Here is a 114,925-nt window from a genome sequence, read left to right on the forward strand (position 1 = left end):
AAAGCAAGAAAGACAGAGCTCAAGCCCTAGTGCAAGACAGAGAGCTGGAGCATGAGATCTCTGGGCAATGTGAGCTGAGGGACCAACTTGCCAGGGCAGAGGAGATGGAGCTGGGCTGGACATAGGGCTTCTGAGTTTGCAGCTTTGATGGGGAATAACCCAAGACCTCAGACCCCTCTCTCTGCAGGAAACCACGGAACAGCAGTGCCCAGATGGGCAGAAGGACAGCCTAACCTTGACCTCTTAATTGGCCCTTTATCATCACTTAGGCGCCAGTCTCACCCCAGGTGGCAGCTTTTCACAAAAAGGGACTGTCAGAGGTCTCAGCTCCACCTGGATCAATTCTTGCAGAGACTGGGGAGAGGGTGAGGGAGACACAACTGATGGCTTCTCAGCTCTAGGTCTGTGATAGCCTAGGGGATGACACTCAGCAGAAGGTTTGGCTAGAAGCAGGTTGCCTTCTTTCCCCACCTCCACACCTGTGGAACCTCCCACACCAACCAGGTCTGGAGGGGAATGAGTCCTAGCCTGCATTTGGGGTCAGAGAGTGAGGGACAGAGTTTGAGGTAGGAGTGAGGACAGGGGCTATGCAGTCTAACCATTTTCAGTTTGGAACTCAGACTCTGACTTGGAGGTCAAGTATGAAGATACAGCAGGGAGCTGTTGGAGGTCACTGAAAGGATGTGACCGCCAGCTGGACTCACAAGCTAGACCCAGGCAATTAGATGCCCCTCACCCCCTGCCCTGTCCTTGGAATGTATGTTCTGCCTGCCATTCCCACAGTGGGAGACATTTTCAGGGATTCAGCCTTGAGAGAGTAATGTGTTCTCCAGAACATCTTGATGGTATATGTGGCTGAACCTCATTAAGGCCTCTATATAAACTTTCAAGAGTCTGGCAAGCAAGTACGGAGATGTACTTGTCTGTGGCTGCCCAAGACAAGTCTTGTAAATAAGTTCCCTTGCTTACTAAACCTGCCACCTACTAATCTGGTGTAGTCTGCCTCTTTCTTCGGTCTTTTCTTGCCCTCCATGTACAGGGGCCAGTTTATGAACCAACAGGAGCCAGGATCAAGAGCTTGGGGTGGGTGTGCTCTTCTCAGCCATGGGATTGGGAGATCACGCCCGGAGCAACTAGACCTGGTGAGTGAATTCCTGGCAAAAGTGCTACTGTGCGCAACAACCCCATCCCTGCCCCAGGCTTCCATTATACACAGCCCTAGGGAGAGGCACCATTTCCATAGACTGAACATGAGTGATGCTCCCTGAGTTGGCAACATGGCAGATCTGTACCCCCAACTTTCCTACCTATGTCAGACGTTGCTAATCAATCACAGTCTCTGCTCAGTCTGGACAGTGGCTCAAAATCCTCCTCCTCAGACAACCCCTGCCAATTCCTCAGAGCTAGCATATGAGATGCTAACTATTTGCCATCATTTACCCTGACCTCCTGGAGCTTATCAAGCAGAGAGAAGCTGGGGAAAGACCACTTCACTGCTTTATTGGAAGGGGAATACACTCCGTCACAATGCAAGGCCCTGAGCCCAACAAGATCTCGAGTTCGAGATGCAGCTGGTTGGCCGTGACTCTGTAGTGGCCCTTGATGAAACCCTGGAAAGCGCAGGAGTGGCATCTGCAGTAGGCCTGGATGATGCGGGCAACGTTGAGCAAACGGCAGTAGAGCCAATGGATGCGCCACATGCGGACCCAGGACTGCAGCCTGACTGCCACCCACTCCCGTGTAAAGTTCTCCAGAGCTGTCTGCCGCCTGTTCTCATGCAGCTTCACCAGCTTATGCCTCCACCAGCCCTGAATGATCCACACTCTGAGAGCCACGTGCAGCAGTGTGCTGCACACCAGGGTGCCCCGCCACCACACCTGGATCTTTACTACTTCTGGATTACTGACGGGAGGCCTATTTTGGGTTCTTGGGATCTAACAAGAAAAATGCCGAGACATTTGGAGGATATTCCCCACCCACTTCAGCCCCAGGGTGTGCCAGGAAGGGACCCTGATGCCCTATCAACAATCACCCCTTCTTCTGAACCTCAGGAGCACTGGGCAAGGCACTGGCTGGAACCAGAAGACCAGGTAGGTGTCATTTCTCTGCCCCCCTCTGGTTAATGGACATGGATGCATCACATTGACCTCTGAATCTCAGAGCTCCCATCTGTAAAATGGTAGTATATCTGTCCTGGCTACCCAGTTTTACATGGGTCAAGTTGGCCAGCCTAGAGCAAGAATACCATGATCAAAGGGTTATCATAGTCCACCTGAGCCTGTCCACCTGACCAGGATCCATGATCCATGATCCTTCCCTTCAGACCCCACTCACCTACTGGAGAAGTGGCTTCCTCTTCTAATCCTGCTCTTTCATCCTTGACTGCAGCTCCAATCCACAACCTGCTCTCTTCCTCTGTGATATCATAGTATTAAAAGTTCCCACATCCCATAAAATTCTACCTCTCTTATCTCTTCCCCATCTTCACTTCACTTGACTTTCAAACTTTAAATCTTAATTAGCAAGCAAACATACATGCACACGCTCAAACACACAGACACACCATTGATTAAGCCCAGCTTCCCATATGTTGGCCATTCCATTCCACAAACACAACTCCCACATTCCCACCCCCAGCTCCATGTCATCTGGGTGGGGGGATCATACTGCTCTGGGTCTCTTATTAGCATCATCTACTCCCTTTGCTGCAGCTATATTCTCTTGTTTAGCCTAGAAAAAAATGGGGAAAGAGGACAGACAAGAATTAGTTTATTCCTGTTCTTAGCTCTGGAACATACAAAAGACACTAGCCACAAGCATTAGGACACAAAGAGCAGAGACAACCAAGTCCAGGCTCCTCCTGCCCCTGCCTTCTCTAAGTTCGGTGATGGTGCTGGCGGTAAAGATTTCAAAATCAGCTCCTCATTCTGCTGAGGCTCATTTTTAGTGTGTTCATTAATTGTTTTGGGCTGGTCCTTCTCCTGCAATCAGCAGTTAGGGGAAAGGCAAGAGGGAGGCTACTCTCCCTCCCTCTCCATTAAGTAACCCACACATCACCAGCGTACAGGGCTTCCCAGAGTATTCAGATGTCAGGGAGATCCCCTCATCCCGAGAGATGTATGGAGACATCCCTAAAAAAGCCTAGTGTGTCAGTCTCTCTCTTACTCACCATTGGTCCAACATGGATCAGGTGTAGATGGTTCAGATCCCCTCAGGTCTGTGTTCCTCTAGTCATGGCATGGAGAGAAAGAGTGGGGGAGGGAGACCTATGATGTCATAAGGGCAGTTATGACTCAAGCACCAGGATGGCTCCCAACAGTTAAGCCCCCTCCAAAGAAAAGACAGAAGTACTGTCCATTCTTTTCTGCTGGAAATGGCCATAGCCCTAGCTACAAAAGCAAGACACCAGAAATAGTGGCCCATTGATGTAAAGGTGTATAAAGATAGTCATTGGTGATATCCCCAATTGGTAAAATTGGGCATTGATTTAATGGTTTATAGTCCATTCAAACTATAGAATACAACATAACTGTTGAAAAATAATGAATTTGATCTATGTGTACTGATGAGAAAGTATACCCAAGATGTATTTGTAAGTGAAAAAGCTGAACATCATTATGATCCCATTGGATGGGATATAAAACCATCATTGGATGGGATGGTAAAAAACCGTCAAGATATATAATTATACACATATGCTATAAACGCAGATAAAGAGAGAGAAAGGTATATAGACCAAACTGCTACCAACGATTACCTTAGAAGAGTTGAATTGCTGACCCATTCATACAATACCAGGGAACTCTGTGAGGCCCCCAGGACGATCAGTACTGCTTTCCTTCCCCAGCAGGCTCTGGGGCTGGGAGCATATTCAGAGGGCTGATCCCATTGACACCCTCACTGACCCCTCCTTTCTTCTCTCCTTCCCACTCTTCCCTGAAGGGGTCTACTGAGAGCCCCTGGGATGAAACTCTGGTAGAGGGGGAGAAGAATGGTGGAGAAGAACGGGGTTGGAGAAGGAGGCTCACCCCCATCGTGCTCACCCCAAGCCACTTGCCCAGCACACCCTCAAAACCTTCGCTTTGGATGGTGTCACCCCTCTGCTCCTCAGCCCCTGGGGCAGCTCCTCCCTGCCCACTGGATTGAGTCTGAGCAGGTCCTGGTGGCATTCAAAGCCCCAGCACCCTCCCTGTCCCTAGGGTCACCACATTCACCAACACCCCAGTCTCTGGCCTCTTTCCTGTCTGAGTCTGCCTCCATCCTGGGACCCAGCCCCCTCGTTTACCCAGGCTCCATATGTGGGATCTTTCCTGTGTCCTTAGAGTGCAGGGACTTTAATTTCTCCCTTCACTCCTCAAATGCTCATGGATCCAATTATGAGGAGCATGTGTTTAGTGGCCATTCGTATATCTTCTTTTATGAAGTATTGGTTTAAGCCTTTTGTCCACTTTTATTGGATTGTTTGTCTTTATTACTGAGTTCTAGAAGTTCTTATACTCGATATGAGCCCTTTGTCAGATTCATGTATTGTAAATATTCTTTTCCCCGGCCTGTGACTTTTAAAAATGCTGTCTTTTGATGAACAGATGGTTTTAATTTGGATGAAGTCCAGTCTATCAATATTTTATACTTAGCACTTTCTCTGTCCTAGGAAATCTTTGTCAACTCCAGGGTCACAAAATAATTCTCATGGGTTTTTTTCTAGAAACTTTACATAGGTTTAGCCTTAGTTTTTGTTTAGGTCTGTGATCCATCTTGAATTAATTTTTTTCTTTTTTGTGGCTATGATGTTAGATAGGGGTCAAGATTTTTTTTTTCCATTGAAAAATGTATTTCCTTTCTGCATTGAATTATCTTGGTACATTAAAAAAATCAATAGACTGTGTAAATGTGAGTCTATTTCTGGCTTCTCTATTCTGTATCATTGATCTGTTTGTCTCTTCTTACTCTAACACCACCTGTCCTGATTACTGTAACTTTAGTTTTTCAAGACAGTAAGTCTTGAAATCAGATAATGTAAAATCCTTCAACTTTGCACTTCTATATCAAGAATTCCCCAACTGCTCATACAGTTGATTTTTGTATATTGCCCTTGAATCTTTCAGTTTCGGGGGTGCTTTTGATTTTTATTTATAAGCAGCTTTGTTGGAATATAATTCACAAGCCATACTATTCACCCCCTTAAAGTGCACAATTCAATGGTTTTTAGTATATTCACAGATATTTGCACACAATACCATAGGTATCTTGCCTGCTTGCTAAATTTTCTTATTCCAGTAGTTTTCTGGATAGATTGGGGGTGCCTGTATGCCAGTTGCGGGATCTGGAGGTGAGGTATCCTCAGTGGCTTGTGGGGGGCTTCCTGATGGGGTCCGCAAAGTGGTTAGTAGGATCCGCATCCCTTTGATGTTTTGAACCCTACCTGCTGTTCTCTCAGTTCCTCCCCACCCCTCAGTCATGCTGCTCACCTCAGTGTTTTGAAAGGAGTGAGAAATGCTCACCTCAGTGACCCCTGGGGCTGTGACTCTGAGAGGGTACCAAGGCCTCATGATGACCAGGGGGTCTTCAAAGGACAGGAATAGGTAGAGATGGGGAGGGCCCCACCTAGTGTCTTTTGCATGGTTCAGAGGTACGAACAGAGCTAAAAGCTTCTACAGTGGCTGCCCCTCACCCATCTCATTGTGGCCTTGAGTCCATCAGGGGAGAAGACAGGAGAGCACTTGAGCCCACTGGAGTGGGAGGTGGGAGGTGTAATTCTGGACCCCAGAATCACATGGCTTCATGTTATAAAACATATAGCAGAGAGCTCATTGCCTACTCAACTTCCCTACATCTACTAGACACTGCAAACTAAACTGTTGATCCTTCTCATCCTGCTTTCCCCACCTGGTCTTTCTCATCTTGGTAAATGTCACACTGTCTATGGTGCCACATTCATCTCATCCCACAATCAACAGACCAGCAAGATCTGTTGGCGTCACCTCCAAACACAACCCAACCATAGCTCTGCCTCCCCACTTCTGCTGGCCCTCTCACGCCACCATCACCTCTTACTTGCTGTTACTATAGCTTCCTAAGTGGATGCCCTTCTTCCCCCAAACCTTTACTAATTAATTCTCCACAGAGCAGTGACTTGGTTTTTCTTTTTATTGTGAACCAGATCCTATTACTTTTCTGCTTTCAACCCTCTCATGGCTTCCCATTGCTTGGAAGGAAGGGAGGAAGAGCCCAACTACAGCAGAAGTCTCAGTTGACCAGGGCTGAGACTAGAAGCCATAAGAGGGATTATTTTCCGTTTCAATTCCAAAGGCATTTATTTTCAAACTTTCCTTTCTCCCTGGGAATGTGCTAGTGGAAAAGGGGTTTGTGTATTAAGGGGCACTTCCGTGTTACTTGAAATATTATTCAGGAGGTATGTGTATGCTGTCGCTGAGCTCAATTTAAGGCGGGACATAGGGAGTGAATTCTAGTAACATTATCTGATCCACAACAGGGTTTTCAGGGGTTCAATCTGAACCTGACCCTTCTGGCCCCAGGAGAATGAAGGTAGGAGGAGGTCTGTCCAAGGGGGAGGCCTCACGAGCAGGGGAGCAGGAGGGAAACCCTGTAGCTTCCTCCCCCGAGGGGACCACGCTGCCGCTTGAGAACCATAGGCTCAGCTGTTGGGCCCAAGCCATTAAGGGAACGTTCAGAGCAGGATCCTTAACACGCCTTTTGCTCATTTTCCACTGAGAAGAGGACACTTCCCTGCACTGCTGCCCCTCCAGTCAGCCTCTCCACCTCCTCTTTACTGCACTCCATGGCAGAAGCTGAATGATCCAGTTGGTGGAATCAGGAGAACACATTAACCTGTCAGGGTCACTGCCGTGAGGAATCGTGCAGCCTGGCTGTCATTCAGACCAAGTGCAGAGCTATTCCCACCTCTGACACTGTCCCCAAGCAGTGAGCAATGCAGCAATGCAGGGTCCCACCTCCACCCCAACCCCCACCCCAAGGGCAGTCTGACTTCTAAAGCTTCCTAACCTGGCCTGGGTGGTGCAGATCAGCCTGACTTGTAGGTCTAACTGTCTTCCTTTCAGTCCTCAGACCCCACAGCCAGCCCTTACACACATTGGACAGCCACAGCTTCTTAGCTGAGGGATCAGCAGGTTCTGACCCCGACCAGCCCAGAGCACTGGGGGGAAAGCTGGCCTAACAAAGTCGTAGAGGATACTCAGGGTCTACGAGCCAGAAGCCAGCTGAGGGCTCCATTCCCAAATTCGCTGGAAAGGATAAAGCCCCCAGGCCTTTACTAAGCCGTCCCCTGCCATCCCCCTGCCCTCCCCAGTCAAGAAGCTAGAGGAGACAAGGCCCAGAAGAGGAGGCTTTTAATACAAAGAAGGCAGGGGATGGCCTGGGAAGAACTTAAATAAAGGGGATAAGAGTGTCAGGAGCCAGCAGCAGGGGGCCTGGGGGCCCTGTGGAGAGGGATGATGCAGACGGAGTTCCGGGCCTCTTTGATCCGCCACCACCGGCCAAGCCTGCAGGGGCGAGAGGAGCAGCTGAGGGCGGGCCCAACCCCACCCGGTATCCACCCCATTCCCACCCAGCCATCCACCCTATGCCATTTGCCCCACCCGCACCCCTCGAGAAGTGCCTCATACCTGTGCTCCTGCCCTACCCCGGCCACCAGGAAGTCCCCAGCACTGGAGAACTTCAGGCTATTGATAAAGCCCACCTGAGAAGAGGGAGGGAAAAGGCAGTAAGATGTGAGAACAGATCCCTCACCACAGCCCCAGCATCACAGTCAAAGGCCCAGCCTGGGTTAAATCCCTTCTCTGCGTCCTGCCACCTGGGCCGGCCCTCTACCCCTCAGGGCCTCAGCATCCACCTCTGTGAGCTGGGGAAAGTACAGCGCAGGCCTCGCAGAGAGTTTGTGGGGATGAAGGAGACAGTGTACGCCAAGTAGGACCTGGCTTCTGGTCCTGGCTCTGGAGACTCCATGACCATCACCATTGACCCAAGCCCTGAACTGTCACTAGAAGTCACTGACAGATCCTGCCACTCTGCCCTAGGTTGCACCAAGTCCACACACCCTAGCCTGGCATTCAGTCTGGCACCAGTCATGCAGAACCCATCACAGGGCCAGGCCCTCCATGCCTTTGCCCACACTTCCCTGCCTTATACCCCAGTAACCAGGACAGGGCCTAGGACAAGGAGGGGAGTGGAGACGGGGAAGGGAGAGGAAGAAGGGAGGGTTCCTGCAGGCCGTGTGCTAAGAGTTGGGGCTAGAAAGAGAAGTCATAGCTGGCCCTGCTCCAAGGAACCGCCCTTCTGGCAGGAAAACACTGTAACGGGCCTTGGGAGTGTGGTAAAGACAGGCTGGGTATTCAAGCCTCACTCACCAGGGGGATGTCGCAAAGAAGGTCAAGCTGCCGGAAGCCCTCCCCGCATTGCCAGAGCCGCACAGAGTTGCTGTGAGAGCCTGGGGGACAGGGAGACAGTGAGCACCCCCCTCACCAGCCCACCCTGAGATCCCCTCCTTTCTGCCACACAGGGCACCCACCTGTGGCCACGAGGTCTGTGTTGAGCAGGGCTGCCACCGATGACACCCAGAAGGGCTGCTCCAAGCCCAGCTCCCCCCGCAGCCCGTGGGCCTCACGCTGCAGGGCAAGTGGCCGCTTCTTAGAGAGGCCCCACAAGGCTACAGAACTGTGGACAGGGAGCAGGGTCAGTGAGGGGGCCAGGGGCAGGGCAGAAGGGCCACATGGCAGGAAGGGACCAAGTGCACACCAGCCACAGGAAGCAGACAAGGTCCCCTGTGCTCTCTGCCTCAATGTCCTCATCTATGGAAAGGGGTTACTACAGCTCCTGAGCAGGATTCTACGCGGCAAGTCCAGGGGCAGTGGCAGTGGTGGAAGGCAGCTCTTACCCATCGTCTGCACCCGACACCATATGCTCCTCGTTGATGAGCTGGATGCTGTCGATGGAGCCCCTGGAGAAACGCACCATGAGGGGCGTGGCCCAACCTCACCCCCAGCCCATGCGGGTGGCCCCCTCAATGCCCAGTGCAGCAGGCCACCTTACTGGTGGCCGTAGAAGACAAGCTGGGACTCCTCGGGGACCTTCCACACACGCACGGTCCCGTCCCGGCCCCCGGCGGTCACGCAGCACTCCCTGCTCAGAGCATCCAGTGCAGCCACAGCATCCTGGTGCCCGAAGCTGGAGAGGGGGACAGAGGGAGGATGGGGTCACCCGTGAACCTGCACGTGCACATCCGTGTGCCCTCTGCCCGCGCATACTCACAGCGTCTCCACGTAGGAGTTCTCCGCCACATTCCACACCTTCACAGAGCGGTCGTGGGACGTGCTGTAGAGCTGGTGGGTGCCTCTGCGGAATGCCAGCCCCTAAGGGTGCATGGAAAGAGGGCAAGAGGAACCTGGACTACAGCAGGAGAGACAGAGGTCAGGCCCAGGGAGGACATCCTGAAAAGCAGGTCACGTGGCACAGGAAGCCAGCCCCCGTCAAGAGCACTCTGGGGGGCTCTACGTGGAGCCAGGGGCACACTTGCCTGCCCTCAAGCAAGTACAGACTTCTCAGAGGCCTCCCTCTCCCTAGGCAAGCTCGACTCAGTCTCCCCCAGCTCTTCCCTATTGCTTCACCCTGTTTCTGTCCTGTTCACCAAAATGCAGGTTCCCTGAGGATGGGGACCCGCTGCCTCTTTCACACCATTCCCCGGATCCCAGTACCATGCCTGGCCCACTTGGGTGCTCAAGAAACGTCCACTAAAGGAGGCCCAGCTTCTCACCGACACGGCGTCCCGGTGTCCCGTGAAGGTGTACAGGTGCTGGCAGCTCTGGGCCTCCCAAATGAGAATGAGCTTGCTGCGGTCACCCGAGGCCTATGGAAACAAGGGCAATGGCCACGGGCACCCACCATGTGCCCACACCTCTCACCTACTCCCGGGGCCAATCCTGCCTTACCAGGTACTTCCCATCGGAGGAGATGGCCATGCAGAGGACGTGGCTACTATGGCTGGAGGGCTGCCCCTCGGCACCCTTCTTGGCTCGAGGGATCACATGAAGCTTCCGTCCACTTTCCACACTCCCTGACACCAAGGGGGAAGAGAGATGCTACTGGGACAGAAGGCAGGACTGTCTGGCAACCCCCATCAAGGGCAGCGTGGCACCATGGAAAAAATCCTGGCCTCAGGTCAGAAGATCTGGCCCAGCCACTGTGAGCCCCTGGACAAGTCACCTCAGTTTCCTCATCTGTTAAGTGGTGACAATAATCCCAAAGGGCAGCCATGAAGCCCGTAAGAAAAGGGACAGGAAAGTGCTTGGGACTGATGGTACGAGCTCTTCCTGTTACTACTATGGGTGGATGAGGACAGCCCTCAGTGGTCAAAGGCCAGGAACCCAGGAGGACCAGGAACTCAATCCTAGGACTGTGCACAGCCTCGACTGTCCTCTAGTCCAACTGCCCACCTGAAGCATCAATTCCCATTAAATCATCATCCTGCCTCCACTCCATCATCTCCAATGACACTGACAGGGAGCTCACAAGCCCCACTCCTGGGCAGAAGCTTCCACTGTCATCCAGAGAAAACCTCTTCGGAAGCAAACCTGTCTCCAGAAGCTTCCCCCGTCGGGTCTCAGTTTTCCCTAATTATTCCTTCCTCCCCAGACCAGCTGGCCCAGATGATCCCTCATGGCTGCACCCCAACCCAGGCACTCACTCACACTTAATAATGGTGCAGTCTTTGGAGGCAGAAAAGATGGCCAGGTCGTCAGGGGTGATAACCAAACATGTGATGGACAGCTGGTGGCCCCGTAAGATTCGAATGTCAGCAGGGTCTGGGGCCTGGATCTAGGCAGGCAGGGGCCGGGTCACTGCAACTGGGGGCAGGAAGGCCCCCTCCACACACACACACACACACACACACACACACACACACACACACACACACCATCCTTTCCCACCACACTGCCCAGAAGGAAAACCGGAGCCAGGGCTGCCAAGACCAGACCATTACCTAACCCTGTCTGCCCAAGTGCCCACTATGTTCCAGAGCAAACACCCCACAGCCTGAGTCCCCAGTTGGGCCATCTGCCCACCAACCCAGGTGATTCCCTCCAATCTGACACCAAAGTGCCCTGTCTGCTCACCTCCTTTGCCACCGACTTCTGCAGCCTGCCTCTCTGCTCGAGCTGCATGGAGAGGAGAGGGGTGAGATCCCAGGAGCAGGACCAGCCCCATCCCTTCCCTCCTACGACCCTCCCTCCACACTCACCACGTCCTCCTTCAGCCTCCCCGCCACCTGGTCCTCCTCAAATTCACGGGCCTCAGCCTTCTCCTCCTCTGTGTAGGACAGACCAAGCCAAGTAAACCAGGCCAACAACACCCCACTTTTCCCTTCCCATCCCCACCCACCACCTCAGTGCTGGGCCCTGAACATTTGGGCTGTGTCCCATGGAAGTTCAGGGCACCTCAGCCAAAGGGGAGGGAGGGCTGGATGGTCTCCTCCTGCCCACCCCCTGCCTTTACTTATCAGATCAGTCTGAAGCCCCCTGAAGGCCTGGCCCACCCCAGGAGATCCAGTAGAGCTCCTAGCCACCCTCCCACAGGGCCACCAGCAGCAGCAGCCCCAGCAGCCCACCCGGCTACCTGCATCAGTCACCCACCAGGTGGCTGGGGCCACAGCAGGCAGCCTCAGGCACAGACCCCACCCCTCACCTGCCCAGTCCACAGGCTCACCTTGCTGCTTGAGCTGCTCAAGGTAGAGCTTAGCCAAGCGCAGCTTCTTCTCCTGTGCGGTCTCCTCCAGCTCCTCTGCCTCCTCCTCCTCATTCCTCCTGGGAACTAGGCTGTGAGCAGGAGGAACTAGGCTGTGAGCAGGAGGGCTCGGCCTGCTCCTCTGGCCACTAGGACTGTGCTCCTCACTGCTTCCCCAGCCACTTGACACCCCCATCCCTGCCAGCTCTCATGGCCAATGGTCTCACACACAGAAAACCGAAAGATGTGACTTACCAAAATGAAAGGGCCCACTCAGGGCCCAACGTAAGGGTGAAAGCAGACCCCAAACCCAAAGAGATCACTGTGAAATCTCTCAACTCTGGAGGGAAAGAGAAGGTTCTACAGGCTTCCAAGAAAAATCAGACCATATACAAAGGGTCAGGAATCAAAATGACTCCAGAAGTCTCAACAGCAACACTGAGCAGGAAACAAAGGAGCTGCACGTACAAAATTCGGAATAAAACGCTAACCACTGGAATGGCATGCCAGTTAAACCATTAACGATAAATGAAGACATTATCAGATGTACAAGGTGCCACAAAAGTGGTCCTTTCTCCTTCTTTTAAGGATGGAGGATGTGCTCCCTGAGCAAGAGAGTGAGCTAAGAATGGGGAAGGCACGGGAGAAGATCCAACATGGAAAGCAGAAACGGCAGATCTCAGAACAACAACAACCCCCCAGACACAGGGGAGCAGCCAGCCCAGATCTGATGCAAGGAACCAAGAGGCAGACATGTTGGGACTATCAACGCCCCATCCTCACTGCCATGGCACCATCCTCTACCTTGAGGATGGGATTCCAGGTGAAGCTTAACTGGGCCTGGCTTGACCTTGTGCTAGCGAAGTCCTTGCTTTCCCCTCCATGCCCCTCACTCCCTCTTGAGTCCTACTTTGACTTGCTCCTGGGAGCTGGAGGTAAGTCACAGGAGCTCAGAAAACCCAGGGCAGCCCGTTCCCTCTGATCAAGTGCCTGCAGATACCTAGTCCCTGTCAGGTAGCCCAATTGTTTCCTAGACTCATCCATGACCTTGCCCACAACTTCCCCAGAAACGACCTTGGAAACTCTCAAGGAAGCCAAGGCCTGACCATGCTCCTGAGACCGGTTAGTACCCAGTGCCCAGCAAGTCTTCAGCCAACAGGGTTGGTGCTGCCCCTCCCTCATACACCAAGGTCTTAACTTCTACTCAGTTTACCCAAGGAATCAATCTATTGTTTCGGGTTCACATATAGAAGACAGAACTCTAAAGAAAACCAAAGCAAGTATACAACCACTGTAATTCCACTCAAATAACATTCTGGAAAAGGCAAAATTCTAGGGACAGCAGTTACTGGTTGGAAGGGGGTGGGAATTGACTGCAAAGGAGCCATGGGGGATTTTGGTGGGTGGTAAAACCCTTCTATATCTTTACAGTGGTGGTAGTTACACGACTATATGCGACTGTCACAATTCAAAGAACAGTACACTAAGAAAGGTAAATATTACTGTATGTAAGTTATACCTGAATCAGAAAAGGGAAAAGAAAAAAAAAGAAGAAGAAAAAGGAAGGAAGGAAACCAAAGAAATGATTAACTTAAGTCAGGAATGGCAGTTGGGGCTTCTAAGTTTCTACAAATGGTCTATCTAGTTCTGGTGGGTGCACAGAGGTTCATCATTTCATCATTACTCTCTATGGTACAATTACAGTTCATTAACTCTTCTGTAGCTAATACATTTCACAACACATTTTAAAAATATTTAAAAGTGCTTAACACAGGGCCTGGCACATACCCACAGTAACCTTAAGACTACAAAAAGTTTATACTAAGTCTTTCTGTGAGCAGGTTAAGGCCAACATGTACTCAACTTTTAGAAGGAGAATTTCTAAAGCCAACTGTTAAGGAAGGCACCGGGATTCTGATATGACAGCTTCCATGCCACAGGGTCAGGCCTGATACCCTGCTAGACCCCTCTGAACTCTGCAACATACTCCACCCCCATCACCTGCAGAATGGAGGAGGTACGCAAAGCCCTCCACAGTCCAGATGCACCCAGTGCCTACCTTCCCATCCTCTCCATCTCCCATCTAGCCTGCTTAGCCCCCGACTTTTCTCTGATCCCTGAATGCCTTCCCTACCTCTCCACGAGGAACCCCTCCTCATCTCTCCAGGCCCCATTTAAACTCCCCTTCTCTGTTCCAACAACACGCAGCTCTAAGATACACATCCCACCACAACACATTCCGTGTTCACCTGCCTGCTCATCTCTGTTCTCTCAACAGTGAAACTAGTGCCTGGCACTCTCAATAACTGTGAAATTGTGGGAGAACAGAATGAAGAACTAGCAAGCATTTCTTGCATCCCTCTCCCCTCGCCTGAGTTCAGCTCCCTGTCATGAAGGAAGGTCTCACTGGTCTCCCATTAGGACTGGGGGTCCTCCCCACACAGAGACCCTGCCCCTGCAGCGAAGGAAATGACAGTTCTCAGGGTCAAAAAGTGGAGGAAAGAATCAAGATCTGAGAATCAAGGGCCAGAGTCCTGGGTTCTAGGCCCAGCTCTAGCCCCCGTCATTGAATACTCCTTCCATACACAACGGGCCCCAGTGTTCTTTTCTACTAGGTGTGAAAAAAGAGCTCACCTCTCACTCTCCGAGTCGCTGGAGATCTCCTCATTCATCTTGCCGCCACCCTTGGACTTGCCCTTGTCCCCAGAAGAGTCGTCCTAGGAATTATATAATACTTTTGTTTTTTTCGGTACGCGGGCCTCTCACTGTTGTGAGATCTCTCCCGTTGCGGAGCACAGGCTCCGGACGCGCAGGCTCAGCGGGCATGGCTCACGGGCCCAGCCGCTCCGCGGCATGTGGGATCTTCCCGGACCGGGGCACGAACCCGCGTCCCGTGCATCGGCAGGCGGACTCTCAACCACTGCGCCACCAAGGAAGGCCCTATAATACTTTATTTGGTCAGGGGTCCCGACCACCCCGGCTCTGACCAAGGGCCCCTTAGGGTCCCTCGAGAGTCACTGGGAAAGGCGGTAGCCCCCGGCTCAAGTGAAAGGCTTTTTCAGTATTTGGCGCGCGGAGAACGGGACGAAGCTGACTCCAGCTGGGGTCCCGGGGGCGAGGGGACCGGTGCCGGGGCCCCCGGATGGGGATAATGGTGGTCCCAGTAACATAGGATGGACCCCGCCCCGCCAAAGCTCCATGCTCACCTTTCGCCGCAGCTTGCCGGCCCCCGCACCAGCCCCGGCCCCCGAGGCAGGCTTTCCCCTCTTTCGAGCCGCCCCTGTCGCCGACATGCTGCCCACCGTGTGTGTTGGCGGCGGCTCCTAGAGAACTCACGTGGCGGCTAAACCCGGGCCGTCCCACAAGACTCCAAGCCAAGATAGGCTCCCACCGCCCGGTGGGCCCCGCCTCCCACAGCTCCATTGGGCCCTTGGGTAGGTTCTGTCACGCCCCCAAGCGCCCATAGGATAACTGCCTGTGGCCACGCCTCCTAGAACTCCTATAGGCTCCCGCGGCCGGCTCCAGTAGGAAGCAAGCCTCTCCCTGGCGCTTCCGGCCAGCGGCTGCGGCGCGTGCGCCCTGGCGCTGACTGACGTATGAAGAGGTGTCGGACCCCGACACCGTCTCTGTGTTTGCTCTCCTTGGACGCTGGGGGTCGCCAGAGACGCGGGATTCCTTTTCCTGGAACGTGACTCCTCCCCGTCAGGGGCGGGAGCCAGGGTGAGAGAGTCTGACTCTAAATAACCGGGGGGTGGGGGGAGAGGGATCCGGCAGCCCCCGGGAGAAGAAGGCAATGCCCGCACCTGGGGCCAAGGTCACTGGACAACCGGTGGATACGTATTGCATGCCTCAGGCCAGATGAGCAGCTCTAAGGGCGCGTCAGTCCCCTGGGCCTTGGCTGTGTCAGGATCAAGTGTCCACCCATCCATGGGACAGGCTGCCTGCCCGCCTCGGCCTGCCCAGCCTCTGACTCACCAGACTGGTGGCCAAATAGCTGGAATCCTACCCACAACCACTTCTTCCCCGCTCCCCTAAGGCTTACGGGAGGTTGTTAGAACTAGGACTGCCTGGGAGTTACTGACCTGGTGGCCACCACCTCTCCCAGGTCCCTGCTTCTCTTAGGTGAGTGCCCTATGGCCTTGCCCACAGCCCTCCACAGGGCAGGTCAGGGCGGGTGTGACTGACCCTTGCCCTCTGGCAGTTCAATGCCACTGGTCTGGGACGGAGACTGGCACCCCAGAATTCTTGAACCTGCTGGGAAGGGTTTCTGTGCTATTGGGTCCCAAGCTTTGGAGAGACAGATCTGGCCTTAGGAGTGCTGCCCCCCGGGAGCCACTGCCCACTCTCCTCCATAGCTGGGGTGACTCAGCCCAGCAACCACGCCAGGTCCAAGTTAGCTGAGATGGGGGAGGAGCAGAGAGTGCTCTGGGGAGAGGAGCCCAGAAATGGGAGGGGGGAGATTCTCCTTTCACTTTCCCTTCAACCTCAGAACACACAAAAGATCCATAGAGGGTGGAGAGCCCCTCTTCCTTGACCAGACTGGGCAGACTGGACAGGGGCCTGGCCTGGCCCTGGTGACTGGAGAAAGGGGTGTATCTGGGGTGCAGAGAGCCGGTTTTGGTCAGGGACAGGGAGTGGGGAAATGGAGGCAGAGGGAGGTCACCAAAGGGCAATCTCAGGGTGGGGCAAGTTGGTGATGTGCCAGCCAGGTGGGACGCAAAGGCCATGGATGCCTGAGGGCCCCCTCTGTGCCCTAGAACAGCCGTGGCTCCAAAGTGCAAGCCCCAGGTGCAGCGTGAGAGTCCTGAGAAGAAGAAGGGGCGTCAGGAGGCACAAGAGGAGGACAGTTTCCACTCCACTGCCGAGGCCCTCCACCCACAGAGAAGCGCATAGCCTAAGTAGACCCCCTGTGCCCATTCAGCTGCAACCCTGGGACCCAGGTAAGCTGTAGTCCCCGCCCAGTCTCAGTGCCTGCTCCCTCTTGGGTACAAATACACTCAGACCTCCTCCCCTCCCACTTGGCTCTGGCCAAATAGTTCAAGGCTCCCACGTAAACTGTGTTCTTCCAAGACCCCAAAGGTCAGGCAGGGCTATATCCCATCAGATCCAGGTGGGTCATGTCTGCTCTTCAGACCCCAGGACAGGCCCCTGAGCTTCTCAATCTTCCCCCAACAACACTTAAGGCAGGGTTCCCAGACAGGGCCTCCTCTGACACCCCAGTGCAGTGTGATTCCTGTCAGCATGCAGCCAAGTACCCCATCCCACCCAGAGGCAGCCGGAGCCAGCCTGCCCTCCGCACACCCCCTCTGGCCACAGGTGCATGAAGACTACGACTGTATCCTGAACCAGACCAACACTGGGAGCAACAACAAGTTCTACATCATCCAGCTGCTGGAAGAAAGTGACTGCTTTATCTGCTGGAACCGCTGGGGGCGCGTGGTGAGTACCACCCACCCACCCTGTGCCCGCATCCTCCCCACCTCTCCCTGCTCAACGCCTCCCCCCTGCTCCCCGGGGTCCCCACAGCTTACTCAGGCCAAAAGGCCACAGCCTCTGACTGTGCCCTGCCCCACCTCTGACATCCAGGGGTGCTCGGCACAGGGCCTGCACAGTAGAGGCCAGCAAACATTTACGGCGGGCACTGTGGTAGGCACACCTCTGAAAATTGTTGCTTGCCGGGAGAGATGGGCCAGTCAAAACTCAGCCGCTTCATGTCACTGGAGGATGCACAGAAGGACTTTGAAAAGAAATTTCAGGACAAGACCAAGAACAGCTGGGCAGAGCAGGACCACTTTGTGGCCCACCCTAGCAAGTATACACTTAGCAAAGTACAGAGAGAGGATGGGGCCCAGGAAGCCATGGTGAATGTGAAGTGGCCAGGAAGGGAGGGTGGGCCTGGGCCGAGGGAAGGGACGGCCACTGCCCAGCTGTACACCCTCAGGCACAGGCCTTCCTCTCTGGCCTCGGTCTGGCCAGGCCCTGCTCCAGGTGCAGGTGCCCTGCCCAGCTGCTCCTGCCCACGTGGGCCCTCTACCCCGAGGTAGATGGAGGCCCAGTGAGGACCGTGGTTCAGCAAGTACAGTCCTGCTCCCTGGACGCAGCCACACAGAAGCTTACAACCAACATCTTCAGCAAGGACATGTTCAAGAATGCCATGGCTGGGCTTCCCTGGTGGCGCAGTGGTTGAGAGTCCACCTGCCTATGTAGGGGACACGAGTTCATGCCCCGGTCCAGGAAGATCCCACATGCCGCAGAGCGGCTGGGCCCGTGAGCCATGGCCGCTGGGCCTGCGTGTCCGGAGCCTGTGCTTCGCAACGGGAGAGGCCACAACAGTGAGAGGCCTGCGCACCACAAAAAAAAAAAAAAAAAAAAAAAAAGAATGCCATGGCTATCATGAACCTGGGTGAGGGGGGAGGAGCAAGGAAGGGTAGCAGGGGTCTGGGGGTGGCAGGGCTGTGGGCCTGACTCCCCACTCTCCCCATCCCCCCAGATGTGAAGAAGATGCCACTGGGGAAGTTGAGCAAGCAGCAGATTTCCCGGGGTTTGGAGGCCTTGGAGGCAGTGGAGGTGGCCCTGAAAGCCCTCGCAGATCGTGGCCTCAGCCTGGAGGAGCTGTCCTCCCACTTCTACACCATCATTCCCCACAGCTTCGGCTGTAGCCAGCCCCCACCCATCAACTCCCCAGAGCTTCTGCAGGCCAAGAAGGACATGCTGCTGGTGAGGGTTGGCAGGTTGCAGGCAGTGGGGTTACCAAACAGATAGATGGGGCAAGGGAGATGGGGGACAGATAGATGGACTGTGATGGGCAGGCCAAAGGACAGGGGAGGGGAAGGCCAGACAGATAGATGGGGTGGGGCTGAATAAGGTGGGATGGCCATGGTCCTATTTATGTGGGAGGGGGAGGGGAGGCCCAGGGTCAAGGGGACACACAAGCTGCCAGTGCCCATCCCCTTAGGTGCTGGCAGACATCAAGCTGGCCCAGGCCCTGCAGGCAGCCCCCGAGGAGACAAAGTAAGTGGAGGAGGAGCCACACCCACTGGACCGAGATTACCAGCTCCTCAAGTGCCAGCTCCAGCTGCTGGACCCAAAGGCACCTGAGTACAAGGCGGGCCGGTCCCCACAGAGGAGCCGAGCTAGCAGTGGGCACTGGCCCTTTGCCTGTCTGCCCTCCAGGTGCCCAGAAGAATCCCTCTCCTAGGGCCTTCTCTCGCTGTGTCTCCAGCGCCTGAGGAGAGCTCTGGGACTGCAGGGGACAAGTGGAGGTTAGTCCATACATTTCTTGCTCTTGGCACCCAGCTTCTCTCCCCGCAGGTGATACATACCTACTTGGAAAAGACTGGCAGCAAGTACAGTTGCCCTGCTCTTCAGCATAGTTGGACAGTGAACCGAGAAGGGGAAGTGAGGAAGATTCCCTCCCCACCATCACTACTTTGTCCCTTAGGAGGTGACGTTGGCTTATCTTCCCTTTAGCGAGTTGGCTGAGAAACTCTGACCAGTTTCCACCAGGCCTAGGTCTTGTGCATGTGTGCATGAGTATGTGAGTGACTAGGGAACCCTTGGCCTTGGTCATACCCTCTGATGGCAGACAGAAACACCTGAGCTTGGGTGGCATGACTCTCCCGGTTCCCATCTCCCCACCTAGGGAGATCAGTTCCAGGCCCACGACAAGCTGGGTAATCGGAAGCTACTGTGGCACAGCACCAACATGGCTGTGGTGGCCGCCATCCTCACCAGTGGGCTCCGCATCATGCCACATTCTGGTGGCTGTGTTGGCAAAGGCATCTACTTTGCCTCGGAGGACAGCAAGTCAGCTGGCTATGGTGAGGTGTCCCTTAGGGCCAAGCCCTGAGTAGTTATGCGGACACTAAGGAGCATGGGGCCCATTACTTGTCCCACCTGCGGTGGATCCAGGAGAGGACCCCTTGGATAGTTACGGACTAGAGAGCTCTGTGGGGCATCCTGGGGGTTGGGGGACTCAAAGGAGGCATCCGCTGGTCAGCGACAGCTTCCTGGAGAAGGTGATGCAGATGGGATGAGTGTGCCAACCTGACCTGGGAGGGGGTGAAAGAGGAGCCTTCAAGGTAAAGCAGCCAGGGAGTGGCACGAAGCCTGGGAGGCTGTGGCAGGTCAGCACCTCCAGGCACGGCCTGATGACAAAGCTTAGAGCAAACGCCTAGTGTGGGTGTGGGGCTTGGGGGCCCAGGAGGATCAAGGGAGCCTTATTCAGAGAGCGATGGGGAGTACAGTTGAACGTGGCTGCAGCTACTGGGAGGGTGGCAAAGGCCAGAGGCTGCAGGGAGGCTGTGTTCCCATCCAGGCCAAATGTGATGGGCCCCCAGCCCAGGGCAATGGAGGCAGAGGAGGAGAGAATCCATGAGAGGAGTATGTGGGAGGTGGGATGGGCAGCATTGTGGGAAAGGGTCGAGGGTGTCTCCAATGACCCCCAAGTTTCTGTCCAGAGGTGTCCTCACTGAGGTGACCTGCCCCTACTGGCTCCTCAGCCCAGGTTGACCTCATTATTGGAGACCACTACCCACCCCCACTCAAGAGAGCAAGGTCGGAGGATTCATCCAAGTGCAGATGGAGCTGAAGGTTCCTCAAGGCCAAGGCGTCCACTAGGAGGGCAGAGGAGCCTAAGAAGGAGTGGAGGGTGGCCTCAGGAGAGCATTGCAAGGGAGTCTCAGGGTAGAGGGTGAAAGATGCCATGGCAAAGTCAGCAGAGCAGGCCTGAAAAGCCCCCACCCCAGATACGGTCACTGGAAGGCCATTACTGACCTTGGTGAGGGTGGCAGACGCCTGGCCTCTGGGAGTTGAGGAGTGGAGGAGAGGGGGAGGGAGCACAGCCAGGACAAGGGGCCTGGAGAAATGGTTGGAGGAAGGATGGAAGAAGGATGGGTACTTTTCTGGGCCGGGGCAGCAAAGCCAAAGGAGATAACAGTGCAGCAGAGAGGAGCCCAGGGAGTCAGACAGAGAGCTGGTCTGCCTACCCTGAGCCTCCCTGTGTCTCCCAGTTACTGGCATGTCCTGCGGGGCCCATGACATTGGCTACATGTTCCTGGGTGAGGTGGCAGTGGGCAGAGAGTACCGCATCACCGTCTATGAGCCCAGCTTGAAGCAGCCACCCCCTGGCTTTGACAGTGTCATTGCCCGTGGCCACACAGAGCCTGGTGAGTCCCATGAAGCTGGACAGGCCTAAGGATAGAGGTGAGGCTGAGATGGAGCAGGATGCTTTCAGAGAGGAGGTGAGCAAGGAAGGGGCTTGTGAGGAAGGACAAAAAGAAGCAGGATTCTTCACTGCAGTCATTCACTTTATCATTCAACAAACATTCACTGATTCAACAAATCTTTCCTGGGCATCCAGGAGAGCTTCAAAGAAGAGTTGTCATTGACTGAGCATTGAAAGATGAGCAGGCATTTCCCAGGCAGAGAAATGGGGGAGGAGATTCCAGGCAGAAGGCCCAGCCTATGCAGTGGTTTGGAGTTTGGCAAGGTGGGAATGAGCGGGCACTCCCTGTGGTAGAAGTGGAGAGCACAGGGGGTAGGACTTACCGGTAAAGCCAAGGACCAGTGACCCTTGGGTCATTCATGGCCCTTGCTGTGCCCTGCAGTTCCAACCCAGGACACCAAGCTAGAGCTGGATGGCCAGCAAGTGGTGGTGCCCCAGGACCAGCCCATGCCCTGCCCAGAGTTCAGCAGCTCCAGCTTCTTCCAGAGCGAGTATCTCATCTACCAGGAGAGTCAGTGCCGCCTACGCTACCTACTGGAGGTTGGCCTCTGAGCTGTCTGCCCGACCCGCCTCCCATCCACCGCCAGGAGCTAGACCATCATCCTCAATCTTCCTCCCATCCCTGGTGCCCCCATATCACCCCTTCTTGCTCTCAAATCTCCCTCCTGTGTCCAGACAGTGATCCCCTCTCCCTCTAATCCTTGTTGGTCCTGGCATGGCTGTGGCCTCAGTCTTGCCTCCTAAGGTGATGGGTGTGATGGATTGGCGTTATTACTGGGACATGGATACAGCAGCCTATTCAAGCCTGTGTAGTTAGAGGGGCACAGGCTGAGAGTGGGCGGGTCCCACATCCACCCGGGCCATCCACCCTGGCCCAAACTGTCCATCCGAGAGAGGCGTGATCACCGAGGTGGGCTGCACTTCAGACATGCACAGGCAAGTGCACATTGTATTGGCTCACCCCCTGACCTCTGCTTGTCTGTGCCAAAGCTGCACCAGGCCTGGGCCTCCTTGCTCTCCACAATGACCCACCACACCACATAGCAGTCCCAGCCCCACTCCAGGGAGTGACCACTCACATGGGAGGACGTGGGTTATACACATACTCCCACCCACCCTGGTCAGTCTACATTGGTCACTGCAACAACCGGCCTCCTCTGATCATTGAGCCTCCAAAAGGGACCCTCCCCATCAACTCAGAACTGTTGGTCACGTGGGGACCCACCTGGTGATTCTGTCCTTTAGCCCAGACATGGCCAGGCAAATCAAGCGTTCCTTGTGTCTGGGCACCAAACACCCATGTGTGTCTTCTATGTGAATATCATAAATGAATTGATAATATCTGAAAGGGGTGCAGCTCTGCTGTCATGAAAGGAATGCTAGTTATTACCCCAGGTTACCCTGTCCACAAACAAGGGGTGCAGATGCTAGACAGCAGCAGGTCAGGGTCCAGTGCAGTGTCACACACCACATTTAGTTGTCATGTCTCTTTGGTCTCCTTTCATCTGAAACCATTCTTCAGCCTTTTTTTTTTTTCCTTCATAACTTTGACACTCTTGACACTACTGAAGAGTACAGGCCAGTTGTTTTATAGACTGTCTCTCGGTTCGGGTTTGTCTGATGTTTTGCAGTGATTAGATTCGGGCATTGCAGTTTGGGCAGGAACATTACATGAATGCTGTGTCCTCAGTGCACTGTATCAGGAGGGATATGTCCCATTCTTGGTGATGTAAATTTGGTTGCTCAGGGTCGTGTCCACCAGGTTTCTCCACTGGGAAGTTACCATTTCCCCCATTTTTAATTAATCAGTAATCTGTGGAGAAATATTTTGAGGTGTAAGTGTCCCATTCCTCATCAACTTTCACCCACTAGCTTTAAAATCCAATGATGATTTTTACCTGAAATGGATGACTTGAATCGATTTTTGCTAAGATGGTTGCAAATGATAGTTATCTAATTTAATCCCATCATTCCTTCTATATTTATTAATAATAGCCCCCTTTATCAGTATGGATTTGTGGGTTCCTATTTTATGCAATGGATTATAATCCATTACTATTATTATTTTGATCCTCAAATTGTCCCAGCTTTGGCCAGCAGAAGGTCCTTCAAGCTGACTCCTGTATCTACATCATTTTATGAGCACTTCCCTATGTTCTGGTATCACACGATGTTCCAGGCTCATCTTGCACAAAGCTAGAATCAGCCATTTCTCCAAGGAGCCCTGGTTCCCTAGAGCAGGAAATGGTATTTAGAATCCAAGATCTGGGCAGTAGGTATGTTCTTTGGTACTGGGTGTCATTGCTTTTCAGTCCCAGCAGCAAAGAGGGCTAGGAAATATGTATATGTAAATAAACACATCTATCTGTGTCTGTTTCTGCAATTCCAATCCAACACCATATGGTCTTTCCATTCTTCCCCATATCCATAGTTTTACTCCCTTCTCCAACTGTCAGAACTTTGGTTCTCATCAACGTCAATATATTTACTTATTTGCTCAATCCCTCACAAAAAGCAGTTTCAAAATTGCTACACCCAATACCATTGTGAAAAACAAACTTTCTAATTAGAGCTCAAGATTTACTGAATCATTCAAGATTATCTTTTTGTCTTTAGACTGAGGGTCAATGATCAAAGCAACAATTTGAACACAGGTTCAAATGTTACTTGGATTAGTTATTTATTTCCCTTCAGTGTGGCTATATTATTCATTTGAAATGCAGGTAGGTTCATTTGCTTCTATTTATATTCACTTTTAGGGTTTTTCTCATTTTCATTGATTTATTTTTTTCAACATGTAGAGCATTAACATAGTTCTCAAAAGTCCAATCTATCCAAATCTATGCTCAGAAGAGTGTCCTCCTAGCCCTCTCACTCCATGCCCAACCACCTGCTGTAGTTTCTGGTTTATCCTTCCTGCATTTCTTTGAAAAAAAAACAAAAAACAAAAACAGACGAACTACAAAGTGTTTTGTGTGTGTGTGTGTGTTTTTTTTTTTTTTTTGGCCGCGCGGCATGCAGGATCTTCCCCAGCCAGAGATCAAACCCACACCCCCTGCAGTGGAAGCATGTAGTCTTAACCACTGGACCGCCAGGGAAGTCCCAAAGTGTTTTTGTTTGTTTGTTTGTTTTGTTTTTAATAAATTTATTTATATTATTTATTTATTTTTGGCTGCATTGGGTCTTCATTGCTGCACGCGGGCTTTCTCTAGTTGCGGCGAGCGGGGGCTACTTTTCGTTGTGGTGAGCGGGCATCTCATTGCAGTGGCTTCTCTTGTTGTGGAGCACGGGCTCTAGGAGCGCGGGCTTCGGTAGTCGTGGCACACAGGCTCAGTAGTTGTGGTATGCGGACTCAGTAGTTGTGGCACACAGGCTTAGTTGCTCCGTGGCATGTGGGATCTTCCTGGACCAGGGCTCAAACCCATATCTCCTGCATTGGCAGGCGGATTCTCAACCACTGCACCACCAGAGAAGCCCTTTTTTGTTTTTAATTAATTAATTTTATTTATTTATTTTTGGCTGCATTGGGTCTTCGTTGCTGTGCGCGGGCTTTCTCTAGTTGCAGCGAGTGGGGGCTACTCTTCATTGCAGCGTGCGTGCCCCTCACTGTGGTGGCTTCTCTTGTTGTGGAGCATGGGCTCTAGGCGCGTGGGCTTCAGTAGTTGTGGCACGCAGGGTCAGTAGTTAGTTGTGGCTCACGGGCTCTAGAGCGCAGGCTCAGTAGTAGTGGGCACATGGGCTTAGTTGCCTCACGGCACGTGGGATCTTCCCAGACCAGGGCTCGAACCCGTGTCCCCTGCATTGGCAGGCAGATTCCTAACCACTGCACCACCAGGGAAGTCCCTCCCAAAGTGTTTGTGTTTTTGTTTTTGTTTTTTTGCGGTACGCGGGCCTCTCACTGTTGTGGCCTCTTCCCCTGCGGAGCACGGGCTCCGACGCACAGGCTCAGTGGCCATGGGTCACAGGCCCAGCCGCTCCACGGCATGTGGGATCTTCCCGGACCGGGGCACGAACCCATGTCCCCTGCATCGGCAGGCAGACTCTCAACCACTGCGCCACCAGGGAAGCCCCCAAAGTGTTTTGAGTGTTTTAAAAAAAGTGTTTTAATTGCTAATTTAGTTGAATGATTTTGCAGGGAGCATGCACTCTCCAACCCACCATAGTCCCCATCCCTCCCTATTGCCTTCCCTAGTCCTCTGTTCTCATTTGCTTTCCCACCTGGCCCTGCTGAGCCCTCCCCAGACCCTGGTGGCTTGGGGGCTGCCCCAGGCCTGCAGGCCTAACTGGGCAGTGAGAAAGCCAATGCTCTCTCTTTCTGAACCAAGACCTCAAGAATCCAGCTTCACCTCCTGGAGGCAAATGCCCACATTCAAGTTGTGGTCAAGTACAGAAAGTGGTGCCTGTGTGGACAGAGCTTAGGAAGCAGGCGACCTGGTTTCCAGGTATAACTTGGCTGTGTAATCCAGAACACATTCCTTCCCTCTCTGAGCACCAGTTTTCTCATCTAAATAATAGAGAATTGGACCGGGGCCCTTCGAATTCCAGCAACAGGTGAGTCAAATCCAGAGGTTCATGCCCTGTTGTCTGCCACCCAGATCTGTGCTGATGCAGACTGCGTGCCTATGAGGGGTTCTAGGGGCACAGGCACAAGCAAGACATAGACAAGGTCCCTGCTCTCAAGGGGCTTGCATTCTAATAAAACAGGATCTAAACAAGTATGTGCATAGATATGAAATACAGTATCGGTAGGAAAAGTACCAGGAAGGAAAATAAAGCAGAGTTAAAGGAGTAGTGATGGGAAAGTGGGACAATTTTAGAAAAGATGGTCACTGAAGGCAGAGACCTGAATTAGGTGAGGAAGCAAGCCATGGAGAGATGTGGGGCAAGGGTGTTCTGACAGAGGAAATAGCACATGCAAAGATCCTGAGGTGGAAACCAGTTTGACATGTGGGAGGACAAGCATGAGACTGTACAGCTGGAAGTATGGGAGGCAAGGAGGAGGCGGGTGAGGTCAGAGAGGTGGAGAGAAGTCCATCTCAGCAAAGAGGAGGTGAGATTCTATTTTGATGATGGGAAGTTTCTTGGAAGGATGAGTGCAGGATCATGACCTGATCTCATTTGTCTTTAGAGGGATCCACTTCAGCCAGCTGTGTAGAGAGTGGATCTATGGTGTCAGTCAAGATCCAATCAACAAAAAAGAAATCACTCTATTCCAGACAAGAGGAATTTGATACAGGGAAGGAATTGAACTACCAAAGGGGCTGGTAAGTCAACCCTGGGATTAGCAACAGCAGGAAGTTGCTACCACTCTTAGGCTGGAAGGATGATGGTATTCCAGTGCCCAGAGGCCAGGGTCACCCAGCAGGCACCAGAACCCCAGAGGGGACTGCCTGAAGGGAGCCAGGGCTATGGAGAGAGGATGTCCTCCACAGAGGCAGATCCAGAGGTAGATCCAGGCTGAGCATGAAAGGGAAAATACCCTGGCTTCTTCCCTCCTGCCACCCTCCAGCCTTCTGCTGGTAACTTCCATTGGCTGAATTTACCCAAAAACCAAATGACAAAGGAGCCTGGGAAATCAGTTTCTTAGAAGGCAGAGCAGTGCTGTGGAAGATGGGAATGGATCTAAGGGAAAACAGACAAATGACCAGCACAAGGTGCAGAAGCGGAGGCCAGGACGGGTCTGAAATGGTCCAGGTGAGGGGTGATAGTGGCTGGGAGCATGGTAGTGGTGGTGAGAAATGGCTGGATTCAGACACGTTGATGGATTGGATGTGGTGCGTGGAGGAAAGGGAGGTGTCAATGGAAGCTTCTGAGATGGCATTTACTAAGGGGAAGACTCTGTGGAGCAGATTGGGGTGGGGGGTCATGAGTCAAGTCCTGTTTTGGGGCATAGGACTTTTGAGATGCCCAGTAGACCCTGTACTGGGGGTGATGTTGAAGAGACAGCTGGAAACCCAAGACTGGGGTTCAGGGGAGAGGAAGGAGCTTCAGACACAAAGGCAAGCCATCAGGGTATACAGGGGGTTTTGCCATGGGACTGGGTGACACCACCTGGGGGGCATATGCCCCATTGGAGTCACATGGCTTTCCCTGAGCCAATACCTTGGTGGTGGGGTGCGCAGCACACTGACTGGCCAGGACTGGGTTTCATGCCTAGTCAGGAATGTGATATGAAAGGTGAGGGTCTTGCTCACCCAAACCACATGTCCTGAGTTGGGGAGAGGTGGCTTCCTAAAGAAAACTCAGAGTGTGCTTAGCAGAAGGGGACTTGTTTGCTAACAGCAAAAATAAAACAAACGGCAGTTGCTCCCTAAGGGTTCCTCTCATTAATTCCACAGTGTCTTGAAGCACCTATTCTGTGCCGAGCTAATACCAGCTGAGCAACCTACTATGTGCCAAGTCCTGTGCTTTTCCCCTCACTTTACCTAGAGAACTAGCCCTCCTGAGGACCACAGGATACCTAGGGGTCTCCCAGCTCCAGCTCTTGTCTCACTGGTACCTCAGTTTCCCCTCAGTACAAAGGCTGAATGATCCGATTAACCCCACTGATGGGGATGGCGGAAGACAGCAGATATGGGGGGCGGCACTTCCCACCCCTGGAAAAGGCAGAATAGGATGTGGCTGACTCCAAAGACCACACTCTAATGTGCTGAGTCTCACTCCAGCCTGTGCCTGCTCTGTGCCCCCCTCCCGAAGCACCCACAGCACTTCCACAGCACAGCCTTCAGCCTCCAGCTGGCAGCTGCTAGGACCCAGGGGGCCGGTGCCAGGCCCTGCCCCTCCCTTGCCAGCTCTGTGTGTCTCCGAAGGGCAGCATCAAAGTGACAGCCAGTACCATCTCCAGCAGGGGCTGAGTTGCTGGGGTGGAGGAGAGAGCCACAGTCCCAGCCTTGCACACTTCCATGGGGCCGGCCAAGCCCCCAAGAGAATGGCAGCCTGGGTGTCTGAGCCAGAGCCTGGGCAGCCTGTGAGGTGAGAGGCTAGAGGAGCAACGGACAAGGTGATGGGAATGGGGCCGGGGGTGGCGAGGGGCGGGCAGGGGAAGCTCCATTTCGCTCTCTGCATCCCAGCACAGGGTGAAGCCTGAGCGCTCGAATGGCCAACGCCACAGGGCTGAACACACCAGAAGTCGCAGCCTCGATGGGGTTGATCCTGGCGGCTGTCGTGGAGGCGGCAGCACTGCTGGGCAACGGCGCACTGCTGGTTGTGGTGCTGCGCACGCCGGGACTACGCGACGCACTCTACCTCGTGCACCTGTGCGTAGTGGACCTGCTGGCTGCCGGCTCCATCATGCCGCTGGGCCTGCTGGCCGCTCCGCCGCCGGGGCTGGGCCGCGTGCGCCTGGGCCCCGCGCCCTGCCGCGCGGCACGCTTCCTCTCGGCGGCGCTGCTGCCCGCCTGTACGCTCGGCGTGGCGGCGCTCGGCCTGGCGCGCTACCGCCTCATAGTGCACCCGCTGCGGCCCGGCGCGCGGCCTCCGCCCACCCTCGTGCTCACTGCCGTGTGGGCGGCGGCGGGGTTGCTGGGCGGGCTCTCCTTGCTCGGGCCGCCGCCCGCACCGCCCCCTGCCCCGGCTCGCTGCTCTGTCCTGGCCGGGGGCCTCGAGCCCTTCCGGCCGCTCTGGGCGCTGCTGGCCTTCGCGCTGCCCGCCCTCCTGCTGCTCGGGGCGTACGGCGGCATCTTCCTCGTGGCGCGCCGCGCTGCCTTGCGGCTCCCGCGGCCCGCGCGCGGGTCCCGGCCGCGCTCCGACTCTCTGGACAGCCGCCTCTCCATTTTGCCGCCCCTTCGGCCTCGCCCGCCCTGGGGCAAAGCAGCCCTGGCCCCGGCGCTGGCCGTGGGCCAGTTCGCAGCCTGCTGGCTGCCTTACGGCTGTGCGTGCTTAGCGCCCGCTGCCCAGGCCGCCGCGGCGGAGGCGGCCGTCACCTGGGTAGCCTACACGGCCTTCGCGGCCCACCCCTTCTTGTACGGCCTGCTGCAGCGCCCTGTACGCCGGACGCTGGGCCGTCTCGCCCGACGAGCGCTACCCCGGCCCCCGCGGGCCTGCTCTTCGCGGGCCTGGCACCCGCGGGCCCTCCTGCAGCACCTCCATAGACCTCCAGAGGGCCCTGTCCTAGGCCCTTCTGAGGCACCAGAACAAGCCGGGGATTTGGCAGGAAGGGAGAGCCTGAGCATGCCAGAGGCCACGTGAGAGATGTCTCCCAAGGTGAGCCGGGACTGGAGAAAGCAGGGTGGTATCACAAAGGGCCCATCCAGCCTCCAGCACAGCTTATGGCAGGTAACCTGCCTGCACTTCTGGCTCTGGAATGGGAGAAAGGGGGCCTGCAGCCTAGTGAGGCCCAGAGGCTTCTGGGAGCTAGGAATCCTGAGTTCTGGGCCCAACTCTGCATGGCCTTGTACACAGACCTACCCTTCCCTAGGCATCAGTTTTCCCATCTGTACCCTGGACCATCTCTAAGGGCTCCTCCAGCTTGGGTGATCTGGACACTCACGGATGATCCCCAGGCCAAGGAAGAAGCAGAGGTGGGCAGGATCACAGAGAAGAGGGCCCTAATGGCTCACAGCCAAAGGGAATGGGCCAAGTAGGGCAGGGTCTGGGTTACAGCCACAGCAGGAGGAACCAGTGAAGGGACATTCAGAAAGACCTCCCGCACATCTGCACCAAGGAGAGGCTGGACAGAACTACTGCAACTCCTCCGTCAGCTTCTAAAAATGCCCAGAAAACAACTGGATCGCTTTGGTGCCAGAGGCAGGAGGCTGGACAACATGACCCCCCAAAGAGCCCTGAAGCCCCAGAACTGGCATGTGGAAGGGGCCGAGGCCCAGCTAGGGCTGATGGAGTCACAGATGGGGTCCTCTGGGGTCTCAGCTACACCCGTTTTCTGGAGGTTTTGCCAATACCCACAGTGTTTCACAGCTTCCTGGTCTCTCAGAATATTTATTCAAAAACAGGAATTGAAAAAACTGTACAGAGTGTCTGCTGCTGAGAACTCAGCCCCTGCCCCCATGCCACTCCCCCAGCTGCCTGGCAGTGCCCCCTCTTCGGGTTGCCCTCTGCCAAGCCCAGCCAGTCCATTCCAGTCAAAAGGGTATCAGTGGAAGCAGCAGGAATCTGCAGGGAGGTGGGGAGAGAAGCATGGCCCCCAGCCACCCCCAGGCCTCCTCCCTGATCCCCACAGGGGGACAGGAGGCAGGGAAGCCCTGAGGGATGGGGAGTGCATGAGTGACCCCCGCAAAGTGGGGGCACTTAGGATGCTCCCTGCATCCAAGCACAGAGCTAGAGGGGATCAAGACCCCTACCTTGGGGCTGCTGCAGCTCCCAGAACCCTGGGCCAAAAACCACCCCCACTCCGAGAGCAGGAACTCCCACAGACCGGGGCAGGGTGGGGGGTGCATCCATGTGTCTGGGCATTAGCGGCGTTTGGGACCCCCCCCTCCCCGGGGTGGAGTCTCCTTGGGCAGATAGTGGAGGCAGCCCCCTGCCGGCAGTCCTGCCTGCCCCCCCCCCCCCCGTGCCTGTGCCTCGGCCGGCCTCAGTAGGGAGAGAATTTCTGCCGCTCAGCTTTCTTGCTCCCATTGGCCGCTGCCATCTTGGCAGTGTAGGCCGCCAAGCCCGGCGGCGGCCCTGGGGAGGCAGGTGGTAGAGCCAAGAAGGGTACAGGCTTGAGGCCGATGAAGTTGGAGAGGGAGATGGCATAGGGCGTGCCCAGCAGGCCTGGGGGAGCGGTGGGCAGGGCCGTCAGGGGTGGCGAGAAGGGGGCAGGCAGGTCTGTGGGGGCCGAGCCGGGTGTCCCCCCAGAGGTAGACTTGGCCGTTTCTAGACTGGAAAGAGGGATAGAGGGGAAAGATGAAGGGGAAGGTCGGGGGTGAGAAAGGAGGCAATGAGGGCAAATATAAGGGGTGAGATTAGATGAAAAATAGAGAGGACTTGAGAACAATGACCTGGGGTGGGTGTGTTTGAGGAGAAGATGGGAAAGGTTGGAAGAGCGCAGACGGGAAGAAAGGACAAGCAAATATAGCATTGGGTAAGGGGAGAAATGGGGAGACCGAAGACCTAGGGAAAAGAGACAGGGTTGGAGAAACAGGACATGGGGGACAGATGTAGGGGGAAGATGGGGCAACACTGAACAAGTGTGGCAGGGTTAGGGGAGGCAGAGGACAGGCCCAGGAGAAGGGAGGTCAGCTCTCCCCACCCGGCCTGTGCCTTTCTCAGGCACAAAAGTCCCATGACCTGTGATACCCCACCCCACACTCACCAGGCAGTGATGAGGTACTGGGCCAGGGCGATGGACACTGGTGAACCAGTGATGGTCACGTGCCGCTCACCAGCGCCCTCTGCTTGGTTCCCGATCTTGATATGTGCCCCTGACATCTGCCGGATCTCACTGATCTTGCTGCCCTGGCGCCCAATCACGCAGCCAATCAGCTGGAGAGAGGGTGGAATTCAACCCTAGGTGAGGCCCAGACCCCCCGGGCCCCCCTACCCACCCTCAAACTACCCCATCCCGTGCTCACGTCGTTGGGAACCAAGAACTCCTGTGAGCTGGTCTGTGTGCCAGGATCCAGTCCTGCTTGGGGGGAGAAGAGGGATTGGGCGTGAGTCTGGACCTTTGCTGCCTCCCCATGTCCTTCCCAGAGGGGCCGCCTGGCCCCTTGGGATCTGCCCCTGCTTCCTTCTGCAGGGACTGCTCACCTGGCACCATGCTGGGTGAGGCGAAAGGGACTGCGTGGCCCGAGAGCTGCTGGAGCTTGGTGACCTGTGCCAAGAAGAGGGGTCAGGAGTCAGAGGAGGTTCAGTTCGGGAAGGGGTGCCTTGGGCTGCGGTCACTCACCTCAGCTGAGGTCACAGCCCCATACTGACCCTGGACGGAGAAGCCCTGTGGGGACAAAGTGGGTAAAAGGGGGTTACTGTGATAGATCAGGGCAGTGTGGCCAGAGTCACCCCTCCCCACCTCTCCCTGGACCCCCCATTCCTTCTTCCATCCCCTTCCCCTTCTCCAATAACACATCCCACCCCTCCTGTTGTTCCCCCTCACCTGGTTGGTGGAGAGAAGGACAGTACCTAAGGAGAGGCTCGGATGATATGGGATAGTGGCTCCTTTTGGTGGGGACTGGAAGGCACAAATGGGGAGGCTCTATCAGGACCTTCTCAGGCCACCCCCTGACCTCCCCAAGGGCCCTATGTTCTCAAGGCCCTCCCTATAACCCCCAGGTAAATGCAGCCCGACATCCTGGAGCTTCTCACATCCATCCCTGCAGCCCCGCTCTATCCCCACCTGGTGTCATGCCTAGTATTTGAGGGCCTGACAAGGCAGGCCCAGGGCCCCTCCCCTGCCCTCTCTCCCTGCCCCAGGGCAGCACCTCCAGGATGACAGCACAGATCTGGCGCACACACAAGATGATGGCATCAGGCACCCCCGAGACGGTGACAGCACGCTCTGTGGAGTTGGGGAGCAGGTCCCCTGCCACCTGCACCTGGGCACCTGTAGTCTGCAAGCAGAGAATGGGGGCCACTTCCAGCTACTCCCATAACCCAGAGCATGCCCAGGCTCGGAGCTCCCCACAGGGACAGGAAGCTGTAAGCCCAGGTCTCCCCTCAAAACTGAAGGGTAAGACTCTCTTGGGGTGGTATTCCCTTCCCCTCACCTCTCGGATCTCCTTGATCTTGGTGCCAGCCTTCCCAATCAGCGAGCCACACTGGCTTGCAGGGATGACAAGGCGCAGGGTCACTGGAGGTCTGGAGACATTCCCCCCATTTGCAGGAGCAGCGCAGAGGTCCTGGGCAGGAAGACTGGGTTGGCCGTGCATGCCCGTGCTGCTCCCCCTCCCCTGGAGCACCTTCCTGCTGGGGGATGAAGGAGGGAAGCCTGCCCGCGTCCCACTCCAATGAGAGAACCCTGCCCTCAGCTTGGCCTTCCGTCCCACCCGTAGCCACTCTGTGGAGTCAGAGTCCTGTTCCTCCCGGGGAACCACCCGTGGCCCCCAGCCCCTCAGACAGCCACAGACCTCGTCCAGCTTGAAGGCAATCATGGAGACTGCATGGAAGACGGCTGCTGTAGATCCGGTGATGGTGGTGATGCGCTCAGGGCAGGAGCCCTCAGAGATGGTGATCCGGGCGCTGCTCTGTGGGTGCAGGACAAGCGCCAGGCAACAGGGCTCCTTCTCTGCTTCCTGGCCAAGAACTTGCCTGCCCCTCCACTCACCAGGCCCCAGCCAAGGCTGGAAACGGCCACCTTCTAGGGGCACTCACTGGTCATCCCAGATGGTGGATTCAGGGACAAGGTGAGGCAGGCATCTCCCCTCCCCTCCAAACCAGGTGCCCTGGGCTCCTCTCCCAAACTCCGTCCTCACCTGTTCCCGGATTCGCTTTACAGTCTCTCCTTTCTGCAGGAGACAAAATAGGAGGCAAAATAGAGAATGGCTCTTAGGCCAAGCAGCCGTTGCTTCCTTTCCTGGACTGAGGTCTCAGGTTGAAGGGGACATACAGAAAAGAACGAGGTACCTACCTTCCCAATTATGCTGCCCACTTCCTGCAAACAAGACAAGAGTGGAGTCAGCAGGGTACCAATACCCCAGGCCCAGCGCTTTCCCCTACTTCGGGTAGGGGCTCTGCAGGAGACCGGATACCCAAGATCAAACTCCCTCCTGGAGGACCAGGTCTTGCCTCGCCTTGCACTTTGCCCCCTCCTGAGCCACAGCGAAGCACTCCCCAGCACGCACTTACTTTCCCATGCATCAGCATCCGCAGCGTGAGGGTGATGCTGAGCTCTGGCTCCTCCTCCAGCCCCGCATCTGAGCCGCTCATCCTGTCAGGCGGGGCTGGGGCCGAGGCCGCCTGGGAGTGCGTCCACGCTGTGGCCTGGCCGGCTCTGCGGGGGCAGTGGGAGATGGGTTAGAGAAGAGCTCAGCTTTCTTTCAGGTCCCTTGCCCCTACATGGGAACCCCAGAGCCAAGCTAGACAAACTTCCAGAGCAGAGAGACAGCGTGGACCACAAGTTTCAAGTGTCACATTGACCAGTTTGCCGTGTGCAGCTCAACTAGCTGTGTAAGCCTGGCTGACATATTTAACCCTTCTGAGCCTCAGCTTCCCCATCTGTAAGAAGGGGATACCCAGTCCAGTCCCCAGAGTTATGAGAATTAAAATGAGACAGGTGCATATGTGATAGGCACCCGGTTTCCACAAGTATCCTTCCCTTCCCCTCGTATGTCAGAAGAATTAACTATGGGAGTCCAGAGAGGGAGCCTCCTACCTGACCTCTTGGAAGAGGGGACCCTTGTGGATTGGCCCTTGAAGGTTGGGTTAAAATCGAAACGTTACTTCAAATGGGAGGCACTTGCGTCCAGGGACCAGAGCCCCTGCTGGCTAGAGCCTGGAGGAGCAGCTGGAGAGGGAGCCGGAGCAGCCACGGGGGCCATGGAAGGTCTTGAAAGGTGGGCAGAAGTGAAGGTAGTGAGGCTCCAGGAGGGTGGGCTGCACCTGTCCACTAGAAGTCACTAAAGCAGAGGCTCCTGCGGACAGCTGTGAGCGAGGTTCATTCAGCACTGGGGGTGGGGGTGGCAGTGGGGTCTGGGGACCAGCCGTGTGCATGGTGGTTTACTGAGCCCTCTCCTATGTGCTGAGGAGGTTAGAAGTGTCCGGGCTGGCCATGTTCCCAGCCTGGACCACTTTCTACTGTACCAGAAACAAATCACTTGGACTCTTGAGTCTCAGTGTTCTCACCTGTAAAATGGAGGGACTGCTTCCCCCTTGGAACTGGGTGATGGGTAAGAAAGGGATTGGGGGGCTGGGGAATGTCAAGGCTGTTAACTGATGGAAGGAGGAGGAGCTGGAGATTAGCTGCTGGGATTAGCCCAGCCGCCAGCCCTCCCCACCCGACCCCTTTTCATGCCCCTACTTAATCCTGAACCTTAATCCTGCTTGGAAATCCCTCTCCAGCGGCTGTCTCCCGCCCGCCAAGGCTCAGCCTTGATGGGGAGCTCACTGGGGAACCAGAACCCAAGCAGGAAAACAGGGAGGGGACCAACTGGTGCCAAGTCTGAGCCAAGAGCAAGCCCTAACCCTATGAATTCCTACTGCCTGGGAGGGGTGGGGGGGATAAGTGTGCTGGGCTCGAGCACCCCAGAGATCCCTGGGCACCTTCCTCCTCAGCCCCCTGCCCTATCCTGAGTCGAGGGTCAAGGGTATGGACCTCTGTTCAGTGCCCTCTTCAGAACCCCCCTTGCTAGCCTGAGCGTGGGCATGGAGGAGGCGGGGTGGGGCTCCCAGCCTGGCTGTCTCTGGAAGCCACTGTATGGCCTGAGATCTTTATTTCTTCATCTGTACGATGGGGGTGACAACCCTGACACCCCAAACACGCAGTGACTGTTGCCTCCCCAGCACCTGCTCCTCCCTCCGCTTAAGTTCTGTCCATCAGCTCTCCAGAGGTCAGAGGTCAACAGTGGATGCAGGGCCTGTGCTCTGTGAGCATCCTGGCCAGCCTCATGCTGGCTGCCCTTGCTAACATTCCCCCAGCTGCCGGCAGTTCCCCCAGCAAAGCACTCGTGATGACGTGCTTAGTCTCTGTTGCCCTGGCCAGCCCGGGAGCCCCTTAGAGCAGGAGCCAAGGCTGCCACCCTCTCCTTGTGTTCGCAGAGCCAGGCCGGAGAAGTTACTCAGAACACACTGGTTATCTGAACAGATGAATTCACCAAACAGAAGGGGAGCCTGCTGCCTAGAGAGGGTCTGTAACCTGCCCAAGGTCACAGCGAGGTGGGGCCTGGTGGGACTAGCAGGGCCCTCCCTGCCTGCTAGTGTGAGGGCCTGTCTGCTTCCTCTGTCTGTCTGTCCTGTCTGGGTCTGTCTGTCCTCTTCCGGGGGGGGGGGGGGGGACAGGGGCAGCTCTTCAAAGGTGGGGAGCAGGCTTTGTAGTCTCTCAGACCCCTGCCTGGTTAGTAGATGTGGGTTGTGTTTGGAAAGGACTGTACTTGTCCAGAGTCACATCTTAAGCTCTGGAACTTTCTGAGGCTCAGGGGCCTCTCTGGGTTGGTAACCAATGGGACACCCGACATTGTCCCCATACTATTTGCACATCAATTTTTGTGGGCAAAGACTCCTGGGAAAATAGGGCAGAAGGGTTGGGATGTGGCCAGAACTAGGGCTCCTGCCCTGAAAAAGATACCTGGGTTTACAGCAGAGCCCCACTGCCCCAAATTCAATGGGTGACCTTGGCCAGGCCTGCACCTGACCTAGACCTCAGTTTACCTACCTGTGCTATGTGTGTGTGTTTGCAGGAAGGGGGTGGGGGAGGGGAGTGGCTGGTCTCTCTGTGTCCTTCCTGTTTTGATAGACCCTCAAGGTCTTTCCTCTCTTTAGGGGAGAACAAGGGGTCTTGATACAGGTCTCTCTAATTATTCTCCTAGGAGCCCTAAGAACAAGCAGCCCTACTAGGCATATTGGCTCCCCTTCTACCCTTACAGGGGCTGTAGAGAGTTGCTTGCTGCTCCAGCTTGGTGGGCCCTAGGTCCCTGCTGGGCCACCCACATGGCAGCCACGTGTCATGCCACACTGACCTCCAGCTCACCTCTGGGGGTACCCAGCCCCCTCTGGTCAGCAGGGCTCCCTGGCAGAACATACCAAGCTCAGACCAGGCCTCTGACCTCGGGCGTTCCCTTCTTCTCCCCAGACCCCCTCCCCAGATCCAGTGCCCACTCCTTCTGTCTCTGGCTTCCTGCCACTCAGGCTGGAGGGGGCGGGGGGGGGATGACAGCTGTGTAAGCAATGGCGGCTGCCCCTTCCTGCCCCTCCCCCCCAGCTGTCTCTCTCTCATGACAGCTGCCCAATCAAAGGGCCGGGGGCTTAGCCAGCTCCCCCCCACACGCAGGGATCAAGTGTCCACCCTGGCTTTGTTCTGGAGCAAGAACAATCCGGGGGAGGGGAAGGCTCCTGGGGCCAAACAACTCAAGTGGACTGGCCCGCCCCTTGGGGGATTCCCTTGGCTCTAATAGCTAGAGTGTCTGGACCAACTAGGGCTTGTAGACCCACCTGGGCTGGGAAGAGAGAGAAGGGTCCAGTCTCCAAGTTCATCCCCCACCTTACATTCCCCAACAGTCCCCAACCTAACAGCCTCCTTCTATTCCTACTCCAAAAGCAGCCATGCTGGCCACACCCAGTGATGCTGGAGAATGGCTCAGGGCATCAGGCGAAGCAGGGCATGGCGGGGATGGGGGTGGGGGAGTGGACCCTGGGACCGGAGGGGATCAGCACTGAGGGATCCTGACTCCCCTGCCCATCCTTTTCTCTGGGCATGCTCACCCTTTCTGATTAACTAGGCCTCCAGAAGAATTGCCCCAGCATCCTTGGATCCATATGCCCAGCCTCTCAGCCTTACAGCTCCCCAGGATGGCCATTCATACCTACCTTATGGGAACGTTGGGGGAGGAGGGGCCTAGAGGGGAGCAGCCTGGGGTCCATGAGCTCCAGCCTCTGGTTCCTTGACCTAGAACTGTCCTGTAGACTCAGTACTAGGCAGAGAAGGGAAGCTCTGACAAGCTGGCTGGTACCAGAAATGCTACAGCCTCCTTAAAGCATCATTAGGCAACCCCTCAAGAGTCCTCACAGCCAAGGGAAACCAAGGCAGGCTCAGGTCCAGACTGGAGTCCAGGAGAAAGGGTACAACTTCATGGTACAGCCCTATGCACTGGTACACATCCCCCAAATTGAGAAAGGTCTCTAGCTTCCATTCTCCATGCTAGAGACTAGGTCACTCTGCTGCTCAACAGCGGTCCTTGGCTCCCCAATGCCCAATGAATAAAGCCTGATCTCCATAGATGGGCACTCAAGGCCCTTCATGATCTGGTCTCTGCCAACTTCTCTTGTCTCATCTCTACCCCATCCCCCCCACACACCAGACTGCAAAACACGCCTAGCACCACCAGGCCTCTGGGCCTTTGCCCAGGCTGATCCTAGCTTGAAATGCCCATCCTCCCCACTCTGTCCAAATCCTTCTCAGATGCTGCCTCCTCTGTGAAGCCCTCCCCAACCTTCCAAGTCAGATGTTATCACTCAGGCCTCTCTGCCCCTCCAAGATGCCTGCAACTCAAAGAAGCCCCATTTGGGCATTTCTGAGCCTGCCTTTCCACTACACAGAGTTCCAGGAGGGCAGAAGCTCCTCCAGGAGGGCAGGAGCCAGTACCAGGCTCAGTGTGCAGGGAGAAGAAAGGGCTCACAGGGCCCAGAGGCATTAGAGACCAGCGATGGGGCTAAGAATCCCAGAGAAGCAGTGACAGTGGGGTGAGAAGACCCAGGGCTCAGGGGACCAGCCCCATGGGAGAGTCAGGATCCGCCTGGACAGGGTTCCCAGTTCCCATTCCTTAGCACCCCCAGCCCCTACTCCTGCTGTGTCTCTGGGTCTAGGGGCTCCCCAGGCATTATCACTGGGGTGGGGGATTTGCACTTTGAGACTTCTGGAGGCCCCGAGTGGGTTTCCCCATGGCAAAGGGGGGCTGAAGGAAGAACTGTGGTGTGGCATAGGTTTCACAAAATCGGGCTCAGACTGTCATAGCTGGAAGGGCCTCATCAGAGGGGAACCTGAGGCCCAGAGAGGAAGGGGCTTGTCTGTAAGGCTACATGAGAATGAGAGGCAACTGGCAGAGCTGGCAGAACCCCAGGGTCCACCTGTGCAGCTCAGAGCTCTTTCCTCCAGAGGTCAGCGCCACTAGGCAATGGGGATGGAGGCTGGAGGGGGGCAGTGATGGGAGTAGGGAGGGTGGGCAGAGCCTGTCTGGGGACACAGGGCGGGGCAAAGCCAGCCTCCCTGTGGCCTGGGCCTGCCAGGGTGTGTGGGCCGCCTGCTCCCAGCCCCCCACCCTGAGCATGCAAGAAGAACAATCCCCTTGTGTTTGGGCAGCCTGAGCCTGCATGCTGATGAAGGCTGGGGGGTGGGGGCTGGGATGGGGGCGCCTTGGAGGTTGAGGGTGTTCCAGGGCCCGGAGGGGCTAGGGGACCTTCAGATGGGAAGAGGATAGGGTCCCAGGTGCTGGCTCTGAAGCAGTGAGGGTAACCCCAGGAAAGCGTGAAGGCTTCAGTTGAGGTTTAAGGTCCTGGGGAGTCACCGGGGGTCTAAAAACTCTTTGTAGGAGAAGAGGAGCCCCTGGGGACACATGCTCTATTGGTCCAGCGTGAAGGTGATCATCCTGCGCTTGGGGGGAACTAAGAGCCCACATTCTGGAAGGAGGGAATGCACCTGGCCCTGGGTGCATCCCCTTGAAGACCACTCCCCAGGGTGCTGGAGTCGGGCGGGGCACTGGGTGCCACAGGTCCCAAGATGGCGGGCCTGGGATAGGGGACTGAGGAGGCGGGCACCTCCCTCTCCTGGCGAAGCAGGCTCCAGGGCCAGTCTGAAGTGACTAGCCAGAGCCCCTGCACCTCCCAGGACTCCAGCTAAGAAGCTAGGTCAGAGCTGAGGGGCTAAAGAGCCACAGGGCACGAGGGACCACTCCGAGCCCCCAACTGTCATCTCCACACACCCCTGGCCTGGAGGTCTGTGTCTGGCGCCCCCAAGGACTGCAGAGAATGGGAAGGGGTGTGTGCTGAGCCAGGAACTGCAGGGGAATGGCAGATGGGGACAGAGATGGAGCAGAACCAGAACCCAGGGCAGGAGGTCGAGAGAAGAGCAGGTCCAAAGGACAGAAACAGCAGGTGGGATGAGGGCCTCAAATCTGGGGTCTCAGGTCCGGGAAAACCCTCCCTGGTACTGGGGGCTCCTCTAGCAGACCAGCGCCCCCCACCTGTGCAGGCCTGGGCCCGTGTGGGACAGGGAACGTGTTCCTCACAGTCTCCCAGTCTCCCAAACCCGCGACCCCAGCCTGTGGACTCAGGCGCGGGCTCCCCGCCCCCGGCCGAACCCCCAAACTTCGCGGCCCGCGGTGCCCCGCCCGGCCCGCGCCCTACCTCGCTGGGGCTGTCCTGCGGCGGCGGCGGCGCGGCGGCTGGGCCGCTCAGTCCCACATTGTCCCCGGGAGAGGCGGCCGCTCACAACTGCGAGTGACATCAGCTGCGAACAATGAGGGGTTTGACAGGCGCGGAGCCCGGCCGGCCCGGAGCCCGGCTCCGCGCCCCCCCCACCCCCGGCCCGCCCGGCCCGGCCCCTCCCCGCCCCCTCCCCGGATCCGATTACAGCGCGGCGGGCCCGCCCCAGCCGCCCCAGTGCCGCAGCCGCCCGCCCCGCCCCGCGCGCCGCGGTGCGCCCAGAGCGGCGGCCGCTTCCGGGAGGGCTGGGGCGACCCTACCCCGGCGGCTCCTCCAGCCCCCGGGAGTGGGGGGCGAGGGGGTTGGTCCGGCCTGAAGCGCGGTCCCAGCCACGGTCCTTCCCGCGCCACCCGCGCCTGCGCCCCGCTCCCAGTCCCTTCGCTCTCGGCCAGCCGGTCCTTCCGTCCCGGGCCGCCCGCCCGGTGACTCTGCCGAGCCCCCTGCACCCCCAGCTCGGCCTCGGCCCCGCCGCCAGCGCCCGCGCTGCCCCGCTCCGGCTCGGGTCCCTCGGAGCTCAAGTTTCGACCCTCCGCCGGGTCGGGTTCCCGGCGCTCCTCGCTTCTGCGCCATCCATCCCCGCGCGGGGCTCTCGCCCACCAAGCCCCGCACCCCTCAGCCACCCCCAGCTTCCGCGAGGCCAAGCCCTCGTCCGTCCAGGACAGGTTACCGGACCAGCTGGAGGAGGCGCCTGTGAGCGGTGTGACCCTGTGCACCCGCCCCGTGATTCCCCCAGAGCTACCCCCAGAATTCCTTTTTGGGCTAGGGTCGCGAGGGACGCGGCGCAGTTGAGTACTCGACTAGGGAAGGGGTAAGAGTAGGGGGAGGAGCTGGGCGGTTCCCAAGCTCTCGCTTTCCCGCACCGCACCCCCGGCTGCCGCGCCCCCTGGGGCGCAAATCTACCTCCCCCTCTCCTCCGTAATCGGCTCAGCCTGGTCCCACTGACCTCCACCTCCCCCTACAGCTGAGTCTCTTGGCACCTGGGTGTGTGGGGGTGGGGAGGGGAATCCAATCTCCCTTCCCCTCCATCTGGCCCGGTGGACAAAGGGCAGGGGGACCATCTGGTCCCGCCAGGGTGGGGGAGGGGCCTGCAGTGGCGGTCCCAAGGGGCGGGGGAGGGGCGGCGCTCTGGAGACAGCGAAAGCCTGCGGGGTCTAATTGCATCACTTTATTTCACAGACCTCCAATCTCTGTCTCCCCACCTCCCAAAGCTCATAGCAGGAAACTGGCTTGGCTGAGAAGACCCAGGCCTAATAACCTGGGGAGCTGAGGAGCACCCAGAAGAAAGTGGAAAAGCTGGGAGATCTGAGGGTCGAAGTGGTGGCCCTTCCCTTTTGTGGGCATTTCTGATCTGGGGGCCAGCTGCAACCTGTGGGTGAGTGAAGTTCAAAGCTGGCCACACCCTAAGCTTGGTAGAGGGTCTCCTGCAAGGGCTAGCCTCATGGTGTCCCCACCTTCCCAGCCATGGGGTGCTGAATGGTTGGAGAGGGCAGCATGTGCCTGTGCAAGTGCTTGTGTGGGGACAGAGTATGCGTGTGTGCCTGTGCATGCAATGCAAAGCTGCTGTGAGACTGTGCGTATCAGCCCAGAGTTGCATGTACCTGTGTGGTTGCCCCCAAGTGAAGGATCATATTTGGGAACATAGATGACTGTAATGTGTATGCATGCATGTAGGCATGTATGTGTTTGTAGCCTAAGAGGTGAAGGTAGGGGGTGTTTGTGCCCTGCAGGGCAGCCAAAGGAGGAGCTGGGAGGTGGGGGGAGGCTGGGCAGAGCAGAGGAAGGAATGCAAGCGGAGCAGGAAAGCCTATAGGAGAAGCTCATCTAATGGATTACCCTCCACCAGATTATGTCCCTTGACTCCTGAATTTTTTTCTCTTGATTTCACCTCTTCAGTCTGTCACTGCAAGAGAAAGAAGAGGAAAAGACAGACCCTAAAAGAACTCAGATAGAAAGACACACCTGTTGGATGTGCAGGATGAGCAGGAGCCACGGAGAGAAGGAGAAAGAATGAGTGAGAGAGAGCCCAAGGCAGGCAAGTGGCCCACCCCCATCAGCAGGGCTGTGCCTCATGCTAGCTCCTGCAGGAAATCCAGCAGCGCTGTATGCCACTCCTCTGGTTTGTCAAGGTAACAGGGGTGCCCCGCCCCCTCCATGACCAACACCCGGTGGTTGGGCAGCTGCTTCAGGTGCTCAAAGCTGGTCTGACCCATGGGGTCCTGGTCTCCATATACGATAAGAACCGAGGTCTAGAGAAAGGAAAGGGAGGCAGAGTCAACAGGGACCTGCTCCACCAGCCCCAGCCTCCTAGAGATCAACTCCAGCCCTCCCCATCACTTCGGTCTCTCCCTGGGGTCACCGCAAATGACAGAGAGAGACAGGTTGGCCCAGTGCAGGGCTGGTTTGGAGAGGCATGAATTTGTGTATGCCCCAGCACACAGTTTAGCACAGGGCTTGCCACAGTAATCTTCTGCCAAGTACACCAAAAGGGCGGAGTTTGGTGGTTCAACTCCTTCCGGAAGCTACCCCTTTGGTTACCCAGTACCCAGGGCCCCGGGGTGGACTGTTCCTTGCTCCTGGCAGGGACATCTCAGCCTCCCACATAGGGGTACCTTCACTCTGGCATAGTCGGCAGCATTGATTTTGTCAGTGCAGATGGGGGCCACTGGCACATAGCCCCGGATCTGGGAGCCTGGGGCCACGAGGAACGGCAGGGAGTACATGCCACTCAACGATGGGCTGATCACGACTGGGGGGCTCATATCCAAGGCATCCACCACAGCTGCCAGAAAGCTGCTGGGGACCAGCTTCCCAACAGGGGCAGGGGCTGTTGCTTCCTTGGATCGCCCCAGACCTGCAGGGATTCAGGTGTGGGAGAGACAAAGGTAGTGAGTAGGAAAACAGGGGAGAGAGGGTCCCTTCCTCCAGGAAGTCCTCCTAGGTCAACCTCTGTGCCAGGTTCCTGCAACAAGCAGTGTTGCATGCTGTAGTTATTCCTACAGCAGCAACCTAGGTCTGTCATATCTGTAGCAAGCATAAGGCATTTCCTTCCATGTTTGTGCCCATCTCCCCCAGTACAGCGTCCTCAAAGAATCAGGCTCTGAAGCCCAGCTTGGCCAGATCCAAGTCCCAATTGTCCACTATAGATTATGTAAGCTTGGGAAAGTCCCCTCAGCCCTCTCTCTACTGTTCAGTTTCCCCATCTGTTAAAAGGAGGTAACAAAAGTGTTTGCCATTTGAGATTGTTGTGAAAATTGAGTTAACTGCTTCAAGGCACCTGTCCCAGGGCTGGCAGGGTAGATGCCTCCAGGGCAGTGGATGAGGGGCTGGCTCTGCACACATCCCTTCCCTCCAATTAGTCAGTCTCTACCTTCTGCAGAAGGATTAGTTCAAGGCCTTGGCCTTGAAGCTCAGCCCAATCCACTGTCAGAACCAATCCTGTCCCGGCCTGGAGGCCTGCCCATGGGCACTGAAACCATACTAGCCATAGCCAGTGAGGGGAGCAGGTTGGCCATGCTGCCACCTTCACACTTGGCACCATGGGCTGGGGCCCGCCAGTTGAGGTTATGACTGGCAGTCTTGTGCTGCTCCTCCCTCCCTTAGGACCTAAATTAGGGCTTTGTACGTGGGATCATGACTGGGGGCTTAGCCACCCCCAAAGGTGCCAGGGGACTCAGTGTCACTCCTCAGGGCTTCCAACAGAGCCTGTGGTTTCGGCTCTTTCAAAATATTTTACTTCCAATTGACTGAGCATCGATTATTATGTGTTAGGTACTGGCCACATACTCACATGGATAATCTCATTCCATTCTCATTAGAGCCAAACCCCAGAATGAGTGTGGTTATCTCCCATTACAGATGAGGAAACAGAAGCAGAGACACTGAGACACTGCCCCGGGCAACACAGTTAGAAGCAGCTGGGCAGTGTCCAGACCACATCTGGATGGACTAGAGAAGCTCGAAGGCCCTTGTAGTGTGCACTCCGCCTTGTCTAGCTCAGGAGTCAGCCTGGCTAGGTCCTCCCAGCCCCCAGCCCTGGGTCCCCAGTGAGGCTCCCACAACCCCTGTCCAGAAGCCTTCCCTGGAGTTACCTGGCAGGTCAATGGCCACAGCCCAGTAGCCAGCCTGGGCCAGCCTGTGCAGCGTGCCCAGGTTCTGCCAGGTCTCAGAGGAGAAGCGTATGCCATGCAACAGCAGCACGGAGAAGCGGGTGGCCTGCCTACTGCCCGGATGAGCCTCTCGGAAAAAGAGGCTCTGGCCCTGCACCTGGATGGTGCCCTCGTGCTGCTCCACGCCCGCCATACCTCCTGCTGTGCTGGTGAAGCACCTGTGGTTCAAGGCCAGGCTGATGAGAAGCCACAGAACACCTTGCCCAGGTGGAGCAGGGAGGCTGCCACAGACAGGGCAGGGGTCCCTCCTGGAGCATCAAGGAGGCTCCCAAAACTCTAGGAACATGCTTTGGGCTGAGGAAGACATAGGTGTTATTTCTGCATCTACCACTACCTAATTGCCTTGGTTTCCTCATCTGAAATATGGGACATTAAAGCCTACCTCAAGAATTTATGAGTTAAAAAAAAAAGAAAAGGAATTGATAATTGATGGTGTCTGCCTTTGGAAGGAACTTAATACATGGGTCTCCCATTACAATTATTGTTCCCATTGTTATTATCCTTTTCTATGAATGGGGATAATACAATAGTACTAGCTCCTAGGTGGCTGATAGGATTAAACGAGGCCAGGCATGTAAAACACTCGCCAGTGCCTAGCACATAGTAAGCATAGTAAATGTATCAACAGCAGTCAACAGTAAGTAACTGACTATTTTGCTTTTCAACATTTTCCTCTTCCAGGCACTGTTATAGGTTGTAGCTTGGCATCGCAGGCCGAAGAGGATAGGGGTTAGAGTAAAAAAATCTGTTTTCCGGAGCCGGAAACCGGAGCGCTAAGCAGGGAAAGGATTTGAAGTTCCGGCTGGCGAGGGAAGCGAGGTGCTCAGCGCGCTGCCCGCTGGGGCCCAACGCACTGACGCCGCGGCCAGGGGCGCGGTCACCGGCGCTGCCACCGCTCACTCTGTCCCCTCCGAGGACCTTCGTTGTGGATCGCAGGGTCTGGTAGGGTGCATGCAGAGGGGGTGGGGGCAGACCCGAGGAAGGGGGTCTGGGGAACCGAGATGGGCAGAGGAGAAACTTGGGGTAGGTGGGGGTGGGTTCTAACTGGAGAGAGGAAGAGAGGGTTGGGGGGCGCAGGGCAGGTACCTGGGGAACTGCGTGGGCTCTCGCAGATAGGAGGCGGGCGAGTGCAGGCGGCGACTGTGGCCCGGGGCGGGGAAGCAGGGATGTGGCCCGCCGGAGGGCGCGGCCCTGGCCGTGCTCCGGGGCGCCCGCTTGTGGCCACAAGCCGTCCCAGGGCCGACGGGTGCTCTTAGACCCATCCTTCTCACAGCTGTCTCAGTTTCCCCACGCCCCTCGGCCCCACGTGCCCCAAGCACCGGACAGTGTCCGGCCCCGAGACCTTCAGCGACCTGCTCCACATGCATATGGTGTGGCTTGAGAAGGAGGGTTCCTTTACGGTCTTAATCCTTCCTGTTCCCTCCCCCTTCCTCCCCACCCCCTCATCCCCAGCCTGGGCTGCCCAAACCCAGAGTCGTCAGTCTGGCATGTGGCTGAGGCCTGACAGGTTTGAATGCGAAGCTTTGCCAATGCCCAGCCTTGATCGTTTTCCCAACGCCTCCGAGCCTATTTCCTTGCCTGTAGAATGGCTGTGATGTTGCCTACCTCACAGAGTGCTAATAAGGAGTGAATGCTGCGTGTTCCGTGCAGCCTCCCTTTTCCAGGTCTGCCCACACAGGCCAGGGACAGATCAGATGTTGGTCACATGTCACCAACCTGGATAGGTGACATATAGAGACGCGAAGGAGCCTAGAGGCCACCCAGTTCTCTGACCGAGTGCTCGAGCGCGTGTGTATTTGCAGGGGTCAGGGAAGTGGATGGCCAGAGACCTGGGGCTGCTGCATAACAATACTAATATCTGGCAGTTACGCAGCGAGGCTTCCGCGCCAGACACTGTTCTAAGGATTGACCGATCCTTCAGTCCTTAAGACAGGCCTCTGTGGTGGTGACAACCCTATGTGGTCCTTAAGACAACCCTTATCCTTAACCCTGCTGTACAGACCGGAGACTGAGCAGGGGTGGAGACGTGCTGGTGGGAAGAAGTCGACTGGCTCTGCCCCGGCTCTCAGGCCGAAAACAATCCGGAAAATCAGAACGGGGGGACGGGGGCGCCGAGCCTCTGTGCTTTGGGGCGCCGCCCCCAGTGCCCCCTCCAGCTCGGCTGGTAGGCGTGGACCCGAGACCGCGGACTGCGCAGGCGCGCGGAGGCTCGCAGCCGCCCGCAGAGAGGCGGAGGCTGAGGCAGCGGCAACGTCTAGGGGCTGTTTGGCTCCGGTTGCGCCTGAGCGGAGCCCGCCCCGCGGTGGCAGACCCGGTCATCCCTGTCGGCCCGGTGAGTGTCCCCGGGGAGTGAGGCCAGTAGGGTGCCCGGGGGCGGGCCATCCTTGCCCCGCCCCTTGCCCCGGGAGCCCAGGGACAGAGTCCTGCTGGGAGGGGCCCGCGCTGGGGCAGCGAGTATGTTTGTGTTCGTGTGTCAAGTGTGCGTGCCCGCCCGTTTGTCAGCGTGTGTTCTTGGGGGTCTGGGTGTACGTGTATGTGTGTGTGTGTGTTGTATCGGTGTTTCTATGTGCCTGTGTTGGGGGTGTTATGTCAACCTGTCTGCCCGCTTGTGTCTGTGTATGTCTACTGTGTGAATTTCTGTGTGCGTGTGATTTTAAGGGTGTATATCTACCTGTGTGTCTGTATTTCTGAGGGTCTGTGTTTGGGTGTCCGTCTGCCTGTGCGTGTGTAGTTCTGGGGTTGTGTGTATGACTGGGTGCTTGAAATATGAGGGTCTGCATATGGTTTTGAAAGCGTTTGTGTGTCTACCTGTCCCTCTGCCTTCCTGATAGCTGAATGTGTGCGTGACTTTGAGGGTGTTTCAAGGTATCGATTATGCAGAGGCCCGTGCGTGTGCAAGGAGGCTGCGTGTACGTGCAGGGAATAGCTTGTACAAAGGAAAAGTGTTTGGGGACAAGAGTTTGTGTGCATGTCTGTACACCTGTGTGTCATTGTCGACGCGTATGCCAAGGACCTAACGCGGGTACAGTGCCTCCCTCCCCTCCCTCCATATCTGTAGCAGTACTGTTGTCTATGCTCCAGCTGCCTGGGTTGCCATAGCAACGGCTGAAGTCCCGTCCCTCCCTACCTGGAGAGGTGCCCCAGGGCACCAGGCCCACCAGAGGAGAGGTTCAGCGCGGATGCTCTGCCTGGTGGGAACCTAGGCTGCCGCGTTGGAGGCTTGCGTCCGAGGCTGGTCGTGGTCAGAAAGAAGAGAGGAGCGTGCTTTTCCTCCACTCAGCACCTGGTCCTCCATCAGCCCCAGAGGGGCTGCCACTGCCCAGTCACCACCTGACCCTTGAGCCTGGGGGTGGGGGCTTGGGAAACAAGCCTTCTCGTTCCAGGAGAGGTGAGGGGTGGAGGGGTCCAAGGTGATTCCCCAGCCTTGAACTCCGGCCAGCGCCCAGCTGACACTCAATAAAGACCTGTTTACTGGAATCTGGAAACAAGGCAGGCCTGCTCACCCTAGACCCAAGAAATGATAAGACAGCCCCTGGTCAGGTCCACTGTATTACCGAAATCTCACAGGAGTCTTGGGAGGGCAGCCGTCAGGTTATCCTCCCCATTTTACTGACAAACAAGGCACACAGCCAGGAATTGGAAGAGCAGAGTCTCAAAGGCAGGGCTAAGTGCTCTGTCTGGGTCCTGGGTACTGAGGTCTGTCTTCTGGGCTGGCAAAGGACTCAGACTAGAGGAGTCCACGAAGCAGGTCATTTGGTGTGAAGCTGGGGGGTGGGAGGCATTTGTCTCTCCAGCCTCCATGCCTCCCTTTCCACTTCTAGATGTGCCATGCTTCTCCCTAGCCCCCTCATGCCTAGGCATTTCCTCCATCAAGGATATTCTCCATGAGCTCTCTTCCCACTTAATGTCAGCTGGGGTAGAGCATTAAATATTCCCATCAATGGTAAAACACATTCTGATTTTAGCATTATTATACGCAGTGTGATAAAAAGGACCATTTCAAAACATGCCCTCAGTGGGACATCGCTTTACTCTTTGATGTCTTTCACCTTTGATGACTCTCAGCACTCTGTCCACCAGTTCATCCGTCACCTCACAGCCTTGGTTTCCTCCTTGGCAAATTGAGTGTGGCCTGGTGGTTAGCCCAGCCCTGGGCTCAAGTCCCAGTTCCCCTGCTTGCTACTCTGCACTTTGGGTAAGAGAATTTACCTCTCTGAGCTTCAGTTTCCTCATTTATAAGAGACCTATAATACCTGCTCCCTAGTGTTTTTGTGTGGGTTCATGAGTCGTTACATGTGAAGGGCCAAGCACAGGGCCTGGCTATCATAAGCACTTGATGAATGGAAGTGGTTTTAGCTGGCACAAGGATGATGGTGGCCACTGATGCCAGGGGGACATCTCAGATGCTCCTCACGCTTTGGGGTATCTGAGCCCTTGCCCTGGCATGTGGAGTAGTTGGGTGTGAACCCTCAGATCCTTGCCCGGAGCAGAGGAAAGGGCAAGGGCTGAGCTTTTCCTCTGCCGGGAGCTCCTGGGTGGGATTTGAGAATGGGGTCCAGGGGACCTTGCGGGGGCTCAGCCCTACCCTCTTCTCCCTCTCCTCTCCTCCTCCAGACTGTGGTACAGACCTCCATGACCCGGTCCCAGGTCGCCCTGCTGGGCCTGGGCCTGCTGTTCATGCTGCTACTGTACGTGGGGCTGCCAGGACCCCCTGAGCAGACCTCCTGGCTCTGGGGAGACCCCAATGTCACGATCCTGGCTGGTCTCACCCCTGGCAGCTCCCCCATTTTTTACCGCGAGGTGCTCCCACTTCACCGGGCCCGCAGGTGGGTGCTGACCCCAGGGTGTAGTGGAAGGACTAGGCCCAAGGGGAGTCCCTGTGTGGGTCCCCCAGCTCAGCTCAAAGTGCTCAGGGCCTGGGAGGGCAGTGGGAGAAGCCTGGGAAGAAAGAACCCCCAGAACACACACTCCCCTGTGTGCCCACAGGGTGGATGTGGTGCTGCTCCATGGAAAGGCCTTTAACTCCCGGACATGGGAGCAGCTGGGCACACTGCAGCTGCTGGCGCAGAGGGGCTACCGGGCCGTGGCCCTTGACCTCCCAGGTGAGAGCTCCCACCCCTGGGTCTAAGGAGGTAACGTGCAGCAGGGACATGGGGACAGCATGGCAGAGGGGAGAACTGGAGGGGTAGGACAGCCCTAAGATGTGGCTGGGGAGCATCTGGACCCCAGTGTCTGAACAAGCAGTGATAAGTCACAACACAAAGTGTCAACACGAAAAGCTCTGTGTTTTTTATTTTCTACCTTGAAAACTACAGTGTGGATTGTTGCATGTCACAGAGCAGTTAGCAACATGACCTGCCTCACAAGCGATTGCATGGGGAGATCTCACTGTCCTTTTTATGACAAACTAGGTAGCTTTTTGTTTTTTCAGCTATACAAACGATTTTTGCTATTATTCTTGTCATTAAAAAATCAACCAAGAGTGATGCCCTCAGAGACCCATGCCATGTTTCTCTCCCTCTCACTTCTCTAAGCAGTTTGAGGGTGCCAGGCCCTCTTTGGGCGTTTCCATACCTAGAGATACAGGGTTGTTTGGTGGGGGCTGTAAACATGACTGGTGTCCTGCCAGCTTAGTGAATCTATCTGCAGCCTAGTTTTCTTCTCCTCTACCATGTCTCATGGGTCATGCCAGGCACTGTGACCCTCCCTCTCCGTAGTGTGTGCCATCAGAGGGATGAACAGGTTTTGTCTGGCCACTCCTCGACTGGTGGCTGTGTAGCCTGCTTCAGAGTTTTCAGTGTCAGTTGAAATGCTCAAGTAAGGAAGCTGAAGCATCTTTGGACATGCTTCTTTGAGCATGTGGGCAATAATTTCTGTAGGGTAGCCATCAAGGCCAGTTGATGGGTCGAAGGACACCCATTTAAAGTTTTTTGGCTAATATTATCTTACCCTCCAAAAATGCTGTGTGGATTTACCCTCCAGTCATGTACAAAAGTGTCCATTTTTCCACATCTTCCTTAACACTGTATTATCAGTCTTTTTAGTTTTGCCAACATGATGAATGAAAGATGGTTTTCTAGCAGCCCTATCACAGTACAAAAATAACGTCTAGGAAGTTTGGGGTAGCAGATGGTATATGCCACTGCCCTCCTATCTCTTTCCCCCACTATGGTGGGCAGGAAGTCCGGACCTCCTTCCCAGCCTCCCTCAGCTGGTGCCTTCTGCTGTTCCCAGGTTTTGGGAACTCGGCACCTTCGAAGGAGGCAAGCACAGAGGCAGGGCGGGCACAGCTGTTGGAGCGAGTGCTGCAGGACCTAGAGGTGCAGAATGTCGTGTTGGTGAGCCCTTCGCTGAGTGGCTGCTATGCCCTGCCCTTCCTGATGCAAGGCCACCACCAGCTGCATGGATTCGTGCCCATTGCACCTGCGTCCACCCAGAACTACACCCAAGAACAATTCCAGGCCGTGAAGGTACTGGGAAGAGGGTCTCCAAAAGTCCTGGCTTCCTGTCCCTGGCTCAAGTCATGGGGGGAAAGGCCTCAGGTCTTACTTGGAGGACACATGGCCCCATCCTTGATCTGGATGGGAGAGATGGGGTGTATAGGGAAGATTTCCTAAGGAGGTGGCTTGAGGGCCAGTCCCCATCAGGCCCCAGGATCACAGCCCCTTGCCTTGCCCTGCAGACCCCGACTCTCATCCTGTATGGGGAGCTGGACCACATCCTGGCTTGGGAGTCACTGCGGCAGCTCCGCCACCTGCCTAACCACTCTGTGGTGAAGCTGCGCGATGCAGGCCATGCCTGCTACCTCCACAAACCACAAGACTTCCACCTCGTCCTCCTTGCCTTCCTTGACCATCTGCCTTGAGCTCACCCACTGTCCAGGCCCCAGGCCTGGCCTGAGCTTGGAGGATCTGGACCAGTCCCCACCAGGGAGGCAGCCCCTGGGGTTGGAGGGCAGAGGCCAGAGGGCTAGGCCCAGTCAGGACCTCTCATTTCATCTCAGAGGCACAATAAAAAAAAGCATTTTTGTTATTCCTAGGGAGTGACAGGTCCTGTTTCCTGGCGTTGCTGCAGCTGGGGTTAGAGCTGGAGGCAAGTCTGGGACTGCTTTGGGACTGAGAGCTGGAGGGATTGCTCCAACAGCCTGGGAAGGCTAAGGACATGTGTTACTTACTAGATGGCTGCTGAGCGGCTACTCTGACTCAGTTTCCTCATCTGTAAAATGGGCATGATGGTAACATCTAGCTCAGAAAGTGGTTTTAGGATTGAGTCTGGTTAAGCAGAGCACTTGGCCATACTGGGCTGGCGGCGTGGGAGTGTCATGGAGAGGGGGTGTTACTACTGCTGAATGACCACTGGGATTGGTGGGAAATCCAGGGTCTAGTGGCTGAGTTGAGTGAGTCAGGAATAGAGGACCTATGGCCGAAGGGAGCAAGATTTGTAAAGGTGGGGTGGAGAATGTGGTTTAACAAGTAACACAGTATTGGGAAGAGGGAAATTTCCCCCTCTACCCCTCTTGAGTTTTTGGCTGGACTAACAATAAAATTGACACAAAACAGATTAATAGGAGAAAAAGAAATTTTAATCATGTGCAAGGAGGTCTCATAGAAATGGGACCTAAGAAGTGGCCAGAGCAGGCAGCTTTTATACTTTTTAGACAAAGAATAAATTTGTGAGGATTTGACAGGACAAAGAAGCATATTTTGGCTGCTCAATTAGCAAAGAATCTAAACAGTGGGCTTGGGGGTAGTAAATTAAAGAATTAACAAGGTTTGTTTATACAGGCTTCTCAGCCTGAATTTCCTATCTCTGGAAATCAGGGTGTCCTACCTCCAGATGCAGGGAGTGTACCTTTCGCATAGAGATTTATTTCTTGTTTTCAGGGAGACAGAAAGGAGGGTCAGAATGTCTCTCTTGCATTGGACATTTCTCAAGTGACTTTAATTCAAAATAATCAACGTGCCACTGAGGCACACTTTGGGATGGCCTGCCCTGAGCCCCAACAATAGCATTGTTGGTGAACCACCAAGCCTGCTTGCCCCTGGGAATCTGTGGGTCAGCAGTCTGACTTAAACCTCACGACGGTTGGATGGACCCTACCCTACCCTGCCAGCCTGCCTCCTCTGTGCCCAGAGGTTGAAGTCTTCAACCCCACCCCTCCCCAAGCTGATTCAGCCCCTGGAACAGAGGGCAGAACTGGCTGAGAGTACAAAGGACAGCCGGACACACAAATGGGCAGCTACAACTGTGTGCAGCCTGTGGGTGGCCAGTGGAACACCTGTGCCTCTTTATCTTCCCTCTCCAGTGGCTGCAGAAGAGCCAGGGAGCCTGGCACAGGGTCAGCCAAGAAGGTGCCACACGTATGCTTTTGTGCAGTTTCCCACCTCATTCTGTCATACAGCGTCACGATTACATCCTCTCATCGTGCCATCCTCTGTCACACCCAACCACCATCTCACACTCACATTGTCATACACAGTCACCCACTGATACACAGATTTGCCTACACAGTGGTGCGATCACACATGCGCCCATCCGTTCATTTATCCTTCGTTCCTGGCACGCTGTCCGTCTGTTCTGTGCCCTGCCAGGGACAGAATCCTGCGGGTACATGGACCAGCCTCTTGGAGCTCACAGATATTAACCAATAACCTCTCCACACAGGGCGCATTGAGGCAGTCAGGGAGGCCGCCCCCGTGGAGCTGAGGCGTGAGGAGGGGAGAAGTCCAAGACTCCCGGGAGGTGGGGGTGGAACAGGCCGGGGCCAGGCCCAGCAGGACTTTTCAAAGCTGTACTCTGAGAGCGAGGGGGCGCTCAGTGGGGTAGCTGCGAAGTTTCCGGTCAGTGCCCGCCTTCCTCCCTTCTGGCCCAATCGGGAGGTTGCAGGGGGTGGGGCCCGCTGCCCAGGGCCAAGGGCGGGGCCTGCGGGGGCGGGGCCTGCGGGGGCGGGGCCAGCCTGTAGCTCGCAGTCGGCTGCAGGGCGGAGCCGGCGGCGGAGGCAGCTGCCCCGGGGTGGGCGCCTGAATCCCAGCCTCATGTAAGTGGCGGAGGCCGGAACCACTGGCTGGCGGAGACGCCTACGCTCACTGGGCCTTAGAGATTGGGACGGCCCTGATTCGCAGTCTTCGGTCCCGCCCTGCGAGGTCCGGCCACGTGGTGGGCGGACCGCGGCAGTTCTGATCCGGAGACCTCGCAGGACTCGGAGCCCCGCCCACAGCCCAGGGCGGACGCCGAGAGGGGAGCGCGGGCCTAAGACCGGCAGAGAGCGAGGTGGGGGGCCGTGGAGAGGGGTAGAGGGATCTGGGGCTCCCTGACCTGAAATCCGGGCAGCTGGGAGAATATTTTTGAGGGCGGGGGGAGTCAATGTCTGGGTTCAAACGTGGCTCAGCTACTTTCTAGGTGTCTCTGAATCTCTCTTAGCGTTTTCCTCTGTAATGTGGGCTTTCAGAGGCACGAACTTCATGGGGTTCCTTGAGGGATTAAATAAGGAAAGTGTTGAAAGTGGCCAGCACAGCGCCTGAAACAGAATGGGGGGCTCTGTAACTGGGGGCTCCGAAACAAGGTGTTCTCTCCCTGCGGGGCGGCCGGGGAACCGCCCTGGGGAGGGACTGCGTGTAAATGGAGCCCACCAGCCCCAGCGGCGGGGAGGGGTAGGTAGCCACTCGCTTTGCCCCTAGCTCACCACGACAGGGCAGCGCCATGGCCAGCAAGCGTCGTGAGGGCGAGCACCCATCCGTGACGCTCTTCCGTCAGTACCTGCGCATCCGCACCGTCCAGCCCGAGCCCGACTACGGTGAGAACGCGGCGGTTCCAGGAGGACCTGTGGTGGGGTATCAGGGGCGGGGACTGTGCTCTAACCCAGGCGGCAACCCTTGTCACCCAGCTGAGGCTAATCTGCTGCCTCAAATGGCGCCTCCATTCCTCTAAGCCGTTCCCTAGGTCAGCAGACTGCTCAGCATCCCCTCCAGGCTGTGCTGCTCCAAAAGTTACAACTGGCAGTTAAATAGGGAACAGCTTCACCTCACTCTCCAGCGCTTGGGGTTGGGGAAGGGAAGAAGAGGCCCCCGGAAGGCTACTGGGGCTGAACAAAGGCCACAGACCTTCGGGGAATCAGGCTTGGTGGCTGAGAACTGTGTACCGGGGTCCAATCCAAATCCCTGCTCTGTGATTTACCAGCTGGGAGACGGTGGGTGAGCCTCATGTCTCCGCGCCAGTTTCCCCATCTTTAAGGAAGGTAACAATGACACCTGCTTCTCACTCTGGACTTCCCACCTGGCCTTCCACAAAGGGTCACTGGCCAAAAATGTCTTCTTCCTTGGGACAGCGATGCAGATGTCTCTGACGGATGTGGAATTGTGTTGAGACAGGGGTCTGCTCCCTTCTCTGGATGTACCCCCAGCTCTGCCTGGGCCCATGGGAGGTGTGGGGAGGCAGAAGCAGCAGCAAGGCTCTCTGTGTCCCCAGGGGCTGCCGTGGCCTTCCTTGAGGAGAGAGCCTGCCAACTGGGCCTGGGCTGTCAGAAAGTGGAGGTGAGCCTGTGGCCCTGCATGGGTAGGGGAGGTGGGCCTGGGGCAGCTCCTCACCGTGCACTGATGACCCCCCCTCCTGGCCCTCTCCAGGTGGCAGCTGGCCGTGTGGTGACTGTGCTGACCTGGCCAGGCACCAACCCCAGACTCTCTTCCCTCTTGCTCAACTCCCACACCGATGTGGTGCCTGTCTTCAAGGTGTGGGGGTGTAGGGAGTGGAACACGCTTGGGGACAAAGATGGTACAGATCCCCCATTCGACTGCAGGGATCCCACGATGCTGGTCCTGGCACTGATTCGACCTCATAGAGCATTACTCCACTCAATCAAGCAGCCTCTGCCCAGTAGCCATTCCATGCCAGGGGTGGGGTAGGCGAGAGGAGGGTGGTGGAGGTGGGAGGCAGAGATGAGGGATGGCTGTCAGCTGCCCTCTTCAGCCCTACGTGGGCTCCTAGGGCACCTGCTCCCTGGGCAGGTCCACAGTTGAGCAGAGTGGATTAACGACTACATTTGGTGCTTGGGTCCCTCTTCCTGCCCCTGCCCCCAGGAACATTGGAGTCATGACCCCTTTGAAGCCTTCAAGGATGCTGACGGCTACATCTATGGCAGGGGTGCCCAGGACATGAAGTGTGTCAGCATCCAGTGAGTGTCCTTCATTCCCAGTTTCCCCACTGGCCCGTTGGATTGACCCAGGACCCAGGTGTGATTGGAGAATGTCAAGGCCAAGGAACATCTTGACCCCTTACCTTGGGTGGGAATTCCTGCTATGACCATTGCATGGATGGGGAAACAGGGACAGAGACTTTCTGGAGTCACCTGTTAGGCTGTGGCAGAGCAGGGCCCAAGGCTGCAGCCTGCCTGTTCAAGCATCTGATGGCTCCCCCCCAGCACCTGGCTTACACCCTCTCACTGCCCCTCAGGTACCTGGAGGCTGTGAGGAGGCTGAAGGTTGAGGGCCACCATTTCCCCAGAACCATCCACATGACCTTTGTGCCAGGTAGGAGTGGCTTGAGGAGGGGCACCTTCAGGGGTGGGGAGAGTGTTGGGGCACCCCCTATCTCACATTCCTGCTGCTTTTACAGATGAGGAGATTGGGGGTCACCAAGGCATGGAGCTGTTTGTGAAGCGGCCCGAGTTCCAGGCCCTGAGGGCTGGCTTCGCCCTGGATGAGGGTGAGCAGGGTGGCAGGACACTGAGTGGCCAGCAGGGGATAGGGAGGCTGCTAGTGGGGGCTGGGCCACTCCACCCTCTCAGGCCCGGCCAACCTTTTCCTCCTCAGGCCTGGCCAACCCCACTGACGCCTTCACTGTCTTTTACAGTGAGCGGAGCCCCTGGTGTGAGTATGCATTTGGACATTGGGAGTCATTGTGCAGATGGGAGACTGGGCCAGAAGGGGCAGGGGACCGCCAAGGGTTCCACAGCAAGTTGGGGCCTGAGTAGGCCTTGAACCCAGGGCCTCTGCCTCCCAGCCCCTTCCTACCTGGGCATCTCTTTCCTGAGCTTCTGAAGGGAGGCCCTAACCATGGGCAGAAACCAGCTCTACACTGTGCATTCTGAGGCGGGCAGAGACCTGGCAGAGGAGTCTGGAATGAGGGGAAGACCCCGGGCCCATCCCAGGGCTGGTTGCTTTTCCAGCCTCTCCCATACTGAAGACACCCCCTTCCCCTGCCTCTCCCAGGGGTACAGGTCACAAGCACCGGGAAGCCAGGCCACGGCTCACGATTCATTGAGGACACAGCAGCAGAGAAGCTGGTGTGTGGCATACGGGGAGGGAGTTTGGGAGTTCCCGAGGCTGTCCTGGGGCCACTCTCACATCTGACCTCACACTCTCCTAGCACAAGGTTGTGAGCTCCATCCTGGCTTTTCGGGAGAAGGAGAGGCAGAGGTGAGGCAGCCTGGAAAAGGGCACGGGGCTCTGGGAGACTACGCAGGAGAGGAGGGGGGCTGAGCCCCCTTTTTATCTGTTCTTCTCCCTTGCTGCTGCTGCCCCTGCCCCCCACCACAGGCTGCAGTCAGACCCTCAACTGAAGCAGGGGGCCGTAACCTCCGTGAACCTGACTAAGCTAGAGGGCGGTGTAGCCTATAATGTGGTACCTGCCACTATGAGCGCCAGCTTTGACTTCCGCGTGGCACCAGATGTGGACCCGAAGGTGCCATCTCAACCTGGGTTTGGAGGAGGGAGCCTGGGTCCTCAGCCCTGTCCTAGAGGCTCAGGAAGAGCCTGAGGGGTCAGCTCATCTCCCTTCTCACAGGCTTTCGAGGAGCAGCTGCAGGGCTGGTGCCAGGCAGCTGGCGAAGGGGTCACCTTCAAGTTTGCTCAGGTGTGGACTGGGGAACCTACAACAGGGGAGTTGTAGGAGCTGGGGAGGCTGGGCTTGCCGCATGTGTCACTGTAGGGAGTGTACATTTGGTGTGCCTGCATACATCCTGGCTTTAGCTGTGAGAGACATGTTTTGTTCACCAACAAGCGTTAGCTGTGTAGGCCACTGTTGGGTGCTGGGGAATACTAGGGAGTGAAATTAGACACGTTTTTGCCCTCATAGTCCTTACACAATGAAGGGAGGAATAGACATGAATCAAAAAATTATGTTTTTTTGTTTTTGTTTTTGCGGTACGCGGGCCTCTCACTGTTGTGGCCTCTCCCGTTGCGGAGCACAGGCTCCAGACGCGCAGGCTCCGCGGCATGTGGGATCTTCCCGGACTGGGGCACGAACCCGTGTCCCCTGCATCGGCAGGCAGACTCTCAACCACTGCGCCACCAGGGAAGCCCTGTATTACTTTTATATAAGTGTGAACACGTGGTCCAGGAAAGGGTGGGACCTCATAACTGCGAACCTGTAATTGGAGTATTTGACCAGTCTGAGAGTGTCATCTTGAGGAAGGGGCACTTGGGAAGGATCTGAGGATGGACAGGAAGTGGAGAGCAGAGAAGGTCCCAGGCCTGTAACCTTTGAAAGACTGAAAGAGGGCCTGTTGCTGGACCGGCCAGCTGGATGTCTGGGTAGGTGGGTGTGTGCCCCGTGCCAGGCACAGCCTACCCTATGAAGAACAGGGCAAGATGCCCAGGCCTTGTCCTGATCCTGCCATCCTCCTCCCCACAGAAATGGACAGAGCCCCGAGTGACATCTACTGATGATTCAGACCCCTGGTGGGCAGCTTTTAGTGGGGTCTGCAAGGACATGTGAGCACACTGGCCAGCCCCCCTCTCCCCTTCCCTCCCTCCCACCTTCCTTTGTTCCTTCACCCCTTCCCTTGCCCTCTCCCCTCTCTGCCTCCACATTCACCAGGTTCTTCCCTCTGCAGGAACCTCACCCTGGAGCCGGAGATCTTCCCCGCTGCCACAGACAGTCGCTATCTTCGCGCGGTGAGCTGTTTGCAGTAGGGTGGGCAGTGGAATGGTCCTGGGTGCTGGCCTTCCCCCTAACGGCTCCTGTCGCCCCCTGCAGGTGGGGGTCCCAGCTCTGGGCTTCTCACCCATGAACCACACACCCGTGCTGCTCCACGACCACGATGAACGGCTGCATGAGGCCGTGTTCCTCCGTGGGATCGACATATACACTCGGCTGCTGCCTGCCCTGGCCAGCGTGCCCACCCTGCCCAGCGAAAGCTGAGCCCTGTGCTCTCCAACCTCCACCCTGATCAGTGCCAAGGACGCTTCTTCCCCCCCCACCCCGCCCAACAATAAAGTCTGTGTGGACAGGGACCACTTCTGAAGTACTAACAGCAAGGATGTTCACGGAGCAGGGTTTCAAAGATAGTAGTAACACCTACTTCAGAGATGAGGGATCATACACCATGGGTCGCACCTGTTGCCCCAGCATAAGAACTCTTTGAGCTTCCCCAGTGCCCAAAGTTGGACTACAGATGAAGATCTAGTGTGACCAGGAACAGTGCTTCACTGGCTGCTCTGAGGGCTAAGACTCTGCTGGTGAAGCACCTGATCCAAGGGGCAAATACAGCACAGTCATGCAAGTAAGGCATTGCCACCACTGCTTGGCCTCCCAGGAGCCCTAGCACTTGGGGGACTGTACAACTCAGAGCAGTGAATGCTGGCCAGGCACGCTAGGAACCTAGAACTCCCCAGGCCAGAGTGCAGAATTCTTCTGGGTCCTCCCCTTTCTTCTGGGTAAGCTTTAACACCTGACAGGGATGTTTGGGGTTTTTCTCTGTCCTCACCAGCCTGCCCAGTCCAGCAAGCTATGTGCCCCAGTGTCCCTAAGGCACCCAACCACCCCTCATTTACTAGGTCCCTTTCTGGCACTCCAAGGTCCTATTTCCCCTGACTCCCACCCACACCCTGCCATCCAAGGAAGGCTAAACTCTTCTCCCACACAAAATGTAGGTACTGACCCCACTTGACTGATAGATCCTGCCTCAGGTTTATTTGTACAAATAGCACAGGAGGACACCAGCCCCATGCAGACAGCAGCCCAGGGGTCACACCAGTCCTTCTGTCCTCACATTGGCAGATAAAGGTCTCTACTCTGGAGCCTTTGTGGGGGCCTGGGCACCTTTGGGAGCTGGAGCCGGAGCCGGAGCCGGAGCTGGAGCCGCAGCTGCACTTGCAGCCTTGGCCTTGGTTTGAGCCTTGGCCTTGGTTTGAGCCTTGGCCTGGGACTTTGGCCGGCAGAGCCTGAGACCCTTGGCAATGCGGGCACGAGCACGTTTCCCGAGCTTGGGGTGAGCAATGTAGGCAAGTCGACTGAGCTTGCGGCTGCCGCCCGTTGGGATCCTGGGCTTGACCTCCTTGGGCTTTACGGGAGCCTTGACAGCCTCAGCACGTGCACTTATGGCCTTGGCATTGTTGGCTTGCATCTTCTTCAGGCCCCTCTTGTTGTGCTTCTTGGCAAAACGCATGTTCCTCAGGAACTTGGGGTCCACCTGGAAGACAAAAAATGTCCAGGTGGCTAAGTGCAGTATGTAGGGGCCCCCAAGTCACCCATGGTGGCCCTCTCCATAGCAGCACCCAGGAGACTATCAGGCACCAGCCGAGGCCTACTGGGAGCTGAGACAGCATCAAGTCAACCTTAAATGCAGAAATATCTGACGCTTAGAGCCGAACAGAGCTCAGAAAGGAAGAACAAACTCCTACAGCAGGATTGTGGTTGAGTTTTTCCTGAAACCCCCTCACGGACACCCCACCCCCTCACCCTTAAAAGGTGCCAAATACTAAGGTTAGTACAACAGATTCACAGCAAACAAGGCAGAATAAGAGACCAACGGAGGGAAGGGGGTGGGGGCGGGGAGAGACCAACAGTACAGTGGAATAGCAAAGTGGAGACAAGACTCAGTTCTGCTCAGACCCTACAGCCTCAGCCTTCTTGGCTAATCCTTAGAACTCCCTGGCACAGGAAGGGAAGCTGCTCCCTCCGTGCCTAGCACTGCATCAGATCAAGGTCATATGGGTGGTCAAAGTGGAATGGAAGGCTCACAAGGTTCCAGGTACACAGGCAAGACCACCCCTTCCCTTGAAAAGCTCTGAGTGAGCAAGGGAGATGATCAGACAAACTGCTCTCACGAGGCAGGTTACAACTCGGGCCAGTAAAGGCCAAGTAAAGCTTTATTACAGGTCTGGCACAGCATGAAGTCCAGGCAAAACGAAGGACAGTTAAGCTACATGAAAGACCCTGACCATGCAACTGGAGCCAAACACACACACTCACCCCCTTAAGAGATTCATATCGTTGTGATCGGGGTTTCTTGATGCCATTTCTGTGCCATTTTCGGGCTGTGGGGAAAAAAGGAATTAGACCAAAAAAGAGATTTCCTCTAATAAGACCACCATCACAGCTGCAAGCCCGGGAGAACCATAATTTCTCCTTACTTGGGATCCGTTTAAGAAACGCCTTACCACTGAATGCAAAGCACTGTGGGTTATCTCAAGCGGATCCCTGACTTCTAAATCTACAGCCCCATAGGTAATGCTGGCTGAAAGTAAAATCAGCCCCAGGCCCACTGTAGGAATGTGCCTCCTTCCGCTGCCCAGTATCCCTAATCTTTGCCAGGGTCTGGGGCGTTAGATGAAGGCTGGGCCAGGGGAACTTACACTGGTTGTGCGTGGTGTGGTTCTTGGACTTGGCCATGTCTGCAACTGGAGGACGAGAGTGGAGATCAGAGCCGGGGGCTCGCGGGGCCGGGCCTACCTCTTCACCTTGATCTAGAAGAACGTGTGGCCAGAAGCCTGAATGAGGCTTCAGCACAGATGCCTTGCATCTGCGCCCTCCACCAGCCTGGATTCTTTCTGCACGACCCGACGCCAGTCTCCCCCTCCCAAACTCAGGTAATGGTACCTCGAAACCACCCCACAGCCGCAAGGCTGCGCTCTCCCCCCAAATCCTAATTCTCCCCCTCCCATCCATCCATTGAGAACCCACAAGCACCGTCCCCGCCCCGCGGCTTCCGCTCCCCACAGCCAGGCAGCCGGTCTCTCCGTCCTCCCTAAGGCCACGTGCCCCGCCGCCGTCCGGGAGTCACGGATGGCTCCGGATACCGCACGGCTAGCACTCACCGGGGCCCACAGATCCCGAAACGCCTGGGACCGGAAGAGAAAGAGGAACACCGTGGTGCAGCATGAGAAATAGGCTTGTCGCGGCCGGAAGGGACTTCTGGAAAAGCTTCCCCCAGCGCCGTGAAGATAGGTTCCTAACCCCGGAGGACACAAGCCAGATGGGAAGGTGGTGGTACGAGCCTGGCCTCGCTCCTTCAGGTTTTACCGACCCCCTCTCCTTTCTCCTCATATTCTTCCTGACTTGGGTCCCAGGTCTCATTAAAGGCCTTGAAGGTGAAGGGAGTCCTTGAGGAATACATGTTAGGCAGGGGGTGACAGGAGATTTGTGTTCCTAAAAAAGTACCTCTGGCTACTGCGCGGAGAATGGACTGTAGCGGGCAGAGGAGGGAGAGCCGTCAGGAGTCTGGTGCAGGATGGGACAGGATGGTGCCTGGAGCTGAGTGGGGGCACGGGGGATGGATAGGAGTGGGTAAGGAAAGAGGGTAGACTGGGCTTGGGATGCAGGTGATTGGGGAGAGGAAAAAGGCCTGTGTAGCCCCTAAGTTTTTGGCTTGAACAAGTGTGTGAAGATGGTGCTTTTTACAGAAATGGGGAAGATTGGGGGAGGGACAGGGGTCTTGTTGCTTTATTTTGAGGGGGCCAGTGATCCAGATGTTTCTTTTTATTTTTTTAAGATTTTTTTTTGACGTGGACCATTTTTAAGGTCTTTATTGAATTTGTTACAATATCTTTTATGTTTTTGGTTATTTGGTCACAAGGCATCGTGGGATCTTAGCTCCCCCACCAGGGATGGAATCTGCACCCCCCTCCAGCCCCCCACCCCCCGCATGGGAAGGCAAAGTCTTAACATCAGGGAAGTCTCCAGATGTTTCTTTTTAGATGCATTAAATGTGATATGCCTGTTGTCATCCAAAATAAGTAAATGTTGCCTCCTAATAACTCTATTGCCTTCTCCACCTCTTACCCCTATAGTTCATTTCCACACAGCAGTGGGGCCTGAGGGCACTTTTTAAGATACAAATCAGATCTTGTCACTTAAAGTGTGCAAGGACTTCACCTTGCATTAGGGATAAACTCTTTACCTCCCCTAATCTTGGCAGTGCTCTCCTTATCATTTCACTTTTCTCCACACCCATGGACTTCTTTCTTTCCTGCCAAGCACAAATACCTGTTCCTGCTTCAGGGCCTTTACACTTGCTATCCCCTCCACCTGTACCACATTTTCTCTGCTCTTTGGATAGTGTGCTTGCTTGGAGAAGCCTCCCTAGCCTGCCCTATCTAAAACAGAGACCCTCTGCCCCATCTCCCCCGTTACTCTGCATCCTCTCATCCTGTTTGCTTCCTTCATAGGACTTTCCCACACTCTAACTATGTTCTCTGTTTACTTGTGTATATGTTCATTGGTTCAAGCACCAAGAGTTCAGGACTGGTTTGGTCACCTTCATTTTCCCATTGCCTGACACAGCACTTGATGTAGAACGGGAACTTGAGAAACACCTACTGAATGGATGTTCCTTGGCAGGCAGGTTCATGGACTGACCGAAGCATTTTGCAGAGAGTTAGGCAGTGAAAGGGAAAGGAGGATGTGGAGGCAGAACACACAGGTGACTCCTTACTGAAGCATTCCTGAGGAGAGGGAGAGAAATCTGGCAGGTGTGAGTTAGGAGAATGAAGAGCAGCCTCAGATGCTCAAGGGGTGACCTAGTGCCAACAAAAAAACAATTGAACACGGGTTCGTGCCCCGGTCCGGGAGGATCCCACGTGCCGTGGAGCGGCTGGGCCCGTGAGCCATGGCTGCTGAGCCTGCGCGTCCGGAGCCTGTGCTCCGCAACGGGAGAGGCCGCAGCAGTGAGAGGCCCGCGCACCGCAAAAAAAAAAAAAAAAAAAAAAAAAGAAACATTTGAGGCCAGAAAGAAAGGTGTCTCTGCAGGAGCAAAGTCCTTGAGGGGTGCTGAGAACACGTGGAGGAGCTGGTAGGCAGAGGTGGGGACTGTAGGAGGTGGGCGCAGCACGAGGCCCCAGGGTATATGGGAGAGGTGGTGCTGGAAGTTTGGACAAAGAGGAAAAGGCTTTTTCTGGGCGGTTTTTTTGGCCGTGCCACATGGCTTGGGGGATCTTAGTTCCGTGATCAGGGATTGAACCCACACCCTCGGCAGTGAAAGCGCAGAGTCCTAACCACTAGACCACCAGAGAATTCCCAGGGGAGAAGGTTTGACTGCCACACCTTGAGAAAGGGAAGCAAATGGTAGAGGTCGGCAAAAAAGGCTGTGACCGCTTTAAAGGAACCAGGCTGCCCCATTGTGTGGCCTTCCAACTAAGCAGTAGCTCTCACAGATCCTAAAAAGTGAGCAATGACATGTGCTGAGGACTTGGTGTTACCAGGTTGTTTTGACAGTGGCAGAGTAAGCAACGAGCAGAGAGCCATAGTCCGACAGGGAGGCAGATTCAGAGATGATGGCCATACAGTACTGTTGGAGCTGCTATAGGGATAGGCCCAGGGTGAAATCCCAGCTGTCAGGCAAGGGAGGAGGCAGTGACAAGAATGAGGAGCTTTGGCTGTGACCTGAGGGGACCATTTGGGGGAGCTAAAGGGAACCATGATCTGGAGCCATTGGCCTGCCATGCTTTTCTTTTTTTTCTTCTTTTAATTAATTAATTTGTTTATTTATTTATTTTTGGCTGCGTTGGGTCTTCATTGCTGTGCACGGGCTTTCTCTAGTTGTGGCGAGCGGTGGCTACTCTTCGTTGCAGTGTGTGGGCTTCTCAGGGCTTCTCATTACGGTGGCTTCTCTTGTTGCGGAGCATGGGTTCTAGGCGTGCAGGCTTCAGTGGTTTGTGGCTCATGGGCTCTAGAGCGCAGGCTCAGTAGCTGTAGTGCACGGGCTTAGTTGCTCCGTGGCATGTGGGATCTTCCTGGACCAGGGCTCGAACCCATGTCCCCTGCATTGGCAGGCAGATTCTTAACCACTGAGGCACCAGGGAAGTCCTGCCATGCTTTTCAAACTGGGAAAGATGGTAGGGCCAGCCATATGTATAAAGAGATAGTTTTCCTACCTTCCTTCGTTTCTATCTCTCCTTCTGTCCTTTCTCCCTTCCTTTCTTCCTTCCTTCCTCCCTCTTTCTTCATCCCTTCCTTCCTTTCTTCCTCTCTTTCTCTCTTTCTTTCTTCCCTCCCTCTCCTCTCTCCTCCTTTTCACTCTCTCTTGCTCCCCTCCCAATCTCTCTCTCTTTTTCTCTTCATAAATGTGTAAAGACCTTATACAAGCTCTTCTGTAACTTGATTTTATTCACTCAGTAGTAACTCATGGACATCTTTCCCTTTTCATGAAAATCTTTTGTAATCCTATTTTATTTTACACATTTAAAAATCTTATTCTGAGGAGATGTCAGTAAACATCACCAGATGTCAAAGGAGTTTCTAACACAAAAAAGGTGAAGAACTTAGCCCTTCCTCCAGGGCTTCCTCCAGCCCTTCCTCCTCACCCTCTGTGTGTCAGCAGTTCTTGCCCCATCTCTGTCTGTGCAGAGGCCTGTGCCCACTTGCTGACCTCTGTGGCATAGCCTTGGGCAGAGCTACTACCTGGACTCAGCAGAACGTCTATCAACCCAGGCCCCTTGTGAATGCCTTGGGCACAAGACACAGAGAGATGTGAAGCCTAGGTGACCAGACAGACCTTGGACTCGGCGGGGCTGGATGTGATCTGCCTGAGCCATGGGGCCTGCAGTGGTATTGTCTTGTCCAGGCCTTGTCTAGAGCTACAGCCCGAGTAGGATCCAGTGGGGCTTACTCATTTAAATTATAGGGTCAGAGACATCTGGGGTGATTTTTTCTGTGCCTGGCACAGTGCCAGGTACATGTGGGGACCTGATAAATGTTTGAGGAATTAAATACATGTACTTCACCAATCCAGGCAGATGGCAGAATCAGGAGGCAAGAGGTCAGTCGGCCTGGAGGGATTTCACAGAGACAAAAGTCAGCTTTTCTACTTGGTCCAGATCTCTGCTCTCTAAGCCTCAGTTCTGAGTGTAACCTGCAGATGAAAATAGTAATTGTCTTGTGGGGTTAAACCGGATAATTTTTTTTAATTGAAGTATAATTGATTTACAATCTTGCGTTAATTTCTCATGTACAGCAGAGTGATTCATGTATATATATTCTTTTTCATATTCTTCATATGGTTAATTACAGGAAATTGAATATAGTTCCCTGTGCTATATAGTAGAACCCTGTTGTTTATCTATTTTATATATAGTAGTTTGTATCTGCTGATCCAAATCTCCTAATTTATCCCTCCCCCACCCTTTCCCTTTGGTAACCATAAGTTTGCTTTCTGTGTCTGTGAGTCTGTTTCTGTTTCATAAATAAGCTCATTTGTGTCATATTTTAGATTTCACATATAAGTGATATCATAGGTGATTTCTCTTTATGACTTGATTCACTTAAGATGATAATCTCTAGGTCTATATTGCTTCAAATTGCATTATTTCATTCTTTTTATGGCTGAGTAGTATTCTATTGTGTGTATTCCATATATATGCGCACGCACACACACACACACACACTCACACACACCACATCATCTTCATCCATTCATCTGTCGATGGACATTTAGGTTGCTTCCATGCCTTAGCTATTGTAAATAGTGCTGCTATGAACACTGGGGTGCATGTATCTTTTTGAATTAGAGTTTTCTCCAGATATATGCCCAGGAGTAGGATTGCTGGGTCATATGGTAACTATATTTTTTGTTTTTTAAGGAACCTCCCTACTGTTTTCCATAGTGGCTGCACCAATTTACATTCCTGCCAACAGTGCAGAAGGGTTCCTTTTTCTCCACATCCTTTCCCGCATTTATTACTTGTAGACTTTTTGGTGATGGCCATTCTGACCAGTGTGAGGTGATACCTCATGGTTTTGATTTGCATTTCTCTAATAATTGGCAATGTTGAGCATCTTTTCATGTGCCTGTTGGCATCTGTATGTCTTTTATGGAGAAATGTCTATTTAGGTCTTCTGCCCATTTTTGATTGGGTTTGTTTTGTTTTGCTTTGTTTGATATTGAGTTGTATGAACTGTGTGTATATTTTGGAAATTAATCCCTTGTCAGTTGCATTGTTTGCAAATATTTTCTCCCAATCCGTAGGTTGTCTTTTCATTTTGTTTATGGTTTCCTTTGCTGTGCAAAGGTTTATGTTTGATTAGGCCCCATTTGTTTTTTTTGCTTTTATTTCTATTGCCTTGGGAGACCGACCTAATAAAACATTGCTGCAATTTACGTCAGAGAATATTTTGCCTTTGTTCCTTTCTAGGAGTTTTATGGTATCCTGTTTTATATTTAAGTCTTTAAGCCATTTGGAGTTTATTTTTGTGTATAGTATGAGGGTGTGTTCTAACTTCATTCATTTACATGGGGTGTGCCACTTGCCCACCACCACTTGCTGAAGAGACTGCCTTTTCTCCATCGCATATTCTTGCCTCCTTTGTTGAAGATTAATTGATCATAGGTGTATGGGTTTATTTCTGGGCTCTCTATTTGTTCCATTGATCCATATATCTGTTTTTGTGCTGATACCACTCTGTTTTGATTACTGTAGCTTTGTAGTATTGTCTGAGGTCTGGAAGGGTTATGCCTTCAGCTTTGTTCTCTTTCCTCAGGATTGCTTTGGCAATTCTCAGTGTTGTATGATTCCATGTACATTTTAGGATTATTTGTTCTTGTTCTGTGGAAAATGGCACAGGAAATATGATAAGGACCACATTAAATCTGTAGATTGCTTTGGGTAGTGTGGCTGCTTTAACAATATTAATTTTTCCAATCCAAGAGCATGGGATATCTCTCCATTTCTTTGAATCATCTTCAATTTCCTTTATCAGGTAAACCGGATAATTTGAGTAAAGCACGGAACACTGTGCTGAGTATACATTAGGTGTTCAGTCATTGTTCGTCCCAGCCATGCTGTTCCCCACAAGGGCTCTGGGGAGGCAGAAATGGCTTATGTGAAATGTCAGTGTCAAGTGAATGCTAAAAATGAGCACAGGATCCAAAGAAGGGCCAGGATGGAAGGACATGACAGTCCTTAGGGGTGCTGGGTCCCCTCAGTCCTGAAGTTCTAGAGGACAGGGACTACCAGTGTGCCCAGATAGGAGCAACCAGAGTGGCTTATCAGAAGCAGGATGTTTTACCTGTGGGAAAGAAGACTGGGGGTCAGAGAGGAGGCCCCTAAGCACCGGGTTAAGCTGTGGATCTGCTTAGAAATTCCTGTGAGAGGCCACTTGGTTCTTGTGGCCCCAGAGGGCAGAGCTATGACTGAGGGAGGCAAATACCATGGGCAAGGGTCATTTTTGCAGTCAGATTTTCTTCCAAACCATGGGCTGCTCCCAGAGGTAGTAAGCTCTCAGATACGAGGAATTCCTGGGGATGGAGTTGAAATATGGGATGGAGGGTTGGAAAATACAACTCTCAAGTTCACTTTCCTCCAAAAGTCTGGGATTCGAAGCTCCTGGGAGAAGGAAAGGTGGTGGGCAGCTTGCAATGCCAGGCTGGGATCCAGGATCTGTCAGGAAGAGAGAAGACAGGTCCCGCAGAGGCTTGGGGGTGCAGCGCATTCCTCCAGTCACTGGAGACACCTTCGTAGCCCCAGGCCACTGATTTTCCCTCTGGGGGGCTCCTGGCCCAGAAGTGATGTCTCCACTGGGGAGTGTGAGCCTGTCTTCCACATGGGGGCAGCACAGGACCGCAGATGGAATGGGGCCACCGCAGGCCGCCTGGAGCTCCCCTCCTTTGAGAAGAAGTCCTTTGAGCCTCCCAGACCTCTCACACCCCTGCTTCTGGCACCCATTCCCCACCCCCCACGAGCCCCTGTCTGCCCATTCTTGACAGGTTCTCTGGGTAGGTTGAGTCTCCCCTGGCTTCAAGCTCCTGGTAGTGGTGGTATAGGGTGTCTTCCCCCAGAGAGGGAACAGGGCAGAGAAAGTGGAGCCTGTGGGTATCCCTGGGCACAGCCCCTGCTGGTCCACATCAAAGTTACTAGAGGCTATGTCGGGGGTTAAAGGAACGGGTTTTATTTTAATTAATTTATTTAATTTGGGGGTTTTTTTGGCTGTGTTGGGTCTTCATTGCTGCACACAGGCTTTCTCCAGTTGCGGCGAGCGGGGGCTACTCTTCGTTGTGGTGTGCGGGCTTCTCATTGCGGTGGCTTCTCTTGTTGCGGAGCACGGGCTCTAGAGCGCAGGCTCAATAGTTGTGGCACACGGGCTTAGTTGTTCCGTGGCATGTGGGATCTTCCCGGACAACGGGTCGAACCCGTGTCCCCTGCATTGGCAGGTGGATTCTTAACCACTGCACCACCAGCAAAGCCCAAGGAATGGGTTTTGACATCAGACTGACTCGGGTTCAAATTCCTTCCTCCTTCCCTCCCTCTCTCCCTTCCTCCCTCCCTCCCTCCCTGCATCGGGTCTTAGTTGCTGCACGTGGGATCTTCACTGAGGTATGTGAGATCTTTTGTTGTGGTGCACGGGCTCTTCATTGCGGAGCTGCGCTTCTCTCTAGTTGTGGCATGCGGGTTTTTCTTTCTCTAGTTGTGGCACGTGGGCTCCAGGGCACATGGGCTCTGCAGTTTGTGGCACATGGGGTCTCTCGTTGAGGTGCACAGGCTCAGTAGTTGTGGTGCACGGGCTTAGTTGCCCTGTGGCATATGGGATCTTAGTTCCCCAACGAGGGATCGAACCCGCATCCCCTGCGTTGGAAGACGGATTCTTTACCACTGGACCACCAGGGAAGTTCCTCGGGTTCAAATTCTGACCACTGCTCACCAGTGGAGTGACTTCATCTCTCTGACCCTCAGTCTCTTCACTTGTGACAGTGGAGGGAGAGATAGTGGAGGGAGTGCCAAGCAGGCAGGAAGCCTCCTGGGGCCTGGCTGAGCATTCCCGAGACCACACAGCAGTCTTGGGAGCTGGCAGGGTTCCCATCACCCTATTTCAAAGATGGGGAGATGGAGCCCTTGGGCATGACTTGCTAGAGGTCCCACAGCCAAGTGGAGAGCTACTGTGGTCCAGATGCCCCCCAGGGCCAGAGGAGCATGGGATGGTGTGTGCCCAGTGAGGTCATGGTGGAAGCCCTGTCACACTGACTGGTGACCTGGAAGAAGCCCTGGCCTCTATGGCCAACAGATGCCCAGAGTTGGGGGGGGGTCCATTGTGCTGGCTCTGCCTCCACTCAGACCCACTGGGCCCTCCCAGAACACACCTAGAAAGGAAGGGGTGTTGGTGGTGGTGACAGTGTCCCTGGGTGGAGGGCAGGCTTCTGCCAGTTTGGGGCGGGGCTGGGGTCTGTGGGCCTCAGGCAGGCAGGGACTGGCCAGGCTTGAAGGAGAGGGCACTCAGCAGTACAGAGGACTGACCTGCCAGGAAGGGAGCAGTGGACTAGGTGGGCAGGAGAGGGGGCTGGACAGAGCAGGACTACACCTCTAAGGGGCTCCCCCAACTCTCACCCCTGCTTCCGAGGTGAAAGCGAACAACGAAGCTGAGGATTGGGAGGGGCCCACGCTCTTCCCCAGCAGAGCCAGCAGTGTCACTGCCATCGCAACCGCAGCCCCTCAGCTCCCTTTTCTCCTTTAGCCCCATCCTGCCTGGAGGCCCCATGGCCCGTGTGTGCCTTCCTAGAGAGGCTGGGGGTAGGGGAGGGCTCCTCTCTCAGCCCCCATTATGGCCCAGGGGCTGGATCCCAGGACCACCCCTGCCTCAGGATCAGGTGAAAGATTCTTTAAGGCGGGGAGAGGGAAGGGTGTAGTAGCTTTTGCAGTAATTATTCTGAATGAACAAGGCAGCTCTCACCTCCCTAAGGTTTCAAACCCCCAACTCTCAAAGTCCCTATTCTCTCCCAGGACACAGAGGCTGCGACCCAGGAGCCCCTGGCAGAGTTGACAAAGCCAGCATTGGGGCAGGAGCCTTGAAGATCATCTGGTTCCCGTCTCCAAGCCTATAGGTGGGGAAGCTGAGGTCTGGAGAGGAGCAGGGACTTGCCCAAAGCACACAGAGAGTATGTGGCAAAGTCAGGCAGGGAACCAGGGTGGTCAGACCGGGGGGGTTTGGGGCAGGCAATGAGGGCCAGGAGGGCTGTGTCCCACGGTGGGGGGCCAGGTCTGGGGAAGGCCTGCCCTTGCCTGCTCCTCATTTAGTGCTTCAGTAAACCCCCTCCCAGCCTCAGCGCATAATGGACTGAGTGAGGGAGGAGGCCTGGCCCTGTTTAGGGAGGAACAAGGGACCAAAAAGAGCAGAAAGGAGCTGGGGCTCTGAAGAGGGGCACAGTCGGGAGAGCTAGGGACCCTAAAGGTCCCATTGAGTGCCCCTGAGCGAGAAGGGCTTGTGGCCCTAGACAACAGGCTTTGGCCCAAGCACTGCCCTTTCTAAGCAGTGGGTGCCTGGGCAAATCGCCCAGATTCCCAGGGCCTGCACCTCACTCTCCTGCTGCCCCTGCCCCATGTAAAATGGGGTCAGCCACACAGGCTGGGGGGAGAGTCTCCGTGATGGAGCAAACAAACAGAAAGGGTGATTCCTGGCTCCACTTAGGAGATCGGTGGATGGGCCCTGTGAGGCTCTGAGCTCGAAACCTTATGTCTGCTGGGCCAGGGCTACTGCCACGATCACCTGGAGCATCTATTATGTGCAGAGCCTGAGGGACTGGGACAGGAGGAAGCTGTGGGCACAGGACCCCAAGATGTAGAACAGAGAGGGGGCCATCTAGGTAGGAGCCTCTGGGGTTTGGAAGAGGGACTCTGCAGCCTTCCTGGGAGAGGAGGGATGCTGCTGGGGCTCAAAGGCAGGCCCTGTAAGGTCAGGGAGAGATGGGAGGGGCTGAGCGGGCACAAGCTGGCATTTGCTCCCTGTGACTCTCTGGCACCGGAGCCCAACTGATCAGGGCCTCCCTGAGCTGTCACTGCACCCCCAAAGCCCCAGAGGCCTGGCCCACAGTGGGTTTCCTCACCTTCCAGCACACAGTCCTAAATCTAGGGCCTGGGCAGGAAATGGGCATCGTGCTAGGGCCGGGAGCCAGGAGCTGTGCATCAGCTGTTGCCAGTGCTCGCCACACCCGCAGAGTGGCTTCTCTTGTTAATCCCATGTTGCTGATGAGGAAACAGAGGTCCAGAAAGGTAAAGTGTCTTGCCCAGGGTCACCCAGCTCCTTCTCCTCTGTCAAGGCCACTCCTGGAAGCTCTTCTGGGCTTGGATGCTGCCTGAGACGCACACTGATGACAGCTTGCGAAAAGGAGGGCCACGTCCTAGTTGAGGGGCGTGCCTCTGAGAGAGTGTGCTGTGGCATCCACAGCAGATGGGAACCCCATACAGCATTGTCAGTCCTTCCTTTCTGTGTCCCCCCACACCTGTTCATTAGTTGGTCATCACATTCTCAGGCCTCACGGTCTGTCCACTGGTAAAGGTTGGAGGGCATGACCCAGATGCTGCCTTGACACTTAGCAGCTGGGTGACCTTGAGCAAACACTCTGTCCTCCTGTGGCTCTGTGACCTCCCTTTGAGATGGGGATGAGGGCACCACCTACTACACTAGGGGTTGTGGGGAGGCTCCAGGGACCCTTTCATGCCAAGTGCTTACGGGGCCTGGCCCACGGTCTCTGTTCCTCTTTTTTGTTTTTGTTTTGTTTTGCCACACCACGCAGCACGTGGGATCTTAGTTCCCCGACCAGGCATTGAAGGCGCACCCCCTGCAGTGGGAGCGTGGAGTCTTAACCACTGGACCGCCAGGGAAGTCCCTCTCTGTCCCATTTGATAGCCCCTCTGGGACAAGGCTTGAATCAGCCAGAAGGCCAGGCAGGTGATAAATGGGTCCCTCCCTGCCCCCCAAATTCCCCTGGAAACACGTAGGCTGCCCACCCCCAAGGCACCCCGCCCAGAGGGGGATGGGAGAGTGGGGATGGCTCCCAGTGACGCCCTCTTCACCACCCGCGGGGATGACGGAGATGGGGCCAGGAGAGGGCGGGCTGAGGACAGCTGCTGAGTGGTGGCAGTGAGGGGCATGTGGGGGACCCCGGCCACCCCTAACAACCGGGCCTCAGCACGGGGAGCCCGCGGGTGAGAGACCCAGGGTCCTCGCTCTGTCTCAGAGCTGGCCCGCCTGCCTGGCACGAGCCGTCCAAGCACTGGTTTTAATCGATCTTTTTTTGCAAGCAGCCTGGAGGTGCGGGGGCGGTTTCCCCTTGACTCGAGTCTCTAGGAGGATGCGGCTTGGCTAAAAATAACTCGAATTACTGTGCTCCCGCCCCGAGGCCGGAGGAGGGGCGGGGGGGGGGGGTGCTGTGGGGGCGGGACCCCGGAGGGAATGTTGCAGCAGCAGTGGGGAGGGGGTTCCCTGAAAGGAGCTGGAGAAACGCGGATGTTGGCAGGTGGGAAGGGGTGCAAGGCATTCAAGGGAACGGCCCTTTCTCACCCACTTCTCTCCAGGGAGGCCAGTGCTTCTGGAGCAGAGCTGGGGGTGCAGGCTGGCCCTGATCCCCGGCCCCACACCATGGAGGGGGCCAGCCTTGCTGGGTGGTAGCAGTGGGCTCCTTCCAGCAGGAAGTCTGTGTTTGGAGGAGACCGCCCCCCTTCAGCTCAGCCCTGTTGAATGCAAGCAGTGACAGCAGAGGGCGCAGATCTGGGCTCCTGGTCCCCAACTCTCCTTCCTTGCGGCCTGACACTGAGCCCCAAATCTTCATCCAAAAACTGGGTGCGATTGCAAAATTAAGCACCTGACTCCTGGGCACTCCACGGCCTTCTCTCCCAGCCCCACCTGCTCCATCTGTCTGGAGAGGCAGCAGGCTCCCTGTCACACCCTTGGTACAGGGCTGAGAGAGCCCATCGTGTGACCACCCCTCGGAGCAGGGCGGAGGCTGTGTCAGGGTCCGGGAGGCCCTAAGCCAGGCAGGATCTGGGGTCCTCCGCACAAAAGGGGGCTGGTCAAGGAGGGTGGGGACTCCAGGTGCCCGTGGGATGGGGGAGGTAATGGTGGGGCCCAGACAGGAGGCTGGGGACGGACTGCACGATGGGCTGCTGGCCCTGGTGGCCTTCTGGTGCTGCCCTCTCTGCCATCCCCAGCTTCACACCACAGGGCTGAGACAGTGCGAGAAGGAGCACAAGAGGCTCAGTGGCAGGGCATGGATCACGTGGTGGAGAGGGGACAGCATGGCTGTCCTTTGCACACACACAGACCCCACAGAGGCAGTGGGAAATGCACTGGAGGGGGGCCAATCAGCCCTGCAGCAGGGAATGGGCTGGGACATACAGGTCCCTGGGTAGGGGCCCTCCATACGCCGTGCCTCAGCTTTCTCATCCTTAGGGGTGGCCATGGGATGCCTTGGAAAGCGCCATAGATGGAGAGCAGAAGAAGCCAAAGCAGGAGTAGGGAAAAGGGCAACGGCAACGATATCAGCTATCCCTGCCCGCCACTGAGCACTCACGGGGCTCCCTGTAATGTTCTGTGAGGGCGGTCCTAAGATTACCCCCACTTTACACATGAGGAAACTGAGGCTCAGAAAGAATTGACTCACCCAAGGTTGTAGAGCTTGTGCAAGATGAACTGGGCCTTTGAACCCAGGACCATCCGACTACACAGCCTGTTTCTCCATTTCATCTTGTTCTGAACATGGAGCCAGATGTACTTATGAGGTTGACTCAAGGTGGGGTGCACGGGTATTCATCCAGATATGAGATACACGGAGTCGCTGCAGCTGAACCCCTACCCAGACCTGCCCATCCCTCACCCCTCCAGGGTTGGCTCAGGTCACAGGGAGCCTCGTTCTGGGGCACCAGTGTGCCTGGGAAGTACCTGTGTGTGCAGGGGAGTCGGGGAGAAGAGGGAGTGTGTACTCTGCCAGGATGGGAACAAGACAAGTGATAACAGTAATGATAATAAAATCCCCCCAAAATAATGATGTTTTTAGCAGCACTGTTCCTGAGGAGAAACTAAGAGCAACACAAACATCCAGTGACAGGAGAATTGAGAAATCAGCCACAGCTCCCACAGCAGCAGGGGTGAGTCCTAAACCATAACGTAGAATGAAGAACACAAATTGCAAGAAACTACATTCAGTTCAAAGCCATTTTTATAAAGTCCCCCACCAGAGTAAAACTACACAATACTGTTTTAGGCATTCATATGTGTATGATAAAGCTCTTACAAAAGAACAGAAGTGATAAACCAAGATTCTTGGTACACTGGGGGAGGCAGGAGTTGGGTAGGGGTGGCACACGCAGGGAGATTCCACCAATGAACGTCTGTTAGTGGCCCACGGGGTGCCAGGCGCTATTTGTGGTGCTGGGGGCTGGGCATGCAGGTACAAGCAAGACAGACGTGAACCTCATGGCACTTACAGTCTCACGAGACACACTTCCTGTTCTTGTGCTGTGGAATAGGTCACCAGTGTCCATTATGTTATTATGTATTGTCACAGATATTCCTTTACATTAATCAAATACTATATTTAAAGAGATAAATAAGGAATAAACACAAATGTAATTGACCTCCCTCTCAAAAAAATCCCACCCAAGTTGGTGAGCTCCGGAGGCTGAACTCCTCTCCCTGCTTCCTCTCACTGATACTCCATCACATTGATCCAGGAGTCCCAACCCCTGGACCCCATCCCCCCTCCAGTCTCCAGTCGCAGCTGAATGTCCCACAAGGTTATTCCCTCAGGCAAAGGTAAAAATGGCTTGGAGTGCAAGACTGGTAGACAGAGCAGGGTGCTCAACCTCTGGGAGAGCCAGAGCCAGTTGGGGAGATAAAATGCAGTGGAGGGAGGGGCAGAGCCTGGGAAAGATCCCTCCTCTTTCTGGCCCAGGGCTCTTGCACGACATTAGTAGAGGTGGACGGTGCAGAAGGTGGGAAGTAACAGGTCTGCTCTGTCTCAAGCTCTTCATCTTCACCTGGGGGGGGTCCGTCTGCCATCCGTCTGTCCATCCATCCAGCCAACTATACACCATATAATGGACATTGGTGACCTACCACACAACACAAGAACAGGAACAAAATCTGCCTTGTGAGACTGTAAGCTGCATGAGGCCTGGAGTTCATGTCTGTCTGGCTTGTGCCTGCATCCCTGCCCCCCATCCCAGCTCCCCTGCACAGCCCTCCTGGGGCAGGGCCAGTCTAGCCACCCTCACCCGATGGCCTGGTACATGGTAGATACTTGCTGAGGGGTACCCGGCCTCACTGTCACTGCTTTCAGCAAAAGCAGAAAAGGATGCACCTCCAGGCCCTCACATGTGCTGTTCCCTCTGCCTGGAACAGTGCACCCTCCAACCTGGCTCAGCCTAAAGGTCATCACCTCTGGGAGGCCTTCCAGGACCACCCCAGCCAAGCCAAGCCCCTCTCTCCACACCTCCCCCAACACCACAAGCTATATCATGGTCATGCTTTGTTTAGGTCCTTCTCTCCTGAGTGGGGGGATTCCAAGGTCAGGCCCAGGTCCCCCAGCATCCCCTGAGCTGGGCCAGGGCCCACAGGAGGGCTCTCAGCTTCATCTTCTCGGCCATTCTTAACACCTGAATATAGTCTGGCATTTTTTCCCTGGAGGAGCCAGGCCCAAGGGGGAGGCCAGCCACTTCATCAGCCCCCGCACCTCTTGGACTCCACTTTCTAGGTCTTTGCCCCTCCCCCAGCAGTCCACCCATCTTCCACCCTGAGGGCTACCAGGACTCCACACATCCATCTCTTCTCTTCTAGAGCTGCCCTCGGCAGGAGAGATAGTGGGTGGGAAGTGTCCAAGGCTGGGAAAATGGGGCTACAGAAAGATCCCTGAGAGAACCCTCCCCCACCCAGCTCTCTATGTCCACAGCCTGTGAGGGATGCAGGGTGTGGGATGGGAGAGATGGCAGTGGCTGGTCATCAGTCCAAATCCAGGTCACTCCCAGCCTGCTCAGCAGCCGTTGATAATTAGGGGCCAGCGGGACGTGGGCAGGTGGGTGGCAGGAGACCTAATTGTCTGATTTTTCAGGTAATTAACGGGAGGCTGTCTGGTCTGTCCCCACGGGGCCCAGCATCCGCCACCCCATCCCCTGGGCAGCCCCAGCCGCCTAATGAGGCCAATTATTGAGTGGTGCCCAGGCCCTCATTAGTTACCTGGAAGGGTCATGTGGGAATGGCACCAGGGGCGGGGCTCAGCCAGCCATGGTGGAGGCTGGGAGCCCCCAGCGATCGGCATGCAGAATGTGCTGCCTGTAGGTCTCTGCAGCTGCACACTGAGGGTAGCCCACCCACACTTGGGACCTCACTTCTTGCCTCTGCTCTCAGGGCAGCAGCTTTAGGTCAAATCCTCCCCCTGCCATCTCCCAGCTGTGTGGCCTTGGGAATGTCACTCCCCCTGTCCTACCCTCTTGTTTCCTGAATCAGAGACGATGGATGTAAAACGCCTGGGGCACAGTGGGTTCCCAGTGCACAGGTGCTCACCTTCTCCCCACGGGGCCAATTCCTTTCCTTCCCTCTTGAGGAAATGTTGGCCCAGAGTTGGGTAGGGCCTAAGGTCACCGGTGTGTCCAAAGCCCACTCTGCAGGGCCTGGGCACCAGGGAGGGCAGCAGGGATGCTGAGGGATGGCCCTCTGGGATTCACCCAAGGGATCTCAGCAGCAGGGCAGGGGAGTCCTGGGAGGAGTCATAGAGGCAATCTGGCCAAGGAGAGGGGGCACCCAAGAGCAGCTGGACTTTCCGGACACCTGAGCAGAGTGGCAATGGGGAAGCAGGAAAGCTCCAGGAACTGCGGGGCTTTGGAGGTCATGACGGAGCCAGAGGCCCTCTCCTCCCTGGATGCTCCAGGACACTCAGGAAAAGCCCACAGGCATGTGACGGTGCCACAGCCTGCTGTCTAAGGCAGGGATCCATTCTTTCTTGGTTGGTCCACACCAGTCTTGGCCCAGGAGATCACTGTGCCTTCAGATGCTGAGTGTTTTTGGCTTCTGTGGCTTCTTTGTTTTAAGAATTCTGTGACCTAATTCCATGCTGACAAATTCCATGCTGTTCTGGCTCCTATAATCGTCAGCTAATGCTACTTTTGGTCCTACTGCCAGCCCAGAATCTTGGTCAAGGATTTCCAAACTGTGTCCCCCAGGAGCCCTAGGGTGGGAGCAGAAGGGGGGGCTACTGACCCTCCAGTTGGAACAGCTGGACTTTGATAAAATATTAGTAGCTGCTCCTTCCTGAGCTCTTGCCGTGTGCCAGGCATGCACCGGGCCTCTGCCTCAGCAATTGCATTTGTCCTCAAAAAATCCCACGAGGAAAGTAGCATCACATCCCCATTTTACAGATCAGGCTGCTGACACTGTTGGAGGCTGAGGCTAAGCGGCATGCTCCAGGGCTCACAGCCTGTGGGAAGGAGAGCCGGGACTTGGACCCAGTTTCTACTCTGAGCTGCTGTGAATATGGGTTCTGTGGCTAAAAAGAAAACTAGGTTCAGGAGTTGAGGGGAGTGTCCCATTTATCATAATTTCTTTCCTCCAGAGCCGAGTGTGTGAGTGCGCCTGCCTCTCTGCCCCAGAAGAGCGTGGCTTCAGCCCCAGGTCGCCCAGGGCCTCTACGCCCCACCACGTGGTGTCTGTGTGCACGAGGGCCCATCTGCCCATCTGTTTCCCTTCCCTCTGCTGTGGGCTCTGCTTCCCCGTGGTCCAAACAACAAGATCCAGCCCAGAAACAGCATATGTTTCCAGCCTCTGCTAGTCCAAGTCATAAATCGCCTGGTGTGATGTGCTCCTTGTGTCAGCTTGTTTCAAAACTCAGGGTGGAGGTGGCTGAATGAGTGTGAGGAGAATGCAGGGCCTCCTCCAGCCTGAGAAGCTGAGAGCTGGGAGTCGGGGTGAGCCCAGGACTGAGGCTCAGGAAGGGAGACAGGGACTAGGCCTGGGGCTGGCTTGGGGGCTCAGCCTGGGGTGGGAACCAGCAGGTGGTGGCCTGGATTCAAGCTGGGCCTAAGGGCTGAGACTTAAACGGGAGCTGAGGTCAGAGATCAAAGGGTTGGGCTTCTTGTCCAATGGTCAGAGGTCCAGACTTGACTTGGAGTCAGGGGTCAGAGGGCAGGGGCTATTGCTCAGAACTTGATGGGGATGGAGAGCTAAGCTCAGTTTGGGGTGAAGGTCAGGCCTTAGGCTGAGGTAGGGTCAGAGGTTAGAGGTCAGAATCAGTCCAGTGCTGAAGGCCATAGCTAACTGAGAAGGAGGTCCTCAAAGACTCAGAGGTCTGCCTTCTCTATCCTGGAAGTGACGTGTGCCAGGACCGGTGACAGAGGGATGCCTGTGATAAATAAGACGGGGCTTCCAGGAATTGACCATGAGTTTGAAAAGGACTGGGCACAGATCTTGTGTCCAAAGCCACTAGAGCAAGGCTGGGGGCCTGGCCTCCAGTCCCAGCTTCCTGCCCTCAGGATGGGAGCCTTGGTTGCTTATCTCTGAAACGTGGATGATCACAGCACCTGCCTCCATGTTGATCATGCTCCATCCATGTTGCTGATTTCTACCCTCAAGACTGTGTGCCCTGGAGTGGGGGCAGATGAGTTAACACAGTGAGGGTGAGTGGTCGAGGCAGGTATGTGAGATGCTTCTGTGGCATGGGGGGTGGGGGGTCACAGGAGAGGAACTGTGCCAAGGCCCTAGGTCCCCAGTCACCACCCAGGGCCCTGTCACTCCCAGGCTGCCCCAGAGAGGTGACCCTGCAGCCAGTTCAGGCCTCAGCTCCCCCCTGAGCCGTGTGCAAGCAGCACCGTCCCGGGCATTTTTTCCAGGCCTCCATTCTGCCAGCCAGGTTTTCCCACCTCTTCTCTCTTCTGGGCCCAGCATGGCCGGAGATCTGGGGACAAGGCCACACAGCCGCCAGTTGGGGAGCTAGGATGGAGGAGGCAAAAGCAGGAATGAGAGGCCAGCAGGCAGAGAAGGGTGCCAAGGAGGAAGCCTTATCACAGGCCTCTCTGTTCTCATCTCCCACAAGGCCTGGTCACGAACCAGCCTCAGCTGTTGACCCGCAGCTGGGGTCCTGACCCCAGAGGTCTCCCCCTCCCCACAGGGGAGCACTGGGAGATTCAACAAGGGGGGAACCAGGCATGTGTGAGGGGGTGGGGGCTGGAGGGAGATGAGAGAACCCCTGGGGGACAGGAATGGTGGAGAGCCAGCAGAGGACATGTGGACAAGAGGGCTGCCCTGCCTGCCCAGGATGCAAGGCCTCCAGGGTTTGGCTATGAAAGTCCCAGTCACCTCCTCCAGCTGAGCTATTAATACCCAGCTAAGACCCACGCACCCTTGCTGGGAGGACGCCGAGTTCCTTGGGGGCTAAAAACGGTCTGCAGTGGGGGTGGGCCTGGTGTCCTCCCTCTCTGCTTGTCAGAGGAGCTGGGGCCAAAGTCCATGCTGGCCTGGAAGGGAGCCAGAGCCAGGGTCGGGGTACAGAGGGTGACTGAACCCTGGGGTGGCCTGAGGATTCCAGGCGGGAGCAGGAAGGCACTCAGCCAGTCCAGTCCCCGTTGCTCAGAGACCTGAGGGTGGCCCGGGGGCCTGCCAGTGGTCCCACCCAGGAGGAGACTCGCCTGGCTTTCTGGCTCCTTGCCCCACCTAGGCCTTCACCTTCCCCCCAGGCCTCAGCTTGGTCTGCCGCAGGCTGCAGTGGGGCTAGAGGCTGAGGGCTGCCTGCCTGTCTTGTCTTCTGCCCAGAGGGGCCTAGAAGGGAAAGGGAGCTCCAGGGAGGGGGCAGGTTCGGAGCCTCTAGTGGGATCCCGGCTGCCTAAAGCAGAGCCATTCACATTCATTGAGCTTCATGTGTGAAATTTCGATTATTCACAGCATTCTCTCAGGAGGGAGTTACTGGCAGCACCATTTTATAGGTGAAGAAACTGAGGCTCCGTCATCTCCTCAGAGCCTGAGCTGGCTAGACCTGGTTTGTCAGACTCCAGACCCTACGTTGTGTTGCCTCCCGTTACGTCATTGCAAAAGGAGATTTCTTGGTTTGTCTTGGGGATCCATGAAACAGGTATTTCCCTCAAAATGCCCTGATCACTGTAGTGTCCCAGGCCCACCAGGGTGGCCAAACCAAGAATGAGAGGCCTGCATGGGCACCTTTCTCCTGCATTGGTGAACCCCCCTCACAGGGATCGTCAGCCACTTCTTCCCTCATTCCTGGGGCTCAAGGACACATCCTGGGAGCCTGTGCTAGTCTTCTGGGCTCGAGGTCACCCAAGGCCACCTGCTCCCTGCTGTGTCCCCCTCCCTTCCCATGATAGATGCTCCAGGATCCAGACACCAACCCCAGAAGAGCACAGACTTGGCCAGGAGAGTCCAGACGAGAAAGTGGTTGAGAGGTGTCAGCCCCGGAGGCCCCCTGAGCCGGAAATCCCGACAGCTGCCTGGCTCATGGGTCCTGGGCACTGGGCCCTGACCCAGGGCAGGCAGCAGCCGTGTCAGGTGTCCAAAGGAGTTGGGGGAGGTTATGGCTGGAGCCAAGGCTGTCTGCCTGTGGTTAGCGAGGCTGTTGACACCTCCTGGACTGCCAAGGCAGAGCGAGGCCAAGGGGCTGGGGGAGGGGTCCTTGCTTAGCCTGGAGGGTCTGAGGGGAGAGACAGGCCCCGACTTGAGGGTCTGGGGAAGGAAGCACAGTCCTGTCCTAAGCTGAGAGGGACCTGGCCCTGCCTGAGAAATCTGAGGAGGGGGACAGACCCCTAGCTTTGGGGGCTGGTAGAGGGGGTATATTTCCAAATGGCCAGTGGGGAATAAGGTGTGGGGGGGTTGTCCCAGCCTGATACCAGGACACCAGGACAGCAGGGAAGGCTGCCCGTGTCCTGGGTTCAGGGGGAAGCTCTGAATTTGCCGGCCTCCATTCCTGGCTGGGAGGCACGTGCCTCTGCAGGACAAGCAGGAGGCCTCTGGCCTCAGGCTGACCACACAAACAGCCCCAGGGTTTCACTTCCCCGGGAGAAAAGGAGAGGCCTAACCTTGCCTGGATTTTCCTTAACCCCCCCGAGAGGGTCTTTGCCTCTGCGCTGGTGCAGATGCGGGGACAGACTAGCGTCAGAGAGCCCGTTCCAGGGGAGCCCTCCCGGGATGGGCCCCCCTGCTCATTTGATCCATGCACCTCAGCTCTCCTGATGCCCATGTGCTCCCCCTGTCTGGAGCCACCTCCTCAGGCAGTCTTCCTGGATTGATAGAGGTGAGGAGGCACTATGCTTCCAACTCCCACGCCAGGCTGGAGTGTCCATGGCTACCCCATCTTCTTGGGGCCCCTGCCAGCCGAGCCTGACCTCATGAGGCTTTGGGCCTCCATCTCTCTTCTCTCACTTTCCTTTCAACCCTCCCTCCCAGACCTCCAGGCCTCTGGTTCTCTGGCTGAACCAGCCCCTTGGCCACACCAGGTCTGGGGTCCTCTCCCATCTCAGCTGTCCCTGCTGCTCAGTCTGGGGCTCAGTCCCCTTCCCTGTGTCTCTGTCTCTTCTCTCTGGGTTTATCTTTGTCCTCTGGGCTCTGACTCAGACCTGACTCTGTCTCTCTGTTTTAGTCTCCATCTCTGCCCCTCTCTCTATATCTGTCTGGCTCCCTGACCCAGTCTCAAATGTCTCAGTCTTTCTGTCACTGTTGCTCTAGGACCCGGTCCTGGCAGTGTCTCCTCTCCCCACCTGGCCAGGGCACCTGCTCAGACATCTGCTCTGCTGTCTGCTTGCTGGGCCCCATGAAGAGCTCAGACAACACTTGTGGTCTCAACTCTAGCCCAGTTCCAGGGGAACTGCTGTGATTCCCAGAAGGTGGGTGAGGGAGAGACAGGCCAGAGGGCCATGTGCTTGCCTGTCTCTTGAGGGGCTAATGGCCCTGGGCTTCCCTCTGCTCAGGCCACCGCTACCGGTGCCACGGGCTTCACATTTCACCCCACCACTGACGGCTGTGGGACCCCGGGCAGGTTCTGAGTTCGTGTCCTCTTCTCCATAGTGGGGCCAATAGAGCCGACTTCAGCAGGTGTCAGAGGATGGAATGTCAGTGCACTTGGCGGGCACTTGGCACTGTGCCCAGCATGTAGTAGTGCTCCATAGAGTCCCCATGACTGTTACTGTGACTGTAATTCCCCAAGGTCCCCGGAGTCATGATAGGCAGAGCGGGGGATGGGCTGAGCTTCTGCTGTTTGAAGTGTCCCATGTCCACCTGTGTCCCATATCTGTCTCTTCCTCTGTTGGACAAAAGACCTCTCCCTATACCTGGGACCTTCCTGTCCTCAGAGTCTGTCTGAATTGCACACTGGTGCTCACCAAATTAATTACTGCTGGCTTGGGGATATATTTTTTTAAGAAGACATTTTTCCAGGGGGAAAAACACGCAGGAGCTATAATTAGTTGGGAAGAGGAAAGAGGTGCGGAGCGTGTGAATCATCAGCCCCAGTGATAGACGGTTAGAGGCTGAGCAGAAGTTTCGGGAGAAGCTGCTGGAGTGTGGGTGAGTTGGGGATGGGGTGCTGCCCCCAGGCAGGCCGGGGTCATCAAACACCAGGCATGTTCAGGGATGGGGACTTTATCTGTCACCCTGAAGTCTTTATGCCCTCCCCCCCAAGGCTCTGTCACCCATCACCCTCTCAAGGTCCCAGCTTCTCAGCTCCCCTGCACGTCCTGCCTGCCCTGACTGTCCCTAGGGCTTTTGTCCACCTTATCCCAAGGCCAGTGCCAGTCCCTGCTGGCATGTACCTGGGCAGAGAGCCTTGCAGCTTGAATGAGGAGAGAAACTGGAGGGTTTGAGGTGCAGGGATTGCAGACCATCTAGACCTGCTGCTCATTCATTCACTCACGTGTTCATCGAATACTGAAATGCTGCTGTGTGCCTGATCCACAGACAGGCAAGCCAAGGACCAGAGAAGTGCCACTCCAAGGCCTCACAGCTGTGAGTGGAGCCGCCTCTCTGCCTGTCCTGTCATACCAACTCTGCTGAGCCAGACCCTGGGCTGGGCCACCAAGGGGACCACGACCAGACCCCACCCTAACTGAGCCCATATTCTGATGGGGGAGGCAATCAGGCACCTATAGGGCAGAACGCCCAGTGCTGTGAAGTGGGAAGCACAGCGCTGTGGGAGCTCAGAAGTGGATCTTGATCCAGCCTGGTGGTCACACAGGGCTTCACAGGGGATGAGGTGAACAGTGTTCAGAGGCTGGAAACAGCATGATGACCCATCATGCTGGAGGGATGTTTAGTGACTCTGTGGCAGGGCTCAGGCAGCAGCAGGAGTGGGGGATTGCTGGGGACTGTGGCTTCTGGGCCAAGTGATCACAGTGCCCATTTCCCCAGTGTTTCTCCTGAGCAGCTGTCTGGGGCGCTCTGAGGCCCTCGTCCTTGGGGACCCTCCGTTGGTTCTTTTTGACGTCTGGGGCCCACTGACCCAAGGTAACCCTTGTCTGGGCAGTCAGTGGCTAAGGGGACTGGACCCCAGGTTTCTCCCTCTCTCCCTCTCCTCTGGCTGAGGGCTGGCTACCCAATGGTCTAGGGGTCTCTGCCCAGGCCTCAGGGGCTATGCAGGAGCAGCGTGGCCTGTGCCTGAGAGCTGAGGAGAGGACACTTCCTCCCCTGGGAGAGCATGGCATCATTCAGCACACAGAGCGCTCCCTTCTAACCCCAGACCAAATTAGCCTTCCAAATTACAGGCTGCATGTCCTCCAAATCGGGGATTGGGTGGGAGAACAGAGGCCCAGCTCTCCTTCCCGCTTCCTGCTCACAGAGGGCTCTCGGCCCATCCCTAAATAACAGGACCACGTTAGGAAAGAATTCTGGGCACACACACCCTCCCACCCCAGGGTGCAGGGATCCCCAGGTCCCAGACCTGCATTCAGGCTCAGGGCAAGGCTTTGCCCTCCTGGGGTTTGACAGTGAGCTTGGAACCAGAACATTCAGTCAAGCCCAGCTTAGGGTTCTGAGGGCATTTTGAGGATCATTCATTTATTCATCAAACACCTACTGGGCACATTCTCTATGCCAGGCATTGTGCTGGGCCTTGAGACACTGAGTGGCAATGGAGGTGACAGACATGTGACCAGGAAGGTACATGTCAGAATGAGCAGGCCTGTGGCAGGGTATGTACAAGTGGCCCTGGGAACCCTTGATGAGGTCAGGGAGACCTTCCTGGAGGAAGGGGTATATAAGCTAAGTCCCAAAGGATGCATGTGTCCTTAGCCAGGGGAAGAGAGTTCAGGGGGGAAAGAACATCCAGTGCAAAGGCCAGGAGCAGAGAGTGAGGGAGGGGCATTAAGAAGTGGGTGGAGGCACTGGTTGGTTCAGATCCAGGGGCCTTGTCAACCATGCTGGGGGATTGGATTTCGTCAGAAGTACAAGGGAAGAGGAGGCCTGTGATCCCAGGAGTGGAGGAGGACGGGTGTGTGTGTGTGTGTGTGCAGAAGCACAGTTGGACCATGGCCCCACCCCGAGGGCTCCTGGTAGGTATGAAGGGATGTGGGGGCAGAAGAGGGGGTCCTGGACCTCCCACATTGGCGTCCCTCCCACCCCTACCCCTTCCAGACAGCTTCGGGCCTTTGAAGAAACAATCCAGTTTACCACAAGGAAAACACGGGAGCCTGATGGTATTTTTTTGTGTCCTGAAATTAAGGTGCCTTCCTGTGTTTTCGCTAATTGGTTTGGAACTCTTCATGTTTTTGTTTTAGAAGAAAATTATTATGGATCTTGAGAATAAATGCGATCATTGTGTGGTGCTGAGAGCAGAGAATGAAAGGAAAACACCTCCTGAGCTCGCCCACTCTTGTGTCACAGAAGAGGCAAGTGAGGTGGGGAGGAGAGACTTTGAGGCCACACAGCCACAGTGATGGTCCCCCAGGAGCAGGAAGGGGTGACTTTTGGGGCTCGGTGGAGAGAGGATGCTTGGTGGGGGGTTCTTACAGCAGGGTGGAGAGAGGACCTGCGAGTTCCTCCAGCTTCTGGTCTTGCTTGCACACCTCCTGGGATGGAGAAATCACGGCTTCCTGTCTGCGTCTGGTGAATTGGCCCAGCTGTAGCTGGTGAGCAGTTTTCCCTGAGTAGGCAGTGCTGCTCCCCTCCAGTCTCACCCAAGGTTCTCTGCATCCCAATCTCCACCCCACCCAGGACCTCTGATCTTCGCTTCAGCTGCTTGAGGTGAGGCTGGGGCCAGGGTGGTATCTGTAGGTGGGACCCTGGGCTGCAGGCTGCACGGCACTAGACCTGATCTGGCCCCGGTAGATGGTGCCTGTACTTCTGAGCCTGATGGCTGGGAGGGCTTCCGGGCTGGAGCTTCCCCGGCTGGCAGCCAGCGTGGGAGCGTGAGGAAAGGCACGAAGTCTGCTTCCTGGATGCACGGCCTGTTGTCCAGCACATCCTGCAGGGCCCGGCCCAGCTCGGCTGAGGACATAAGCTAGTGGGTAGAGTCAGGCCTGACAGTTCCATGGGCAGCACTGGGCAGACAGGTGGGGCACCAGGTCAGTGCGCGCCCTCACTCAGCAGGCTTCTGTTTAGCCCCTGCTATATGTCTGGCCCTGTGACGGCGCTGGGCCCTCAGAAATGAATTAGACACAGACCCGCCCCTGCCGCTGAGAGCCCGTGGTCTGGACAGGCACGGAGGAGACAACAGAGCGCAATAAAAAACCTGTATCCCCGGCCGTACCAGCAAAATCAGCTCCAGACTTTGGGGAGTGAAATCCTACATAACCCACTTCTACCCAGTAGCTAGAAAGGGACCTCTAGAGGTCACCTCTGGCCTCCTGTTCCTTCTGCTTGACCTCCCACGGCTCCCTTTTGCTGGCCCCCAGAGGGCCTGTGTACTCTGGTCCAGCCTCTCCCTGGAGCTCAACTCCCTCCTCCACTCAGCTGCAGTGAACACTCAGGGTTTAATGGTCTCTCTGGCCATCTGGCCTTTGTCCAGGTTGTTCTCTCTGCCTGGAAAATGTCCCCTTCCTTTACACTTGCTAACGCCTACTCACTCTTCAGAGTCAGCTTCCAGCCCTCTCTGTGGGTAGCTTTCCCGGCCTCTAGATCACGACAGCCCCCTGGTACCTGTCCCTGTAGAGCCCCCTACACTGCTCCTCAGAGCATTCATGGCACTTGTGATCAGGTCTTTAATTGTGTGCTTATTCCTTTGGGGACACAGGACCCAGAGCAGGCCAGGTTTCTCTTGGCCACTGCTGGATCCTGTCGTCTCACCCCAGAGGAGCCCAGAGGATGTGTTTAGTCAATATATGTTGAATGATGAGTAACATGTAAAACCCACATGTTTTTCTATTAATAGAAAGTTAAGTTTGGGCACAAACATCACAAAAATCTAGTAAGATTTAAATGCATGTTCATACCCACACGCTGAGAATGTTGCAAAGATGGTTACACGGCCCCCTAAAATGTAGTTACCCCCACGCCTGCCCCCAAAGTCACTGGCAGTGGCTGGTTCAGGGCAGCCCTGAAGTTAACAGCAATAACAGGGACACTGGCCGTGTGTTGGGAGCCACCTCAGCACTAAATAAGTGCAGATTTTTTTTTCAATGAAACATTATATTTGGATGCAAGAACCTAGAGTATCAAAGATTCATGTGGAGCCAAGATTCATTCATCAACAGACATTTCTTCAGAGCCAAGGGTTGGCTGAGCACTGAGGATCTGGTTGTGGACAGACGGCCTGCTTTTGCCCGTATCGGCATCAGGCTGAAGCCAGGAGGAAAAGCGGAATCAATGGACCCGACCTTTGGCCCTGAACCAAAGGGAAGGAAAGACATTTCCTCCTGTGGGATGTACAATCTCTGAGCACATCTCTGTCAGCAAAGAGGCACAGCCTGACCCTGTCCTGCGGGGCCCTGGAGATTCCATTTTTTCTGGTGGGGGCCTGGGCCGGTCACACCCCCTCCCTGGGACAGCGTTCAAGCAGCTGTTAGAGCTGGGGTACGCCAAAGGACCCTGCAGAGACAGGCTCACCACCTTCCCTGCTCATGCTACCTCTTCCACGGGATGCCACTCCACAGCCTGTGCGTGGGACCCAGCCCGCAGCCAGTGTCTGCCAGCGGTCACATTAGGGTCATGTACAGGTTAAAGCAGCCCCTCTCTGCTGCCAGGTCATGGTTAGGGTGTCCCGCTGTGTATGTGCATGTCAGGTATGGGGCACGTAGGGGCTGGGGGGCTCTGGGAGAAAACGGTGAGCACCTTGTGAGAACAGGGCCTTGCCTTCCCCTCAAAATCCCCAAGACCCGACCTTTCTCCTGCTTCAGACCAGAGTCCCCAAGGGCCTTAACCAGACAGACAACCGGCAGTGAGACAGCCAGCCTCCCTGGGACCAGAGCCCCCATTCCACCGGGCAAGACTCTTGGGTCAGCGGCCTAGGATCTTCGGCCACCATGGTGCTGACGTGCTGAGGCCCAAGTCCTCACCCGGCTGTGCCCTGCCCAATATAGAGGGCTCTGAAGGACACAGACAGCTCTTCCTCTGTCAGGGCAGTGGGGCCATTTATCACGGAGATAAGCATTAGCCCAGAGGGCAGAGTTGTCGGAAGGAGCTGTCTGGAGGAGATAATCTAGGGTCACTCAGAGGGCATGGAAGAGCCATGTCCCCACTCCACCCCCTGCCACCCAGACCCCTCCCCTATGCTTGCTGGCCAAGACATCTGGCTGTCTCACCTCATGGAAAAACCTGATGCCCTCCGGGGACAAGGAGCTGGGCTATGGTTGGGAGTGGGGTGTGTTTCCTCTTCATGTTCCGTATGGCAGGGCCCCTGTGATTCTGCCTCACCTCTTCACAGATGGGGAAACAGGCCTGAGGGAGTGGGCTTTGGGCTGCTCTTGTCAGAGGGAGCGAACATGGTGTCCTGACCCTGCCCTCGGCCTCCTGCACAGGGTAGGAGGGGAAATCCACGTGGTGCTGTGTCACTGGGCACTTCCTATGTCCCAGGTGTTGCCTGCATGGCCTGTGTCCTGTCCCCTCTACCCTGGGGACCAGGCATTGCCTTGTCCTCCTTTTCCAGAGGGAGGCAATGCCCAGAGAGGTGAGGGTACCAGCCCATGGCCGAACCGCTGGGAAGTGGCCCAAGTAGGGTTTGAACGTGGGGTTCTCAGAGCTGCATCCAGAGCACTGTCTGCCCAGAGGGGCTTTGGGTGCCTGGCAGAGGCCAGAACAAACCCACTAGATGGAGGACAGCTCTGGGATCCCTCTGCCCAGCTAAAAGCTGATACCCCAAACTGTCAGAACCCCCTAGGCTGCTCTGCTCACCCCACTTCCCTACCTTGGCACTCAGTGGGGCTCAATAAATATTTCTGAGCAAATAAGTAAAAAATGAGCAAACACAAGAGCATAAATCATGACATATCCCCTCTATAAGTCCCTGGAGCTGGTCAGTCCCTCTCTGGGGGCTGTACACACTGGTTTTGGTACCTCCCTGCCAGGGACACATCTGCCCACCACCTACTGGCTCCTCACGGTGGTTCCCTCAGAAAAGACGGTGCCACCTTTGGGAGCAGAGAGAAGAACCCAGACCTTGGACTGTAGAGGATGGGAGGAGGGGGAGAAAGGAGGGAGGAGGGGGAGGAAGGAGCAAGGAGACCCCTCTCATGGGCTGGGAGCCTCACTTGTCATTACCCCATGGTGGACACTTGTGCAGCCCTGCAGCCCTCACCATCGGGGTCACTAAGTGTTGGTGTGTTCAGGGTACTGCAGGGACCAGGGCTGGTCTGGGGGATGAACCCCAGATCTCTTTTCTCTGCCCCAATGTCCAGGGCAGTAGATTTGACCCAGAACCAGCCAGATACTTTTCTGGAAAGTCTGTGCTACATGAAGGGTAAGAGGGGACACTCTGGGAGTCTTGGAATTCATCTGGCAGGCCTGGGGGCCTGGGTGGCTTTTGAGAGCCTTTCTGCCCATGACCACCTTCGTGGGTTCTGGGTACTATTTAGCCTGAGACATGCTGGGCAGGGAGAGGGGTCTGGATTGTGCAGGGAAGGGTCCCAGGGCCTGGGGAAGGAGCCAGTGAGCATGAACAGTTGTGCAGAAAGGAGCCCAGCCCCCGGGGCCTGTGTTGGGAGGTGGGGGGCAGGAGGACAGACAGGCACAGCTGTGTCAGCTCCACCACTACAGCCCCCTGGGAGTCCCCCACACCTGGAGGGGCCCTTCCTTGGATTTGGTTGGGGGCATTGGAACCTCAGGTGTGGAAGGGTTTTTAATCCTCGGACACTGTGTCACCTCAGATCAACCCAGGGGAAGTTACAGACAGACCTCCAATCCTCAGGAGATAAGCTGAACTGGCTCGTGAACTGGCTGCCTCTGAACCAGTGCAGAGCAGCCCTGGGCAGCCTTCCCCAGAAAAGTCCCCACTCTGGTGGTTGGGAGGGGCATTGCCAGCAGCGGGACCCCACACTGAGCTGGTCCGGCCCCTCGGGGGACAGAATAGGCACACGACAATAATAGCAACCATAAAAGAAACCCAAGGAGCACAGCTCTTGCTGTGCCCCAGACAAGGCTGAGCTTGGCTTCCTGGCCACTCTCCCATTGCATTTAATTCTCATGACCCTATGAGGTGTACACAAGTATTATTCCCTGTTTTACAGACTAGGAGCCAAGGCCCAGAGTCACGGAGCATCAATAATTCTAACGGCACACATGCACAACGCTCACAGAGGGACCTCAACACACTCCCAGGGTATGTCCTGCTGCTCATAAGCATCCTTCTAGCAAGGGCATCTGTGACAGCAGAATCCTTAATGGGGGTGTCACGGGATGAAATGCCCACCGATCAAGTGCGTGTACAGGACCCTAGTGAGGTGGACATGGAAGCTGGTGTGGAAGGTGGACCAAGCCTATGGTTGAGGGAAGGTCATTGCTGCTGGTACATATCGATCCAGTTTGTGTAACACACGTGTTACAGATATAAAACCTGGGGTGGCGCTGGGGCAGATGGGGCACGCTAGTACACACATGCTGGAGGACACCCATACAAAGCCCAAGGACCACACCTCCCGTGCCTCAGCATCCAGCACCCGCACAGAGCAGATCACGGGGGACCTGCCAGGGCACTGTCGTTCTCCCTCTTTCTCTCTCCACCTGGGCCTCTCTGCCCACCTGGCTGGGAATAAAGCACTGGAGGTGGGCTGGGCCCAGATCCTGGGTGCAGAGTCCTGGCTGGGCCTCCAGGCCTGGTCCAGACAATGGAGGCTTGGAGTCTTCGCTTTGCACCTCCTCAGCATCCCTACTCCTCCCTCTCTTCCTCTCTGCTTCTCTCTTACTTGCTCCTGTCTCCCTCTCAGTGTTCTGAAGAGTCCTCCTCAGTGGCAGCAGATACACAGGTGACACGTCCTGCTGCCGCAGTCACACACAGTGCCTTTCCTCCTGCCCCAGAGACTCATGCTGTTTCTGGGCATCCGTCTGGGGTCAGGCTGACCTGTGGTGGCTACAGCCTCACTTGAGCTGTGCTCCCAGCCTGGCTCGGGGTGCACTTGAGCTGGACGGAATAAAGAAGCTGCTGGCCTCGATGTCCCTGCCCACCCCTCCCCTGCAGAATTCCTGGGCCCAGTAGAGTCATGGGAGGATGGAGGCTTCTGGGACCAGTGGCAGCGCCCAGGGCGGGTGTGGTGCCAGAGGACAGAGAGGGTGTGAGGATGGAGGGCTGAAATGGAGGATGGGGTGAAGTGGGGGCAGGGCTGCACCCTTACAGGCAGGCCTCCCAGGGGTAGGTCTGTTCTTCCTCATCTCTGCCTCTAGCCCAGTGCCTGCCTGGCTGTTCCCTGTGGCCCTAGGACACTGAGGGGCAGGAAGCTAGGCAGCTTCTGGTGCAGACTTTCCGTGGTCTTGGGCCAGTCAGGGTACCAAGCCAGGCTCAGTTTCCCCATCTGTTATATGGGGCAAGGTGAGGGGAAGGTGCAGGCCTAGGCATGCCCACCAGGTACCAGGAAGACAGCTACCAACGACCGTAGGGTATCCCCACAGGCCCTTCTTGTCTGTGCCTCCCGCCCCCATAGTCACACTTCTGCTTAAGTACTGTTGCTCTCCCCGGCTTCCGTGTGGACACCCGCCCAAGGCCACACAGACGGAGAATGCCGGTGTCAGGATTTGAACCAGTTGCCTCTCTTAGGCAACCTGCTGTCTGAGCAGAGCAAGAGGATGCCAGACACTGGCCCAGGATCGGGGCTGCCTGATCCCTGCACTGGCCAGAGGAGGCACCACAAATCCCACCTGCACATCCACCCAGCCCACCCTGCTCAGAGCTGTTCTGTGCATCTTAGCTTGACGAGGTGTGGGGAATTCATCAACCTCCCACAGAGCCCGCTGAGAGCTGGCTATGAGTCCAGCCACCTCCCTGTCCCAGCAGCAGCCCCCAAAGCCTGAGGCTTAATCCCCCAGGCATGTCCTGCCCTTCATCTTTCCCAGGCTGTGTTGTCCTTCTGCCCCTCTTCTCTAGTTGAAGCTGGTCACCTCACCCAAGTCTTCCTCCTGGAAGCTCTCCCGGACTCCCCATCCTGCAGTACATCTAGATTCCGTTCCCATGCCCAGAATTCCACCTCCTAGCATACAGGAGCCTCTCAGGTGCCTGGTGCCAGGCCGGGTGACGCTCCAGATGGTGGCCAGCCAAGGGACCGAGGAGGACACCCCTCAGTGAGAGGAGCAGAAGGGCGGGAGTCAGGAGACCACTGTGGGCCTTCTCTGAGCCTTAACCCAGGACACTTGCCCAGCAGGGTTTGCGGAAGAGAAGGCCTAGGAGGACCGACAACTTCTCTCCAACCTGCACATCGGAGCTGGCCGGGCTCCCAGGGAAGTCTCAGAGCATGAATGGACTCCTTGCCCCACCCCGCAGCAAGCAGAGAAACAGCCAACACCGGGGACCTCCTCCTGGGCGGCCTCCGTGCTTAACCCTGCAGTTTCCACCTACAGAACAAGCACCAACTCCAGCCTGGAGACCCCAAGCCAAGGGCCAGCCTTGCCTTCTGTTTGCCCTGCACTGCCCATCTAAATCTCTGAGGTACTGGTCTGACATTCCCCCCCATTTTCCCAGTGAGGAGTCTGGGGCTTTTCAGGGTTAGTAACATGCTCAAGGTCACACAGCTGTAGGTGGCAGAGCTGGGGCTCAACCCCGGGCTGTCCTGCGCCTACAGGCATAACTCCACTATGATGACCTGCACAGCCCACACATGGAGGGCATCTGCGGCCCTCAGCCAGAGGCAGCCTGTTTTGCACAGGGTTTTCTTTTTCTTTTTAAATTTTTTTATTAAAACAAAATTTTTATTGAAGTATAGTTGATTTACAATGTTGTGTTAGTTTCAGATGTACAGCAAAGTGATTGAGTTATACATATATGTATTCTTTTTAAAATTTATTATTATTTTTTTTTTTCTGGTACGTGGGCCTCTCACTGTTGTGGCCTCTCCCGTTGAGGAGCACAGACTCCGGACGCACAGGCCCAGCGGCCATGGCTCACAGGCCTAGCCGCTCCGCGGCATGTGGGATCTTCCCGGACCGGGGCACGAACCCATGTCCCCTGCATCAGCAGGCGGACTCTCAACCACTGCGCCACCAGGGAAGCCCCTGTTTATATATTTTATACGTAGTAGTTTTTATCTGCTAATCCCGAACTCCTAATTTATCCCTCTCCCACCCCCTTTCCCTTTTGGTAACCATAAATTTGTTCTCTTTGTCTATGAATCTGTTTCTCTTCTGTAAATAAATTCATTTTGTGCCATATTTTAGATTCTGCATGTGTGATATATGATATTTGTCTTTCTCTGACTTATTCACTTAGTATGATAATCTCTAGGTCCACCCATGTTGCTGCAGACGGCATTATTTCATTCTTTTTTATAACTGAGTACTATTCCATTGTATATATTGCACGGGGTTTTCTGGGCTGCGTCTCAGGATGTCTGAGCCCACAGGACACCGAGCCCATCTGCGTGGATCTGTGTAGCCCTCCAGAGTGGGCTCTGAGCCCAGGCAGGTGAGCTGGGCTCTGTAGGAGGCTCCCTGCCCCCAGCACCACTCTCCCAGGTCCAGCAGGATCAGGTGGCCACAGCTGAATTCACTCCCCATCTCTCTGAGCAGGTGGAGGAGGTGGTCTCTGCGTTGGAGGAGGCGCTTCAGCGGCACGTGATGCGCCGAGAGGTGTGCCCAGCCTGGCGTGGAGCGGGGTAGGTGCTGGATGAGCGGGTTCTGCTCCTCCGCTTTGGAGTTCCGGGAACACCGAGAGGCTACAGCGGAGGCTGCGGGGCAAAGCCAGTGCCAAGGCTGCAGGTCTGGAAGAGGCCAGAGCAGATACCCCCGCACCGGCTGCAGCACCAACAGGAGGGGCAGGTGCTGTGAGTGCCTCAGGGACCCCCACCTGGCCTACGCCCTGCTCCTGGGCCTCTGAGGGCTCCCTCCCCACCGCCTGCAGGATCACAGCTCAGCTTCCAGGCTCAGCGCCTTTTTCTCCTGGTAAGTCTGCTTTGTGTCCCAAAAAACAGGGAGAAAGTTCCCTTCCCGTGAGGCTGATATAAGGTGATGTGTGCCTAGAACAGAGCCGGCACGCGGGAGGGCAAATCCCTGTAGTTTCCTCTTCCCTCACTCCGTTGGCCTGTGAGCTCCTGGGAGGCGGGTAAACATCCCGATGTGGCCCCTGGTGCGGGACGGATTAATTACCTAATTACCGAATCACTGCGTTGCACTCATTGCCTAGCAGCTTGTGTTTGTGTCTCCTGGACTCACACAGAACACACAGGCCAGAAGTTCCACTTGCCTCCTGTTGGAAAAACAAAGGTTTGCAGGCAGCAGGGCCTGGAGGCGGGGGAGGGACAAATGGCCCCCTGAGGGCCTGTGGAGCCCTGACCTTCCAGGGCCTAGACAGGTGTGTCCATGCATCCCAGGCTAATGCTGTACTGAGGCTGGGGAATATGAGGGGGACCCCATTAAATGGGTCGCTATGGACTGTGCTGTCCAGTGCCTGCTAGGCTGTCCTGGAGAGGGACCTCAGCCTCATGCCTTCCCAGAGACTCTTAGAATTTAGCAGGGAGTGGTAAACCAGCGCTGGGGAGAGAGCCTATCCCTGCCCCAGCCCTAATCAAGATTCACGGGGAGGGCAGAGGCCTCTAATTGTTTCAGGAGAGGGAAATGTCACATCCTGAGACCCCCAAGAGTCCTTAGGACAGACCACTGCCAAGTGAGGGTCCTTGGCTTCTCGCCGGAAAGAATTCAAGAACGAACCAGAGAAAAGCAAAGGCGGGTTTATTTAGCAGGATACACACTCCATAGGTAGAATGTGGACCCTCTGGGAAAGTGAGAGCAGCCCCGGGGCATGGGGTTGTAGGTTTTTATGGGCTAAGTAATTTCATACGCTAAGGAGTGGGACGAATATTTTTGCTATTTCAGGGAAGTGGGGGATTTTCCAGGAATTGGGCCACTGTTCACTTTTTGACATTTTCCGGTCGTCTCAGAACTATCGCAGCGTAAGAGGGAGTGATCTTGAGTATTACGATGACGTTATAATGAGCTAAAGGTCAATGACCAGACTATTCTCGAAGCCACCATGGTTTCAGCTGGTTCTATTTGGACTTAATTGCATCCCAACAGCTGTGCCCCCTCTTCACTTATCTAGCGTTTGTGTTCTGCCCCTTTTCCTCCTGTCCCATTCCCCCACCAGAGATTTTACTTCCATATTCTTATGGGAAGCAGAAAGGTGATGGTCTGTCTTCTTTGGCTGCTTCAGGGCCGAGTACGGTCATTGACCTTGCCTGTCAGGGAGTAGAAATTTCTGGATGCCTAGTGTAGGGATCCCAGGGGCAGGACAGCTTCTTGTTTTAAGTCATAGGGCGGTATGGGCTGGAATCCTTGCCTAGCCATCATTTTTTTTTTGGCTGCGCCATGCACAGCTTGTGGAATCTTAGTTCCCCAATCAGGGATCGAACCCAGGCCCTCAGCAGTGAGAGCACAAAGTCCTAACCACTGGACCACCAGGGAATTCCCCTAACCATCATTTTGATGTGGAATAATTGTAACCTGGAAAACATGAACTTTACCAAGAGGTGAAGGAGGCAGAGTCCAAAGAGGAGGAGGAGGAGGAGGATGGCTGTTACTCAGGGTCCAAGTAAGGCTAGGGAGGGCACTCTTAATGGTGGACTAGATGGCATTAGGGTCTGACCCCTGGTTGTGGCGGTGTAACCATGTTGCTTGTTCGTAAATCTTTTTGATGTCCATCTCAATCTGGCCTGAATTACTGACACAGGTGCAGCAGGTTCTGTTTATGACTGCACAAACGCCACCCTGCTCATCCAGCAAGTAATCCAAGGCCAATCTATTGTCCATAACCACATTGGCCACTGAGTTTAAAGAAGTTGAAAGTCTATTTAGGGCATTTCCAGTGGTCAGGGCTGGGTTCTCTAAAGTGTTGGTTAGGTTTTCTAGGGTTACCTCATGGTAGGCAAAGCCTCCCATGGAGTTGCCAATCCCCCTGCCAGTCCTATTCTTGCCAATATTAATCCTGGGACGATTTTGAGTATTATTATGTATTGTGACAGTGAATGGGACCAAATGTCCTAATATACAGGCTCCCTCATGCCACACATTATATAAGGATAAGCATTTACATAGGGGCCGAATTACCCTGGGGTGCCCTTGTCTTTGGGCCCTCCTTCTGGGGAGTGCCATGTATCCAGGTGTATCTTGAAGGTGCAATAAGAGATCTGGGAACAGAAGAATTTAGCAAGGAAGCAGCCATCCAGATCCATGGAAGAGAAAAGTTAATGAACACAATGTGGGGACAAGGGCCCATTAGTATATTCAAAACAGTTCAGTCCAGGAGTATTCCATGACCTCGGCTTAGGTGAGATGGTGTAGTGAGAAGGGTTTAACCCACAGTTTCCATAGAGCCTGACAACTTCTAGCCCAGTTTTTAGTCCATTCCATCCCTATCCTGTAGGCACCTGGTGTCTGGGCTTCATTATAAGCACAGAGAGTGGAGGCATTCGTGGGAATGCAGTTTGGGTCCAGGTTCCACAACGCTGTGGTGATATTACCCTCTGGTGCCCAGGGATTGTTCCAAAGAGGCTCACCATAGCCAAGAGAACCATTAGAGGTGTAGTGACATTGGAAGCTTGACTGGTTTTCTGGGTAACAAAAGTAGCCACGATTAAAGGAGAAGTTATGTCACCTTTTTAAAAAGAGTTAAAACGTAGGCAAGGTATCGGGCCTGATGGGGGTATCACCCGTCACACTCGTATCAGCTGTGGGGGTGGTTTCCATGTGTTTGAATTGGTAAAGCTCTTGTATGTACCTATTTATACCTGAAACAACTGTTGTAAGCTAGGGTTTTTATGGCAAGCCCGGCAATTAACTAGTTTTTCTCCCAGGGCAACTATTTTAGATATGTTTACTAAAGCATGATTTTCCCATTCCGAGCTGCGACCTTCGTCAGAAGTCCTACTAGTATGATGGCTTTTGACATCACATTACCGTATTTTTTCTTTCAGACCTAGCAGGGGCAAAGAAGATGTTTACCAGGGGGAGGGGGTTCTGAAAAGCGGCAGAATAAGAGCATGATAGTCAGAAACACAAGGATGACTAGGCCAACCCACCTCAGCCACGTGAAGTCACTTATTTGTTGTTGGAAAGGTATCTGAGGTCTTCCATGGGCTCACAGGAGTAGGTCTCTTTTGGTTCCTGTTGGGACTTATAAGATACAGGTTTTGTTCTAGACAGATGAACCCAATTAGTAACTCCCTATAGCTTGACAGCAGTTGGGGTACTTAGTAACACTTGATATGGTCCCGTCCATTTTGGTTGTATCTAGTCCTCAGGGGACCCTTCCTTCCAAGTTTTTAGTAGGACAAAGTGCCCTGACTGGATGGAGACCGCAACCTCTCCTTTGTGAGGGTGGGCAGCGCTTTGTTTCCATATACTTGGAGGACCTTTTGAACTTGGCTCAAGCTAACAGTGTGGGAGACCCATTTGTGGGTTTCCTCAACAAACGAGATCTGAAGTCAAAAAGGGCCTCCCAGTGGTCCTTCCCTGGCAGTCCAGTGGTGAAGTTAGTGGTTAGGCTGTTACTGCTGAGATCCTGGGTTCAATCCCTGGTCTGGGAACTAAGAACCCACAAGCTGTGTGGCATGACCGAAAAAAAAAGGTGGGGGGCTTCCCATAGGTCTCAAATGGGCTAAGTTTTAAAATTCTCTTTGGGGCCATCCTGGTCCATAGAAGGGCTACAGGCAGGACAGAGATCCAGGTTTCTGAAGTCTCTTGGCATAGCTCAGCAAGTGTGTTTTTTTTGGGGTTTTTTTTTTTGCAAGCATTCTTTTAGAGCATGATTTGCTTTTGCTACTTTGCCTAAGGATTGGGGCCTCCAGGAAGACTGGAGGTGGTAGTGAATACCTAGAGCTGAGGAAGGCTGTTGGGTCACCTTGGCAGCGAAAGAAGGTCCGTTATCACTGTAAGCTTTGGGGTAACCCGAATCTCGGAATTATCTCTTTAAGCAGAAATTTGGATACTCCTATTGCCTTTTCAGTCCTAGTAGGGAAAGCTTCTATCAACCCTGTAAAGGTGTCTATGAATGCCAATAGGTGTTTCCATCCCCTACGTGGGAGCATTTGGGTCAAGTCCATTTGCCAATCTTCCCCTGGCTAGGTTCCCCGATGTTGTATGGGCCAAGTTAGCGGTGGAGGTATGGGGTGGCTTCCTAGGGCATGGCGGGCACAAAGCTTGCAAGCCCTGGTGACATTTTTAACAGTTTGGGATGGTCCCTTGCCCATGAACAACTGAGTAACTAGTTTCAGTAGGGAGCCACCCTAAGTGAAAGGACTCGTTGAAGTACTTAGTTATTTTCCATTGCTCGGCCCCGGGAATGAGAAGCTTGTTATCTTTTGTCAGCCACCCTGAGAGGTCTCTTTCCAGTCCCCTATGTTTAGCCCACTCGAGTTCTTCAGGTGTATAAGATGGCGCTGTTGGGAAGGGGGTGCTGTCAGGCCTGAGAGCTGCAGCTTGTAGGACCGACTGTTCTTGGCGGCAGTCTTAGCAGGCTTTTTGGCCAGGGTGTTTCCCCTTGTAAGGCAGATGTTGCCCCTTTGGTGACACCTGCAGCCTCCTTTGGAAGCTGGAATGCTTCTAGGAGTTCTAGAATTTCTGCCTGCTGTTTTATAGTGGATCCTTTGACTGTTAGTAATCCCCTTTCTTTCCATATGGCAGCCTGGGCATGTAGCACAAATAATCCATACTTGGAATCGGTATGTATATTGATTCTTTTTTTTTTTTAAATAAATTTATTTGTTTTTTATTTTTAGCTGAGTTGGGTCTTTGTTGCTGCATGCGGGCTTTCTCTAGTTGCGGCGAGTGCGGGTTACTCTTCGTTGTGGTGCGCGGGCTTCTCATTGCGGTGGCTTCTCTTGTTGCGGATCAGGGGCTCTAGGCACGCGGGCTTCAGTAGTTGTGGCCCGCAGGCTCTAGAGCACAGGCTCAGTAGTTGCGGCGCATGGGCTTAGTTGCTCCGCGGCATGTGGGATCTTCCCAGACCAGGGCTCGAACCCGTGTCCCCTTCATTGGCAGGCGGATTCTTAACCACTGCGCCACCAGGGAAGCCCTGTATTTTTTTTTTTTCCCCATTGCGGAGCACAGGCTCCGGACGCGCAGGCTCAGAGACCATGGCTCACGGGCCCAGCCACTCTGCGGTATGTGGGATCTTCCCGGACCGGGGACCCGTGTCCCCTGCATCGGCAGGTGGATTCTCAACCACTGCACCACCAGGGAAGCCCAAGCCCTGTATATTGATTCTTAATTCCTTTCCTAGCTGGAGTGCTCTGGTCAAGGCGATCAACTCAGTCTTTTGGGTGGAAGTGTGAGAGGATAGAGCTCCAGACTCAACAGTTGTCCACAGGCTGACTCTGGCATAACCTGCCGGCCTTACCCCTTCATGTATAAAGCTGCCTCCATCAGTAAACCATTGTTTATATTTTTTAATTAACTAATTAATAAAGTGATTATTATTTAATTTTTATTTTATAGTGGAGTATAGTTGATTTACAATGTTGTGTTAATTTCAGGTATACAGCATAGTGATTCAGTTATACATATATCTATTCTTTTTCAAATTCTTTTCCCATTTAGGTTATTACAGAATATTGAGTAGAGTTTTCAGTGCTATACAGTAGGTCCTTGTTGGTTTTTTTTTTTTAATTTTAGATACAGTAGTGTGTATATGTCAATCCCAAACTCCCAATTTATCCATCCCCGGTACCTTTCCCCTTTGGTAACCATAAGTTTGTTTTCTGTGAGTCTGTTTCTGTTTTGTAAATAAGTTCATTTGAATCTTATTTTTTTAAGATTCTGCATGTAAGCAGTATCATGTGATATTTGTCTTTCCCTGTCTAACTTACTTCACTAAGTATGATCATCTCCAGGTCTATCCAGGTTGCTGCGAATGACATTATTTCATCCTTTTTAATGGCTGAGTAATACTGCATTGTATCACATCTTCTTTATCTTTTCAACTGTTGATGGATATTTTGGTAGTTTCCATGTCTTGCCTATTGTAAACAGCGCTGCAATGAACATTGGGATGTATGTATCCCTTTGGACCATGGTTTTCTCTGTATTTTTAGTTTTATAAGGAACCTCCATACTGTTCTCCGTAGTGACTGACCAATTTACATTCCCACCAACAATGTAGGAGGGTTCCCTTTTCTCCACACCCTCTCCAGCATTTATTGTTTGTAGGCTTTTTGATGATGGCCATTTGCATTGGTGTGAGGTGATATCTCATTGTAGTTTTTTTGTTTAATTTATTTATTATTTATTTTTGGTTGCACTGGGTCTTTGTTGCTGTGCGTGGGCTTTCTGTAGTTGCGGTGAGCAGGGGCTACTCTTCGTTCTGGTGCGGGGGCTTCTCACTGCAGTGGCTTCTCTTGTTGTGGAGCACAGGCTCTAGGGCTCAGTAGTTGTGGCTTGTGGGCTCTAGAGCGCAGGCTCAGTAGTTGTGACACACAGGCTTAGTTGCTCCAAGGCACGTGGGATCTTCCCGGACCAGGGCTCGAACCCGTGTCCCCTGCATTGGCAGGCGGGTTCTTAACCACTGCGCCACCAGGGAAGCCCTCATTGTAGTTTTGATTTGTATTTCTCTAATAATTAGTGATGTTGAGCATCATTTCATGTGCCTCTTGGCTATCTGTATGTATTCTTTGGAGAAATGTCTATATAGGTCTTCTGCCCATTTTTTGATTGGGTTGTTTTGTTTTTGTTTTTGGTGTTTTTTGGCTGCACCTTGCGGCATGAGGAGCTTCCCCAACCAGGGATTGAACCTGTGCACTCTGCAGTGGAAGCACAGAGTCTTAACCACTGGACCAGGGAAGCATGTTTGTCTGTTTGATATTGAGTTATATGAGCTGTTTGTAAATTTTGGAGATTAATCCTTTGTCAGTCGCATCATTTGCAAATGTTTTCTCCAATTCTATGGGTTGTCTTTTCGTTTTGTTTATGGTTTCCTTTGCTGTGCAAAAGCTTTTGAGTTTAATTGGGTTCCATTTGTTTGTTTTTATTTACATTACTGTAGGAGATGGATTGAAAGTTTAGTTTTGAGTTTATTTTTGTGTATGGTGTTAAAAAATGTTCTACTTTCATTCTTTTACATGTAGCTGCACCATTTATTGGAGAAACTGTCATTTCTCCATTGTATAGTCTTGCCTCCTTTATCATAGATTAATTGACCATAGGTGCATGGGTTATTTCTGGGATTTCTATCCTGTTCCATTGATCTATATTTCTGTTTTTGTTTCTGTACTGTATTGTTTTTATGACTGTAGCTTTGTAGTATAGTATGAATTCAGGGAGCCTGATTCCTCCAGCTCTGTTTTTCTTTCTCAAGATTGCTTTGGCTATTTATCTCTCAGCTATATAGAGGAGAAAGGGTTTTTCTAAGTTCGGGAGACCTAACACAGGAGTGGTTCCTAATTTTTGTTTTAGAGCTAGTAACGCCTGTTGGCAATTTTCATCCCAGTTGAGGGGTTTGTGGTCACCTCCTTTTAGGGCCTTAAAAAGAGGCTTTTCTATGAGCCTGAATCCAGGTATCCAGATCCTGCAAAATACTGCCATCCCCAGAAAGGCCCTCAGTTGCCTCTTAGTCAGGGTCGGGGGTGGTTGGAGGGTTACAATGGCTACCTTTTGGTCTTGGGCAAAGGCCCTCGTCCCATGGGTGAGCACATTTCCCAGGTACTTAACCTGTTGGGTGGAAATCTGGACCTTGTGAGGAGAGACTCAATATCCTTGTTCCCCTAGGAAATTGAGGACCTAGTGGTGTCTTTATCTGAATCTTCCCTAGTGGGACTGGAAATTAGGAGGTTGTCCACATTCTGTAGGAGAGACCCATTAACCAACTGTAATTCTCTTAATTCCTTTGCTAATGCGTTTCTGAACAGGTGGGGGCTATCCCTGGAGCCTTGGGGCAGCACAGTCCAAGTTAGCTGGGAAGTGTTACATGTGTCTGGATCTGTCCACTCAAAGACAAAGAAATATTGGGAGTCTGGGTGCAGGGGAATGTAAAAGAAGGCATCTTTCAGGTCTAGCACTGTAGGCTAGTTTGCATTTTCTGGAACTTGGGCAGTACAGTGTATGGATTAGGGACTACTGAGTGAACTGGGACCACTGCCTCATTAACTGCCCTCAGGTCTTGAACAAACTTGTATTCTCCACTTTGCTTTTTTATGGGCAGAATGGGGGGATTACACAGAGATTGGCAGGATCGTAACAGCCCATATTTTAAGAACTTGGTTATTAAAGGCTGGATACCTCACTGGGCCTTGGGCCTCAAGAGATACTGTTTTTTCCATGGGTCATCAGCATTGGGTTTCAGTGAAACCTGAACTAGGGGCACATTATTAGCTCTGCCAGGAACCTCAGTGTCCCAGACAGAGGGGTTTACTGGAGAAAAAATATGGGGTGGAGGGGAGATCTCCTCTGATGGTGACTGAGGCAGGCTCCCATGGCGAAGAACAGTCGTTTATCCTGATGGGTGCCTTCTCTGAGGGGGTCTCCAAACTGAACTATTGTCTGGAATTTAATGAGCTACTCCCTTCCCAACAAGGGGATGAGGCACTCAGGCATGAGCAGGAACTGGTGTGCAAAGGTAAAATCTCCTAGTAAGCAGCTGAGCAGGGGGTGGTGTGAATCACTTGGCTTTGGGCCGTCCATCGATCCCCGTTAATATACAGGATTGGGAGGACAAGCGTCCAGGGAAATCAATCATCACAGAGTAGGTGAATCTAATAAAATAAAAACCTTTTCCACCTGCCACGTCAAGGGTTACCCGAGTCTCCTCCGGGGAAATGACCAGGTGACCTTTGGGAGGCAGGGAGAGTCCTGGGCCCTGTCAGTCTTCAGTCCTCTTGACCAGCATCAGTTTGGGAGCCCCGAGTCCCCTTCAGGACTGGGGGCAGCCTTGCTTCCAGTGGCCCTCTGGTTTGCATGTCAGGCAGGGTCCTGGTGGATTTTTCCCATACAGGGGGCGTTTGTCCTTCCAGTGACCCTCCTGGTTGCATTTAAAACAGGTCCGTTCCCAACAGAGAGGGGCTCTGATCCAGATTTTCTAGATCCTGCCCCTGCCATGGGCTTTCGCAAGGGGGAGGGGGAGGATAACCACGAGGTGGTGTGGGGGCTAGGGCTGCCACCAAGAGTTGTGCCTTTCGTTGTTGTCCTGAATCCTCCTTGCCTCCTCAACCCTATCTCTATTGTTAAATACTCCAAAGGCCAAGTCCATGAGCTGATTCATGGGGGTTTGGTGTCCCATGGCTGCCTTCTGTAATTTTCTCCTAATGTCTGGGGCAGATTGAATGATAAAATGGGTATTTACTGGGACTTGCCCTTCAGGGGTGTTGGGCTTAATATTGGTATACTTTTTTTTAATCAATATCTTTTTTTATTGAATGATAGTTGATTTACAATGTTGTGTTAATTTCTGCTGAACAGCAGAGTGATTCACTTATACACATATATACATTCTTTTTTAAAATGTTTTCCATTATGGCTTATCATAGGATATTGAATATAGTTCTCTGTGCTATATAGTAGGACCTTGCTCTTTATCCATTTTATATATAAAAGCTTGCATCTGCTAATTCTAACCTCCCACTCCATCCCTCCCCCAACCCCCTCCCCCTTGGCAACCACCAGTCTGTTCTCTATGTCCATGATTCTGTTTCTGTTTCATAAATAGGTTCATTTGTATCATATTTTATTTATTTTTAATATTTTAATAAAGTTTATTTGATTTCATAATAAATTTTGCTTAGTGAAAATCAATTTTAAGATTAATTTATTTAATTAAAGTATAGTTGATTTACAATGTTGTGTTAATTTCTGCTGTACAGCAAAGTGATTAAGTTATACATATATATACACATTCTTTTTTTTTTCTTTTTTTATATTCTTTTCCATTATGGATTATCCCAGGAGATTTGATGCAGTTCCCTGTGCTATACAGTAGGACCTTGCTGTTTATCCATTATAAATGTAATAGTTTGTACCTACTAACCCCAAACTCCCACTCCATCCCTTTCCATCTCCTGCCCCTTGGCAACCACAACTCTGATCTCTATGTCTGTGAGTCTATTTCTCTTTTATAGATAGGTTCATTTGTGCCATATTTTAGATTCGACATATAAGTGAAATCATTATGGTACTTGTCTTTCTCTTTCTGACTTACTTAGTATGATAATCTCTAGTTGTGTCCATGTTGCTGCACATGGCATTATTTCATTCTTTTTAATGGCTGAGTAGTATTCTGTTGTGTATATATACCACATCTTCTTTATCCATTCATCTGTTGATGGCCATTTAGGTTGTTTCCATGTCTTGGCTATTGTGAATAGTGCTGCTATGAAAATAGGGGTGCGGGCCTCCCTGGTGGCGCAGTGGTTGAGAGTCCGCCTGCCGATGCAGGGGATACGGGTTCGTGCCCCGGTCTGGGAGGATCCCATATGCCGCGGAGCGGCTGGGCTCGTGAGCCATGGCCGCTGGGCCTGCGCGTCCGGAGCCTGTGCTCCGCAACGGGAGAGGCCACAACAGTGAGAGGCCCTCATACCGCAAAAAGAAAAAAAAAAAAAAAAAAAAGAAAGAAAATAGGGGTGCTTGTATCTTTTTGAATTCTAGTTTTGTCTGGTTGTATACCCAGGAGTGGGATTGCTGGATGATGTGGTAATTCTATTTTTAGTTTTCTTAGGAACCTCTGTACTGTTTTCCATAGGAGCTGCACCAACTTACATTCCCACCAACAGTGTAGGAGGGTGCCCTTTTCTCCACACCCTCTCCAGCATTTGTTACTTGTAGACTTTTTAATGATGGCCATTCTGACCAGTGTGAGGTGGTAACTCATTGTAGTTTTGATTCACATTTCTCTAATAATTAGTGATATTGAACATCTTTTCATGTGCCTATTGGCCACCTGTATTTTGTCTTTGGAGAAATATCTATTTAGGTCTTCTGCTCATTTTTTAAAAATTATTTTATTTATTTTTTATTTTTGGCTGTGTTGGGTCTTCGTTGCTGCACACAGGCTTTCTCTAGTTGTGGCGAGTGGGGGCTACTCTTTGTTGCGGTGTGCGGGCTTCTCATTGCGGTGGCTTTTCTTGTTGCAGAGCATGGGCTCTAGGCACATGGACTTCAGTAGTTGTGGCACACAGGCTCAGTACTTGTGGCTCGCAGGCTCTAGAGTGCAGGCTCAGTAGTTGTGGCACATGGGCTTAGTTGCTTCACGGCATGTGGGATCTTCCCAGACCAGGGCTCGAACCCGTGTCGCCGGCAGTGGCAGGTGGATTCTTAATCATTGCGCCACCAGCAAAGCCCAGTCTTCTGCTCATGTTTTGACTGGGTTGTTTGTTTTTTGTTTTGTTGTTGTCGAGTTGTATGAGCTGCTGATATATTTTGGAAATTAAGCCCTTGTCCGTCATATCATTTGCAAATATTTTCTCCCATTCCATAGGTTGTCTTTTTGTTTTATCTATGGCTTCCTTTGCTGTGCAAAAGCTTGTAAGTTTGATTAGGTCCCATTTGTTTTTATTTTTATTGCCTTGGGAGACTGACCTAAGAGAACATTGGTACGACTTATGTCAGAGAATGTTTTTTTTTTTTTTTTTTTGCGGTATGCGGGCCTCTCACTGTTGTGGCCTCCCCCGTTGCGGAGCACAGGCTCCGGACGCGCAGGCTCAGCGGCCATGGCTCACGGGCCCAGCCGCTCCGCGGCATATGGGATCCTCCCAGACCGGGGCACGAACCCGCATCCCCTGCATCGGCAGGCGGACTCTCAACCACTTGCGCCACCAGGGAGGCCCTGTCAGAGAATGTTTTGCCTCTGCTCTCTTCTAGGAGTTTTGTGGTGTCATGTCTTATGTCTAAGTCTTTAAGCCATTTTGATTTTATTTTTGTGCATGGTATGAGACTGTGTTCTAACTTCATTGATTTACATGTGGCTGTCTGACTTTCCTAGCACCACCAGCTGAGAAGACTCTTTTCCTTTGTATATTCTTGCCTCCTTTGTTGAAGATTAATTGACCGTGGGTGTGTGGGTTTATTTCTGGGCTCTCTATTCTGTTCCATTGATCTGTATGTCTGTTTTTGTGCCAATACCACACTGTTGGGGCTTCCCTGGTGGTGCAGTGGTTAAGAATCCACCTGCCAATGCAGGAGACACTGGTTGGAGCCCTGGTCGGGGAAGATCCCATGTGCCGTGGAGCAACTAAGCCCATGTGCCATGACTACTGAGCCTGCACTCTAGAGCCCGCGAGCCACAACTACTGAAACCCGCGCACCTAGAGCCTGTGTTCCCAACAAGAGAAGCCACCACAATGAGAAGCCTGCGCACCACAATGAAGAGTAACCCCCACTGGCCGCAACCAGAGAAAAGCCCGCATGCAGCAACAAAGACCCAACATGGCCAAAAAATAATAAATAAATAAATAAATAAAAATAATAAAATTAAAAAACACACTGTTTTGATTACTGTAGTTTTGTAGTATTGTCTGAAGTCTGGGAGAGTTATGCTTCCTGCTTTGGTTTTTTTTCCTCAGGATTGCTGTGGCAATCCTGGGTCTTTTATTGTTCCATGTAAATTTTTGGATTATTTGTTCTAGTTCTGTGAAAAATGTCATGGGTAATTTGATAGGGATCACATTCTATCTGTAGATTGCTTTGGTTAGTATGGCCATTTAACAATATTAAATCTTCCAATCCAAGAGCATGGGATATCTTTAATTTCCTTTATTAATGTTTGTTTTTTTTAATTTATTTTATTTATTTTATTTGTTTTATTTTTACTTTTTTGCGGTACGTGGGCCTCTCACTGTTGTGGTCTCTCCCGTTGCGGAGCACAGGCTCCGGATGCACAGGCTCAGCAGCCATGGCTCACGGGCCTAGCCGCTCCCCGGCATGTGGGATCTTCCCGGACCGGGGCAACCCACGTCCCCTGCATCGGCAGGCAGACTCTCAACCACTGAGCCGCCAGGGAAGCCCTTGTTTGTTTGTTTGTTTTAAAAAGGTTTTTTTGGTAGGAATTTTGCCTTTTTTAAAAAAAAATTATTTATTTGTTTATCTATTTATGGCTGTGTTGGCTCTTTGTTTCTGTGCAAGGGCTTTCTCTAGTTGCGGCAAGCGGAGGCCACTCCTCATCGCAGTGCGCAGGCCTCTCACTATTGCACCCTCTCTTGTTGCGGACCACAGGCTCCAGACGCGCAGGCTCAGTAATTGTGGCTCATGGGTCTACTTGCTCCGCGGCATTTGGGATCTTCCCAGGCCAGGGCTCGAACCCGTGTCCCCTGCATTGGCAGGCAGATTCTCAACCACTGCACCACCAGGGAAGCCCCCTTTATTAATGTTTTATAGTTCTCAGTGTATAAGTCTTTCATTTCCTGGGTCAGATTATTCCTAGGTTTGTTTTTCTTTTTTTGGTGCAATTTTATTTTTATTTTTTATTGGAGTATAGTTGCTTTACACTGCTGTGTCAGTTTATGCTGTAGAGCAAAGTGAATCAGCCATACGTATACATATATCCCCTCTTTTTTGGATTTCCTTGCCATTTAGGTCACCACAGAGCACCGAGGAGTTCCTTGTGCTATACAGTAGGTTCTCATTAGTTATCTACTTTATACATAGTAGTGTATATATGTCAATCCCAATCTCCCAATTCATCCCACCACCACCCCTGCCCCCTTGGTATCCATACATTTGTATCCAGATGTAGAGACGTCTGTGTCTCTATTTCTGCTTTGCAAATAAGATCATCTATACCATTTTTCTAGATTCCACATATATGCGTTAATATACGATATTTGTTTTTCTCTTTCTGACTTACTTCACTCTGTATGACAGTCTCTAGGTCCATCCATGTCTCTGCAAATGACACAATTTCGTTTCTTTTTATGTCTGAGTAATATTCCATTGTATATATGTATCATGTCTTCTTTATCCATTCCTCTGTTAATGGACATTTAGGTTGTTTCCATGTCCTGGGTATTGTAAATAGTGCTGCAGTGAACATTGGGGCGCATGTGTCTTTTTGAATTATGGTTTTCTCTGGGTATATGCCCAGGAGTGGGATTGCTGGGTCACATGGTAGTCCTATTTTTAGTTTTTTAAGGAACCTCCATACTGTTCTCCATTGTGACTGTATCAATTTACATTCCCACCAACAGTGTAAGAGGGTTCCCTCTTCTCCACACCCTCTCCAGCATTTATTGTTTGTAGATTTCTCGATGATGACCATTCTGACCAGTGTGATGTGATACCACATTGAAGTTTTGATTTGCATTTCTCTAATAATTAGTGATGTTGAGCATCTTTTCATGTGTTTGTTAGCCATCTGTATGTCTTCTTTGGAGAATGTCTGTTTAGGAATTCTGCCCATTTTTTGATTGGGTTGTTTGATACTGAGCTGCATGAGCTGTTTGTATGTTTTGGAGATTAATCCGTTGTCAGTTGGTTCGTTTGCAAATATTTTCTCCCATTCTGAGGGTTGCCTTTTTGTCTCATTTATGGTTTCCTTTGCTGTGTAAAAGCTTTTAAGTTTAATTAGGTCCCATTTGTTTATTTTTGTTTTTATTTCCATTATTGTAGGAGGTGGGTCAAAAAAAAATCTTGCTGGGCTTCCCTGGTGGCGCAGTGGTTGAGAGTCCGCCTGCCGATGCAGGGGACACGGGTTCGTGCCCCTATCCCGGAGGATCCCACGTGCCGCGGAGCGGCTGGGCCCGCGAGCCGTGGCCGCGGAGCCTGTGTGTCCGGAGCCTGTGCTCCGCAATGGGAGAGGCCACAGCAGTGAGAGGCCCGCGTACAGAAAAAAAAAAAAAAAAAAAAAAAAAAAAAAAAAAATCTTGCTGTGATTTATGTCAAAGAGTGTTCTGCCTATATTCTCTAAGAGTTTTATAATATCTGGCCTTACGTTTAGGTCTTTAATCCATTTTGAGTTTATTTTTGTGTATGGTGTTAGGGAGTGTTCTAATTTCATTGTTTTACATGTAGCTATCCATGGTGCAATTTTATGCTAGGCCTTTTTTTTTTTTTTGTGGTACGCGGGCCTCTCACTGTTGTGGCCTCTCCCGTTGCGGAGCACAGGCTCTGGACACGCAGGCTCGGCGGCCATGGCTCACGGGCCCAGCCACTCTGCGGCATGTGGAATCTTCCCGGACCAGGGTACGAACCCATGTCCCCTGCATCGTCAGGCAGACTCTCAACCACTGCGCCACCAGGGAAGCCCCATGGTGCAATTTTAAAAGATACTGGTTTTTTACATTCCCTGTCTGATATTTCATTGTTAGTGTAAAGAAATGCAACCGATTTCTGAATGTTAGTCTTGTATCCTGCTACTTTGCTGAATTCATTTATTAGATCTAGTAGTTTTAGTTTGAAATTCTTAGGATTTTCTATATATAGTGTCATGTTATCTGCATCTAGTGACAATTTTACCTCTTCCTTTCCAATTTGGTTACCTTTTATTTCTCTTTCTTGTCTGATTGCTGTGGCTAGGGCTTCCAATACTATGTTGAATAGAAGTGGTGGGGGTGGACATCCTTGTCTTTTTTTTTTTAAATATTTATTTATTTATTTATTTGGTGGCACCAGGTCTTAGTTGCAGTAGGTGGGCTCCTTAGTTGTGGCTTGCCAGCTGCTTAGTTGCGGCTCACCAGCTCCTTAGTTGTGGCATGTGAACTCTTAGTTGTGGCATGCATGTGAGATCTAGTTCCCTGACCAGGGATCAAACCTGGGCCCCCTGCATTGGGAGTGCGGAGTCTTAACCACTGTGCCACCAGGGAAGTCCTGGACATCCTTGTCTTGTTCCAGATTTTAGTGGGAAGGCTTTCAGCTTTTCACCATTGACTATTATTTTGGCTGTGGGTTTGTCAGAAATGGCTTTTATTATGTTGAGATGTGTTCCCTCTATACCCACTTTGGTAAGAGTTTTTATCATGAATGAATGTTGAATTTTGTCAGATGCTTTTTCTGCATCTATTGAGATGATCATGTGGTATTTTACTTTTCTGTTGTTAATGTGGTATATTACATTGATTGATTTGTGTATGTTGAACTATCCTTGTAAACTTGGGATGAATCCCACCTGGTCGTGGTGTATGATCTTTTTCATGTGTTGTTGGATTTGGTTTGCTAATATTTGGTTGAGAACTTTTGCATCTATAGTCATCAAAGATATTGGCCTGTAATTTTCTTTTTTGGTGGTGTCTTTGTCTGGTTTTGGTATCAGGGTGTTAGTGCCTTCATAGAATGTCTTGGGGAGTGTTCCCTCCTCTTCAATCTTTTGGAAGAGTTTAAGAAGAATCAGTATAAGTTCTTCTTTGTATGTTTGGTAGAATTCACTTGTGAAACCATCTGGTCCTGGACTTTTGTTTGTAGGGAGTTGTGGTTTTTTTTTTAACTACAGATTCTATTTCACTTCTAGTGATGGGTCTGTTCAAATTATCTATTCTTGATTCAGTTTTGGTTGGCTGTATGTTTCTAGAAAGTTGTCAATTTCTTCTAGGTTGTCAAATTTGTTGGCATATAAAATTGTTCATAGTATTCTCTTATGGATTTTTTTTAAGGTAAGTTTTTTTGCTTGTCTTTATGGAAGTGAGGTTTGTTCTTTTTAATGTTTTATTTATTTTATTTTTGGCTGCGTTGCTGTGCATGGGCTTTCTTCTAGTTGTGGTGAGCGGGGGCTGCTCTTTGTTGTGGTGTGCAGGCTTCTCATTGCAGTGGCTTCTCTTGTTGTGGAGCACGGGCTCTAGGCACATGGGCTACAGTAGTTGTGGCATGCAGGCTCAGTAGTTGTGGCTCGTGGGCTCTAGAACACAGGCTCAGTAGTTGTGGTGCACAGGCTTAGTTGCTCTGTGGCATGTGGGATCTTTCCGGACTGGGGCAAAACCCATGTCCCCTGCATTGGCAGACAGGTTCTTAACCACTGCACCACCAGGGAAGCCCCTCTCTTATGTTTTTTTGTATTTCTGTGGTATTGGTTGAGGTTTCTCCTTTTCTGTTTCTTCTTTTGTTTATTTGGGTTCTCTCTCTTTTCTTATTCATGAGCCTGGCCAGAGGTTTGTCAATTTTGTTTACCCTTTCAAAGAACCAGCTCTTGGTTTTACTGATTTTTTTCTACTGTTTTTTTTTTTTTTTTTTTGCGGTACGCGGGCCTCTCACTGTTGCGGCCTCTCCCATTGCGGAGCACAGGCTCTGGACGCGCAGTCTCAGAGGCCATGGCTCACGGGCCCAGCCGCTCTGCGGCGTGTGGGATCTTCCCGGACTGGAGCACGTACCCATGTCCCCTGCATCGGCAGGCGGACTCTCAACCACTGTGCCACCAGGGAAACCCTCTACTGTTTTTTTTTTGTGTGTGTGGCACGCGGGCCTCTCACTGCCGTGGCCTCTCCCGTTGCGGAGCACAGGCTCCGGACGTGCAGGCCCAGCGGCCATGGCCCATGCGCCCAGCCGCTCCGCGGCATGTGGACTCTTCCTGGACTGGAGCACGAACCCGTGTGCCCTGCATCGGCAGGCAGACTCTCAACCACTGCGCCACCAGGGAAGCCCCTCTACTGTTTTTTTTTTTTTTTTTTTTTCTTTTTGCGGTATGCGGGCCTCTCACTGTTGTGGCCTCTCCCATTGCGGAGCACAGGCTCCGGATGCGCAGGCCCAGCGGCCATGGCTCACGGGCCCAGCCGCTCTGCGGCATATGGGATCCTCCCAGACCGGGGCACGAACCCGTATCCCCTGCATCGGCAGGCGGACTCTTAACCACTGCGCCACCAGGGAGGCCCCCTCTACTGTTTTTTAATCTCTGTTTTATTTATTTCCTCCCTGATCTTTATTATTTCCTTCCTTCTGCTGACTTTAGGTTTTGTTTGTTCTTTTTCTAATTCTTTTAGGTGATAGGTTGTTTATTTGACATTTTTCTTGTTTCTTGGGTTTTTTTTGAGGAAGGCCTGTATCACTATGAACTTCCCTCTAAGAACTGCTTTTGCTGCATTGCATAGATTTTGTATGGTTGTGGGGTTTTTTTAAGATTTTTTTTTTAATGTGGACCATATTTAAAATCTTTATTGAATTTGTTACAGTATTGCTCCTTTTTTTTATGTTTTGGTTTTTTGGCTGTGAGGCATGTGGGGTCTTAGCTCCTCAACCAGGGATCAAAACTGCACCCCTTGCATTGGAAGGTGACGTCTTAACCACTGGACCACCAGGGAAGTTGCTGTATCGTTGTGTTTTCATTGTCATTTGTCTCAAGGTATTTTTAAATTTCCTTTTTGATTTCCTCTTTGACCCATTGGTTTGTAGTAGCATGTTGTTTAGTCTACATGTAATCTTTTTTTTCGCATTTCTTTTCCTGTGGTTGATTTCTAGTTTCATGCCTTTGTGATCAGGGAAAATGCTTGAAATAACTTCTATACTTTTAAATTTGTTGAGGTTAATTTTATGCCCTAGTATGTGGTCAGTCCTAGAGAATGTTCCATGTGCACTTGAAAAGAACATGTATTCTGTTTTTGTTTTTTTTGGATGTAATGTCCTGAAAATATCAATTAATTCTAACTGTTCTATTGTATTATTTAGGATCTCTGTTGCCTTTTGATTTTCTGTCTAGAAGATCTGCCCATTAATGTGAGTGGGATGTTAAAGTCTCGTACTGTTATTGTATTCCCATTGATTTCTCCTTTTATGTCTGTTAGTATTTGTTTTATGTGTTCGGGTGCTCCTATATTAGGTGCATATATGTTGACAAGAGTAAAATCCTCTTCTTGTATTAATCCTTTTTTCATTATATAGTGTCCTTTATCATTCTTTATAGACTTTGCTTTAAAGTCTGTTTTGTCTGATATGAGTATTGCAACTCCTGCTTTCTTGTCATTTCCGTTTGCATGAAATATCTTTTTCCATCCCCTCACTTTCAGTCTATGTGTGTCCTTTGCCCTAAGGTGGGTCTCTTGTAGGCAACATATTGTAGGCTCTTGTTTTTTTATCCAGTCTGACACTCTATGTCTTTTGATGGGAGCATTCAGTCCATTGACCTTTAAGGTAATTATTGATACCTGTGTATTTATTGCCATTTTAAACCTTGTTTTCTATTTGATTCTGTTTCTGGGGTTGTTCCTTTCTTTTTTTTTTTTTTTTTTGGCGGTACATGGTCCTCTCACTATTGTGGCCTCTCCCGTTGCAGAGCACAGGCTCCGGACACACAGGCTCAGCGGCCATGGCTCACGGGCCCAGCCGCTCCGCGGCGTGTGGGATCTTCCCGGACCGGGGACCCGTGTCCCCTGCATCGGCAGGCAGACTCTCAACCATTGCGCCACCAGGGAAGCCCCATTCTTTTTCTTTTTGTGGTTTGATGATTTCCTTTTATTCTATGCTTGTGTTCTCTTCTTTTTGGTTTTTGTGAATCTATTGTATGTTTTTGATTTGTGGTTTCCCTGTTTTTCAGGTATGTTAGTCCCTTCCTATATCTGCTTGCTTTAGACTGGGTGTCATGTAGTCTCAAACACATTTTTTAAAATCTGCATTTTCTTACTCTCCTTCCCCAAATTTTATGATTTTCATTACCTCCTTTTTGAACTTGTTGTCTATTAGACTGAAGAGGTCTGTTTCATTGTTTGTTCCTTCAGGGGAATTCTTTTGGTCTTTTAACTGGGGGTGGTTTCTTTGCTTCTTCATTTTGCTTATATTTCTCTTAATCTGTGAGTTTAGGAGAAACAATTATCTACTGTGTCTTGGAGGGCTATTTTATGCAGGAGCATCCCTGTGTAGAATGTGTGGGTTTAATATCTTTTTGGCCTGAGGGCTGTTGTTGGTTTGGATGCCTGCCGTCTCTTTCCTCAGTATGTGCTGGCTGTTATCCCCTTGGTAGTGGGTGTGCAGGTGCGTGGCCTGAATACGCTCCTGGAAGGCAAGGACAGCAGTTGGTGCCCGGTTCCTGGACACTCAGCAGCAGGAGCAGTCTGCACCTCCCTCTGGAGTTCGAGATGGCGGTGGACGCTTACACCCACCCCTGGAGCGTGTGTAGGTGGTGTTCTGCTGCCTGAGAGCGCGTGGAGAAAGAAGCTCCTATGGCAGTCCCGCCCCTCTTCTCGTGCACCGCCCAACAATAGCACCTTCCCTCTCTGGTGGGCCCAGGCTTCTTCCCATACTCCCTCAGTTGTGGTGACCACACCCTAGTCCCCTCAGGCTGTCTCTGCACAGCCAACTCCAGCCCTGTCCCCGGGGTCTGACCTTGGAAGTCTGAGCCTCAGCACACCACCCCAATGCAAGTGTCTGAAGCTGGGGAGTAGACTTCCCAGTGTGTGGAAACCTTTCTTCTTTCACAGCTCCCTCCCAGGGATGCAGGACCTGTCCCAATTCCTTTCTTTCTCTCTTTTTTATTCTTTTGCCCTACCCAGTTACATAGAGATTTTCTTGCCCTTAGGTCTTCTGCCAGCATTCAGTACATGTTCTGTGAGAATCGTTCCACAACGTAGATGTTTTTTTTTTTTTTTTTTTTTTTTTTTACAGTATGCGGGCCTCTCACTGTTGTGGCCTCTCCCGTTGCGGAGCACAGGCTCCGGACGCGCAGGCTCAGCGGCTGTGGCTCACGGGCCCAGCCGCTCTGCAGCATGTGGGATCTTCCCAGACCGGGGCAGGAACCCGTGTCCCCTGCATCGGCAGGTGGACTCTCAACCACTGCGCCACGAGGGAAGCCCCGTAGATGTATTTTTGATGTATTTGTGGGAGAAGGTGAGCTCCACATCCTATTCCTCCACCATCTTGATCCAATCTTCATATTTTAGATTCCACATATAAGTGTTATCATATGGTATTTGTCTTTCTCTTTCTGACCTATATCACTTAGTATGATAATCTCTAGTTGCATCCGTGTTGCTGCAAATGGCATTATTTCATTCTTTTTTATGGCTGAGTAGTATTCCATTGTGTATATGTACCACATCTTCTTTATCCATTCATCTGTTGATGGCCATTTAGGTTGTTTCCATGTCTTGGCTATTGTGAATAGTGCTGCTATGAACACAGGCATGTATGTATCTTTTTGAATTATAGTTTTTTGTTTGTTTGTTTGTTTGTTTTGTGGTATGCAGGTGCCTCACTCCTGTGGCCTCTCCCACTGTGGAGCACAGGCTCCGGACGCACAGGCTCAGCGGCCATGGCCCACGGGCCCAACCGCTCCGTGGCATGTGGGATCCTCCCGGACCGGGGCACGAACCCGTGTTCCCTGCATCAGCAGGCGGACTCTCAACCACTGCGCCACCAGGGAAGCCCCTTGAATTATAGTTTTATCTGGATATATGCCCAGAAGTGGGATTGCTGGATCATACGGTAATTCTATTTTTAG

At 53.8% G+C, this 114,925-nt stretch overlaps 9 protein-coding genes and 1 long non-coding RNA gene across 28 annotated transcripts; 5 read left to right on the top strand and 5 right to left on the bottom strand.

Annotated features, from left to right (window-relative positions):
- Positions 1-1,490: 1,490 nt before the first annotated feature.
- On the bottom strand, positions 1,491-4,034 carry LOC132497957 (IQ domain-containing protein F1-like). Its single transcript, XM_060111488.1, has 4 exons — positions 4,029-4,034; positions 2,865-2,981; positions 2,668-2,730; positions 1,491-1,934 (listed from the first exon to the last, which is right to left on the bottom strand). Exons 1-4 carry the CDS (start codon positions 4,032-4,034, stop codon positions 1,491-1,493), a joined length of 630 nt encoding a protein of 209 aa, XP_059967471.1.
- Positions 4,035-7,356: 3,322 nt separating this feature from the next.
- On the bottom strand, positions 7,357-15,124 carry RRP9 (ribosomal RNA processing 9, U3 small nucleolar RNA binding protein). The gene is made up of 15 exons (XM_060109728.1): positions 14,961-15,124; positions 14,389-14,471; positions 11,737-11,846; positions 11,273-11,340; positions 11,148-11,189; positions 10,722-10,848; positions 9,963-10,087; positions 9,788-9,880; positions 9,286-9,386; positions 9,067-9,201; positions 8,912-8,974; positions 8,546-8,691; positions 8,385-8,464; positions 7,644-7,717; positions 7,357-7,520 (listed from the first exon to the last, which is right to left on the bottom strand). Exons 1-15 carry the CDS (start codon positions 15,045-15,047, stop codon positions 7,427-7,429), a joined length of 1,428 nt encoding a protein of 475 aa, XP_059965711.1. The 5' UTR covers positions 15,048-15,124; the 3' UTR covers positions 7,357-7,426.
- Positions 15,046-24,145, top strand: PARP3 (poly(ADP-ribose) polymerase family member 3). Its single transcript, XM_060111489.1, is given in 13 exon segments — positions 15,046-15,057; positions 15,816-15,876; positions 16,517-16,624; positions 16,627-16,694; positions 17,071-17,197; positions 17,437-17,621; positions 17,795-17,936; positions 18,245-18,471; positions 18,710-18,859; positions 19,066-19,152; positions 19,397-19,574; positions 20,766-20,921; positions 21,363-24,145. Coding segments are annotated over 13 exon segments (1,671 nt in total). The 3' UTR covers positions 21,533-24,145.
- A 1,328-nt stretch (positions 24,146-25,473) lies between these two features.
- Positions 25,474-29,898, top strand: GPR62 (G protein-coupled receptor 62). The gene is made up of 3 exons (XM_060109852.1): positions 25,474-25,531; positions 26,109-26,244; positions 28,051-29,898. The coding sequence occupies exon 3, from the start codon at positions 28,076-28,078 to the stop codon at positions 29,165-29,167; it is 1,092 nt and encodes a 363-aa protein (XP_059965835.1). The 5' UTR covers positions 25,474-25,531; positions 26,109-26,244; positions 28,051-28,075; the 3' UTR covers positions 29,168-29,898.
- Positions 29,899-40,049, bottom strand: PCBP4 (poly(rC) binding protein 4). Of its 2 annotated transcripts, none has more exons than XM_060109851.1 (13): positions 39,905-40,049; positions 33,701-33,845; positions 33,483-33,506; positions 33,328-33,360; positions 32,983-33,099; positions 32,623-32,754; positions 32,338-32,466; positions 32,013-32,087; positions 31,809-31,853; positions 31,670-31,733; positions 31,492-31,544; positions 31,233-31,402; positions 29,899-30,088 (listed from the first exon to the last, which is right to left on the bottom strand). In XM_060109851.1, coding segments are annotated over exons 2-13 (924 nt in total). In that variant the 5' UTR covers positions 33,782-33,845; positions 39,905-40,049; the 3' UTR covers positions 29,899-30,087. The 2 variants fall into 2 exon arrangements, with proteins under 2 accessions (XP_059965834.1, XP_059965833.1); XM_060109850.1 differs by having other exon boundaries at positions 29,899-30,798; positions 39,905-40,048.
- Positions 40,050-40,182: 133 nt separating this feature from the next.
- On the top strand, positions 40,183-51,180 carry ABHD14A (abhydrolase domain containing 14A). 13 transcript variants are annotated; one of them, XM_060111432.1, is made up of 8 exons: positions 40,183-40,790; positions 41,159-41,354; positions 41,876-42,108; positions 44,830-45,090; positions 48,763-48,974; positions 49,135-49,250; positions 50,383-50,618; positions 50,831-51,180. In XM_060111432.1, the coding sequence occupies exons 5-8, from the start codon at positions 48,781-48,783 to the stop codon at positions 51,011-51,013; spliced, it is 729 nt and encodes a 242-aa protein (XP_059967415.1). In that variant the 5' UTR covers positions 40,183-40,790; positions 41,159-41,354; positions 41,876-42,108; positions 44,830-45,090; positions 48,763-48,780; the 3' UTR covers positions 51,014-51,180. The 13 variants fall into 13 exon arrangements, with proteins under 13 accessions (XP_059967415.1, XP_059967418.1, XP_059967413.1 ...); XM_060111435.1 differs by having other exon boundaries at positions 41,191-41,354; XM_060111430.1 differs by having other exon boundaries at positions 40,183-40,766.
- Positions 41,133-45,531, bottom strand: ABHD14B (abhydrolase domain containing 14B). Its single transcript, XM_060111427.1, has 4 exons — positions 45,235-45,531; positions 44,071-44,306; positions 42,592-42,833; positions 41,133-42,228 (listed from the first exon to the last, which is right to left on the bottom strand). Exons 1-4 carry the CDS (start codon positions 45,513-45,515, stop codon positions 42,049-42,051), a joined length of 939 nt encoding a protein of 312 aa, XP_059967410.1. The 5' UTR covers positions 45,516-45,531; the 3' UTR covers positions 41,133-42,048.
- Positions 51,181-53,138: 1,958 nt separating the features above from the next.
- On the top strand, positions 53,139-58,372 carry ACY1 (aminoacylase 1). Of its 3 annotated transcripts, none has more exons than XM_060111424.1 (15): positions 53,139-53,185; positions 53,826-53,941; positions 54,613-54,677; positions 54,768-54,872; positions 55,221-55,315; positions 55,594-55,670; positions 55,756-55,845; positions 55,953-56,009; positions 56,352-56,425; positions 56,509-56,558; positions 56,679-56,823; positions 56,926-56,994; positions 57,775-57,854; positions 57,977-58,037; positions 58,120-58,372. In XM_060111424.1, the coding sequence occupies exons 2-15, from the start codon at positions 53,848-53,850 to the stop codon at positions 58,282-58,284; spliced, it is 1,227 nt and encodes a 408-aa protein (XP_059967407.1). In that variant the 5' UTR covers positions 53,139-53,185; positions 53,826-53,847; the 3' UTR covers positions 58,285-58,372. The 3 variants fall into 3 exon arrangements, with proteins under 3 accessions (XP_059967407.1, XP_059967406.1, XP_059967409.1); XM_060111423.1 differs by lacking the exon at positions 53,139-53,185 and adding an exon at positions 53,317-53,418; XM_060111426.1 differs by lacking the exons at positions 53,139-53,185; positions 57,775-57,854 and adding an exon at positions 53,317-53,418 and having other exon boundaries at positions 58,120-58,269.
- Positions 58,373-59,028: 656 nt separating this feature from the next.
- Positions 59,029-61,289, bottom strand: RPL29 (ribosomal protein L29). Of its 2 annotated transcripts, none has more exons than XM_060109589.1 (4): positions 61,182-61,289; positions 60,720-60,830; positions 60,337-60,401; positions 59,029-59,554 (listed from the first exon to the last, which is right to left on the bottom strand). In XM_060109589.1, the coding sequence occupies exons 1-4, from the start codon at positions 61,243-61,245 to the stop codon at positions 59,153-59,155; spliced, it is 642 nt and encodes a 213-aa protein (XP_059965572.1). In that variant the 5' UTR covers positions 61,246-61,289; the 3' UTR covers positions 59,029-59,152. The 2 variants fall into 2 exon arrangements, with proteins under 2 accessions (XP_059965572.1, XP_059965573.1); XM_060109590.1 differs by having other exon boundaries at positions 60,720-60,764; positions 61,182-61,243.
- Positions 61,084-77,892, top strand: LOC132496898 (uncharacterized). Of its 3 annotated transcripts, none has more exons than XR_009533545.1 (4): positions 61,084-61,379; positions 70,068-70,168; positions 74,117-74,207; positions 77,666-77,892. It is a non-coding gene; the product is annotated as an uncharacterized LOC132496898 (long non-coding RNA). The 3 variants fall into 3 exon arrangements; XR_009533544.1 differs by having other exon boundaries at positions 74,120-74,207; XR_009533546.1 differs by lacking the exon at positions 70,068-70,168.
- Positions 77,893-114,925: the final 37,033 nt, after the last annotated feature.

The sequence above is a fragment of the Mesoplodon densirostris genome, chromosome 10 (genome assembly GCF_025265405.1).
Source record: "Mesoplodon densirostris isolate mMesDen1 chromosome 10, mMesDen1 primary haplotype, whole genome shotgun sequence".
In the NCBI taxonomy this organism is placed as follows: domain Eukaryota; kingdom Metazoa; phylum Chordata; class Mammalia; order Artiodactyla; family Ziphiidae; genus Mesoplodon; species Mesoplodon densirostris.

Excerpts from the sequence above, each read along its gene's own strand:
- LOC132497957 (XM_060111488.1), bottom strand. Across the intron at positions 2,731-2,864 it reads CGAACTTAGAGAAGGCAGGG|GCTAAACAAGAGAATATAGC; the intron begins GCAGGAGGAGCC and ends ATTTTTTTCTAG. Across the intron at positions 1,935-2,667 it reads CTAATAAGAGACCCAGAGCA|ATCCCAAGAACCCAAAATAG; the intron begins GTATGATCCCCC and ends TTTTCTTGTTAG.
- RRP9 (XM_060109728.1), bottom strand. The coding sequence starts at position 15,047 with ATGTCGGCGACAGGGGCGGCTCGAAAGAGGGGAAAGCCTGCCTCGGGG. Across the intron at positions 11,847-14,388 it reads AGCGACTCGGAGAGTGAGAG|CCTAGTTCCCAGGAGGAATG; the intron begins GTGAGCTCTTTT and ends TCCTGCTCACAG. Across the intron at positions 9,202-9,285 it reads AACTCCTACGTGGAGACGCT|CTTCGGGCACCAGGATGCTG; the intron begins GTGAGTATGCGC and ends CCCCCTCTCCAG.
- GPR62 (XM_060109852.1), top strand. The coding sequence starts at position 28,076 with ATGGCCAACGCCACAGGGCTGAACACACCAGAAGTCGCAGCCTCGATG.
- PCBP4 (XM_060109850.1), bottom strand. The coding sequence starts at position 33,781 with ATGAGCGGCTCAGATGCGGGGCTGGAGGAGGAGCCAGAGCTCAGCATC. Across the intron at positions 33,507-33,700 it reads GGATGCTGATGCATGGGAAA|GAAGTGGGCAGCATAATTGG; the intron begins GTAAGTGCGTGC and ends TCTTGTTTGCAG. Across the intron at positions 33,361-33,482 it reads TGGGCAGCATAATTGGGAAG|AAAGGAGAGACTGTAAAGCG; the intron begins GTAGGTACCTCG and ends TGTCTCCTGCAG.
- ABHD14B (XM_060111427.1), bottom strand. The coding sequence starts at position 45,515 with ATGCATGTGGAGCAGGTCGCTGAAGGTCTCGGGGCCGGACACTGTCCG. Across the intron at positions 44,307-45,234 it reads GAGCCCACGCAGTTCCCCAG|GTGCTTCACCAGCACAGCAG; the intron begins GTACCTGCCCTG and ends CTTGAACCACAG. Across the intron at positions 42,834-44,070 it reads TGTGGCCATTGACCTGCCAG|GTCTGGGGCGATCCAAGGAA; the intron begins GTAACTCCAGGG and ends GAATCCCTGCAG.
- ABHD14A (XM_060111428.1), top strand. The coding sequence starts at position 48,697 with ATGGGGTCCAGGGGACCTTGCGGGGGCTCAGCCCTACCCTCTTCTCCC. Across the intron at positions 48,975-49,134 it reads CCACTTCACCGGGCCCGCAG|GGTGGATGTGGTGCTGCTCC; the intron begins GTGGGTGCTGAC and ends GTGTGCCCACAG. Across the intron at positions 49,251-50,382 it reads CGTGGCCCTTGACCTCCCAG|GTTTTGGGAACTCGGCACCT; the intron begins GTGAGAGCTCCC and ends TGCTGTTCCCAG.
- ACY1 (XM_060111424.1), top strand. The coding sequence starts at position 53,848 with ATGGCCAGCAAGCGTCGTGAGGGCGAGCACCCATCCGTGACGCTCTTC. Across the intron at positions 55,316-55,593 it reads ATGAAGTGTGTCAGCATCCA|GTACCTGGAGGCTGTGAGGA; the intron begins GTGAGTGTCCTT and ends ACTGCCCCTCAG. Across the intron at positions 56,426-56,508 it reads ACACAGCAGCAGAGAAGCTG|CACAAGGTTGTGAGCTCCAT; the intron begins GTGTGTGGCATA and ends ACACTCTCCTAG.
- RPL29 (XM_060109589.1), bottom strand. The coding sequence starts at position 61,245 with ATGCTGCACCACGGTGTTCCTCTTTCTCTTCCGGTCCCAGGCGTTTCG. Across the intron at positions 60,831-61,181 it reads TTCGGGATCTGTGGGCCCCG|ATCAAGGTGAAGAGGTAGGC; the intron begins GTGAGTGCTAGC and ends ACGTTCTTCTAG. Across the intron at positions 59,555-60,336 it reads GATATGAATCTCTTAAGGGG|GTGGACCCCAAGTTCCTGAG; the intron begins GTGAGTGTGTGT and ends TTTGTCTTCCAG.